This window comes from Dreissena polymorpha, chromosome 6 (assembly GCF_020536995.1).
Source record: "Dreissena polymorpha isolate Duluth1 chromosome 6, UMN_Dpol_1.0, whole genome shotgun sequence".
Classification (NCBI taxonomy): Eukaryota; Metazoa; Mollusca; class Bivalvia; order Myida; family Dreissenidae; genus Dreissena; species Dreissena polymorpha.
Window position 1 is genome coordinate 62413260 of NC_068360.1, and position 144179 is coordinate 62557438.

At 35.6% G+C, this 144179-nt stretch overlaps 5 protein-coding genes and 1 long non-coding RNA gene across 13 annotated transcripts; 3 read left to right on the forward strand and 3 right to left on the reverse strand.

Moving 5' to 3' along the window:
• The first annotated feature begins 272 nt into the window (after positions 1-272).
• LOC127835728 (microfibril-associated glycoprotein 4-like) lies at positions 273-3465 on the forward strand. The gene is made up of 5 exons (XM_052362163.1): positions 273-345; positions 1459-1586; positions 2232-2328; positions 2605-2763; positions 3125-3465. The coding sequence occupies exons 1-5, from the start codon at positions 273-275 to the stop codon at positions 3385-3387; spliced, it is 720 nt and encodes a 239-aa protein (XP_052218123.1). The 3' UTR covers positions 3388-3465.
• A 36993-nt stretch (positions 3466-40458) lies between these two features.
• On the reverse strand, positions 40459-41581 carry LOC127836215 (uncharacterized). The gene is made up of 3 exons (XR_008028664.1): positions 41451-41581; positions 40928-41043; positions 40459-40633 (listed from the first exon to the last, which is right to left on the reverse strand). It is a non-coding gene; the product is annotated as an uncharacterized LOC127836215 (long non-coding RNA).
• Positions 41582-48538: 6957 nt separating this feature from the next.
• On the reverse strand, positions 48539-83402 carry LOC127834127 (golgin-45-like). Of its 6 annotated transcripts, XR_008027823.1 has the most exons (9): positions 83287-83402; positions 72822-73657; positions 72317-72393; positions 71037-71159; positions 68647-68775; positions 59348-59576; positions 57019-57153; positions 50269-51457; positions 48539-50103 (listed from the first exon to the last, which is right to left on the reverse strand). XR_008027823.1 is itself a non-coding variant. In XM_052359750.1 (8 exons), the coding sequence occupies exons 1-8, from the start codon at positions 83375-83377 to the stop codon at positions 51434-51436; spliced, it is 1644 nt and encodes a 547-aa protein (XP_052215710.1). In that variant the 5' UTR covers positions 83378-83402; the 3' UTR covers positions 48539-51433. The 6 variants fall into 6 exon arrangements, 5 of the variants coding, with proteins under 5 accessions (XP_052215710.1, XP_052215709.1, XP_052215711.1 ...); XM_052359750.1 differs by having other exon boundaries at positions 48539-51457; XM_052359749.1 differs by lacking the exons at positions 48539-50103; positions 50269-51457 and having other exon boundaries at positions 55818-57153.
• Positions 83403-83591: 189 nt separating this feature from the next.
• Positions 83592-103777, forward strand: LOC127834128 (ubiquitin-associated domain-containing protein 2-like). 3 transcript variants are annotated; one of them, XM_052359755.1, is made up of 10 exons: positions 85785-85890; positions 86229-86356; positions 90779-90898; positions 92702-92805; positions 93236-93404; positions 95827-95983; positions 96700-96788; positions 98387-98462; positions 99020-99099; positions 103393-103777. In XM_052359755.1, the coding sequence occupies exons 1-10, from the start codon at positions 85869-85871 to the stop codon at positions 103456-103458; spliced, it is 1011 nt and encodes a 336-aa protein (XP_052215715.1). In that variant the 5' UTR covers positions 85785-85868; the 3' UTR covers positions 103459-103777. The 3 variants fall into 3 exon arrangements, with proteins under 3 accessions (XP_052215716.1, XP_052215715.1, XP_052215714.1); XM_052359756.1 differs by lacking the exon at positions 85785-85890 and adding an exon at positions 83592-83822 and having other exon boundaries at positions 99020-103777; XM_052359754.1 differs by having other exon boundaries at positions 99020-103777.
• Positions 103778-117178: 13401 nt separating this feature from the next.
• Positions 117179-117879, forward strand: LOC127835729 (prostatic spermine-binding protein-like). Its single transcript, XM_052362164.1, has 2 exons — positions 117179-117189; positions 117276-117879. Exons 1-2 carry the CDS (start codon positions 117179-117181, stop codon positions 117877-117879), a joined length of 615 nt encoding a protein of 204 aa, XP_052218124.1.
• Positions 117880-125998: 8119 nt separating this feature from the next.
• On the reverse strand, positions 125999-144054 carry LOC127836462 (stabilin-2-like). Its single transcript, XM_052363111.1, has 8 exons — positions 143915-144054; positions 140522-140573; positions 139327-139434; positions 136846-136962; positions 133338-133478; positions 131738-131857; positions 128299-128412; positions 125999-127190 (listed from the first exon to the last, which is right to left on the reverse strand). The coding sequence occupies exons 1-8, from the start codon at positions 143936-143938 to the stop codon at positions 127039-127041; spliced, it is 828 nt and encodes a 275-aa protein (XP_052219071.1). The 5' UTR covers positions 143939-144054; the 3' UTR covers positions 125999-127038.
• Between the last annotated feature and the right edge of the window lie 125 nt (positions 144055-144179).

Consider the following 144179-nt stretch of genomic DNA (forward strand, 5'->3'; position numbering starts at 1 on the left):
AATGGTGCGTTCTATGGTTAAATCTACAAACGAATTTTAAAGATAGCGTAAATAGTCATCATTATGCGGATTTAAAAAATATTTATCCGAACATTCATAACAAACAAAAATCTAAAGTAAAAAACAACTAAAAAATAATAATCGAACGCATACATTCTTTCCAAAAAGTGTTTGTTTGATTAAAGTAAAATTTAAAAAATAGGACTTTCCAGGAAAAAGCACAGCGCGCAGGCGCTAACTTTGGCAGACGACCTTACAGCGTACGCACGAAAATGGGCAGACGACATCGCCAGGCGAGAAGAATGGAGCACAGCAAGTGCACGCTGCCATCTGGCGACAGCGTCGGTGAAAACATTTATTATTTTTCGAAAGCATGTATGTCTAAAAATGTACCTCTTTGTAAAGATCGCGACATCTACTTTCATAGACGGGGATGCCAATTTTAAATCGATCAGTTTGTATATTGTAAAACATTTCAGTTTACAGTCTAGAACCATCAAACATGCCTATATATCTTTACAATTTGCAATTACTATGCCATCGTTTCGAAGGGCGCCTGTGCTCTACAGATAAAAACTTGGGAATAATATGCAATAATATTTGATCATAAGAGAGCGAAGTTGAATACAATACTTTGTCTTTACAAATGCAGTTTCAAAAGGGTTCTTATATGAAATATATATTACTGATATGTGTGTATGAATATAAGCGGCATTTTTTTTAATTTTAACTACTAGTATATGTATTCTTTTCTTTGCGTAGCTGTCATACCCTGGTTTTCAACTTTATTGACCTTAACAAAGAATCAATAACATATTAGAGACATTTCCCGCGTAAAAAGGTCAAAATGAATACATGGAATCGTCGCATTTATAAAAAATACATCTCCGAAGCAAAATAGAAAACTGGTAAATTATAATTTGAAAAACTGGTTTACAATATGTGCTGCGCAGTAAATCATTAAGGATGTACTCCGTTAGGTTATCCTCACTATTTATGTAGAATTGTTCATTCGACATTTATACTCATTTTTGGTCTGCCACGTATACGAATATGTATGTGGATATAATGCGGTAGTAACAGTTCAGAAAGACATCCGCGACATTAGCAATATTTATTTTGCTTTTAGACGATCGTTTTCAACAACCAAAACCGATTAACACCAACGCCGTATATTTTTGTTAAGAAACATCTTGTGTTCGATGTTTTACTAATCGTGACATTTCTTATCTGTGAACAAGTCCTTCGAAAGAATCCAACATGCGATGAACAATATACATTGTTATAAACGTATGCATGCATGAAACGTTGAATATTTTTACAGTTATTAGTGTGATACCGCTTGTTTTCATATAGTTTATACATTAGTTTTTAATATACTAAAAAAGTTTGGTTGTGCTTATCTGTGAACATGTCAATTAAAAGAATCAAAAATAAGATTAACAATATTTTCTGCAGACAGATTGCCAATAGATTGCCAGGAGCATCCTTCTTACATCAGTGGCGTGTACACTGTGCATCCAGATGGGATCAATAAAAACATTGAAGTGTACTGTGATATGACGACCGATGGAGGTGGATGGACGGTAATTTTAACAGAAAATGATGATGATGATGATGATGATGATGATGATGATGATGATGATGATTATGATGATGATGATGATCATGATGATCATGACGATCATGATGATCATGATGATTATGATGATCATGATGATTATGATGATCATAATAATATATAGGATGATGGTCATGATGATTATGATGCTAATGATGATAATGCTGATGATAATAATACCAAAGCTGCTGTTGTTACTGTGACTGATGATGATCATAATGATTGTAATTTACGATTGATCATAGAACATGTTTACGAGTGGCGCATGCACCACGAGGAAAATTATATTTTTTCTATGATAACGGTTGAATTAAAATTGATATATCACCAAAAACAATACGTTTTCTTTTTATTGTATGCTTACAAATATTTTTTGTTTGTTTTTTTTTCTGGTATAATGACGCCGTTACATCATGAACACGACGTCATTTCAGAGTAAAACAGTGAATTGTCTGTTTTAAATCACTGATATATTTTATAAACCAACTGAAAGCATACAATAAAACGGTCATAATAATAATAATAATCATGATGATGGCATGATGGCAATGATAACAATAATCGTTATCATTATAATAATACAACTAATAATGCTAATGTCTTATTTCAGGTATTTCAACGTCGTATTAACGGTTCAGTGGATTTCTATCAAAATTTCTTCTCATATGAAAATGGTTTCGGAAACGTACATGGTGAATTCTGGCTTGGTAAGCGAATATGTTATTTGTTGTTTATCAATAGATCGTTTTGTGTAGACAATTGTGTCATTGGTCTAACATTTATATCATAAAACGCCATGATAGACTATTACATTGTATTCAGAAAGTGATGTCGTGCCTTCTAAATAACCGGGGAATCATTTGCAAGTATACGCACGGCCTTAAGAAAAGAGTCGTGCGGCCGGTCAGTCTCGTATATGGATCACGCCAAAATCTCAACGTCGGAAGTATTGCAATATAAAAAACATACATATTTTTTTTCAGGTTTAAAGTACATACATTCAATGACGACAAACGCCTCATCACTACGGATTGACTTAGTGGCGGCGGATCAATCCTCAGTTTATGAAGTTTTTCAAAACTTTCGGTTGTCAGCAGCTCCCAACTACACGCTGCATGTAGATCCTGGTCAAGGATCAGCAGGTAAGTTTTGTTAAGTTCGTATTGAATATTGAAAGTTATTAAACCTTAAAATACGAACGCGTCAGCAAAGAACGCCTAGCAGGGTTGTAATTGATTTCTACATATAGAAAACCAAACGAAACATTCCGTTTTTCTAAAATTTTAGCAACAGGCTATTTCTGAAAAAAAAGATGTGTAACTGATTAATGTTTACGTTTTTATTTTTTTACATACATGTTACAATTAATAGTGTTTAAATCACGAATTTTCATAAATTTTAATATAAGAATGAAATAAATTATAATAAATATAGAGCCAACACTTGATACAAACGACACATATTGTTTGTGATTAGATTTTTAATATGCTTAGTATTTTATAGGTGATCACTATGGATTGTCGTTTCACAACGGATATAGATTTGCAACGTATGACAACGACGATGCCTACAATTGTTCCCAGCAATGTCATGGAGCCTGGTGGTATCACTATTGTGCGCACGTGAATTTAAACGGAAGATATATTACGCCTGGCACAGTTTCTACCGGCCGGTTTACACCCTCTGATGAGGCTGGGGTTATTTACAACGATTTTAAAGGACATGACTCATTTAAGGAGACAACAATGATGTTCAGGAGAGTTTAGCCCCTTGAAATTGAAGAATACAGATTTATACTGTATATTCGATCTTTTAAAATAAAAGTTGGTTAATGTTCACAACAACATGTTTTCAATAATTGTTATTATAATATATATTTAAATATGAACTATATACCAGCGCAGCGACTCTTTGATGCGTTAACAAATCTGTGGAATAATTTGTGCATTACCTGATCAGGTTGAGCTTTTGTGATAGCCTTATATTTGCCATGCATCGTCCGAGTTCCTTTTACTTTGTATTCTACGATATTTTCCTAAACCACTCGACAGGTTAAAAAAATCACAGGCCTTACTTTTATTGTCCGAAATAAGTTTTAAAAGTATTATAATAAACTTCACAGTTATTTCTTGAAAACTAACAAGGTCCAAACAGGTAAATGTTTTATATAAGCTAGTGCAGTGTTGTCGTCTACAAAGTTCATTTCAAACTATGACCCTGTGGTCAAATCAACACATGCCCATTTTATTAACCCAACTAATTGGAAAATTATTCCCCTAAACAATAATAAAATGATGAATTATGGTATCGTCATAAACTTTTTTTATATGATGCACTTCGAGTAAAGTTGTTCTGTGAAACGTCCGAACCCAGGCCTCGATTTCTCGAAAATTCTTAAGTCAAATTATTTAAGTTAAGCTGGTAAAAACGAGCTTAAGTTGATCGCTTAAATTAATCCGATTTCACGAACAAATTTACGGGATTAACTTATTAGCTTAAGTACGTTATTTTAAACCAAGTACTTAGCAGGCTTAAGTCTGTTATTGCGACTTAAATATGGCGGAGATACGGCGTCGTATTCGTCAGTTGCGAAGAGTTGTCAGGATAGAGAGAGTGTTTCAAGATAGGTTGAATCCGCTTGAAGTCCTGTCGGACGAAGAGATTTTTCGGCGGTATCGTTTCCGTAGTAGAACAATAATAAACATTGTTGAAGTGCTGTTCCCCTTCTTAGAGAGGCCGACGAAGCGCTCGTCACCTCTCCCACCACTTTTGAGCGTTTTAGTAACGCTTTATTTTTTGGCCTCGGGAGCCCACTATGTGGTGATAGGGGACGTTCATGAAGTTTCGGCGCCCTCTATATGCAGATCCGTCAATTGCGTTGTGAAACTGCTGGCGCGAATGGGCGTGCATCGGATAAAATTTCCAAGATTACTTGGCGACACGAAGGCCAAGTTTTATTCCATTGCAGGTATATTATGATAGCTATCATTCTTTTCCTACTTAAAATTTTCTGGATAAAATATTGGTGATTTTTAACCTTCATTTTGCTTGTTATTTTCGAGACTAAGGGCCCGAACGGTTGATGTTATGTTCAGACGTGCAAAACCTATTGTATAGAGCAGACTGTCGACATTGTGTCACACCGGTCTTACTGACCTGTGTGAATGCGCGCTAAGCATTGTGGGAAACGGACTTTTTTCCATCATGGCGTTGGTAAACATAATAAACACGGAAGTGAAAAATGGTAATTAATTATTATCAAAAACAGGCCCCATCAAACCGGGCCAGCTGAAATATATACATGGATGCAGTTTGTGCTTCAAAAGGAGCCACTTTTCATGTCAGTCTATTGTTTGTAAGAATCACCTAACACGTAACTTAGACTAACTAAACACGTTGCAAGACTGTATCTTCGAAATAGTAAATAAATCAAAATCATTAATAAATATTTATAATTTAATACCTGCTGAAATTTGAGGACGTAAACGATTTAAAATAAACGCTGTGAACATTACAAGGAATCTTACATGTAGGCCTCATGTGTGAAAGGAATAATCAGGGATAAAATAAATGGAGTTCAAAGGATCTAACATTTTGAGGAGGAAGTCATGGTATCTTGGACATTTGGCACTTTCATATATTTATTTAGTAGATACTGAAAATGCTGAATGTGCTAATTGCAACATCAAAGACGAGCAGGTGAGATTTTTACAGCTTTATTTTTCTTGACATAAAGTCGTATGTTTTCCATTTAATTTATATGGCGCTCTAGTCTTATTTATAAGAATTTAGAGATACTTTTTATATGGGCTAAATTCTTTGCTCCAAATATTACCCATATAAAAAGTAGCTTAATATTTAAGAGCGTCAACAATTTGGACTAATGGTGCTCAATTTGAGCTCGGCTGTTTTCGGGGAAAACCCTAGGTATTGTCATAGCTCGTCGTCAGATGTCCGCGTGGTGCTAAAACCTTTACATCGGCTCTAAAATCAAAGTGCTTCCACCTATAACATTGAAACCTCACATGTATATGCACCGTGATGATTTCTACACACCACACCCATTTTGGGGTCACTCGGTCAAAGGTCAAGGTCACTAACCTCTAAAAAATTCTTTTAAATTTCATTTATTCAAAACTGCACCGCAGCCTAGCTTGGCACCCATAATGTGGTGCTCTTGTTTATATATAATTTTAAAAATGTATTAATAACCAGAATAGTTTATGCATGTATAAATAAAAAGATACAGCCATGAACAGTGTGTTTTAATTTTTAATAAATATGCTTTGATTGCGTATATGCAAAACAATGAAGTCCATATATTGTTAACTGATTTTTAAAATGTTGAATGTCACACATTACGTACCAGTCCGTTTATATACCGAAACTTTATGTACCACTATCTGACACTTTATGTACCATATTTATAATATAAAGAGATAACTAATTTAATATGAATGTGTGTTATTGATGAAATGTATTTTGTGTGATAGTATTTATGAATTTAGACTTATATATTGGCGATAGATTTTATATTTTGTCAGATTGTCTAAGTGTCACTGAGTGTCTTAGTTTAATTTATTAGCCCAAGTACATGTAGTACTTAATAAATGATTTATTAGTCTTACCTGAAATTGAAGTAAATTATAAAAATTCATTTGTCTCTTATCTTATCCTGACTAAGGATTATAAAGTCTAAAATGTTTGTATTATATTGTATAATTGAAATATGATACTTTGAAGAGAAGAGAGAATGACCTCAATGTTCAAACTGTAAAAAAAAATCAAAATTATTTCCTTCTTTAGACTTTAATCATGTTTAGAGAATGACCATAATTCATCAGGACTGCTATGAATGAATGGACAATAACACCTATATTTTATGTAGGTGGTACATAAAGTTTCAAAGTACCGGTAGTACATTAAAGGTCTGGTACATGTACATAAGGTGTTACACCCTAAAATGTTCATGGTATCAGTGTTTCAATAATGTAGTGTTTCTTATTATGTATTGCTTAGGTTGTTTTGTTTCAAATTTCAAATTTGCATTTATTTTAAAGCATTTTCAGTCACTTTGTGAATTCCATGTTTTTTGTAATAAGGTGAATTATGTTGTACATGGTGTCAAATATTAATTCATGGTCGCTATGCTGTAGAGAATGATGTCCGCTGGGCGTGGGTTCGATCAATACTCTGGGAGTTCTCCTTATCATCTCCATGGACAACAAGTTCTGGTGTACCAAGTAGTAGTAGTTGTAGTAGTAGTAGTAGTAGTAGTGGTGGTGGTGGTGGTGGTGGTGGTGGTAGTAGTAGTAGTAGTAGTAGTAGTAGTAGTAGTAGTAGTAGTAGTAGTAGTAGTAGAAGTAGTAGTAGTAGTAGTAGAAGTAGTAGTAGTAGTAGTAGTAGTAGTAGTAGTAGTAGTAGACTAGTAGTAGTAGAAGTAAGATCAGTAGTAGTAGTCGTAGTTGTTGTTCTTGTTGTAGTAGTAGATAATTAATTAATTATTAGTAGTAGTAGTAAGAGTTGTAATGGTTGTGTTTGTATTTGTATTGAATTCTGATAATACAACACAATGATGCTGCTGCTAACAATGATGATGATGAATATGATAATGCTGCTGCTGATTGTGATGATGATTATATGATGGGACTTTGGTATTATAAAATTTGTGAGGTTCAAACACAAAACCTGTTGGATAATAAAACTTCTCATTTTATGACAAAAGAGCTAGATTGTAGAGTAAAAAATAAGTATAAAATTCGCTAATAGGAAAGCTACCATTAAAGGACCATGATTTGTGGGCTTCATCAAAAGCAATACATGAAACAGTTATATCTCTTTCAAATGCACTCAATATTGCTGTTCCTATTGATATGCTCAGAAATGCTTCTGGATGGGCATACACCAATGAGTACTTTCCTTCAGTTATTTCCTCTAAAGACACATTAACAACACTGTCGCCCTTAGCAGGAATTCCGGACGCCCCCCCTAAGATGTTCCCTCACCAGACATTTCCCCCATTTTAGTTTTAGTGCTTACATTACCCCCCTCCTCACAATAAATTTATAATGGTTTGGTTGAAGTAAAATCTTGATTTATTATCAAAATGATTTTTTTGCTTATGTAATCTTATGTAATTAACTTTTTATATGAAGCAGCTTGTTTGTTGTTTTCTTTGGATTAATCATTCATTATTTTTGTTAAACTGTTTAAGGAGTGCATGTTAATCATTAGTAAGACGTGCATGTTGGTGTACTAGAGGAATACTAGAGGAATACATGAGATATTCTCAAAATCTTACACATGTTGTTTTTAATATAATTAAATAGGATCAATTGATGAATTAATTCAGTTTGAGTCAACTTGGGCTGGGTTGTAGAACTATAGTTATTTGTTGTTTTTAATCCAATTAAATAGGGTACTATGTAACTGTCAAAGAAAATATGCATTCATATGCATATAAGCCAAGTTTTGGATGTCACTGATATTTTCAATTTTACTAGTACCTAATTAAGACTAATTAAAACAGAATTGGACTTTCCTTGCAAAGTATTTATTATTAATAATAAAATAAGCTAATGTAATCAAAACATATTGATATTTTAATAATTTAACTCAATGATATTAATAATATTTAAATTTGCCCCAAAAAACTAGGGCAGGTAGATAGGAAGGATTTTTTTTTTGAAAACCAACAGTGTTGTCAGTGTAAAATATTTGTAAACCTTCTTCAATTTCAGTTTCACATTTTATGACCTGCAACACATTCTATGCTACTTAATTTTACTATGGTAAGTCATTAAAGTGTTATTTATTTTTCAACTATATAATGTGCTAATCTCATATAATGAATTACTACCCCATTTAAAGATGACACCTAATCTAAATTCATTAATACACTAGTTATAATTGTTTTATTGTAACATACTATTCCACTAAAAAATGACCATCATAGAACATCAATGCTGTGCTTTTACTAAAATTTTCATTGATCTCAATTATTTAAAGAAAAAAATCTATCAAGCACTTATAAAAAAATATATAATTAGGGTGTCAAAATTTAACAAACTGAACAAGTCAATTTGAACTTCTCTTGCAATGCAAATAGAGCCACTTGAAATACCAAATTGTTCCCATACTAGTCGGCAATATAGTTATGACATTGTGTCTATTCATAACATGCATCAGATGCACCTTCTGAAACTTTTTAAGCGGTTTTGAAAACGCTATTTCATTGCAAACTTTCGTCAATAAAGGATACATGTTGTTATACAACCGAAAGTGAAAGTACAGTTTAAAAAAATGAATAAAGAGCGAAATTGTTGAAAACTTACGAAAATTTTAATTGATACTAACATAAGACCGTAAGACTGAACAAAACTATACTTAACTTTTAAATCATAACATGAAAGTTTACTTATAAAGCAAATTCTTCATTCATCCGCGGACTTCTTTGTGTCGTAGTCATAAATGCCTCCAAATGGAGGTGCGTGATGCGTCTAAGTATAGAGGTGACAATAACGTAGTGACGTCACCATTTATGTATAGAATGGACTGTCGATGAATGTATATCCCAGTGTGTATGCGTCATCAGAAATTGAGTATTTTCAGTTTGTATGCAGGTGTATTCTCCGGAACAGATCTAGATGCCGATTACAACAATTAATTGTATGAATTTTATTTAATAAAAAATTAATAAACATTATTTGTCTGTTTATTGTAGGATGTTTATGTAATTAACTATATTTAACTACATCCGTACAATCTTCACATGTTTCAATATGTTGTAAAATTGCGATTGAGAACCAATGAAGCCCTAAAAATCTGCACGTATGGTAAAACGGTCACTTTGCTATATTTAAAAGATATTATTTAACTTATGCTTTATGACGGCTTTATTTAATTAAATGCGATATGAACACCTAATCATCTACGCATGATATGTGGTAAATTTCGACGGAAAACTAATGCAGCACTATAAATCTGTATGTGTTGAGAACCAATGAAGCCCTAAAAATCTGCACGTATTCTAATACGGTCTCTATGCTATATTTAAAAGATATAATTTAACTAATGCTCATGAGGGCGTTATTTCATTAAATGCTATATGAACACATTATCATCTACATGTAAACAATCTTAGAAGGTTCTTTTATTTTAATAATATGTGGTAAATTTCGGCGGAAAACTAATGCAGCCCTATCAATGTATGCGTCTCGACAACATTGACAGTTTTAAGTGTTATAACCCATGTGCTTCTAAGCTCTTCATTGCATTAAATACGTAGTGAGTCCCTAACCATCTGCGTCCAAAAAGTATGAGCAGGTTCCGATTTTGGTTTCATGAGACGGATAACTACTGGAGCCCGAAACAAGCTGCATGTTTACAGGGCATATCACAGGTTTTTATATGGGATTAATTTGCGACAGAAAAATAATAAAGCCCTATAAATCTGAATGCGTTTTGACAAGATTCACATGGCATTTCTCAAATTCTTATATGGGTTTACTTGCGACGGACAACCAATGAACCCCTATAAATCTGCATGCGTTTCAACGCATCCTATCAGATTCTTATATGGATCTAATGTCAACGGAGAACTTGTGATACCCTATTAATCCGTATGCGTGCCAACAACCTTCACATTGTATTTCACAGGTTTTATATGGATTTTAGATTCGACGGAAAACTTATAAGTCCTATTAATCTGCGTGCGTTACGACAGCACTCACTAGGCGCTTATACAGTTACAATCGGGGTTTGTATGTGATTTTTCCATATATATTTGCGCTTAGCTGACACAAACATGTTACCCGGCATTAGTTGCAAGATGCATCTAATGGATTTCTAACAATCTGCGTCGAGTGAACGCAAATACGTGCCATTACCGTCTTAATGGCATCAAATACGTAATGAAATCATTATGCATGTGCGTTCTTATACTGCTTTAATTGCGACTAAAGTATTTTTATTTTTATTAAAATCGCGATTCATGTAATTAAACATGCAAGAGTAAGTATAAAATGTATTCAGTTGTGACGTAATACGGTCCGTAAACAACCTTGGTTTGAAACCCGATTACGTCATAATATTTATCTGGGTTTAACAATGGCGGAATACACCAACCACGATACTCTTGAAGCTGCCTTGTTTTCTTTAAAACAGTTTGAAAAAAGTCGACTACGAGATATGTCATCGGAAACGCAACCAGGCACTTTGGTAAAATAGGTAAATACTAATACAAGTAAATTATTACGAGTTAGAAACACATTAAACATTATTTATGTGTGATATTGCAATTTGCAGATTTCTTACGACTTAAATTATTCGTTTCATATTCTTACTGGATCTATTTTGAACTGCACTTGTAGATAGTAAACTGTTAAGACAGACCGACTATATATCACTTTTGGTTGCAAATGATCGAAAAATGTCGTATATAATTAAACAGGATATAATATTTATTTGCATACACCCTGTATAAGACCACAAACTTGACCACAGGTACTTTATAAACGAGGTCTAAAGAGCGGGATTTTGCTTTTTGTATCGAGGTTATGCAGTCAACCATCTAGAGGGGTTTATTTCCTTAATAAAGACCCGCCGAATTTCGGCCATTTCCCCTAGAAAATGTTTTCCCCTCTGACAGAAATTATCCACAAAACCATGTTTTTTTTTTTGTTTTTTTTTTTAACTTTAATTTTATGAGTAAACCTGATCCAGTGTGGAAAATATTGCACAATTAAATCATCTGTTGCCTTGAATTTGTTTTAAAACAGAATAAATAAGTTAAAGTGGTTATTTAAAACTAACTTATTTCCCCCCAAAATCAGACGTTTCGCGCAATTCTTTTCCCCTCAAAAGCGGCCAAGCTCTTCCCCAAAATCAGATTAAAAAAACTGAATTAAGTACATGCCAAGCATTTCCCACGGGCTATGAAGCTCATGGACACCACTGGGCCTTTATTTCCAAATGAGTTCTACAACTGTTGTTCCTAAATTTAACAATTTTATCTGTCGTTTTGCCTGCCAAGGCTTTACTGGTGCAATTCATATTTCCGTCACTGCCCCTTAATCCACCAGCCCATCAAAGTTATCATGTAAACTACCATTATTTTGACTTTCTTTAGCCAAAAAAATCGGCGCATTAACAAAACAGCAAATTCAGCGTTTAGATCATCGTTTAGGTCCGACGATATTTATACATTTAATCCTTCCTGCGCAAAGTATTTCCCTCTCTACAAATAACATCTTATACATATTCAGTAGTAATCAAATAAATTGCAACACAATATTAATCACATCATTTACTGCTGTTTACTATTATGCGTACCACGGTTCGCGATAATTGATGTTACAACCATGCCCCTTTAGGCAAATTTAAAACGAACGCCGTATAAACTCAAGTTTTTGTTTTGGATTTGAACTGAATGTAGTTACTTTTTAAACCAAATATCAGTATTCTAATAAGTCTGGTTGTTTTAAGAAGGTGGCGTATTTAGACAATGTAACAGTCAGTTTGAACACAATTTAAACTTTTAATATCGCATATGTAATGGGTTGTGCTGGTTTATGCTGTTGTAATCAATCATAATGAAAAATTAAAGCTATGAATATGTATTCAATTAATTATATTTGAAATAAGCACCTCTTACCACGCCCATGTTATATTGGTGCGATGCACTCTTTTTGGTGCGATCTGTTGGCTCACCATTACAGTATATAAAATAATTATTTTAAACACTTGTATACTATAAATTGTTCAAAAATTGTTCAAAATATGCAAAACATTTTATAAAAGCGATGTGAGGTTTGCATGGTAGAAAATTATATTGTTTTCATAATTCGTAGAGAAAATAATCCATGGCTCCAGAGCAGCACCAAGTTTCTCTCTGGTGGGGTAGCACAAGCCAATGGATACGGGTGGGCAGTTTTTAGTTGCGTGGTAAGACTTAAATGTTGTTCTTTTATTTCTTAATGGTTCCTATCAAATGCCTATCAAATCTTTATTGACAAATATATTGTTCTTTTTTCATTATTTTGTTAATGTTAAGTTTTTTAAACAAAGCACAAATACATTGATGCATACCAACTGAATGATGTATTGTCCATGCAGTTTGAATGATTATCTTTATTCTCCTGATAATTTACGTTGAGCAGCCTTTAAAACAACAGCATGCATATACTAATATATTCATGTTTTGTCAGTGGTTGCTTAGATACGCACCAGAAACCACATTCAGAAATATAGTTTCAAGAAAGACTGCTAAACTTATCCGATCTTTATATAAACGTTTTTATTTTTTACAGGCAATAGAATGTGTCCGCTTCTATATCAAATAAACATTACTGGAGGAAATTGAAAGGTTATTTTTGTTCATATTTATTGCCGAATTCCTATCGCATTCATGAGTTGAATAAATACACTCACATTCTGAGAATAGTGGAACCTTTGATTCATGGGGCATTGTTTTATTATACGAATTTGTCGATACTTTAGGACAGCATATAACAAACACATTTTTAATTAAAATACAGTTTAACCATTATTCTGCTTAAATTCAAAGGAGAGTTAATAAAATGCCGTTCAACTCAACTCACATGCTGAAGTTTGATATCAACTGTTCTCTTCAACACAACATTAAGCTTAATTGTTATTTGGTGTATGCTAATGCGCAACCCTGTACCTTTTCATGTGTTATATGCAATTGTATTTATTTTGATACTTAGTGAGCCATACATGTCCACACTTCGGAAAGTGAGTGGTCTTCAAGACCAGCAGCTGGTAACAATGCTCAGTAAAGATAAACAGTAAGTTGTGTTCTCAAGTATCTCGTGTGTATATCAAAAATAACATATCATGATGCATTTTGTAGTTTCCCATGTGTTTTCGTAAATGACCTGTTCGTCTTGTTGATATTTTTTAATTCAATTTACAATGTTAAAACAAGTTATTAGTGATTAAATGATTAATATTTGTTTAAGTTTAAATGCAGAGAAGATTGCCTTTTACAAAGAAAATGTAATCTTTAATTTTACCAATAATTACGACGTTCCTTATTAGCTTTGTCAATTCCGGCCTAGAGTGTGCTTTGGCAGATCGATTCCTGAAATATTAAAAACATCTTATTTTTCATCACTAGTCTGGTGGGAGTCTACGTGGAAGATGTCTTGTTACGCGAGGCTTTGGCAGCCATATTCCAAGCGTTTATAGGGGACACGTATGACAATGCCAATACTGAATGTTGTTCCGTTCTTGATAGTTCAAGATTAAGAGCAATGCACGCTGCCTGTGCGATTGGTACTTTTTGTTTATATTTTAATACTGTCATATTATAGTGAAATTACACTTCTAAAGAAAATTTGGTGATACAAGAGGGTGAATATATTAATCGAAATTCTATATTATTAATAAATTTGCATCAATACAAAAGTATGATTGTGTACTAAGAGCTAAAAGACAGAAGTAGAAAGATGTGTAGAAACACATTCTTAGCTATAAGCATTATGTAAATAATTGTAACAGATTAATCATGCTTCCATGGTCTTGTATATTACATTATAGAATATGAATACATTATTCACCAGTTTCCCTGTATTAAAATGATGAAACTAGTTGAGTAGCCCAGAATTTGCTTTAATTAAATTTCTATTATATGTCACAGTACATTTTATTAAATGCTTTGATTTTGTATTATAGGTGCAGCCAAAAAGGATACATTGAACAAGAAATACCAACACCTTGTCGGGAAGTGATGTGATCGAACTTTTTGCATATTGTTATTTGTTTTACATATCGAGATGTGACAGTCAGGATTACCATAGACCTTAAAAAGTGCTTATAAATCAAAACATTGGCTTGAAAAGTGCTTAGAAAGTGCTTAAATTTGGCAAGAAAGTGCTTGAAAATGAAATAATCACAATTAAAAGTGCTTAAACGATATTTATTCTTTTAAAATATTCTTTCCAAGCTTTCCGCTTATTTCATCCGATGATATTGATCGCTCCTCCTATATGAGGAGATACCCACTGTTTGTTTACAGTCTTTCTGGTTCGGGTTTTGACGGGAATTATGCAGCTGATGCTTCACAATTAAATAAGCACAACTATGCTTAACTACATGTTTTTATTGTTATGTATGTATAAAAATATATTCGTAAGAATTGCAATAAAAAGTACTTCAAGACATGTTAAAGTTGCAAATAGGAAAATTGCTGGAATTTCATTTTTTTGACATTGAAAAGTGATTGAAAAATGCTTGAATTTAAATTAATGGTGCTCTGTACTTCCTTAAAAGTTAGTCTCTGAACCACATTCCAGTCAGTTTATGTGAATTATTTGATTTCTTTGCTTCTTGTTGGTATTTTTGTAAAAAGTATACCATAAAAACCAATATGAATGAATGGCAATAGTGTATCCTTACCGCCTTTTAAATTAGTGTGTTTCTTTTTTCAAAACCGTTGTTCTGCTATGCTATTATTTTGTTGCATTGAATATACACACATATATGCTTAGTGTATTATTGATTTTGGTTACTATAATTATATAGTGACACGAGAAATTACTAAATTTATAATTTTATGTATTTTAAATTAGTTTCTTTACCACATTCCAGTCATTTTATGTGAATTAATTAATTTTTTGTTTCTTGTTGGTATTGTTGTTAAAAGTATAGCAAACACACCATTATGAATGAATGGTAATAGTGTATCCTTACTGCCTTTTAAATTAGTGTGTTTCTTTTTTCAAAACCGCTGTTCTTCTAGGCTATTATTTTGTTGCATTGAATATACACACATATATGCTTAGTGTATTATTGATTTGGTTACTATAAATGTGTAGTGACTCGAGAAATTACTGAATTTATAATTTTATGTATTAAAGATGATGAACTTATGAAAAAGTCTTCAAACACTGTCTGTTCAGTTCAATCTGTTTACGAATCCACTTAATTAGTTCTTGACTATTAGTTTTGTCATTCGATATTCAGGTTTCTCTTAAAAACACAACTTCATTACTGTTGAGATATGATAGAAAGGCATCATTCCCTAATGATATCCGGAGTCCGCTGAAGTTCCAAGCGGGAGAATGAGCGACGGGGATAGGGTGGGCTCCTGGTTTCTTGATCTGTATGGACATCCTTTGATGAACAGATTGTTTCAATTTTACTTTTTTGCTCGAATGTTTAGCATTGCGCATAAAGTCTTATAGCGGGTTGCTGTCATATCTGTCGTCTGTATGAAGTTGAACTCCGACTGACCCCGATCTTTTAAGACGTTTCTTTACAGGATCGAACGACGCCCTTAGAACTTGCTCACACTGGTGGCTGTAGCGCAAGTACAATATCGAACTTATTAAACCCTAATTTAATCATATAGCTCCATTACTTTCAATGGTACATTACTTCTATATAAAAACTGTATTAGTACATGTAATTATTGGTCACTGCTAAATATGAGTCCCTATTTATAAAACCATAATGTAACAGAAAACGCAAGATGTGATCGTTGTCTTGACGCAGATTTATAGAGGTTCACACAACGCTATTAAATACGTATAAAGCCATGCGAATATTGTTTGGACGCATATACATAGAATGTCATTAGTTATTAAATACAATTACTAGCGAATAAGCCACCTCAATATATTGATTCGATGGCATGCACATTGATAGGATTCCTTTGGCTCTGTAATGCAAGTAAGACCGCATATATGCGCATGTGAATGTTAACTGGGTGCAGATCAACAGATACTCATCATGATTAAACCTTAATGTAACAGTATATGCAGGATGTCAACAACGTTTTCTGGAAGCAGATTGATAGGGCTGGCTGATTAGTACCCAAACTTTATAAAACTCGGAAAATAACACACTAAGACTGCAGATAAATAGAAGTTCATTAGTCATTCGATGCAGTTAATAGCGTATAAGCACACTCAATTATTTGACGCAGATTGATAGCGTTCCATTAGCACTGTACATAATGCGGTTAAGACCGTATACGCGCATTTCAATGAACACAGATCAGTAAGCAACAATCTCGTATAAACCAGAATTAAATGGTATACGCACGATTTGAACGTTATCTGGATGCAGATTTATAGGTGCTCGTTTGCACATCTGCATCTAACGCTTACATGTAAATAGAAGTTGCACAATCTGCACTATAAATATGTATACAGAACTCAATTTGTTTTGCACGTCTGCACAATTCTTGACGCAGACGAATACGGTTTCATCATCATCTACACTAAAAATCTGCATTACAAATCTTAATACAGCCGCAGAATATACATCTCCCACTGTTCATCACGTGATACACAACCTGCACAAAAAAATCTGTTTTCTGACTTCAATATGTTGTGCACGTCTGGATATAACACTAACCAGGGCGAACAACCAGTTGTCCCCCATTCAGGTAGGTATCAGAAAAAAAGTAAACAAACCAAACGCAAACAAATTCTGCATCTCAGATCTCTGAACTCGTAATATGTACTGTTCATTTGTACGTATACAGTTATTTTTTTATTGATTGATATACTTATAGCTCTAATTTGTGTACATTAGTGTATTAATGCTGTATTGCCATATAATTTCGCGACCCAGAACTTTTCATCAGTAAAAGATTAGCTGCAATATACACTGATAATAGCTATTAAAACTGTGCCTGTTGCATTATTCAATTGATCAGGGCTTACTCTGCCATTCGCCAAATTAGCCAATGGCTACAAATTGACCTATTTGGCTAAAGAAAATTCTATTTGGCTACATCTTTTTCTTCATTAAAACCTTAAAATGGCCAAAAATAGAAGAATTTTGCAATAGCAAGGCGAATTTGGCTAAAGAAATTTTTGAGCCAGGGGAAGCCCTGATTGATGCCCAACATTTATTACGTTTCTTTAAGGTATTTCATTGATTTAAACACCTCATTAATGTGGGTTTATTTTAAATTTTTATATATAGTCTTCTGTCACTGTCACACTTGACTGTCAGTTTCTGGAAACATTTGTTTTAACAGCAATTTCATACCAGTAAAGACTATATTCTATTCTTTCATATTTTTTATTTACTGAAGAAAATACCAGGAACAAGAATAAACCATGTAAACACAGTATAGAAAAATATTCAGTTTTTATCTTTATTGTTAAAACAGACAAATATCAATTTTATGTCGCACACATTTCCCTTTAAACAACCGAAACGCATAAATTAAATTGTTTTTATTTTGTTATTTTGCTACCATTCACTCAATGTACAGGTAAATTATGTAAAATGTGTTTATTGTTTTGAAACATCAAACATTCACTTTTTATTGCATTCTTTTAGAGTCTATGCTTTCAAACATAATGGAAAACTAATAAATTGGCTATGCACATTAACTATGTGCAAAATGTGCTTAATAAACACATTCTTTTTTCCCATTTAATTTACATAATGAGGATACTTCTGCAGTGCCATGTTACTATGGATTTTGTATGGTTTTTAAATGGCCCAGTTTTATTCGCATACGAAAATGTGTGAATAACAACATTTTGAACACAGACGCGAACTTCTGTATGATTCTACAGTTACTGCTTCAGATGGTGTGCGATTCTGGCTATCGTTTTCTGAACGTGGTGGCAAAGTGGCCAGGAAGTGTGCATGATGCCAGGATATTTAGAAATTCCTTACTTTGTCAGCATTTAGAAAACAGTTAAGTATTGTTTATAATGCATATATTGTTGTAATCCAATACAGTTAGTACCATATAAAGTTTTAGTTAATCATATTGAACAAGAGCACCGCCTTGCGGGTGCAGACCGCTCATCTATTTTCTTTTTAAAGATGAATGGACTCAATTTCAATCACAAATGAGGCAGGGGTGGAGTGAAGAGGGGTGTATAGTGTGGGGGCGTGGACATTTATTACATTATCTTCCAAAAATGCGAAAAAAAAATGCAAAAAAAAATTCGGGGTGGGGGGTGGGGGGGTGGGTGGGGGGAGGGGATTCTTGGGTGCGATGGTTGGACGGTATTTCAAAAATAAAATAGTAAAAATAAATATTTGTGATTTTTTACTGTTTAAAAAAAAATGAGGGGGGGGGGGACATTGAATGATTTGTTCCGCATGTAATAAAACGTGGTTGTTTATAAATTTGTTCAGAAAATAAGAAATTAAAAGAATACTATAGTAGATCTCGTTTTACAAATTTCTGAAAATAAACCACATTTATTATAGACAATAACTATTTAGTATTATTACACAATATACATTAACTTTTGCAAAAATCAGAAAATTTACAAACGCGTTCAAATCCAGGGCGATTTTCTCCCAGCATAGCTTCTTTTTCAGCTTGCCTTGATTTGCCCCTTGAAATCGTTCAAAAATCTCTTCCTGGGATTTGATAAGTTCTAAAGCAAAGGCCTTTTCTGCCTTTGACCAATTTTGACAGCGTTTCTTGGTTTTTTCTTCGGCCATTTTGTTTTGTTTGTAAACAGACGACTTTTGGAAGAGTACCGATTGTAACCAAAACTATCGGCAAGATAATCGCATAAAAATCGCTTAGCTAAACTCTTCGCTCAACTCGTTTAAGAAATCGGTTTAAGTTGCAGTACTTAGCTTAACCACTAAATGGGGTTTAAGTCTTAATTTAATCTTTATAACTTAAGAATTTTCGAGAAATCGGGGCCATGTGTATCTTTTTGAAGATCATATCTCTTGGGTCAAAACTGACTAAACAATAAACACATGCTACATAAAGACTTTATAAGTAAAATAAATTTGGTCTGAAATTAGACCGCGATACACGAGATTCGGATAATATGGGCGATATTTGAATAGTAAAATATCGTGCGTCGCCGTGACTGTCGCGCAAAATATCGTGCGTCGCTTCGTGTTTCGTGCGTCGCCATTTGAACTCGAGACACGACACGATAGTGCCATCTATAATCTCGCCCTTCTTTCATCAAGGGCGGCACACGACACGAAGCGATACACGATATTTTGCGCGACAGTCGCGGCGACGCACAATTTTTTTGCGCGACAGTCGCGGCGACGCACGATATATTTAACACGATATATCGCCTTTTGGGCTACCTACACAAGGGCGACATTTCGTGGTACATTCTCGCGCGTCGCTTCGTGTATCGCGCAAAATATCGTGTATGGCTTCGTGTGTCGTGTGTCGCCCTTGATGAAAGAAGGGCGAGATTATAGATGGCACTTTCCGGATTCCGTAGTGACATGTTTGCGAGTGTACACAAACTATATATTTGTGTAACCATATCAATGATAACCATTTTTATTTCGTTGTGCTGTGCTGTTATTTTCATTCGGTACATTTACAAGAAATTGTTTATCTAGTAGCAAATAAATAGGATGTATATTGGTTAAGGCCGAATATCAAGTTTTCGTCACGATATATTAATTTTTTTAGGATATGCGTTTAGCTAATAAACTTTTGTAAACAAAAAATCGGAAGAAGAAAAAAGCCTCGCAGTGAGGTGCGTGTTCCCAAAGGGATAACAAGATGTGTTTGTGAAACACAATGTCCCCCTATATGACGTTTGACCTTGAAGGATGACCTTGACCCTTCACCACTCAAAATGTGCAGCTCCATGAGATACACATGCATTTCAAATATAAAATTGCTAGCTTCAATATTGCAGAATTGACATTACATGAGTAATTTTGACCCATATATTTGACCTTGAAGGATGACCTTGACCTTGAACTTTCATCACTCAAAATGTGCAGCTCCATGAGATACACATGCATGCCAAATATCAAGTTGCTATCTTCAATATTGCAAAAGTATTCATAAAATAAGCGATTTGGGCCACATATATGTGACCTCTGACCTTAAAGGATGACCTTGACCTTGACCTTTCACCACTCAAAATGTGCAACTCCATGAGATACACATGCATGCCAAATATCAAGTTGCTATCTTCAATATTGCAAAAGTACTCATAAAATGAGCGATTTTGTCCACATAATTTTGACCTTGAAGACCTTGACCTTGACCTTTCACCACTCAAAATGTGCAGCTCCATGAGATACACATGCATGCCAAATATCAAGTTGCTATCTTGAATATTGAAATACTGCAAAAGTGTACATTAAATGAGCGATGTTGACCCATATATTTGACCTTTGACCTTGAAGGATGACCTTGACCTTGACCTTTCACCACTCAAAATGTGCAGCTCCATGAGATACATATGCATTCCAAATATCAAGTTGCTATCTTCAATATTGCAAAAGTTATTGCAAATGTTAAAGTTGGCGCAAACAAACCAACAGACCAACCAACAGACAAACAGACAGGGCAAAAACAATATGTCCCCCACTACTATAGTGGGGGACATAAAAATACCCGGATGTGGGATGATGGCGAAATAGACGCATTAGACATGATACTAAATAGAGAATTTTCTTTTTCTTACAAATTTTCACGTAGAACTTTTTGTGTGAAGATTTTCTTCTAAGAATTTTTATAAGATCAATTTTAATTTAATTTTTCTAAGACCATTTTTAGTGTAAAAACGTTCTTTTAAAATAAAACAAATTTCGCTCGTAAAACAATTCTTTTATTGGTAAAAGCTACATAACGTTTACAATTTGTATTATGTTTTGCTTCAGTCCATAAAAGATTGCGGGACTTCGATTAAATTATCGTAGTTCCACCACTTGTTTCATATATGCCATCATTCCAATAAATATATTCCTAACATGTTTGCGAAATGTTTACATACATTTTTGGGCGGCAAGATAAGGGGTTAAATTGCAGTATTTTTATATTAAGCTGCAAATTATGTTGCATATTATTTGAAATAAATTGAAAAATTTGAAAAAGGACTAAAAAGTTTAGAACGTGTGCATTTCATATTTGGCGCATGTAACGAAGTCGGTAAATATAAAAACAACACAGCAACAACAACCAATTGTTCCTTTCTGCTTAAATGAAAATGAAGCGAGTGTAACAGCATAATGAAAAGTCAAGAAACAAAACTAGAAAAACACAGATATATCTTATCTTTGATTTTAGCTTCCGAATGAAAAAGTCGTTAATTAAAACAAGATTATAAATAAAAGTCTAGCCAATCAGAAATAATATTTTCATCCGGGCATTTACTTGCTCGCGAAATACCAAGCTCCCTTGATATGTACATATGTCAGATTTTCCAATATTTCACAACTTCTTGTTTGATGTATTTGTACTTATTCTAAACAAGAAATATCTTTTTTTTTAAATATACGGCGTTGATTTTGGTCACTGTTGATTAACGATCAAAAGTTATATCTATGAGATCAAAAAGAGCGAATGCCTTTTTTTCTTCGCAGTTCATAGCTGCTTAACACGCAAATCAATTACGGAATGTTGCGCCAGATTTCGTGGCTTATTTCTCTTCATTGGATCTAACTGATCAGCAGATATCTATATTTACTTATAGAATACACAAGAAGAATAAAAATAAAAGAAGCATATAGGTTAGCCGGCAACACACGAATCATCCGAATATATTTGAAATATTTAATCGCGCGTTTGAGCAGACCTGTTATGTGGTTTGACGGACATTGTTATTTGACTCCATTATTTATAGTATCGTGAATCATAACGCTCATGCTTATTACATTAGTCTATATGGTTGAATATTTCTAATTAAATTTATCAAACCTGTTCCGTATCTTGCAATTGTTGAAAATACATTATAATCTATGATTGACAAAGCATAAATAATATCACAGAATATCTTCATTTAATATATTTCTGATAAAAATTTACTTCAAGAGCACATATTTTACACGATAGCCTTTATATAACGATTTCTGTAACTGACTGCTTACTGACCTTGATTCCTTGCGGATTGGAATGCAATGCATTTAAGTGAGGTACCGAATCCACTGCTGGAACGACGGCTTGTTTAAAACTTTATACATTTACCTGTTTTACGGTCTATTTCGAAACAATTTTAAATACTTTCATCTAGGCTTATATCAGATTATTGAACAACAATACGAATATGATCTAAATGATGAAACAAGAAATATCTTTAAAAAGATATACGGCGTTGATGTTGTAATGTTTGCGACCATTGAAAGGAGATGGAAGGAAGCGACCATGTATTTTAATGAAGGTAGTGAGTGATAATAAGATAATATAATTTACTGTATTAACAAAAAAGAAATGAAGAACAAGAAGAGGTGAACTTGTATGTTTTATTGTCAATAAGTATTGTAATGACTAGGTTTTCATAATTGAACGAATACATTAGTTTAAATAGGAAAATAAAACATATTCGCCACTGAAATACTATGGACACAATGTTGGATTGAAATAAAAGATAATGTATTATGATGTGTAAAGATGTTAGTAGAATGTAAATATAAAAGACTCAATATTGCAAGCATCATAGTGATATGAATTCCTGCAGAAAGACAGAAATTTATATAAAAAAATGAACAAAACAAAGTACAAAGAAACATATTAACACTAATAAACGCAAATATAGAGTAAAATAAATCAAAGGCAAATATATTTCCAACGCCTATATATTTCCTTAGTATTTCTTTAGTATCGGGGGATACCGCCCCCAAACCCCCGCTTTGTCGATAGTGGTAAACAACTGCGTACCGGTAAAGTGCAATATAGCCTGTTTTTTGTAGTGTTTAGTGTGACCGCTACGGAATGTAAACAATAGCTACTATTAATTGTAGAGACATGTGATTAATGCTATACTGCTTCGTAAACTAAGGAGAAACGTTTCGATGTAATGTTTAGAGGATGTTTTGTATAATGACAGTTTTCAATTTATTGTAATTTACAATAGATTCATATTTCAGTTCAAATGATATGCATCCAATGTTAACGGTGATTTTTGTATTATTAGCCAATGCACAATTCGGATTTATTCATTTTGGACCTATCATGAATTGAGGTCATCTAAGGTCAAAAGTGACGTTAAACAGCTATGCCGAAAAAATGCACAGAATGCAATATCGTAGTAATTATTAAATATGAGAAAAGAGCCTTTAAGTACAAACGTTCTGGTGCTCACAATCTTCTAAATCTAAAGGGGAGCACACAAACTGTATTGATGTCGAGAGTTGAGTGTGAAACTGCTTTATCTCTCAAGCCTTATCATTAGAGATAAAATTGTTCCATGCTGAATACGCAGTTGACATCATTGCTAAACAAACTGTAGTATCCCTTTTCATACTCTATACTTCAGAAAAATAGAAAGTCGATTCAATAACATATTAGTGTAAATGTGAAAACTGTTTGTAGAATGCACGTTTTCTACTGCGAAAAGTTTCAAGCCTACCGGCGGGACATTTTATATTCGAATTGATTGGTCGCTTACAAAGGTCAAGTGCAGGTGAAAAAGTGGCGTATACAGCTACACCGAAAACGCTTTTCTTTTTGATAACCTTTCAGATTTCCATTCAGTCAAATGTTCCTTTATTATTTACTTCAACAGAAACATCCCTACATTTTTCTTATAGACGTGCAACGCCGTCGGCGCTCTTATTGCTCTTTATAGTACGTTGGTGCGACGGCACATTGATTGGCAATCGGGGACTTGCCCTGAATCAAGAAATGTTACTTTGAATTTTACCTCTACTTTGAAGTATACCGTTTTAATGACTTAATTACTTATAGCTTTCAAATAGCTATAAATATAGTGTTACGCTTGTTCCATCCGTTTTGATATGACACAAGTCCATAATAAACGTTTAAACAATAATTTATTCGTGCGAAGATAAATAATTGCAATAAACAACCCGTTAGACAGCAACAAAATGTAAGTGATTCATAACCGCCAGCTTCCCGGTAATTATACTAGGGTAGTATTTACAAAGTTAATGGCATGTGACGCACCATCAGTAAGTTCTGCGTTCTTTCAGTATTTATGTGTAAATAATACAATAAAAGTGTTAAAATGCTTCCAAAATCAGTGTAACTTAATGTAAACAATCTTCAATTCACTGGATTATTACTATAAAACTTATGTGATAACGACTAAAAGGTATTTACTTCGAAAAATGAATGACTCTCTTAACAAAAATTACGTCTATCCTAGATCTTGACTTAAGCTCAACTGTCAACAGTTTTTACTTATTGTTTAATACTGATGACCAAAATTGGTCAGTGACCAAGATTCTGGGCAATGACCAAGATTCTGGGCAATGACAAAGATTCTGGTCATTAATGACCCGAATTCTGGGCACCAGTGACCAAACTGGTCAGTCACGTGACTGAACAAAATAATGACCAAGAAATTGGAACGTTTCATGACGTCGTTTACAAAACGTCATAACAATAAGACATATTAGTTGCAATTATCCAACTCCCAGCTATTGACCCTCCGGGTCCTGGGAGTTGCAACTGGTTTCACGATTTACCCACGGACTCTAGATATCAATATACACTCCGTGATTTACCATAGCAATTTTACCGCCTGGATTCCGGTAGTCAATATAAATTGCCGCCATAGGAGTCTTTTGATGATTTTTGCTTTGGCAGACTCTTGGCGTCAATAGTCCACTCTATCTTTTTAATAGGAGGTTTTGGGAATTCCGATAAGGACGTCACGTTTGCGCATGCTCATATTTTGGCCGTCAAAACTGCGGCCATTCCGCTATTGTTTGCATTTATGAAGCGCATCGTCATAAGGTTACAAACATATTCGCGACCCTTTTGAAGAACAAAAAATACTCAGAAATTGAAATTCTTTCAGATTAAATTGAATCCAATGAACGAACACAAATAAGGACGAAAACAAACAACAAATTAATTGATTTTATGTAATCAACATATAGAAACTGATTTTAACCTATTTGTCTGTAAAAACTTACCTTGTTACAGATTAACTAAATCCTCTTGATAAATGTTAATGTTTTTTATTAATTTGTTCACACCAATTTTGACACTCTTTGTTTTAGCATTTTAACCCAGTGTTTAATTGCCCCTTTCTTTATCACAAACCAATTATCTCGATATGATCGGATACTGTCCAGACAATTACTAAGAAAACAGTGTGTCATAAACCCAGGTACCTATACTTGTATGACTCTGTATGGGGTCTCTGCATAAACCACATGTGTCTGGTCATTAAACACAATTTATGATACCTACATGTCATCTCTCGGCATATTAAGTCAAAAACTTAACAGTTGCTTTAATAAAATATTTGAACATATTTAAAAATAGATTTTTGTCCGAAATGGATTAACAGCTAGGAACTATTAAGTATATATATTAGCCAGTTTAAACATAATACTAAAGTGTTTAATAACTATACATTCAAAATATTGTACACATTTACTGCTACACAATTAACGTATTTAACGGGTACCTGCAAATGTAAACTCTGCTATAATGTGTTTAGATCGTGCGTTACTGCAGTGTTCGAAACATCATCATGAAAACAAGCAATCGCGTTTGGTCATTATAGGGATATAAAATACTTGCGTTAAATAAATTAAATGTGTAGATTAATGGTATCATAAAATGCTAGATTTGTATCGCTCATTATCACTACAGACGAGTTTTCAATATACGTGTACATGCAAAGACAGTTCAATTTGCAAAATATGCAGGTGTTTTTTTCAATTTGAATGCCTAAATTTATTAATATTTTCATTCAATGTTAACGAAACGAAAATTCATTCAATGTAAAAGAAAATTAAAAATACATTTCAAGATTGAAATTTATTGAGCTATTTTAGGGCTTTGTTTTATAACTGATTCAATGCACCCCTTACACTAAATTTCAATCGCGGATGAAAAATAACACTATCGCATCCACACCACTTATAGTACTATTCAAAATATTATATGTTTTATTATTTTTGAAATATCATTTATAAATTCTTATTTTAAAAAAGAATACGAGTATTTATAGTTTTGTTTTGTGAAATTGTAAGTATTAAGTCTTCCGACGACCTTTACTCTGATACAATGTAATTGGCCGCGATCAAGAAGTTGACGGCCAATCTATTTTTAGTAACGGAAAAGCCCTCTTGTGACGTCACACAAAAACCTCCTATAGCGAGAGTTCCGACACGAATTTCGGTCGCATCACTCCTGAATTTAAATACATACATATTTGTGACTATTATGAAAGAACGTTGCCTAAATAGTATATATTGAGCAAAATATATCGAAATTTACCTGTTAATAAACTATATTTCGAGTTTGTTTCATCCAATATAAATCCTTGTATAGTAAAGGTTTAAGTTATCTCCCTTGAACTGGAGGTTAAATTCAACTATGTTTGTAACTGAGTTCGAATACATAAATTAATTGTGCAATATGCGCAAAACAGTAAGAAATGAAATTGGAAATAGTAAGAAAAAGAAGCTTACAAGAATTATAACTATTATAACTCAAAATATTAAAATTGACAGTAACGAAATAACCCAAAAGTAATAGGTACGAAATAGCTATGGTACGAAATAACAACAACAACAACAATGCCAAAATGGTTGCCTTTGAGAAAATGATCGTTCCATGTCTATGATTTCGAATGAAATACAGGTAATTTTTGTGATCTAAGTTCATATTTGTCAAACAACGGGTTGATTTTAGATATATACGCTTTTAAATACTGTAATTCCCATAATAATATTGTATTTATTTTTCGTTATGGTTTTTACAGACCGGAGTTTCAGCGTTCAGATTTATTCTGAACGCGAATTATTTCAGCTAGGATTCCGGGCGTTGATTTATTGGTAAAATAAGCAACATAAAATATGTTCTGACATGAATTAACACAAATAGATCGTCAATATATCTGTAATGAGCAAATTAAGATAACTTACATGATTTGGTGTGCTCGCAGAAGAAAGATTTTAATCAAAGTTTTAAACACGTCAACCGTAAATGTAAATGTCAACTTGCGGAACAGTTTTTATTATCCAAAAGAAAAATAAAAGGAACGCACGCGGTGTGTTTACAACAACATGTACCAATAAACGGTTTACCTATGCTTTTCTCCGAACATTCAATTTATGTTTTTAAGAAAGTTTATTTTCAAATATTAAATATTTGTTTTAAATGGACAGAAATTTTATATATAAATTGTTTAAATTTTAATAAAAACTTATGTTAATTGTATATGAATAGCTGTCAGACAACATACATTTGGGAGAAACAAAAGGAACGACGACCCTTAGATCTACCGTAAGGGAATTATAATACAACATCCACAGCAGCAACATGTATTGGCTCTTAAGCATACAATTGCTTTTAGCAATATACAATATAGAAAATAACAAAAGTGTAATGCATGGATTATAAGAATTATGATTTCCCCAGGCGATTTTAGCCCAGCGGGCTAAAATGCGTGTGCTTGAAATTCTCACAAGCGCTTGCTGTCTGCATTCGGCCAATGTTCAATCAAAACATGCACGCTCTTATCAGCGGTGGGTGCATAAGGGGCTTAGATAACACGTATGAACAATTTACGGGTCGTTCATGGGGATCAATTATGGTGTTTGTCCCCTAATAATGGCCGATAATGATCTATTATTACCGGTACATGTGGAGTAAGAGCAATTAAAGATATGCTCAATTTTTTTGTTTGTTTTATTTTAATTAGTTTAAACCTATTTATTGAAGCTCGATTGCATCGAAAACCGTAGGCTTATATAAACGCTCTCGAGTCCGTTTCCTGGGACTAGAACCAGTAGTGCGTTCAGTTACAGCGAACGTTCGCTATAGTTCGCGAACGGTCGCGAACGTTCGCTATTGAACGCTCGGTTCGCCGCGAACGTTCGCGAACCGAAGCGAACCCTCTCGGGAGGTAGTTCGCTAGCGAAACCAAGATGGCGGACAAATAAATGTGTTGTATTTGTTCAGTGTAACTTCGATATTTTTTCCTAATTTGTAGTACATAAAATGAATTGAACAATAAACAAAGTGTGTAGGAGGTGTTCGGGATTCCGATAATGACGCCACGTTTGCGCATCCTCAAATTTTGGCCGTCAACACTTCGGCCATTCTGCTATTGTTTGCGTTTGATGATCCGCATCGTGATAAGATTTCCATCATTTTCGCGACTCTTTAAGAACAACAAAATACTAAGAAATTGAAATTCTTTCAGATTAAATAGAATCCAATTAATGAACACAATTAAGGACGAAAACAAACAACAAATTGATTGATTTTTTGTAATCAACATAAAGGAACTATTTCAACCTTTATGTCCGTAAAAACTTACCTTGTTACAGATTAACTAAATCCTCTTGATACATGTCAATGTTTTTATTTCATTGTTAACACCAATTTCGACACTCCTTATTTCAGCATTTTTAACCACCCATTGTTTAATTGCCCCTTTGTTCATCAAAAACCGATTATCTCGATATGATCGGATACTGTGCAGACAATTACTAAGAAAACAGGGTGTCATAAACCCAGGGACCCATATTTGTATGACTCAGTATGGGGTCATTTACCACATGTGTCTGGTCATTAAACACAATTTATGATACCTCCGTGTCATCTCTTGGCATATTTAGCCTAAAAGTTGCTTTAATAAAACATTTGAACATATTTAAAAAATAGGCGTACATTTTTCCGAAATGGATTAACAGGATCTATTCAGTATATATATTAGCCAGTTTAAACATAGCACTTAAGTGTTTTATAATGACAATACATTTAAAATATTGTAGAAATTTACTGCTACACAATTATCGTATTTAACGGGTACCTGCAAATATAAACTCCGATGTAATAACGTGTAAAGATCGTGCGTTTTTGCAGTGTTCGAAATATTATCGTGAAAACTATAAAGTACTTGGGTAAAATAAATGTATAGATTTATGGTATAATAAAATGCCAGATTTGTATCGCTCATTATCACTACAAAAGAGTTTTCAATATACATGTGCATTCAAAGACAGTTCAATTCGACAATATGCAGGTGTTTTTTTCCATTTGAATGTTAAAATTTATTTATATTTTCATTAATGTAAACGAAACGAAAATTCATTCAATGTAAAAGAAAAGTACAACTACATTAGAAGATTGTAATGTATTGCGTTATTTTAGGGCTTTGTTTTATAACTGATTCAATGCACCTCTTACACTAAATTTCGATCGCTAATAAAAAATAACACTATCGCATCCACACCACTTATAATTATAATCAAATTATTATAGGTTTTATTATTTTTGAAAAATCTGTTAGTTAAGTACTTTCTGTGTTATTAGCGATTTCCGCCATCAAAACCGCAATCAATTGTCCATTGTGTCACACCGGTCTTACTGACAATAACGTAGTGACGTCACCATCTATGTATAGAATGTCAATTTTCTGGGAGCCGCCATCTTGAAACGTTCGCGCCGAACTTATCGTTCAATAAGACCGAATCGGAAACGAACTATCATTGGCGAACGTTCGCTGTAACTGAACGCACTGCAGAACTTGGTGTCTTTTGGGGGAGATCAAAGGAACGCTCCCAGTGGGTTCGAACCCGTGACCTCGCGATCTCTAGGCGAACACCATATCCACTACGCCACAGCGATCTTTTAAATATTTAAATTGTTTACGACTATTGCAGAAAATAAAAAAGTATAAAGAACTTGCTTCAAAAATAAATAGTAACTGATGTGTGTTGCGGTTGTGCGTAATTTAAGTTATAAATACCATTACTTGGAATCAAACGTCTTATTTGATTGCTCTCGACAATTTAAAGTAACATTACTACTCAAAATCAAAGAACATTTCATACAATTGTTCGTAAAATAAACTTAACCAATTAAAAATCAGTGTTCCTTATGGCAATTGCCGAAATTTCAACGCCAGATGTGGACTGGTAAAATAGATGATTGTAATTACAAAATGCTCGTTTTCATTATTGTTTTGCATATCTATTCATACGACACATGGACACTAAAATGGTGTTCGCGTGTCGTATGAATAGATATATTCGCGGCAATTAATTGTGGCCACAAATAAATAAACACGAGAATTTTGTATCTACAAAAATCTATGTAATCATACCACATCTAGCGTTGAAATTTTTGATATTAAGGAACACTGATTGTCAAGATGTTAACTTTATTTTACGAAATACTTAACGAAATTTTCGTTGATTTTGAGCGTTATGGAGACTTTAAAATTTGTTCACATTATTTTCTTGACGGCGACTATAACTTAACAGTACCAATATTTAATATATTCAGATCCAATAGATATATAGTTTCTTTCATATTTACGAAATTCGCTATATACCTGCAACACATTTTACATTAGTCTTTGTGCATGACAGAATACAATCTAATAAACGACCAGTAGTTGGAAGCAAGATTTTCCATGGGACACAGAATGTTTTTCAATATTTTTTTTTGCTTTCTGTTTATTTTGGTTGTTATTTAATATTTTAATGTATGGCTTGAATGAAATGAAAAGGAAAAATACATAAATATGAAAAGAAATGTTGTGATTTGGTAGCTCCAAAGTAGTTTAGATTTTGATTTATAACATTTAGAAAGTATATAAAGAATTCGACACCAACCGCCTGCCGTAGTGCCTGACCAAATTCCTGGGGAAATGCCAGTATATATATATATATATATATATATATATATATATATATATATATATATATATATATATATATATATATATATATATATATAGTTATATAAGTAAAATGTAATAATCCAGATTGTGAATATTATATAATAAAAGTAAAAACACGTGTCTGGGATTTTAAATATATATTGATTTAGCCAACGCGTTTCGCATAGCTCATCAGGGCATAATACAATATATTACAACGTTGTAATATATTGTAGAACATGTGTAGAACAATTACGTCCTTAGAGTTACTTAATTAGCAGAAATGATAAAATAATCACCTACCTTTCAGTTTCAGTTTCATTTTCGTCCGCCATTTTTTCTTCAGTTTGAATTACCCAACTAAGTTTAGTTATCGACGTACAGGGGTGATTATGTGACAATATAAATCAATTGGCATATTGTCTCAAGTGAATGTATATAATCTAAACATCGCCAGAACTTTCATCTAGTTGTTAGCCATCCATGTTATAGAAGTTCGTTTCTTTGTAGTACATTCCAATATTTTACAATTTCTGTCCGCTTACATGTACCTATTTACCTATTTACTTCAAGTGGCACCTTGTAATTTTGGTAGCAATTTGTTTTATTGAATTCTGGGAAATTCCCTTTCCTGAAAGTCACTTTGACAGTTTGAGAGTTCAACTTTGTTGTCGCAGCAAGATGTATCACATCAAAGTAAATCCATGTTTAATTCTTTGTAATTTTCATTGTTTTTCTAAATAAGGCGCCAATATGTCTTATAGGTCGTCTTGAGTGCTCTGAGCTTTATGAGTACATACGTACAGCTCATAGTTCTTCCTGTCAAAGGCAAAAACAATGTAAAAAATAATGTCTCACATATGTCCATAAAATCGAGTTCAATCAACCTAATACATCGTAACAAACACAATAAATGTTACCATCGACACCCGTTTGCGTGTATTTTGTTGAGAAATGCTCAAAACATAAACTTGATAACAAATCGTTTATGGCGGAAGTTGTGAATTGTCGATTAGTGGAAAGCGAAAGAAAAGGTTACACTGCACAAATTGTTTTCACCGTAGTATCAGACGATCTGGTCTTATGGTAGCAGTTGAAATTGTATTGCGTATAACAGTGTAGTTTGACTTAGGACACATTCTTATTATTATTCTCGCTGCGATCGGATAAGTGGTAGAGTCCGTGCTTTTAGATACGGCATTGTAGAAACAGTTATTGCGCTGTATACTAATTGAACTGAAAATCCGGGAAAAAACTGGATGTAGTGTCGGGTGTTCTTACATGCCTAGAGATAAGGCTGTAGTATACATGCCTAGAGATAAGGCTGTAGTATAGAATACTTAATAGATATTTTATTTTTTCATGCTGTACAATTTAGTATTTAATTAGTTAACGGAATGAAATAAATATTAGCATAAACCTATATAGATGTATGTCTACGTATGTACATATTGTAAAGCTTGATACTGTGTGTGATTATGAAATAAATATTAAAGAGGCCTTTTCACAGATTTTGGCATTTTTTGAAGTTTGTCATGAAATGCTTTATATTGATAAATGTAAACATTGGATCTTAAAAGCTCCAGTAAAAAAACAAGAATAAAATTAAAAAAAAGGAAAAAAAGTAGCCGGTACCAGGGCTCGATCCAGTGACCCCCGGAGTCCTGGAGTTAGTCTGAAGTAAAAACGCATTAGCCCTCTCGGCTATTCCGCCGGGTATTCGTAGATGAAGTATTTTATACCTTATATAAGCAATCTTCGTAGTTTCGTAAATTTAAACGACAACAACAGAACTTTCCAAATTATTCAATCGTTTCGCGTTGCGTTATAATTTTTATGTTTTCAAATCGTCATAAGATACATACAATGGCTATATTGGACTATGGTAAATGTTCAATAATACTGTTTCCTCACAAATATCATAACTAAAACCAAAATTTGTGAATCTGAAATAACTTTTGTCAATTTTGTCAATTTACCAAACCGTGAAAAGATCCCTTTAAAATAAAAGTGCATAGATGTATGTCGCCTAGTGTACATATTGTAAAGCTTTGATAATGTGTGTAAATATTGAAAAACATATTAAAATAAAAGCATATAGAACCCGTCCCATGCAGTTGTCTATCCGTATGGTCGTTCGTTAGTGGGAGACAGTGGACTGAGAGAGACGTTCAAGAGTGTTGAGTGCTTGAGGCTGTCTGTATCAAAGACTTTGTTGACTAAAGAGATGGGTGAAAGTGTGTTATGCGTATGGAAGGTTGCGTTTTAAAGAATTGTTCTGTATGTGAGTGTGATCTTTGTCAGTGTTGTTCGAGGTGCTGTGCAAAATGCGGATGTGCTGGTGTTTTGGAGAGATTTTTCATTTGATTATTGTCACTGATTAAAATGTTATGATAAACAGACAAGAATAACAAGCGAATAATATATATATATATATATATATATATATATATATATATATATATATATATATATATATATATATATATATATATATATATATATATATATATATATATACTGGCATCTCCATAGGAATTTGATCAGGCACTGCGGCAGGCGGTTGGTGTCGAATTCTTTATATACTTTCTAAATGTTATAAATCAAAATCCACACTACTTTGGAGCTACCAAATCACAACATTTCTTTTCATATTTATGTATTTTTCCTTTTCATTTCATTCAAGCCATACATTAAAATATTAAATAACAACCAAAATAAACAGAAAGCGAAAAAAAAATATTGAAAAATATTCTGTGCCCCATGGAAAATCTTGCTTCCAACTACTGGTCGTTTATTAGATTGTATTCTGTCATGCACAAAGACTAAAGTAAATTGTGTTGCAGGTATATAGCGAATTTCGTAAATATGAACGAAACTATATATCTATTGGATCTGAATATATTAAATATTGGTACTGTTAAGTTATAGTCGCCGTCAAGAAAATAATATGAACAAATTTTAAAGTCTCCATAACGCTCAAAATCAACGAAAATTTCGTTAAGTATTTCGTAAAATAAAGGAATTGCGGAACCAGTAATAGCTTCGTGTCAAATTGGCTTTGGTTTTCTTAACACCCAGATGACCCGCCATAATAGTGTCATGTACAGCCTTCAACGCTCTAGATCTAATGTTAGCTGGAAGTATTATCTGGGTTGCTTCACTTGTACCATCCTTCTTTAGTTCTGTCCTACATAGTACACCATCTATGATCTTGAGGTGATCCCAAATCAACCAGTAATGTCTGGTTTCCGGGCTCAGCTCTGCCACATCAGCCCATGGTGGTTTGGAAGCGGACATCAGTCCTTCATAGATTGGATTGATATTGATATCAACAGCTTGAAGATTAGCCACTTCGGCAGGAGACATTTCACATGCCCACGAAAGGTTGTTATTCTGTTCTTTAGTCACTCGTACGTTATCGCTTATGCTGGCCACCATTACACCTTCAACCTGCTTACTATTCCCAGCAGCTTCATCGGTATTGGTGTCAACATTCAAAGATTGCTCTTCATTAGCATCATTCAGATGGACCTCTGATGGCTCTCTACTTTCTACTAAAGTACCATGCGGCTGAAATTCCATAATTTCTGCCTTATGCTTACATCGGCTGCATGGTCCGCATTTTAGGGGTTCACTCATATCGACCTCGTGACATGTACATCCCCTTGGCTTTTCACAGCGCGACAGGGCATCACAATGCGGTTGAAGCTTTCCTGCGCGATACTCAATCTGAAAATCGAACGGTTGACAGGATTTCGATCCATCGGGCGATTTTGCCGTTAGGCTCTTTCAAAGAGAAAAGCCAAGTAAGGGCTTGATGGTCTTCCCAGAAGGTACTGCCTGAAGTATTGTGTGAAATAGACCACTGCAAGTAGCTCTCGCTCTGTCACACAATAGTTACGCTCAGCTTTGTTAAGGGACCTACTCGCGTAACTGATCACCTTTTCGCGACCTTGCTGCTCCTGTGCCAGAACGCCACCTATCCCGCACCCAGACGCATCGACATCCAAATAGAAAATACCACCACCGTTCAATGGATAACCCATCACTTCAGGGCTAACCAATGCCTTCTTAATGGCTTCAAAGGATATCTGACATTGTTCAGTCCAAAGAAAAGGTGCCTCTTTTTTGTCAGGTCAATCATTGGTCTGGCTATTTTAGCAAAGTCCCTTACAAACCTTCTGTAGTAAGAGCTTGTAGCCACGAATTGCTTTACTTGTTTTGCAGTTTGTGGAATAGGCCAATTTATTATCTTTTCAACATTACTCGTGTCCGGTTTGATCCCCTCTTTTGACACTATATGTCCAAGTAAGACAACTTCTGTTTGCAGTATGCGGCACTTCTCAGGCTTGAACTTTAGACCTGCGTCTTGAATACGCGCCAGCACCTCATCAACGCGGACAATGTGGTCAACGAAATTTTCACCAAACACATTAATATCGTCAATGTAGACGAGACACGTCTGCCACTGGAGACCTTGAAGTGCTAATTCCATGGTACGCTGAAAAGTGCTAGCAACATTGTTTAGACCAAATGCCATCCGTGTCATTTCAAACTGTCCAAACTTACACACGAAAGCGCTTTTTGGTACATCTTCCTTCTTCAGAGGTATCTGGAAGTAGCCGGACGTCATATCAAAGCTACTAAAATACTTGGACCCAGCCACGGCATCCAAGCAATCCAGGACTCGCGGAAGTGGAAACCCGTCTGGCTTAACCAAAGCATTGACGCGCCGGTAGTCGACGCACGGCCTAACTGCGCCTGATTTCTTATCAGCACTATCGGACTAGCCCAAGGCGAACTGCTCTTCTGGATCACCCCTTTCTTCATCAGATCTTCGATTGCGTTCCTTTCTTCGTCGGCATAAGCTAACGGTACCCGACGAGGCCTTTGTTTCACTGGAGCGGCATCTCCGTTATTGATGCAATGCTCTGTTAAATGGGTTAGACCTATATCCCAGTCATTTTTAGAAAATTAATCGCTGTATTTGTGAAGCAAACCTGCAACAACGGCTTTCTCGTGTTCCGTTTTACCTACTATAGAGCGCTCGTGAAGATCTTTAAGATGAGCTGGTAGTTCGTTTAAACCTGTTTGGGCAAGTGCTTCTACATTACCAGGCAATTATTGATTCGGTCTTACTGCAATTCGTCTTATACTAATGTTATTCGCCACATCTTCGCTTTCTTTATCAACGACGACACTTACCACCCTATCAATGCGTTCTGCACGTGCTATTTCGGCATCCTGCTTCAGCACTGCTTCTTCAGGGAACGGATTCATAAGCCTCACCTTGCAAGTAGGGGCTGAGTTGATGTTTACTAATGTTGCAGCCAAAACTAGGCCGTACCGCTCTTGGAACATATCAGTGGCTTCAATGATAAAGTCAGGCTTCCCTCCGTCATCAGCCTCTTCTCTTTCCACATACACTTCTATCACAGCTTCTGAGTTCCCTGGAACTAGCACATCGTCTGCAACAGTTACCTTTCGCATTTGCCTCAGCCTTTTCTGTAAACAAGGTATTTCTTTGCCATCTAAAGAAATTATACCGCGACTCAAAATGATATCTGCTGGACTCTCAGCGTTCCCCAACACGTCATAGCCCAACAGCACGTCATCTTCTATGTCGGCTACTATAGCTTCTTGAAGCCTCTTGACTGGTCCAAGCTGCATTCTGAAGACTCCTCGACCCATTACCTTAATGGGAATACCCCTAGCTCCCCGCAAACCTATGGCACCAGTTAACTTTGGCTTCTCACTCTCTCTAAGCCGATTGATGATCCTCGAAGACACAATAGTTTTCGAGGCACCAGTGTCAGTTGTAAAAACGACAGGGGTATCTTCCACTGTACCCTCAATGTACAGGCCATCTCCATAGTCCCTGTCGTTACAACTGCTCACTGGCTCTGTCGCTGTTGTGGTTTCCTTTTGGCCCTCCAATACTAGATCATTTACATGGACCTCCCTTTGGCCGCAAGGGCTGGTCCTTTTCCGTTTTTAAGGCTTCTGTTTTTTATCAGCTGTCCTGTTAAAAGCGTTCTTCTGCTCTTGATTGGGGTATTCCCTCGCATAGTGTCCCTTCTGTTGGCATCTAAAGCAAGTCACATCTTTCTTGAAGTTTCTCTTTTGAGGTGTGTTTCGCTCTGCCTCTAGTTTTTCGATCCTCGCCAATAGCTCTTTTATCTTAGATGCTTCGCTCTTGCTCTCATCTTCGTTTTTTACTCGCGAAGGAGTTGTCTTTGCATCTGCCCCCTTAATTGCGAAAGCCTTTTCTTCCTCGTCTGCAACGGTACTATCATAATCGTCGTATTCAGTTCTCCTGGCATTATAACGGTTTCGCCTTTCAGCTCTGTTTGAACCCCGGATTTCTATCAGGTTCACAGCAAAATATACCGCCTCATCTATATTCCGCGGTTCTTTGTTAAACTCCAACTCGAATTTGACGTCGTCGTCATTTAGTCATTCTAGGAATCTTCGTACAAGATCTTCGTCCCTAGTACGCCGATCTCTCCAGCCATGAGCCTTGTCATAGAGTTGCTTGCTTTAACCCCGCTGCATACTCTTCGAGAGTCTCGCAATGGCGTTGCGACCTTCGGCTGAACTTTGACGCAAAAAAGAGCGGCGTTTCGATGACACGGAAACGGCTGTCTAATTCTTCCACTAAAGATTGATAGTCATTTAGCAAGTTTGGGGAGAGTTGCGAGAATGCAAACTGGGCTGCCAAACCTTCGAGTCTGGGTAGCAAGTGGTCCAGCATTTCGTTTTGGCTCCAATTGTTCGTTTTTGCGATCGCTTCAAACTGCGATATCCAAGTCACCCAGTCCCTTTTTCCACTAAATGATGCCATCTTTACAGGTGGAAGTCTTCGCTGCTGATTTTGACGTTGACCATCCATGTAGGCAGGAGCTTGGTACTCGTATGTGCCACGGGCATTTTCGCACCTGGTATTTGAAACCCCAGGTTGCGCATGCGGCTGTCCATTGTCAGTTTGCCGTTCGTAATTACGGCCAATCACAAAGCCGCTGTTTAGAAACCTCGGCGCTTGCGGTTCCGGCTGCGACTCCCTCACGTCGGGCACTCTGTTACCAACCCTAGAATCATCCCGGCACTCACCCGCACTACGCTGATCATAGACCAGATCACCCACACGCCTGTAAACCGTCGCAACAGATGTGTTGTTGTTCTCGTTGTTAGCAGTTGATGATGTGGTGCTCCACCCTGCTTCCTTCAGCTGCTTCAACTCCACCATTACATCACGCAAAACGGAAGCCATAGTCGACATTTGTTCGTGAAGCCCACGTACCCCGTCGTCAGGTACATGTTGGCTTCCGTACGCAACCTCCGCGTCCGACTCAGGTGAGTCTTCATCGCCACGAGCCGACGAACAATTTCCGTCACGGAATGTTACCTCACTGTCTACCGCCCTCGGGTCACTCATATTTTACCTATACGATTGTAATAAATTATTGTACGAAATAACACTTTTCAACCCACTGTTTACACGTTGTGTCTTGCAATTACAATTACGTTTATTTTAAAATACACATTTTTTTAAACGTGTTACAAAGGATTACCGATTAATATATTCGTAAATCGAATTCGTTTACCTAAATTCGTGTGAACAACATGTCCGATTTTCGCTCCGAAAAGTGGATAATATATTCGTAAAATGGTAGCGTTATAACAATTTTCACTTTAAACGTAGATAAGCGTCGGATTCATATCGCTGGATTGAGGTAAAAAATCAATCCCACCGCTGTACCACCAAAATATCTTTTTGATAACCTTTCAGATTTCCATTCAGTCAAATGTCCCTTTATTATTTACTTCAACAGAAACATCTCACATTTTTCTTATAGACGTGCAACGCCGTCGGCGCTCTTATTGCTCTTTATAGTACGTTGGTGCGACGACACATTGATTGGCAATTGGGGACTTGCCCTTAATCAAGAACCATGAGAAATAATACGGTTTCTCAAGTTTAGGTTAATTTTCACTATGTTTGTGAAAGAACAAATAAATTTATATATTTGTTGTAAACACGTTTGAATTTTAATTCGTTTTTTTTACCAAAACTTACATTTGTTTAGTTTGAATTGGACTGATTTTGTTTTCACCTTTTCATATAAGGCTTAAGTGAACAGTTTCAGCTTACTAGTAAAGTACAAAGGTCTCTTATTATTAACGAGCAATGTATTTAATGTTGCGTGACCAAATTCAAACTTGTTCAGAAGCTTTTATACATATGTTTTGTTGTTAACACAGTAAGTATCATTATTTATCCGATAATAATGTTAACACAATCAATGCTGTTGTATTTTGTTTGTGCGAGGCTTTTCACTCCGATATCTAAATATCAGAGAATATTAAATTGCAATATAATAAAACAATCTTTGTTCTTCTTCATTTCGCACCAAAACGTTCCGTTTAGTACCAGTATTTTTAAATCATTCCGTTCTCTTCTCTTCCATTCTGTTTCATTGTGTATCATTATGTTTTGTTCTGTACCATTCTGTGCCATTTGTTATATTTGGTACCATTATGTTCCATTTTTGTACATTGTGTATCATTTTGATCTTTTTTAACCACAGATGTGCGCTTGCTTTTTGGTTGATTACTTTTTTTTATATGCGCTTGCAATCGTGGAAATAACAAGTGACTCGTTTAGTATAGACTTAAAAAAAATTGTTCAAGAATATTAAGTCATACAAGTATATGGATTATTTGCCGCTTGAAATTATAAACCGTTACATCTATACATTACAAAAAATATCCGAAAAAAAGAAAGATTTTCTGTTCAGTTTGAATGGGAACAAACAACATATGTATGTACACAATCCATTAAAAATGCTTGTACACATCGAACTTGAGAGTAATGCTGTGATCTTTGGCGAATGAAGTTTATCATAATATTCGGTCTTATTTTGTCAACTTGTTCCTATAAATCTCTCATACTTAGTTCAATCTATAAGTGCGTTATATTTAAATGAATGGCTATGCCATTTGGGTACCAGATAAAACTTCTCCTCAAATAACCCGATTACGTTCGAGTATGAATGTCAACTTGTATTTACAACAAAAAGGGTCTATAATTTATTTTTCACACTATCAATGTTATAATCAGTAAAGTCTCAGACAATTTATACATTTCCGCTCGTGAACATTTATTTTCTCACTCTACTGACGAAATATTCAACGGTATTTTCTCTATAAATTTTGCTCCATCCTCAGTTATTTGTCGACCTTATCTTCACTTTAATATTGATGAACAACACATTTGTATGATGTTGATGATTATTTATTTGACAACCAAAAATGAAGATACATTAAACTAAGGCACACACGGAACAGTCAACAACAAAACTACAATATATCTCAACATCTATATCACATTGATGCGATGAGCGAAGTGGGCGTAGAAATCGATGATTGACGTGAGCACGTGACACATCTAAAATGAAAACGAGTTCGTGATACAATCTACGAAAAATAAAAGTTTCTATTGAAGTGTTAAATTTTTAGGAAATTCCAAACGTATGTTTTTACCTGTTGGTAGAAATTTAATTAATTATACTTAAGAATGCCAATTTATAGATAGAATTTAAAATTCATTTTTAAGCTGTAAATGTTTGTTTTGCAAACAAGGATTATGAAGTATAGTTTGAATTTTCATGACACATGTTAGGAACAAATAAGCTCGTGTTGATCACAGAGGCATAATATATGACCAATATTATATTCTTACCATTTAACCCTGGACGATTGTAATGGGGGTGGCAGAGCTGGTGGTGGTAGCGGTGGTGTTGAACAGATTTGTGTTGAACAACAACGTGAACACGAAAAGCAAACCAATCAGCATCACTAGAATAAAAAACAAACCTTATGATTGGTAAGAATAAATATCAAATAAAAGACTATCATGCGTAGTTCTTATTCATCGCAATAACTCGCGGCTGGCATTTTGGGAAAAGTTTTGACACCTAAAAATACATTTTGGTTTTTTAAATTATAGAAATAATAAAACTCCATAAAACATTTTCAAGAGAATTGTTTTATAGTGAAGTAAAAGAAGTTATTTCTTTAAGGCAAGTGCCCACTTGCATATACAATACAGGCCAAGGCATACAACATAAAATTAAACGTGAAACAAATTTGGTCAATGCTTTCGAAAGGCCAATCCATAGCCTTGTGATTTTTAACCAATTTAAAGCCATATTTAAAAAGTGCATCAACAATATCAGAAATGGCATTATGGTTGCTCTACTTACAGAGTCCGCTGTCCCCGAAACCGCCAGAACCCCTGGACGCTCCTTGGTACACCGGCACGTATCCGTATCCGGCCCCGTATCCCATACCGAGAACGCAGCCGAGAGCTCCAAGAAGGGCGACAACAGCGAGAATTGAGACCTTCATTGCGACTGAAAAATGAAAATAAATAAATTAATTAACAACACTTTTTTATTTAATTTCATCAGCGTGTATGATTTTTTTGTCGTGTTTGTGCAAAGTCATATAGATTGGAGGCCTTAATTGAGACATCAGCGTTAAAATGTGCACGCTATTCATACTATAATGAGAAACACCGCCTGTAGGTTAGTTAATTTTAGTCTATTTCAAAGTTGTTGTTTTGTTTTCCAACTTTTTTTATACGTGAATGCAATACCTAAATAATTTTAAGCATGCTTATTAACACAATAAAAAAAGAAAATATGACGTTGAGCAGATATCATAGGAACAATATTTAAGTATAAATCAGTAAATTTCATATTTCGTTATTTTCAAACACAAAACTTTCAAATTATAAATACGTACATCAATTAAAACAAAAATCATCATTTGTAAAGCGTACCTTGTTGCGTGTGAGACTGACTACTTGAGAATAGTATTGATCATTTGACGACGCGGTCTTATATACGTATGTGAAAACTGGGGTTACGTGATTTCCGGGTCTACCCTTCACTGTGCGACAGTCGCTCGCGGGGAACGCTATGTAACCGGCGGACGTGCTGTTGCGGTTGACAACGCTGTATATTGCTGTGTCTGTATGCGTCTAATATAATCGTATGTTTATAGCTATTATCAATAATTATTATCAGTTTTATAATAAGTGTGGGTTTATTTTGCAATAGTAGGGAAGACTTGAAGAAAATGGAGTGAAACAAAATGTATGTTTGTTTCATTTTATAATTTATTGCAAAACCGTGAAACAAACATATCAAAAAATATTTTGATCATGCCGAGAATCTGCCTTTAGAATATCGACACATATTTTAATGGAGTGAAAAGTTATCAAACATCGCTGGTCAAAGACGCCAAGAGCAATGTATTTTTTATACTTTTTTAAAAATTAAAATGTATTCAGTCTTGCATGCAGTAAGCTACTTTTCTAGTGTGAGAAATCCGGTGCTTATTTTCATTGTTAATTTAAAGAACAGTCACATATATGTATATTTACTGGCATGTTTATTGTCAATTTACATGTGCATATAGTTACAATTAAGTTTTGCAAGCAAATGTATAAGAGGCGCGCTCTGTGAAAAGGGGGTTTAAGGCATGTGCGTAAAGTGTTGTCCCATTTTAGCCTGTTTAGTCCGCACATGCTCATATGGGACGACACTTTCCGCTTTTATGATATTTTTCGTTAAAAGAAAGTATCTTCTTAAAAAAAATCCAGTTCAGGCGGAAAGTGTCGTTCCTGCACCGGCTAATCTGAGACGACACTGTACGCACATGCATTTAATACCATTTTCACAGAGCATGGTCCATATATACGCTACATCATGTTTAACCCATTTATGCCTAGCGTCCTGAAAAAAGGACATTGCAAACAGCGTAGACCCAGATGAGACGCCGCATGATGCGGCGTCTCATCTGGGTCTGCGCTGTTTGCTTAAAGAAATTTCTGTAACAAATATTCTAAATATAGAAATAGATATACCAGACACCCCTACTTTTGGAAATAAATTGATCCAATTTAGAAGGGGGGAAAGTCCACTAGGCATAAATGGGTTACAATCAGCTTTCTAGTCATAGTCTCCAGACCCACAATTTTTGTAGCATACAGAAAGTTATCAGACTCGCACACAACAAGGTATGCTTTACAAATAATGAGTTTTATTTTAATCGATGTACTTTTTTATAATTTGAAAGTTTTGCGATTGAAGATATCGAAATATGAAATTTGCTAATTTATAGTTTAATAGTGTTCCTATAATGTTCCAGGTACAACTAGGATTGCCACCTTGGAATGGTCCATGTAAAGTAGTGGGTGTTTAAACCAGTTTAAAGACATGCCCAGCCTTACATTTACTGCAGTAATAATAACAAAAACGTGATTTTTTCAAAGTACACATAAGGCAAAATTGAAAATACAAAACATACATAAATACACAAAACTTGTTAATTCTTTAGTAACCACGCTAAAACACACTTAGGGCTTTATGCGTTAAAAGGCATATCAAACTCTAAAGTTTACACAAAATTACTCACACAAAGGAATTATCAGTAAATCAGTAAATAAAAACTAACGTCATAAGCTTTACGATTTAAAGCAAACTATTGTAGAAGGGAATATCAATTCATTGTACTCAATGGTTTAATATTCATCAGAGCTATATTTATGGTTTTAATTCATCAGAGCTATTTACTTTTCTGAGGTAAGATAAAATGCAAGTTGCAAATTAATCCTTCTTATTGAGAAGAACCGATCATCCTAGAGTACCGGGTATACACGAACAACGAGTCATCGTAATGAATATCAAGAAGTCGTAACAAATGGTGTAAATTGCTAGATTTAAAGTACACTACTCAAAATTTGCTAAGGATCACTTTTTATTTTCACATTATCTTTAATTTTGTATAACGTTAATTTTATACTGTTATTTTACAAGTTTTGATATTAGAATGTGTGTTTTTTTTTTTATTTTATTTTTATGTATTGATTTATCATTGATGCGTGACGCTGGCTGAATCTAGCTAGGGTTGAACTTCAAATTACACATACTATAAAAAGTGATCCTTAGCAAATTTAGAATAGTATATTTGCAATGTATAAATATTTCATATATTAGAAGTATACTTCCAAAACATTATTTGACAATGCTGTCAGCAAAGAAATGGTTGACAGTGAGTTGTGAAGCGCATGTCGTAGTTGACGACACTGATATAGATCTATTTTTAGACTGTTATTAAGCACATTCCATTAATTGTTTAAACATAATATGGGGGTCACCAAAATGTATTTGAAAAGTCTTAATATTATCAAAATATGTATCAGAGGCGTTGTGAATCATAACAACTGTTGTTGGAGACAAACGTGCTTGCAAAGTTTCTGTTTTATAATTTACGTAATTGAAATTAACCCATTTATGCCTAGCGTCTAGAAAAAAGGCCTTGGCATACAGCGTAGATCCAGATGAGACGCCGCACGATGCGGCGTCTCATCAGGGTCTGCGCTGTTTGCTTAAAGGAATTTCTGTAAGAAATATTCTAAATATAGGAATAAATATACTAGACATCCCTAATTTTGGAAATAAATTGATCCAATTTAGAAGAATGGGAGAGTCCACTAGGCATAAATGGGTTAAGTACTTGTTTTTCGTTGTGTCGACCCTAAACTGATTTGTTTTGGTGTTTAAGGTTGAGTTTTAGATCTCTGTGTTCTATTTTCGAACATATGAGTCACGTTCTGTGAAAACTGGGCATAATGCATGCGCGTAAAGTATCGTCCCAGATTAGCCTGTGCAGTCCGCACAGGCTAATCAGGGACGACACTTTCCGCTTTTATGGTATTTTTAGTTTCAAGGAAGTCCCTCCTTACCGAAAATCAAGTTTAGGCGGAAAGTGTCGTCCCTGATTAGCCTGTGCGGACTGCACAGGCTTATCTGGGATGACACTTTACGCACATGCATTAAGCCCAGTTTTATCAGAACACGACTCATATAAGCAATATTAAAGGGATCTTTTCACGCTTTGGTAAATTGACAAAATTGAAAAAAGTTGTTTCAGATTCGTAAGTTTTCGTTTTAGTTATGATATTTGTGAGGAAACAGTAATACTGAACATTAACCATGCTCTAATATAGCCATTATATGCATCTTTTTACGATTTTAAAACCTAAAAATTATAAAGCGTTGCAACGCGAAACGATTGAATAATTTGGAGAGTTCTGTTTTTGTCGTTAAATTTTGTGAAACTACGAAGATTGCTTATATAAGGTATAAAATACGACAATAATGTATACTCGGCGGAATAGCTCAGTAGGCTAGAGCGTTTTTACATTAGGACTCTGGCAGGACTCCAGGGGTCACTGGTTTGAAACCTGCTCCGGGCAATGTTCTTTTCCTTTTTTTAAATTTTTTCTTGATTTTTTTACTGGAGCTTTTACGATCCAATGTTTACATTTATCAATATAAAGCATTTAATGAATAAGTTAAAAAAATGCCAAAATCTGTGAAAAGGCCCCTTTAACGTTTAAATATTCAGATATCAAAACAATGAACAGCGATTCTGCGTAAAAAGTTGTTGTATTTCATTTAATTTTCACCCAACTGACGCATTTAAGCGCCTACATTAAACTTGTGTTGTGCCAGATTGATTTTTGTATCTTTTTGCAGCTTCCGATATTGGGAAGATAACTTTTACTTATTTTTTTTTGTAAAAAGAAGGGATGTAGTTGACACTTGTTCGTGATTTCATTTCATCGTTCCTACAAAAAGGTGTAACTCTGTTGCTCTGGCCCCGTGTTCAAAAAACATTTTTTGCAATCGAAAATCGATTTTGTTTGTCATTGAAAATGGATTTCTATTGTAGTTAATAGGGAAAAATGAAAATCGATGTCTGTTAAAATCGATTTTCGATTTCAATATCGTTTTGTGAACACGGGGTCTGGTCTCCTTCGTACCATTGAATAATTAAAAGGTAATTAAATTGAATGCGTTTTAATACCCTTTTATTATTGTTTAATTTGAATTGCAATGTTATGAGGTTGAATTTCATTTACACTTATACATGTATATATCATCAATATTGCTGGGCCAAGTGTGAGGTTGAGCGCTCTAAAACCGGCGTAAACCCTCAGTCTTTGCACTGACCGTTCCAATGCGGTGACCCCAGCTTTATTCTTCTATGTGTGTGTGTTGTTTCGTATTATGCTGTTTCGTACTGTTTTGGCAATTGGTCACTTGCCTTAAATAAGGGACCACGAAATTGTATAAAATAAGAATGCCACACTGCTCCACCAGCTGGAGTTTCACTTTTTTATAAAGGATTGCATATTTTTGTTAAAAAACGTAAATAATAAATATAGTACGAGAAAAGTTTAAGCCGACCTTCATCAACTAGTTTTAGGGAGAACTTGGAACAAAACAGTGTAAATGCCACAGATGTCTTTACAACCAGTGAAATTTTAAACAGACTTTTATTGTGGGATTTTGGGTAATATGATTGAAAGCATTTACTTTGATAAAATTAAATAACCACAAATTATCATTTAATTACACGGACAACTGTCCCAGCACGTGACGGCCATGCTTTTGAACAAATCACAATCATTTCCAGACTCTTAATTAAATAACATCATAAAAACACAAGTTTTTTATAATCTGAGCATGGTAACATATTTGTAAACACAGGTGACCCTGCTGAAAAAAATGGCCAAGATATAATTGGGACAAATGTTCTGACAGAGCTTTCTGACCATTAAGCAATAAATCAGGTCTCTATAGTGTACACAAGCTTTAAATTTAATTTTACAAAGTGGCCTAGTCTCTTACCTCCAAAGACTCAGTTGCAAACTCGGCCGATATATCATTGGGATAAATTTTCTGATTAAGCTTTATGAAGGTTGGGAAATACAGGTCTATAGATTGATTGCAGGCTTTTTATTTTAATTTGACCTTGTGGACTAGTTTTTGACCCCATATGGCCCAGTTTCCAACCCAGTCAAGATATCATAAGCAGAATTTTTCTAACCAATTCTGGTGACTATTGGGCAATTTATGTTGTCTCTCATGTTCACAAGCTAATTAAGTCGTGTTCTGAGAAAACTGGGCATAATGCATGTGCGTAAAGTGTCGTCCCAGATTCGCCTGTGCAGTTCGCACAGGCTAATCAGGGACGACACTTTCCGCCTAAATTGGATTTTTGCTAAGAGACTTTATTTAAACGAAAAATGTCATAAAAGCTGAAAGTGTCGTCCCTGATTAGCCTGTGCGGACTGCACAGGCTAATCTGGGACGATACTTTTCGCACATGCATTAAGCCCAGTTTTCTCAGAACACGACTCAATTGTTCAATTTGACATAGTGACATAGTTACTGAACGGAACAGAATAAATGTGGCATAGAGTGTTGAAAGCTTTTTCTTAAATGTAATCTTATGACCTAGTATGAACCTGCATAACCAAGTTTCGAACTTGACTGAAGTATCACTGGGAAACATGTTCTGATCAAGTTTCATTAAACTTGGGTAACACATGTTGATTGTTGAGTGTTAACAAGCTAGTTAACAATGTTAGTTCATTTGATCTAGTTTTTATCCAATGTGACTCAATGTTGAACTCCAAGATATTATTAGGATAAATGTTCCTAGCAAGTTTCGTGAAGATTGGGCAATACATGTAGCCTCTGCAAAGAGTACAAGCTTTTTCTTTAGTTTTACCTGATGACCTTTTTTATCTCAAACATCCCTGTTTCAAGCTTGGTCCAGATATGCTTGGGACAAATGTTCTTACCAAGTTTCATGAAGATTGGACAATAAATTGTGGCCTCTACTGTTAACAACCTTTTATTTTAATTTGGCCTACTGACCCAAGTTTGACATCTGTTGAGCTAGCTTTAAACGTGGCTAAGTTATCATGGAGACAAATGTTTTTACCAAATATCATGAATCTAGAGTGCTAAAACTCTTTCTTACTTAACCTAGTGACCTTGTTTATGACCCCACATAACCAAGTTTCAAATACAGCTGAGAAAAACTCGAACCAAATTTTCTTACCAACTTTCATAATACTGTGGCAAATAAGTGAGCTCTTATAGTGTTGAAAGCTTTTTCATATGACCAAGTGACCTAGTTTTTGACCTGACATGACCCAGTTTCAAACTTGACCTTGATATGATTGCAAAATATATTCTAACCAAGTTATACCAAAATTGGGCCATAAATGTGGCCTCTGGTATGAACACACAAGCTTTTTTCTTTAATTTGACATAGTGACCTAGCTTTAAGCCCAGATGAACCAGTATTTAACTAAGGCGAGATTTCATCGCAACAAATGTTCTGAAAAAGTGTCATGCAGATCAATAAAGGCGCCAACGTGGTGAATATTGACGAGGACAAAAGAACGACCGACAATAAAGAATTATCAATTTTTATTTTATTTTGTTTCAGTTAACAACTTATCAAAGCATTTCACCAACATACTACATGAAAATGGTAAGTACAATCTAGATAATGCAAGTTATGTTCAATACATAGATTCAAATAATTTATACCATAAAAAAAACTTTGCATCTGTTATAGTTGTTTAAGTTAAACCATTTTAAGTAAAATGTGTTTACAAGACTAAACATATTTAAATTGTTTTTAATTGGAGCAACATAGGCAAAAAATCTTCAACAGAAACAGTTATACATTTTTATATAAAGATATTAATATTGTAATTGGGGAACACATTCTGTTATGTATCTTAAAACATAATTTTCTGTCATAATTGCATACAGACTACATTATATACTTTTGATTTGATAAACTATCTAGTACAAAGTTTTACATTCTTTCTGAATACAAAGTTTATATAACCATGTTTCACATATAATAGTATGTCGTGTTTTAATTGCATAAATGAGAGAAGCGACATGCATGAATAGTTTTTAACACCTTTACATGGTATGAGATGTGCCATGCAAAAATGGGTCCCATGCAAATGGGTCAGCGTATTGTGCAAACTGATCAGGAGCTGACCGGTTTGCTAATGAGACCACAAAACCTTGCTTGACTTCATAGAAAACAGGGTAGCTCCGACCAGACTGCGCAAAGGCACAATCTGGTCTGAAACTAGGGAGGCGGAAAACTACAACGGGCGAGGCATGGTATGGTATTGCGCAAGGGGGGGGGGGGGTTAGAGGGTTAGGGTTAGGGTTTGGGTTAGTGTTAGGGGTCGGGTTAGGGTTTGGGTTAGCCTAAACCCAACCCTAACCCTAACCCGACCCCTAATCCTAACCCTTACCCTAACCCTTTTTTGGGGTTATCACCCCTGACCATGCCTCGCCTGTTGTAGTTTTCCGCCTCCCCTGAAACTACGCTTGCACCATGTGGCATTAGACCCATTTTCGCATGACACAGTTGGTATGGTATCAATTATACTTGTTTGGTTTATGTGATGACCTGGGACCATTAAAATAAAACTGCATATCACAGAATCTGAACAACAGTCAGTAGACACAAACAGAAAAAGCAACCAATATGCACAATAACATACAAGAGGGCCATGATGGCCCTGAATCGCTCACCTGACTAACCAAATACAATCCCAACCCTGAATTCATCAAGATAAACATTCTGACCAAATTTCATAAAGATTGGATGAAAACTGTGACCTCTATTGTCTACACAAGGTTTTTCTAATATTTGACCTTTTGACTTAGTTTTTGACCCCAGGTGACCCAAATACAATCCCAACCATGATTTTATCAAGGTAAACATTCTGATCAAATTTTATTAAGATTGGATGAAAACTGTGACCTCTATTGCCTACACAAGGTTTTTCTATTATTTGACCTAGTGACCTAGTTTTTGACCCCAGATGACCCAAATAAAATCCCAACCCAAATTTCTTCAAGACAACATTCTGACCAAATTTCATGAAGATTGGATCAAAACTGTCACTTCTATGGTCTACACAAGGTTTTTCTATTATTTGACCTAGTGACCTAGTTTTTGACCCAAGATGACCCAAATACAATCCCAACCCAGATTTCATCAAGATAAACATTCTGACCAAATTTCATAAAGATTGGATGAAAACTGCGACCTCTACTGTTTATACAAGGTTTTTCTATTATTTGACCTAGTGACCTTGTTTTTGACCTAGTGACCTAGTTTTTGACCCAAGATGACCCAAATACAATCCCAACCCAGATTTTATCAAGATAAACATTCTGACAAAATTTCATAATGATTGGATGAAAACTGTGACCTCGACTGTCTACACAAACAAATTGTTGATGGTTTTTCTATTATTTGACCCAGTGACCTAGTTTTTGACCTCAGATGACACAAATACAATCCCTACCCAGAATACATCAAGATAAACAATCTGACCAAATTTCATAAAGATTGGATGAAAACAGCGACCTCTATTGTCTACACAAGGTTTTTCTATTATTTGACCTAGTTTTTGACCTAGTGACCTAGTTTTTGGCCCCAGATGACCCAAATACAATCCCAACCCAGATTTCATCAAGATAAACATTCTGAACAAATTTCATAAAGATTGGATAAAAACTGCGACCGCTATTGTCTACACAAGGTTTTTCTATTATTTGACCTAGTTTTTGACCTAGTGACCTAGTTTTTGACCTCAGATGACCCAAATACAATCCCAACCCAGATTTCATCAAGATAAACAGTCTGACCAAATTTCAATAAGATTGGATGAAAACTGCGACCTCGATAGTCTACACAAGGTTTTTCAATTATTTGACCTAGATTTTGACCTAGTGACCTAGTTTTTGACCCCAGATGACCCAAATACAATCCCAACCCAGATTTTATCAAGATAAACATTCTGACCAAATTTCACAAAGATTGGATGAAAACTTGGACCTCTACTGTCTACACAAGCTAATTGTTGACGGACGCACACACGCACGCACATACCGATGCCGGACATCACACGTTCACATAAGCTCACCATGTTACTTCGTGACAGGTGAGCTAAAAATATGAGGATACAATATAAAACAGCGTAAACAGCTACATATTTAATTATTCATATGTGATTCTCACTCTGAGAAAACGGATTAATGCATATGCATAAAGTTTCGTCCCAGATTAGCTTATGCAGTCTGCATTTTTCGTTTAACGGAAGTCTCTTATAAGTAAAGTGTCGTCCCTGATTAGCCTGTGTAGAATGCACAGGTTGCTTCAGACCACACATCCTGCACATGCACTAAACATGTTTTCTCATAAAAAGGATCATTTATGAAAATACAAAGATGCTTCAATTTAATCAAAACCTTTCGTGGTAAGGTCAGTTGTTTCTAAGGCTTGGGTCCTGAAAAGAAAATGTTTCTGTTACTGTGTCTTTTATTATTCATTTTGTTAATATTTACCATGTAATAATTATTATTTACACTGAAGCATTTGTATAATTAAATTGCAAGATTATAATGGGTTTTGGTACAAATATATTAACTGATCAATACTGTATAAAACACACATGTGCTTTGATGACACAAAACTGTGCATGAATTGAACGGCTACAATGTGCCAAATGTGGTTTTCAGATATTGCTTTTCATTCATTTAAAAAAAAATCCAAAATAGTTCATCATATAAAAAAGCGTTTATCAGAATCCTTAAAATGCACAATTATGCGAATTTGGAATACAACATCAATATTGGAATAAACTGTCTTTTTTCAACAAGTCATTTTTTCATTAATTGTTTTTTTTTCATTTTGACAACTTATAAGTAAATTAGACAATTGCCTATATTATTGCATCATATAAATTGGTTAAACTTCAAAACTAGTAGTCTAATTGTATTGTTTTTACCTAAAAAAATGAAAACCTGTCCACGTATGCATGAACATAGTTAAAAATACAGTCAGAATGATAATATAATATCATCACTGTTGAACGAAATGTCAATGAAAATTGCTTATGATACTAAAAGTGAAGACAGAATATTAAAGGGATCTTTTCACGCTTTGGTAAATTGACAAAATTGAAAAAAGTTGTTTCAGATTCGCAAATTTTCGTTTTGGTTATGATATTTGTGAGGAAACAGTAATACTGAACATTTACCATGCTCTAATATAGCCATTATATGCATCTTTTGACGATTTTAAAACCTAAAAATTATAAAGCGTTGCAACGCGAAACGATTGAATAATTTGGAGAGTTCTGTTTTTGTCGTTAAATTTTGTGAAACTACGAAGATTGCTTATATAAGGTATAAAATACGTTGAGTATGTGTACTCGGCGGAATAGCTCAGTAGGTTAAAGCGTTTTTACTTCAGGACTCTGGCAGGACTCCAGGGGTCACTGGTTCGAAACCTGCTCCGGGCAATGTTCTTTCCTTTTTTAAATTTTATTCTTGATTTTTTACTGGAGCTTTTACGATCCAATGTTTACATTTATCAATATAAAGCATTTAATGAATAAGTTAAAAAATGCCAAAATCTGTGAAAAGGCCCCTTTAAAAAAACCCATACAAAACATGATACTAAAAGGTTTGTTTGAGAAAACCACCAAATGATGTTCATTCCAAGTTTTATGCTATATCCCAAATTTACATAATAGAGTGTTCAGATTATTATTACAATGTAAAGCATGATAATAAAAATACATAAAACTTGAATAAAATAATTTCTTAATAAATAGTGGATATGTAAATTTTAACTCAATTTTAGAAAAAAACTAAATTAATGATAAATTTTGAAAAATGTTGAACTGTTAACACATTTGAGTTACGTTCCGGGAAAACTGGGCATAATGCATGTGCGTTAAGTGTCGTCCCAGATTAGCTTGTGCAGTCTGCTTGTTCTGCCAAAATTGGATTTCTGCTCAGAAGCGATTTTATTTAAAGGAAAAATGTCATAAAAGTGGAAAGTGTCGTCCCTGATTAGCCTGTGCAGATTGCACAGGCTAATCTGGGGCGACACTTTACGCACATGCATTATGCCCAGTTTTCTCAGAACACGACACCATTTTATGATGCACATACTAGTACATAGTAGCAGAAAGTGTATGCCTCATAACATGTAAGTTGCCCAGGCATTACAATACATTACAAATAAAACATGATAAATATTGCATAATATATAACGATCAAAACATAATGTTACAAAGGAAAGCATCAGTGACTGCCAAATGCAGAGAAAATATAAGGGAAGTGCAACAAGGTTTGGAATCTTAAAGCAGTCAACAGTAGATACAACAATTACTTTTATTCTGACCGTTTTTTTATAAAGCAAATAATACCAACTTCAAGAAAAAGATATTTGCCTTATTTAATTCACACACATGAAATTATTATCAATCTAAACAGAAACCTTTGAAAGTAAGACATAAGCCAATGTTGCTTAAGAAGAAGGTTTGTTATCATCATTTATTTGCATATAACAATATTTTGCCTCAGTGCTAAATGTTTTAGCTCTGTAATATAAAAATCAGGTAACACAAAAACAATAAAGTGTGATAGTTTCAGAACATGTAACACCATGTGCATATCCCCATGTATTATACTTTATATCATTATGCTTCTACATTGTATATATTAAAAACAAGATCCATTTATAGGTTAACTGACAAAAATTATTATTAAAGGCTGATGAAATAATACAGTGCGCGCTGAGTCTGGGCATGATATTGTGTCCACTCAACTCTAGTGGTTTGTAACCTATAAAGCAAAGTTCAAAAAGCAATACAAATATTTTTTGAGTTTATGATTCTCTATGCAAATTATTCTGTTTCTAACATAAAAAACTGCTCAACGTCTGTCTTTGAGAATATACCGGTATTATTATTATTACAGAATATATTATTTATTATAATATACACAGGCTAAAATGTGCCACATAATATAAGAGAGGGCCATCTGGCATTTAAGTGACGTCCAAGTCAGCCTACAAACTGTAACAGACATCAGCCTTTGACTTTGGTTCGAATAACCTTTTCGGGCTTACTGGTATGGTCACAAAAGGGTGGCCTCAGTGATCTGTACTATTTCTTGTTCAGTTTTTAGGTAAATTAACCTTATAAAACAATTTTAAGATGGTGTTAAAATAATTTAAAAACAACAACCAAACGTATGTTTAAAATTTATAATGACAAACAGGGACAACTTATTGAGGAATAAGGCATCTAGAAAAGGTATCCGTATACATGAACGTGCATATAAGGGCTCCATGTTGGTATGATACATTAAAAGAAAAACTATCACTTATCCATCAAAATCTTATTCCATGCTTCAAGGAAACATTGATTTTATCATTATAATGACCATCTTTTCCCAGCGGGAGAATAACAATATCCCACTTATGGGAGTAAATTCTGCATTGTTTTTCTATAAATATTCTATAGAAGTTGATTCATCAGTCTAACAAAAGATACTTCTGATAAAACATCTTTTTTTATAAACAATTCATAGCTTTTACTGGAGTAAGAAACCTTTGAAATCTATCAATTTAAATTCTAATACTAGAAATGGCGCGGCAGAGGCCGACGCGTATCCCCACGCCGAATGTTTGACCTAGGTGTGCCCCAGGGTTGGTAATGGGGCCATGCATAGCTGAGATTGACCGTATTGTCATAAGAGAAGTTCATCATCAATTAGAAGTGAATTGGTGTAGAAATGAAGAAGTTATAGTAAAAGGCAATTTTGGGTGGGTGTGACATATGTGGGCAGGGCGCCCCAGGGTTGGTAATTGTGCCATGCATAGTTGAGATTGACTGTATTGTCATAAGAGAGGTTCAGTATCAATTTGAAGTGAATCGGTGTAGAAATGAAGAAATTATAGTAAAAGGCAATTTTGGGTGGGTGTGGTCTATGTGGGCGGGGCGCCCCAGGGTTGGTAATGGGGCCATGCATAGTTGAGATTGACTGTATTGTCATAAGAGAAGTTCAATATCAATTTGAAGTGAATCGGTGTAGAAATGAAGAAATTATAGTAAAGGCAATTTTGGGTGGGTGTGGTCTATGTGGGCGGGGCCCCAGGGTTGGTTATGGGGCCATGCATAGTTGAGATTGACCCTAATGTCATAAGAGAAGTTCAGTATCAATTTGAAGTGAATTGGTGTAGAAATGAAAAAATTATAGTAAATGGAATTTTTTGGTGGGTGTGGCCTATGTGGGCGGGCGCCCCAGGGTTGGGATTGGGGCCATGCATAGTTGAGATTGACCCTAATGTCATAACAAAAGTTCAGTATCAATTTGAAGTGAATCCGTGTAGAAATGAAAAAATTATAGTAAATGGAAATTTTTGGTGGGTGTGGCCTATGTGGGCGGGGCGCCCCAGGGTTGGGAATGGGGCCATGCATGGTTGAGATTGACCGTATTGTCATAGGTGAGGTCCAGTATCAATTTGAAGTGAATCGGTGTAGAAATAAAGAAGTAAATGTAAAATAACCTAAAAAAATGAGTGATAATTTCTGACGCGGCCCCACCCCAACCCCTATAACTTTTGACCCAGGGGTCAGATCAAAATTCCAAATAGTGCAGGGTCGCACATATGCTCATAGCTACCATGTGCGTAAATTTCAAGGTTCTAGTGCTTTTAGTGTAGGAGGAGATAGTGGCCAGGACGGACGGACAGACGGACAGACGGACGGACAGACGGACGGACGGACGGACGGCGGAGATCACCACAATATCCCCACCTTTTTTTCAAAAAGCGTGGGGATAATAAAGATTTTATATACCTTTGATTAAGATTTCAATAAGAGATGTTTGTAAACAATATATGACCCCTGACTTGCAGCAAATTATCCAGTGATCTTTATGTAAGATCTCTTGATTTGAAGACTATAAGATATAATGCGGAAACCATTTCAATTATACAAGCGCATGTGACTGGTACCTATGACCTGATGACCACAACCAAAATAGGCGTCTTTCCACCTTAGTAACCACTACATCAATTTGCATAATGTCAAAGCATTCTAAGCTATTGTGCGGAAATGTATTTTCCGTTATATGCCCTTGTGACCATGACTTTTGATGCATTGACCTCGAACTCAATAGGCATCAATCTTTCCTCCAATGTAACCAGCATATTAATTAATCTTTTTCTACTTAGATACGTATTTTTCACATTTGTAGTCCCTTAAAAAGTTAAATTAAATTTAAGACCTTTTTTATTAGATTCAAGTTTTAAAGGCTTCATTTCCAACCCTTGGATACTGATGAGCAGCAAACAGCATAAAACCTGAACAGACTGTGAGTTACTCCCATGCTGTTCTGGTTTTATGCTGTTTGCACATAGCAATTTTCACTTTGCTTCTGAGAGGGAAAGGATTAAGAACATTGCAGGTCATAGCATTCTGTAGGCATCATGACGAAACCCTTTTCTTGATACAAGACCTGGACCTTTGCCCTGGTGACAAAATGCATTTTCTTTTCCCTTTATGTAACCACTATACAAATTTGCATGATCTTTGGTCAAATGATTCTCAAAATATCTCATATCATGCAGAAATGAGTACTTTATGACAAGCCCCTGTAACCTTGACCTTTGACCTGTTTTCCTCAAAATCTATTGACGTCCTTTTTCCTCCAAATTAACTTTTATTTGTAGGTCAAAGCGTTCTTTAGATATCGCACTGAGACATAAGGTCTACGGACAGACCTTCCAATGAACCAGCCAACCTACAGAAAGGTGCAAAGCAGTATACCTCACTTCTTCCAAGGGGGCCATCTTTAAAACTACATTTAATATAGGCAATGACATTGAAAAAAGTGCATATAGGTGAGGCATGTGTTACCTTTAAAAAAAGCCATATTGGAAATATGCTATACAACTATGTGCCCTTATAATTAAAGGGACAAAATTATGAGCAGAAGTGGTTGGTGGCTACACGATACGGATCTCTCCTTTACACTTGCAACACACATTCAGTGTGAGGTTGTCAAAGTTGGCCCAAGGGTGGAACCTGTCCACGGACATGACCCCCGGGGCATTCAGGGCCAGACGATGGGAGGTTGCCAGGCATCGGAAATCTTCAGGTCGCATCTCACGAGAGAGAATCTGGAATTGTATTTATGAACATCATATTATTAACTTTATGGTACCAACATTTCAATTTTGTTTTCTGAGTAAAACCATGTATTACACCCAGTTTTTTTACCACCAAGTTTCTATTTAAATAGTTGGCGACAATATACATTGATAGTGGTATCCTGGCTGCTAGCCTAAAATGATATTTTCTCCAGTTTGGGATTACAAAACAGGGTGCGCTTTATACACAGATGTCTATGGCAACTTGTCATCAATTTATTTACATAAGAATATACATGTACAACTATAGACCAATTTTATTTGAACATTTAAAGTCAAACTGCATTGCGAGGAAAATTTTTGTATACTCAATTACTCAGGAGTGTTTTTTTTACAGCAGGTTAGTCTGTATTTGGGGTAAACAATGAAACTGTTCACATTCTTTAGTTTATTAGCTTTAACAATAGTTAATATCAGTGTTAAGGCAAACTTTGTTATGTCCATATTTCATCCACTTTGATATCAGCTTTTTATTGCATATCCTCATTGCACTTTCATGCTTTCATGGAACAAGTATTATGTTGTTGTCTTTTTACATTTATATCAACCGATCAAAATAAAACAAGATGCACCAATAATTCCCATGCATGAGAACTCCTTCACAATCGTTTATTACCTTATAAACAACACCTTTGAAATTAATGAACAATTATTTTTGTGCTTTGATTATCACAGTTAAGACTGATCTGAACTGAATAATATTTAGGACCTAATTGTTCGAAACTTTAATAAAATCTTTGAATAAACCTTGAAACCTGAAGCAAATATAGAATTGTCTGCTGATTGTCAATAAAAAAAGCTAGTGAAATATCCACACCAGTTGATTCAAAATTTAAGCCTTATTGTTTTACAACCTAAAATACGTCTAACAGCACTGGTTGTGTAATAATTTCTCTTTGTAAAAATGGTTCATTTATTCCTTAATTAACTGGCTTACTTGATAACCAATCAACACAGCTGTTCCTTAAAGTAGCATAAATACTCAAAATTAACGAAAATTTCGTACAATATTTAAAAAAAAATAAGTTAACACACAAAAAATCAATGTATAGCAATAGCAAAAATTTCAATGCAAGATGTGCTAAGGTAACATAGATTTAACAAGATACAAAATTCTCGTTTTTATTTTTATGTGGCACAATATACATTTTGATTCGGGCTACGACATCTATTCATACGACACATGCACTAACTTGGTACATGAACATTTGTTGAATATATTGTCCCGCAAAAAAAAGAAGAGCATTTTGTATCTTGTTAAATCTATGTTACCAGACCACATCTAGCGTTGAAATTTTAGCTAAGGAACCTTGATTTTTTATGTGGTAACTTTTTTTTTCTTCTAAATATTGTACAATGTTTTCGTTGATTTTGAGGGTTTATGTGCTTTTAAAGTGCAATTCAACTCATTTAAATCGTGTGGGGTTTGTTTTTTCCGTATGACTCATTCTTTAGTTTCCAGTAGAAAGTGTAAACTGTGGACTTTCAGTTGCAATTAATTCCATAAAGTTTATAGTAGATGTTGATTAAGTCAACATGCAACAAAAAGAATCTATGTTAAAGTGGTCAACTTTTATAAGAATATAAATGTCTCTCATGGAGCATACAAAAGGCAGTGATCATGATGCATCTGACAATAAAAAAGATAATGTAACACTGTCAAAGGATTTTGCTTTTGCTATTATTGGCCAATAAAGTTATTTCAGTCTTGAGAAATAAATATTAAAATGATAATCATATGCATCCATTTTTGTTCATTGGATTCATGAAAAATGCGGTGTTTTTCACAAAAAGAATTATTCCCACTTTTTTGCAACTCCTGAAATGCTATTCAAGCTATGAAAAATTCCTTAAAAATTTAGAATGAAGACAGTTAACCATCAATTAATTTAAACATGGTTATAGTTTGGCGATAATTTTCCCTTTCATTACTGGGATCATCTCCGAAATATGGGCTAAAATCTGTAGAGCTAGTTAATAATTTTTGACAGTGATACATTTACCAAGGTTTATTTAATCTATAATCATTAAAAAAATAACGATAGTTAGCTTTATTAACCAATTGATAAATGTTGAACAACTGGGCCCAAAAAGATAAATGGTAGTTTGAAAAATTATGTCTATTCATTAACAATTCAAATGAAAACAAAAAAAGCAAACCCACCTCTTTGGCGTGTGACTCAGCCTGCGTGAGATAGTCATGCCAGTCTGGTTCCATGTTACTATTTATAGCGCTGGTCACATGACTGGGCAGGAGGCGGTACTTGATGGCCTCCACTAGGTGCTGATTGGTCCTGGCTAGGTCCAGGCAGTTCTTGGAGGTCAGGAGGCGTGGCCCTACAGAGGCCTGGGAGTGGAGGGGGTCAAAGGCATCATGAATCTGCTGCAGGCCCCTGTGACACATGAAAGTACAGGTAAAAACAAATTATAAAAAAAGCATCACAACAAGAGCACCGCCTTGCCGGTGAAGACCGCTCATCTATTTTCTTTTTAAAGGTGAAGGGACTCTCAATTTCAATCACAAAGGAGGGAGGGGTGGAGTGAAGAGGGGTGTATAGTGTGGGGGTGTGGTCAATTATTACATTATCTTCCAAAAATGCGGAAAAAAAATGCAAAAAAAAACAAACAAAATTGTTCGGGGGTGGGGGGGTGGGGGGGGAGGGGATTCTTGGGTGTGATGGTTGGACGGTATTTCAAAAAGAAAACAAGGGCTGTTTGTTAAACATGCATGCCCCCCATATGGGCTCTCCATTTTAGTGACAGCCATTGTGTGAATATGTTTTTTGTCACTGTGACCTTGACCTTTGACCTAGTGACCTGAAAATCAATAGGGGTCATCTGCCAGTCATGATCAATGTACCTATGAAGTTTCATGATCCTAGCCATAAGCGTTCTTGAGTTATCATCTGGAAACCATTTTACTATTTTGGGTCACCTTGACCTTTGACCTAGTGACCTCAAAATCAATAGGGGTCATCTGCGAGTCATGATCAATCTACCTATCAAGTTTCATGATCCTAGGAATAAGCGTTCTTCAGTTATCATCCGGAAACCATTTTACTATTTCGGGTCAACATGCACTTGACCTTTGACCTAGTGACCTCAAAATCAATAGGGGTCAACTGCGAGTCATGATCATTGTACCTATGAGGTTTCATGATCCTAGGCATAAGCGTTTTTGAGTTATCATCCGGAAACCATTTTACTATTTTTTACTATTTCGGGTCACCATGACCTTTGACGTAGTGACCTCAAAATCAATAGGGGTCATCTGCGAGTCATGATCAATGTACCTATGAAGTTTCATGATCGTAGCCATTAGCGTTCTTAAGTTATCAACCGGAAACCATTTTACTATTTCAGGTCACCATGACCTTGACCTTTGATATAGTGACCTGAAAATCAATAGGGGTCAACTGCGAGTCATGATCAATCTACCTATCAAGTTTCATGATCCTAGGCATAAGTGTTCTTGAGTTATCATCCGGAAACCATTTTACTATTTCGGGTCACCGTGACCTTGACATTTAACCAAGTGACCTGAAAATCAATAGGGGTCATCTGGGAATCATGATTAATGTACCGATGAAGTTTCATGATCCTAGGCATAAGCGTTCTTGAGTTATCATCCGCAAACCACCTGGTGGACAGACCAACCGACATGTGCAAAGCAATATACCCCCTCTTCTTCGAAGGGGGGCATAATAATAAAAATAAATATTTGTGTTTTTTAACCATTACAAAAAAATAAAATTGGGGGGGGGGGGTTGGGGTGGGGGGGGGGGGGTATAGTGTGAGGGTGTGGTGGTCATTTGTGAGATGATCTTAAAAAAAAAAAAAATGGGGGGGGGGATTTCGGGGGGAGGGGGGGGAAGGCGTGGGGGATAGTTTGGGTGGAGTCATTGTGGTATGTCAGGTAAGAGTTGTTTTGTCAAAGTATCAATCAAATCTAATCATAAATAAAGAAGTTATGGCAATTTTAGCAAAATTTAATAATTTGACCTTGAGAGTCAAGGTCATTCAAAGGTCAAGGTAAAATTCAACTTGCCAGGTACAGTAACCTCATGATAGCATGAAAGTATTTGAAGTTTGAAAGCAATAGCCTTGATACTTTAGAAGTAAAGTGGATCGAAACACAAAATTTAACCATATATTCAAAGTTACTAAGTAAAAAATTGGCCATAATTCTGTAAAAATGACAACCAGAGTTATGCAACTTGTCCTTTTACTGTCCCCTTATGATAGTTTGCGAGTGTTCAAGTATAAAAGCAATATCTATGATACTTTAGGGGTACAGTGGACCAAAACACAAAACTTAACCAAATTTTCAATTTTCTAAGTATAAAGGGCCCATTATTCCGTCCAAATGCCAGTCAGAGTTACATAACTTTGCCTGTACAGTCCCCTTATGATAGTTAATAAGTGTTGCAAGTATGAAAGCAATAGCTTTGATACTGTAGGAATAAAGTGGACCTAAACACAAAACTTAACCAAATTTTCAATTTTCTAAGTATAAAAAGGGCACATAATTCTGTCAAAATGCCAGTCAGAGTTACATAACTTTGCCTGCACAGTCCCCTTATGATAGTTAGTAAGTGTTGCAAGTATGAAAGCAATAGCTTTGATACTTAAGGAATAAAATGGACCTAAACACAAAACTTAACCAAAATTTTCAATTTTCTAAGTATAAAAAGGGCACAAAATTCTGTCAAAATGCACGCCAGAGTTATCTAACTTTGCCTGCCCAGTCCCCTCATGACAGTAAGTAAGTGTACCAAGTTTGAATGCAATAGCATTGATACTTTCTGAGAAAAGTGGACCTAAACGCAAAACTTAACCGGACGCCGACGCCAAGGTGATGACAATAGCTCATAATTTTTTTTCAAAAAATAGATGAGCTGATAAAATGATGAGATGCAACAAAAGACTGGTTTTTCTCTTCTAATTTTTCAGTAAAGTTTCATCAAGATTGGTTCTAGAGTGGTTGTATGGGTTTTTGCATATCTTGATAAAGTTTCATCAAGATTGAATAAAAAATGGCTTCTTTGGTGGTAATATGAGTTTAGCAAAGTTTTTTTCCCAAAGATTTGACCAAGTTACCTATTTTTTGACGAATGTGACCAACATTATAGCTCAGCATAAACATTGTCAATATAAACATTCTGACCTAGTTTCATTGAAACTGAGTCATAAATGTAGCTTCTAGAGTGGTAGCAAGGTGTTTCTAAGATTTAACCCTTTATGGAAGCATGTGGCCCAGATTAGAACTTGACCTAGATATTGTCAAGGTAAACATTCTGACCAAGTTTCATCAAGATTGAGTTATATATGTCATATAATCATTAATTTATTCATGCATAATCTTTGGTGTAAGACTTACGTTGGCAAGCAGGAATAGAAGAATACGGATCTTGTTGAAAGGCATAAAAAATCTAAAGAGGTGCATATTGGCAGATAAAAACAAACAAATCGTAAATAAGAAACAATTAAATGACTCTTTCCCACTCAGAAGCAAAGTGAAAGTGGCTATATGCAGCTAGATTAAAACCATTAGCTTGCAGTCTGTTCAGGTTTTATGCTGTTTGCTGCTAATCAGTATCTAAGGTTTGGAAATGAAGTCTCAACAAGGGCTGTTTGTAAAACATGCATGCCCCCCATATGGGCTGTCAGTTGTAGTGGCAGCCATTGTGTGAATACGATTTTTGTCACTGTGACCTTGACCTTTGACCTAATGTAAGTTATCATCCGGAAACCATTGTACTATTTCGAGTCACTGTGACCTTGACCTTTGACCTAGTGACCTGAAAATCAATAGGGGTCATCTGTTAGTAATGATCAAGCAAGAGGGAGTGAGAGGGGTGTATAATGTGGGGTGTGGTAATTTATAAGATGTTTTAAAAAAAAAATTAGGGGGGGGGGGGGGCGGGGGGGGGGGGGAAAGGGGGGTAGGGGGGAGTGAGAGGGGGGTATAATGTTGGGTGTGGTAATTTATTAGATGTTTAAAAATAATAATTTTTTGGGGGGAGTGGTGGTGGGGGGGGGGGTAGGGGGGTGGGGGTGAGAGGGGGGTATAATGTGGGGTGTGGTAATTTATTAGATGTTTAAAAAATAAAAAATAAATTGTGGGGGGGTGGGGGTAGGGGGGAGTGAGAGGGGGAGGGGGTAAGGTAAAATGTGGTGTGTGGTAGTTTATTAGATGTTTAAAAAAAATATTTTTTTTTTGGGGGGGTGGGGGTGAGAGGGGGTAATAATGTATGGTGTGGTAATTTATTAGATGTTTAAAAAAAATATTTTTTTTTTGGGGGGGGGGGGGTGGGGGGTAGGGGGGGGGGGGTGGGGGTGAGAGGGGGGTATTAATGTGGGTGTGTGGTAATTTATAAGATGTTTAAAAAAAAATATTTTTTTTTGGGGGGGGGTAGGGGGGGGTGGGGGGTGAGAGGGGGTGGTAATAATGTGGGGTTTTGTGGTTATTTACAAGATTGTTTAAAAAAAAATTGGGGGGGGGGGCGGGTGGGGGGGTGTTGGGGCGGGTAGGGGGGTGGGGGGGGTAGGGGGAGTGAGAGGTGGGTATAATGTGGGGTTGTGGTAATTTATTAGATGTTTAAAAAAAATGGGGTTGGGGGGGGTAGGGGGGTGGGGGTGAGACGGGGTATAATGTGGGGTGTGGTAATTTATAAGATGTTTAAAGAAAAAAAATATTTGGGGGGGGGTGATGGGGGTGGGTGGGGGGGTAGGGGGGAGTGAGAGGTGGGTATAATGTGGGGTGTGGTAATTTATTAGATGTTTCAAATTTTTTTTGTTGGGGGGTGGGGGGATAGGGGGGGGGTGGGGGTGAGAGGGGGGTATAATGTGGGGTGTGGTTATTTATAAGATGTTAATTTTTTTTATTTTTTTTGGGGGGGTGGGGGGGGGGGTAGGGGGAGTGAGAGGGGGGTATAATGTGGGGTGTGGTACTTTATAAGATGTTTAAAAAAAAATACTTTTTTTGGGGGGGGGGAGGGGTGGGGGGGTAGGGGAGGTTGGGGGTGAGAGGGGGGTATAATGTGGGGTGTGGTAATTTATAAGATGTTTAAAAAAAAAAATTTTTTTTTGGGGAGAGAGGGGTGAGGGGTTAGGGGGGGGGGGGGTGAGAGGGGGGTATAATGTGGGGTGTGGTAATTTATTAGATGTTAAAAAAAATGGGGGGTGGGGGGTAGGGGAGGTGGGGGGGGGGGTAGGGGGAGTGAGAGGGGGGTTATAATGTGGGGTGGGGTTATTTATTAGACGTTTAAAAAAAATTGGAGGGGGGTAGGGGCAGTGCCTTCCCCAGGAATTTGTTCAGGCGCCCCGGGGCCGACCGGGGGTGGGTTCGGGAGTGGTGTCCCCTCCTGACGTTGATTTTTGTTAATTTAACGTGTCAATTCACGTTCTGTGGTGCGTTATAACTCAAAGAAAAACAGCGTCAAAAGACGTCATTTGGTGCGCTATGACTCTTCAAAAAAATCCCCCAGTCATTTAAAAATATATTTTTTTATATTGTTTAATTGTTTTAAAACTTTTCCGCACAGATAGTAAAATCCCGACTCGAATGATTCCCCAATACATCCGTTTCAACCCGACTCTATTACTGAATACTTACTATTTTTCAAGTTTCTATTTATTTCCCGATAATCCCGTTAATTCCGTTTTTATCAATCTCTTTCTGGTAAATATTTACGATAAAAGCTTTCAGTTATTTCTTTAACACAAACCTTGCCATTTTTAAGTGACTATTTATAGATTTGATGAAATATTGCCTCTGAATATGCGTCAATCCCCTGACCTGTTGTGTGCTTGTTAAAACGCTATATACACGCCATTTGTATGCAATAGACGCGACGTTGTACATGCTGCATAATTTTCGCGCTCTTTTTAATTGAGAAAAAGATTCGACACAAAATAAATTTGCACTGCTAATTTGAAGCAAAAATATTTAACGTTGCGGTAACATTTACATTCGGAAGTGTGTTTCGGATTAAAAACGCGTTAACATCGACTTACGGTAATGGGTTTCGGATTACAAATGTAATTATTCCCATTTGAGATTTCAACAAATATTAACCGTTGCGTTATAAATTCAACGATAATTTGTTTACACACTTTACGAGTCGAATAAATGTTTTGACGGAATTATGCATGAAATTCACGTTGTCCACGAGGATCACGGCCGGTTGCCATCGTCAGTCTTCTAACTATCGATTATCGGACGAAACATTTACAAGTGTGCGTAATTAATTCAACGAAAATTTGTTAAAGCGCATTACGTGTCGAATAAATGTCAGAAAAACGAGGTGAATCAGTTCTATAAATGGACATGTTGAAATATACATGTACTGGAATTAAATAAATTGTTATGAACTTAGGCCAAAAAAAAAATAGTCTTGGTTCAGGGAACATGGCCAGAAAAATGTAGGAGGGTAGGTAGGTTTTTTCTTTTTTTTTTTTTTTTTTTTTTTTTTTTTACCAGTCGACTGATTTCAGGGTGAAAAAGGGTCAGTTAATGCACCCATGATTGTTTAAACACTGACCAAATGATTAATATTGCACATGTGGTATTTAGTCGTTGTATATTATTCAATATTCCTAGCTCTTTATGCACTTCTTCAGGGCTAGCGCTGGCCCAAAATTTCTTTTAGCCAACCATTTTTTCTTTGTCTGTCTGTGATAGTGTGACCTTCATATTCAAAAGTGAACAAGCCATCTTTATCAGTCTCTGGTTTTTGGTGTGTGACCTTCAGAATTTTTTTCATCATGAGACCTGACCTAGTCTCCGACAGGTGCTCAAGAGTCTGAATAGTTGCTGTCAAAAAGAGGGTAACCTCAGAATAGCACAAGTCTTTCTTCTGGTACATTTTTTGATAAAATGGCAATGGGTTTGAGCGCATCGCACAGGAAGTGAGCAGTGTACATAAATTTGAATGTTGCTATTGGTTTGTACAGGCTAAGGGCGTCACAGTACATTGATTTTGATTCATTATCAAAGCGAAGCCAATTGTTGTCAAGTTTCCATGACTCTTTGAATGTTCTAGTGTTTTGTGTTTTAATTATTTTTTTTTGTTATGACTCTTTTTCGTCCAACAACGCTTTAAGGTTAAAGACGCCATGTGAGCGACTTTAGAGACAAAGTGGTTACTTCCATTTTTATAGTAGTGTAGATGAATGACTCTTCCTATGTGTTAAAAATTTGAAATGTTAATTAAAATTAAACCGCGCGTGTTTTTCACATTTTTATTTGATTAAAATACGCTGCTGTCAGTTAGCATAGTGTGCGAGTAAAACAAACAAATTAATTAATTATCATCTTTTCATTTCGATCGGAAATTGGCAGAAAGTTGTAACATCATCGACATAGAACTAATTATTTAATTATCACTTTTAAATTCAGATCAATAGACAGCTTGGAAATAGTTAAAATATTGTCACGCTTCTTTTCATTTTTAATCTTTAATAATACGACATTTGCGACCGGCCGCTATTTTGTTTGCAGACGACAATATTAACTGTGTATTCAAAGTGCACAGTGTCTGCGCATGAATGACCGAATATTACTCCATAGCTCCACCCATTTTTACATTTCATTTAACAACGTCATTTCATGTGTAAGCGAGCTCAATGTTGATTGGCCAGCTAGCATGCGCACTTCAATAACAATAAGGTCAAGCGATTGTCTCGTATACACGTGCAGACCGGTTATTGTTCACTGTTCAAATTGCGAACACTTTCATTGAAACAAAGAGAAAAATATAAAAAACCAATCCAGGTTTAATTGGTGGCTGTTTTCAATGAAATTTTACGAGATTTTAGCATTTTCGCCATCAGATTTTTTTCCATGGACCAAAAAAATCGTTAGGGTCGGGGGCAAAAAATAGGGTCGGTCGGGTTCCCTGAACCAAGACTATTTTTTTTTTTGGCCTTATCACATAATTGTAACCGGGAGTCATTTGCACAACTTACTCGCTATAATAATTAATTGTTTACCACTTGCAATTAATTTCTCGTATTAATTATGAGTCATAGGTAACACTTGTTTACAGTAAAAAGGTGTGATGATGATGCCCGAAACCGTCTTTAATGTTCTGTACTGTACTAATTACCGGTTTTATGTACTGTACTAATTACCGGTTTTATATTACTCAAAGGGTACAACTTCTTGCTAATCAAGCTGCGATAAACTCTTACTTCATTCCCGACGTCAATCAAAAATAATGGTCGATAGTTAACCCCGCCCTCATAAGCATTCGCGTAACCGATTGGACGATGAACTTCACAGTTTGACGACTGGAAAGTTACCAGATACATCCTTGTCAGCATTTAAATGACCGAGTAATGTGGCTAGAATAATCGATACGGGCGTCATGCTATTCTCTTATCAGTGGATTATCTATTACCCCATGTGGTGTTTATGGCGATTATTTGTGAAAGTAGGAACCGAGTGCTCTTTTAAAACAGGGAATATTAATACACTGATAGGAAAACCTTGATTTTTTTTGGACAATCTCCACTTTCTTTTACTGAAGAATACACTGATCGGAAAATTTCAAGCGCCCCGGGGACTCTGATTTCGAAATTCAAGCGCCCCAGCAAGGGGCGCTTTAATGGCCTGGGAAAGACCCTGGGTAGGGGGTGTGGGGGGGAAGGTGGGTTGGGGGGTGAGAGGGGGGTATAATGTGGGGTGTGGTAATTTATTAGATGATGCTTAAAAAAAATAAAAATTGGGGGGGGGGTGATATCCTCTATTCATTAAACATGAAATTTTAACTTATTGCATTTGTTTCCCCTGTATATAAGAAAGATAAAATAGTGTATTTCCTCCCCTGTCCTGCTTATATTTATATTAATCAACAAAATTAAACATTAGCACAATATTTAATATACAAAATATACAAAAAAATCATATTCTGATAATATTTTTACTGATCTACTTTATTTTACTCAAAAGATGATGTTTCATTGGACTGATAATTATAGATTTAGGATTACAGACCAGTTGCTTCAGTTATATTGTTCAGAGTTCGCAGCGTATGCATTCTTGAGTTATCATCCAAAAACCATTTTACTATTTTGGGTCACCATGACCTTGACCTTTGACCTAGTGACCTCAAAATCCATAGGGGTCATCTGCAAGTAATGATCAATGTATCTATGAAGTTTCATGATCCTAGGCCCAAGCGTTCTTGAGTTATCATCTGACAACCACCTGGTGGACGGACCGACAGACCGACATGAGCAAAGCAATATACCCCCTCTTCTTCGAAGGGGGGCATAAAAACTTGAATCTAGTAAGAAAGGTCTTAAATGAAAGATAACCTTCTAAGGGACCACAAATGTGTGAAAATATGTATCTAAGTGGCAAATGGTTAACTGGATTATCTAAGGAACTACAAATGTGTCAAAATGCTTATCTGAGCAGGAAGGGTTAAATTCACCAGCATGTACACTGTCTACCTGTAGGAGTCGTAGAGATTTGCCCTGAGCTGGTGACGTTCACTAAGCAGTTTCTCAATGGCCGACTGACACTCACGCAGCTGCATCACGTAGAACGCCTTCGACGAGGCTAGCTCGTCTGCCATCACCCTGTAAGCAGACAAAATCGTTGTGATAAAGTTTTTCATTAATAATGAGTCAAAAATGTGGCTTTGTAATATGGTTTTTTTATGCATTGACCTGGAGACATAGTTTTTGGACAGGCATTACCCAGATTAAAACATGGCCTAGACATTGTTGGGATGCACATTCTGATACAGTTTTATTGAGATCATATCTATGGTGTCTACAGTCTGCCATCAACCTGCAAGCATGCAAAATAACTGATTTTATTAAAGAGTAAATTTTTTCACGTCACTTTGCTATGCTTACATTCCTGCACAAAGATTAACATAAAAAAAATAAAACACTTTGCTTTGTTTAGATTCATGCAGCTGCATAACTCTGAATTCCCTGAAAGAGACCAATTTTTCTGCATTAACCCTGCACAACAACAAAAAGGGCCATAACTCTAATGTTATTGTAAAATAATGATGTTTTGCTATGTTTTCTCTCATGCAGCATCATTACGTAGAATGCCTTTGACAAGGAAATTTATCTGACCTCACCCTGAATTATGAATCTGATTTAAATGTGAATTTAAGGTACGATTTATGAAACTTAGCTATGTTTACATTCACAACATTGTCGTTTCATCACTAAGAATGCCTAAGAAACCAATGCGTCTCTTATTGCCTTGCACAGAGAATTCAGGGACTTAATTCCAAATACATCTAAAATAGAAGCTCCTCACTCAAGGTTTTCACTTACACAAATTTCAAGAAAACCTTGAGCTTTTCCTAAAATATCAACCAAATGGAACTACTGGCAACTATAACCAACCTGTACTTGCTGTTACTCACCTGCATGCCAGGTACTTGCTGTTACTCACCTGCATGCCAGGTACTTGCTGTAACCCACCTGCATGCCAGGTACTTGCTGGTACTCACCTGCATGCCAGGTACTTGCTGTAACTCACCTGCATTCCAGGTACTTGCTGTTACCCACCTGCAAGCCAGGTACTTGCTGTGACTCACTGCATGCAAGGTACTTGCTGTATCTCACTTGCATGACAGGTACTAGCTGTTACTCACCAGCATGCAAGGTACTTGCTGTAACTCACCTGCATGTCAGGTACTTGCAGGTACTCACCAGCATGCCAGGTACTTGCTGTTACTCACCTGCATGCCAGGTACTTGCTGTTACTCACCTGAATGAAAGGTACTTGCTGTTACTCACCTGAATGCCAGGTACTTGCTGTAACTCACCTGCATGCATGGTACTTGCTGTAACTCACCTGCATGCCAGGTACTTGCTGTTTCTCACCTGAATGAAAGGTACTTGCTGTAACTCACCTGCATGCCAGGTACTTGCTGTAACTCACCTGCATGCCAGGTACTTGCTGTTACTCACCTGCATGCCAGGTACTTGCTGATACTCACCTGCACGCAAGGTACTTGCTGGTACTCACCTGCATGGCAGGTACTTGCTGGTACTCACCTGCATGGCAGGTACTTGCTGGTACTCACCTGCATGCCAGGTACTTGCTGGTACTCACCTGCATGCCAGGTACTTGCTGATACTCACCTGAATGAAAGGTACTTGCTGTTACTCACCTGCACGCAAGGTACTTGCTGGTACTCAACTGCATGGCAGGTACTTGCTGGTACTCACCTGCATGGCAGGTACTTGCTGGTACTCACCTGCATGGCAGGTACTTGCTGGTACTCACCTGCATGGCAGGTACTTGCTGGTACTCACCTGCATGGCAGGTACTTGCAGGTATTCACCTGCGTGCCAGGTACTTGCTGGTACTCACCTGCATGCCAGGTACTTGCTGGTACTCACCTGCACACAAGGTACTTGCTGGTACTCACCTGCATGGCAGGTACTTGCTGGTACTCACCTGCATGGCAGGTACTTGCTGGTACTCACCTGCATGGCAGGTACTTGCTGGTACTAACCTGCATGGCAGGTACTTGCTGGTACTCACCTGCATGGCAGGTACTTGCTGGTACTCACCTGCATGGCAGGTACTTGCAGGTATTCACCTGCGTGCCAGGTACTTGCTGGTACTCACCTGCATGCCAGGTACTTGCTGGTACTCACCTGCACACAAGGTACTTGCTGGTACTCACCTGCATGGCAGGTACTTGCTGGTACTCACCTGCATGGCAGGTACTTGCTGGTACTCACCTGCATGGCAGGTACTTGCTGGTACTCACCTGCATGGCAGGTACTTGCTGGTACTCACCTGCATGCCAAGAACTTGCTTGAACTCACCTGCATGTGAAGTACTTGCTTGTTCTCACCTGCATGCAAGGTACTTGCTGCGCCACATGTCTGCCTGTATAGAGATCTTGTCCAGGTGTTCATAGTCGTCACAGAGTCTCTTGGAGTAGTCACCAACCTCCTGGGACAGCAACGCCTTGTCTCTGAAAAAAGGGAGCCACTTGAGAATGTAGATAGAGAGGCACATTCATATAATTTTGCTGTAAGACCACCAAACAAACATTACTGAAAAACAAGACTATTGCCAAGCACTATATGTCCCCTACCGGCTCCACCATTGTCAGAAATTCCACCATTGTCAGATTTTTTTTATTTGTTGCCATAGCAACCAGAATTTTTGACGTAGGAACAAAATGAAATGACGTGCATAATGTCCATATTGCCATCTATCCATGTTTAAAGTTTCATGAAAAAATATTAAGAACTTTTAAAGTTATCGCAGGAGCCAGAAAAGTGTGACAGACAGACAGACGCACAGAGCGAAAACCATAAGTCCCCTCCTTCTTTTCAAATAATACTATATACTTCAATCTTATTTCCATTGGATCAAACTTAAGACTAAACTTTAGGATGTTTATAGGCTTGGGGCCAGTTTTCTATACATTTTCTATTCTTCGGAGTCGCTCATAGCGACATAAAATAGTCAGGACTTAAATTTTGTTGATAATTTACAGAATTTCAAAAAAGATCTTAAGACTTAAATTAAGGCTGTTTAAAGTCTCTGGTCCAGTTCTCTCTACACATGGGTTCTAACCTTGTGAGTCACTCCACTGGGTGATGTAGATTCTATCTTAAAAGAATGCCCAACATTACTTTTGAGCATAACTTATTACTGGTTAATGTTTCAGATCAAGATTAAGATTAAACTTAAGCATGTTTCTAGTCTTGAGGCCATTTTCATATATTAACCTTTTACCACTTAGATATGTATTTTCACGCCTTTGTAGTCCCTCAGAAAATTAATTTTAATTAAAGACCTTTCAAACTAGATTCAAATTTTAAGGCTTCATTTCCAACCCTTAGATACTGATGAGCAGCAAACAGCATAAAACCTGAACAGACTGCGAGTTACTCGCAGGCTGTTCTGGTTTTATGCTGTTTGCGCATAGTCATTTTCACTTTGCTTCTGAGAGGGAAAGGGTTACAGGCTTCATTTCCAACCCTTAGATTCTGATGAGCAGCAAACAGCATAAAACCTGAACAGACTGCAAGTTACTCACAGGCTGTTCTGGTTTTATGCTGTTTGCACATAGTCATTTGCACTTTGCTTCTGAGTGGGGAAGGGTTCACAGGTACCGACCTTGTGAGTCTCTCCACTCTGTGCTGTAGATCCTCGCCCACCGAGGCCACCAGCAGCTTCTTCAGCTCCTGGTTCACCTAAAATGTACATGTCTCATTATATGTGCCTTGTTATGGGAAAACTGGGCTTAATTCATGTGCTTAAAGTGTCATCCCAGTTTAGCCTGTGCAGTCGGCACAGGCTTATCAGGGAAGACACATTTGGCTTTTCATGGAATTTTTTGTCATTTAAAGCCCATAAACACATAACAGTTTGTACACTTAACTAACAGGTAACCCTGGCCTTTGGTAATGGATATGGTGTTTGCTTAGGGCAAAAAAAAAAAAATAGGTACCAGAAAGTCACTGGTTTAATGCCCATTGTGTGAGCGTTCTTTAGATCTCCCCCATAGACATCAATCTCTGGTTTTACCCTAGGAAACAGACTAAAGAGCATTTAAATTCACCTAAGGCTTTCTATGCAATCAAGCTAAAGTAAATAGGTTCAAACTCAAGTAATCAGTTACCTGCAGTTGCACTTCCAATTGGTTTTTCAGCATTTGTTTCTCCTCTTCCAAATGCTTTACCTTCTCTGAGCATTTACAGTTTGCAGACGGCTTAATACCAGCGCACACAGACTGGTTTCCAGCTAGAGACAAAGCACCTGTTTTCTCGGTAAAGGTACCAGTCTCAGTAGACTCTGAAGCAGACTGGTCTTCGAGTGACAAGGAGGCTCTTGTACCAGATGCCGTTCTTAACATGTTGTCCGCACTGTTTTCTGAACTGTCATCAATATTTTGAACTCTGTTAGTATTGATCACAGCCCCATGCTTAGAGTTTGAATCAGATGGCATAGGTATGACTGGTTCACTAACAGAATGGGCCATGGTAACACTCACTGTCTGCTTACTGATTGGTCCTACTTTGTTGACTGGTTTCACTCCATTCGTCTTCTCGCTTCTTGTTTCTGCAGACGCATCGTTTTCTTTTGATTGACTAGTTTCCACCATTTTCTGTGGGAAAGAGTTGACGAGTCTACCAATATTTTGATTGAATGTCGCTGTAGAAACAGGTTGCATTTGTTCATTGGTATTTTCCATTGTTTTATCACTTGAAGATAACTCCTCCAATGCCTTTGCAGTGACTGTTATAATACTGTCATGAATTGACTCACTTATGTCCTTTTTTGTTGACGATTTTGACTGTTCTGTGTTTTTCTTGGTTTTCTGTTCAAAACTGTATTTGGGCATAGGGTTTCTTAGCAACACTGTGCCATGACTCTGATTGTTTGACTGTTTTAAAGACGTCCTGCGTGGTTTCACAGACCCTGTGCTGGTAGACATGATAGCTGGTTCTTGAATATCTAAAAGATGAAACAGCATACTTGTTATTTAACCCTTTCACACTACGATACAAATTTTTACTTGTTTGTAGTCCATCAGATAATCAAATTAAAGACCTTTCTATCTAGATTCAAGTTTTAAAGGTTTTATTTTCAACCCTAAGATACATGTACTCATGAGCAGCAAACAGCATAAAACCTGAACAGACTGCGAGTACTTGCAGGCAGTTCTGTTTTTATGCTGGTTGCATATAGCCATTTTCACTTTATTTCTGAGCTTGAAAGTGTTAACCAGCAAAGGGATTATACTAATTTGAAACAACAATGGGCGCCAACAGAGAGTTTGAAATAAGAGTGGGCGGAAACTAAAAGTAACTCCAACAAAATTTTCTTGTTGTATATTTAATGTTAAAATACATGCAGCCGAAGGATTGAATTTCTTTAATTGCACTAACTAAACTATTATACCACTCAACTGGTAAAAATGAATATGTTAACAACAAATTGTCTGACACACAAAACTATGCAAATATTTAATTTACTATTAGGTTTTAAAACTGTTAGGGGGACAGTGTTTTTTTTGGGGGGGGGGTCAAATTAAATGCAACATTTAGTTTATTTCTCTATGCATCTTTATTAGTTAAACCTTATTAGTCAATATAATAATACTTATTCTCAATTTTAAAGTACAGTTGTATTTGCTGGCATGAGATAAAATACATTGATTTCCCAATTTTAGAAAAAACAACGCAAAAAACACAGAGGGCAATTTTAGAAGGCATGCACACAGTTTCCATACCCCTATAGTTCATTACTTGAATGTGTTCTATTATGTATTATTGATTTTATGACAGCCAAACAATTTCATTGCTAAAAATTAATAACGATCTATACTTAACCAAAAAGTGTCAATTTTAATGAACCGTTTTTAACCATAATATTATATGAATCCATATTGCTTAAAAGAGTATATTTACATGCCTTATGTCATTGACCACCGTTGACTACTGTATATTGTGTAATATATATATGTATGACTGTGCACTCTTGGGCTTAATGCCTAATGTATTCTGAAATAAAACCTACAACCTATTAAAGCAGAAAAGTATCAAATTCAGACACTAAAATTGAGAAAGGACTTTCCTTGTTGTTTATAAATGTCATGCCATGCTTCAATATTAGTCCAATTGCTTATAAAGTAACAAGTATCAGAGGCAAAGAAACACTACAGAAACTGGAAGCCATTGAAGACGAATACCTCTTCCATGGCTCATTTCAAGCAGGTGCAAAAGTTGAGTATTAGTAAAATAAAACATAAAATTATGTTGTTTGCTACATCAAATTGAGCACACACAAAGACAAAAAGCTTTATGTTGATATATTGATCATTTTTTTTGGTTTAAGGGAACATAACTGTGCATAAAATAGTGGTACATATTGACATACATGTAGAGAAAACAACACTCCTTAAGTTTCATGTTGAAAGGTAGAAAACTGAGAGAAAAGTTTCCAACACATAGTACATATGTACAATTATGTTGGTTTAAAACAGATATACATTTTGTCTATTTTTTAATACCCCCTGTGTTTGCATGTTGACTACTGTTTACAATCTAAAAGTAAGACCTTAATAACTAATACAAAACATTAACATGATTCATGCTTTTAATTTAACCTAAGTGTCTAATACACATTAATAAAAATCATTACAATATCTTACCTAACAAGTCTTAACCATGGGAGTGTATTGACTTGACAAATGATTGGTGTTTTGCCCTGGGCTACTCAGTCAAGTGGATGGACTTTTCTATCATCTTTCCAGACTTGTTATACTATACTAATTTATGTGTTTTTACCTCCAATGAAGAAACAAAAATTGCTTTTTATTTTTAAAGAGACTTGTTCACATATGTTTGCATTTTTGAAAATGACATTGAACTGAATTAAGTAACACAACTGCTATATTTGTAATACCGGAAGTTTTAAATCATTTAAAAATGAAGGAAAAAATAACACATAAAAATGTGCCTTTCCTGGGGCTCAAACCCAGGAATTCTCGAGCCAAAAGCAAATGCCCTACCACTACACCATCAAGCCCCAAGCAGAAAATTTGTCCGAAACTTTTTTTACATTGTTAAACTTATGGTCATGTAATTGTAAATATCATAATTTTATAAACTATTATTAAAAAAACTACTGTTTTAAACCATTGTGACTCCAAAGATTTGTTACTTACTCTACATTGAGAAATTTTCCAACTTTCCTTCTACACAACAGTTACACTATTATCACCAGTAAAGATCCATTGCAAGATAACTGACATGTTAATTAACAAGAGAATGCAATTAACAAACTACATCATACTGTGCCTTGTAAAGCTGTCTATTTGTGGTGCATTGTTGTCATGTGTTTTGTGTGTACATGTATAACCATATATAGTGTATGCTTTTAGTTTTTCAGCACAAATTAGAAACCGGACTTTGAAAAACCAGTATATGTATATTAATTAAAATACAATTCGCTTTAAATTTCAATCAAATTGTGTTAATTCAATGATCAGTTGATCTGTTTTAAATATTATTAAATTATGAGTCCCTGACAAATTCTTATCTTCATGCAATGTGCAAAACACTTGCAATAAGTTTAAGTAACACAACACAAAAATACTAAAAAATTTGATACATTTAATATTAAAATGTTGTGTAGCATCTGTTGTAAAGGGGGTATAACTCTTTCTTCTGATAAGTAATAAAAATCAAGGTTATGGACAGAATCATATTCTCCAATCATTAAAATGGACCCCACGAGATGCCATGGTATTTTGTGGAAATAAACAAAGGGCAATAACTCTCAAAAGCCTTGTACAATTTTGTTTGTTATAAATATTGGGATTTCCAGCAGTTTTGTCAATTTTCCATGAAAAGTGTAAAAGAAAGAGAGCTCAAAAGACAAATTTCACATTTTTGTATAAATAAAGGGCAATATATGTGAAGTGCAAGGTTTGATTTGGCTGGATATCAATCTTGACCTCTATTTTTTGTCAAAAACATTTCCATAAAGTTTGGTGAAGATTCAATGAAAGCTGCACTAGTAAGAGTAAGTATTAAGATGCCCACCCAACCACCAGTCCATCAAAGGAATTTCCCAAATAGATCCTGTCATGAGACGGGCAAATAAAAGTACAAAATTAGATTTCAAGAACTAACCTGATCATCTTCATGTAACATGCTCAAAATATATCAATTTGACCAATAAGAGGCTGTGATTGGGTGAAGATCATGCATACCCCTTGCAATATTATTAATCCAAATAAATAAAGGACTGATTAATACAATATCTACAGTTATTTTTTTTTATATCCCTTTACCACTTACATGTAGATACGTTTTTTGACGCATTTGTAGTCCCTTAGAAAGTTAAATTTAATTAAATACCTTTCTTACAAAATTCAAGTTTTAAAGGCTTCATTTCCAACCCTAAATTAGTTACTGATGAGCAGCAAACAGCACAAAACCTGAACATACTGCGAGTTACTCGCAGGCTGTTCTGGTTTTATGTTGGTTGCAAAAGACATTTTTACTTTGCTTCTGTAGGGGGAAAGGGATAACTAAGTAAAACAAGAAACCGTCGGAGACGGGTGATGCTCCCCAAAGTTTTTTTTTGTCACAATATTGCACTATATACTAGTATTCAGATAAAAGGAAACGTCTTGAGGGCACAGTAGTTGGGGGGACAATAATTTTTATTTTTTTTATTTCAAAGGGCCATAACTCTATGAAAAATCATCCGACCAGAACCCACTGATAATATGCACATATCCTATTGGTAGTGAAGCTTCCCATAAAGTTTAATTAAATTCCGGTCATTAGTTGCTGAGAAATAGACCGGACAAGAATTGCACTATATGTACAGTTAATGGAAAATTTCAAAGGGCCATAGCTCTGTGAAAAATCATCCGACCAGAACCCGATGATAATATGCACATCTCCTCTTGGTAGTGAAGCTTCCCATAAAGTTTTATTGATTTCCTGTCATTAGTTGCTGATAAATAGCCCGGACAAGAATTGCACTATATGTACAGTTAATGGAAAATTTCAAAGGGCCATAACTCTGTTAAAAATCATCCGACCAGAACCCGCTGATAATATGCACATCTCCTCTTGGTAGTGACGCTTTCCATTAAGTTTCATTGAATGCCGGTCGGTAGTTGCTGAGAAATAGCCCCGACAAAAATTGTGCACGGACGGACACACAGGCGGACACACGGACAGACGAAGCGGCGACTATATGCTCCCCTCAAATTTTTTTGGGGGAGCATGACAAAAATATGCATGAATAATTTCAAATGACCTTGAACCTTTACCTTGGGAAATCAAAGTGAAATGGTGTCTTCCTTTCCACACAAATGACCAGTAAATACCAATTTAGATGATTATAGGTAAAAACCTTTTGTAGATTTGTGCAGAACAAAAATTTATGATTTAATCACAGGTGACCTTTTAATTAAACATGTTGACCAGAAGATCTAAAGGTCATGACCTTTCCTCCCATGTAACCATTATAATTGAGCCGCGTTTTGTGAAAAGGGGGTTAAATACATGCACACAAAGTGTCCTCCCAGATTAGCCTCTGCACAGGCTCATCAGGGACGACACTTTCTGCCTAAATTGAATTTTTGATAAGAAGAGACTTTCTAGAAACGAAAAATATTATAAAAGGGGAAAATGACATCCCTGATTAGCCTGTGCGGACTGATATGTTAAAGCAAGCGATCTCAAAAAAACTACTAAATGTGTTTCTGTTAACCGGTTAATAACCAGTTATGGCAAAAGGTTAACCAGTTAATGTGTTTTGTAACCTCTTGCATCCCAAGTAAAAACGATAAAACAGGATTTATGATTCGCCTTTCCACTGACAAAGTGACTTTCACCATCAGGGGATTAGGACGGAGTGACGAAGAAAGTACAGAAAACCAATCTGAGTGAATTTGACATTTATTGCACAATGTCGTAAACTTCAACAAAAACATCGTTATTTCCCTTCTACCCTTCTGGGCAAGCAAGAAAAACCGCCAAGCGTGAAACACCATTTCACGCCCGCCCAGCTTCACAAAAACATATACATTTCCCTTCTACCCTGCTGGGCAAGCAAGAAAAACCGCCATGAATTGGACATAAATTGCAAAATGTCGTAAACTTTAACAAAAACATCTTAATTTCCCTTCTACCCTGTTGGGCAAGCAAGAAAAACTGCCTTATTACATGTTAACGAAAAAAAAACATACCGGTACATGAAGGTACATAATAACAGGCAAATTTAAAATCATACATGACAAGGCAAGAAAACATGATAGGCAAAATAAAGAAAATTAAAGCTGCATAAATCTGCATGACAATGTTAAAGGCCTAAGTCAAAATACATAGAAGGCAACATGAAAAAAAACCATATATGTACAAATGTATATATATAAATATATAGCTGAGGCGGAATGGAGGTACAATATTTTTCCAAGCAACTTTCTGCTAACAGCGTTTTCTAAGACTGCGAGAAGAGCGCTTTCCTTTGTCTGCGAAAGGACGCTAGGCGCGGGTGACGCTAACTGTCACGTGACTCAGATCCCAGCGCCCGATTGGCTGACCCGTTACGCAAAATTAAGCAACCTATTGGCAAAATTCGCATCCGCCCCGCGTTATTACATAACTTAGAACCAAGTTTGATTCATAAAACCTTTTATGTGTGCATACAATTTCATTTGTAACTGAATCATACCAGCGCATGTTTGTTTGTAGGCCCAATAATTTGTGAAGACATGTGTCATAACCTTAGAACTTGGATCATGTGATGTAATGTATACAACATATATGGTATATACAATGTTGCATAGTTTTGTGTGCAATGTCTTTTATGGAAAATGATTTAAGATATATAAGGACTACTAATAACTATGGGTTAGATCAGAGAGTTGCATGCAAAAAGCAAGAACTAATGTGACATCATGTTTGCCATGACATGATTTTAAAAGATGGTCGGGTAACTCAATTTCAATCACGATGTTTTAATTAAACCCAACTCCATCCATAGTTATTTTTTTAGTTGTTCGCGTAGCAAACACTAATGTTGTTACTCGAAATTTTAAGTCGGTTCAGCTTATCTACGGAAAGCCTACTACCTGCCACACATGCCGTATCCGCGCGAGAAAGATGAGTTGTATAATTTATGCAACAGGTTTGAGTTCTCCAACTATTGTTTTAAATGTAATAGTTTCGAACAGAGCTTGTATAGAAAAAAATCAATAAACAATGATTGTATTATATGTGTCGCGGAAGAGATTGTATATGAATGATTAAAATAGTCTACTTTCTGCTGTGTCTTCAGAACGCAGTATTTTTGCTCAGCTCATTCATAATCTGAGGCTATTAATAGATGCGGCTGCCGATAACTAGGGAGAGTCCAATTGCACGGGTGATAACAACGCAATAGTATAAGGTTACACTTGTTTATATTCACAGTTCTCAATTAATAAAACGTTGAACATGGGTTCAACAGTTACTACAGGGATATGATAGACAACATCAAAAATGCTTCAAATCGCTAAAGCCAAGTATAAAAAACAATTAAATATTACAAGAATTATCTTTAAAATAAGTAGTCTTGCTGTTTTTGAAATAAAGTTTAAAATTTCGGTTTCTAAATAATTTAATTGAAAACAAAAGTAAACTATTGTGTTTTTTTACTTGTTAGTCGCATATTTACTGCATGAAATGTGTGTTATAATAGGCAAACCATAGATCTACATTAGTTTAAATTATATTATGGGAGTGAACACCATAATGTGTCCTCACATAGCTTATTATGAGTTTATTTCTTCATCATCGAAATATATCGTATGTTAATATTTGATAAACATGCAGTTTTCTTTCCAAACATTTGAATCACACTTTCATAGCTGCGTCATGCGAAAATGGGTCTTATGGTCTTTCGACCAACGTAGCTCAAGTTTTAATGTAGTTAGCTTGAGAATTTAATACAATGCTGTTTAATACCAATACATATTATAATTACCGTATGTTGTGGTTCATTCTTTGTTTGACTCAAACCAAGTGAGTAGTGAGTAACAATCGTGAACAGCTCACTTTACATTCAACCTGCGTTCGCACGTAGAAGGAAAGGGTCAATTAGGTGCTAATTCCTTTGCTTACTTCAGTTAGAGGTAGGGCTGTCACGATTCACCGGTATATCGGTATATCGCGGTGCATGTCGTGAAAAAAATCGCACCGAGGTACGGCGTTGCCGCACCGGTTTTTTTAATATTATTGTATTAGCACAGATATAAATACATTGCATAATTATTTTGATATAGATATCGTTTTGAAAACTGTAGAAGCGATTCAAAAGGGCTAAATAAATAATCCGTTAATATCCAGGTCAAGCAAGCGCTTCCACTGGTAGATGTTTAACTTTCACGTTTAAAATACGGCGATGTATGGGTCCGTAACTTTTTTGGAATTTGGGACAGATTCCTTTGCAAATAAGTTCATAATTATCCAAAAGATGTTTATTCTATTTCTCATTTTCTTTCTTTAGTATATCAATCGTTCAAAGCATGGCACTTCCGAATCATGTTATCTTAAGATTCGGAATAAGTCGAGGAAGAGTCAGAACGCTACGGATTTTCAATACTGGGCCTGCTGACTCCGCATTTTAAACATGTCCATGAAGCGTTCGATTTACACAGATCGTAGTCACAGCTATTGTAAACAACATGGCGGACATTTTAGAAAAATAACAATTACAATAACAATGACGACTTCTATCAAGTTTATTACAGTTTATTACAGTTTCTAGTCATACTATGATGCCAGTGTTTTCTGATTATTGAGTTTAATAAAGTTTGTAAAACTTGTTATTGTGCTGTTTTCTTCACATATACATATTCTGTAAAATATCGCGGTACGTACCGCGATACAGTGTTGCCGTACCACGATATACCGCGGCATGCTCACGGCATATCGTGACAGCCCTAGTTAGAGGTCAATTCTTTACGTAATTGCAATCATAAGGCCCCAGCTTCAAAGGCTTGCATAAGGTATATTCTTGCATCATATAAGTCGTAGTCGCATGGCATTTGTGTTTAGCGTCCTTTTTCGTCACGTGGTACTTTTTTGCGGGTGTTTTAGCGTCTATTTTTCGTCACATGATCAAAAGATGTTCTCGGAAAAAAAAAAGTTCATTGAAACGATAGCATGAAATTATTAAGTTTGTACAATCTATTTATTTTCAAGAAGGTAGTTTTATCAAAATGATTTTTTTATTTATAATTTGTTAATTATATTGAGTTCAAAATAACCAAAATAGTTGTTTATTGGCTGCTCAATGATACATTGTTAACTTCCCATGATTGATGGCGCACCGACTGTCAAAACATTCCATTGCGTTGAGCAGAACAGCCAGCATCTCAAGCAAGTTCCTCAGTGTTGCTAAAGAACGCACTTTAAAAGTGAGAACATTCATTTTTAGTTGGTCGCGTTAGCGGCCCACTAAATTTACAGAGCATGTTTTGCAAATCAGTATGTGCTTGGCTTGCTTAGCTACGCTAACGACAGTAACTCACTTTGCTAGGAACGATTACCGCTGCCTGTCAGCATTGCAGACGACGAATGCTTAGGAGCTTCTGCTCTACTACTGCAGTGTGTATTTACCAGCTTGTATACTGCAACACGGTTGACTCACGGTACTTGAGGAAAATTCATTTGTGTCTAGAAACGATCTTCATATATCTGGTAAATGATTGAAAGGACAATCATATTTAACTTAACTTTATTGGACAACTGCCTTTTTATGGCAAAAATCCTTCAACATTAACTGCCGTAGAAACAAATCCAACACCACTGTCCGCCATTGTTGTTTTTTTTTCTCCCGGTAGATTCGCGGTTAAACAGCACCAATTTTAAATTAAACATGAATTATCAAAGCTCTGACATACTCTTCAAAGTAACAATCAATACAGTATATAACAATTTAAATATATGGAGTTTAAGACATCAAAATAAAATAAATAGCACAGTTATTTTCAGGCAATGTTGTATTTTTTCGTTACGACTATTGCAAGAACTATAAAAATTCAAATATTGTTAAAGTCTGAGTTTTACAACATGTTATTGCCGAAAATTGATTCCAACATGTAGTGAGAGATGTTTTCTGTCAGATTTGACAAGAAGGTTACGCAGGTTTGTTTATAAACAAAATCCAGAGGGCGCTAATAAAATACCGCGACTCAACCGGGTTTGAGTATAAGACAATATAGGCCAGTCTAGTGTTTATTATTGAAATCTGTACATATTGGCTGCTTTCAGGGAAAACGGGGCTTAATGCATGTCAAATAAGATAAGCCTGTGCACACTGATAAGCCTGTGTTATGCGCACAAGCTAATCAAGGACGACAACAGCGAACAACTTCAGTGCCTTCAGGCCCCGCTTTGATTTACTTCCGGTGACATCCAGCATTTGTTAAGTCTCCAATACTGACTTGACGCTTATATTAAGATTGTTTCGGAGAAGAAAGCATAAAAAGTAATATGTCATTGAATTAATGGCTTGTTTTCCGGATGAATAACGATTTCCAACATACAGAATTGATAATGAAAACTTACCATTTATTATTTTTGACAGTTTTGTTGTTGTTGTTAAGTTGTTGTTGTTGTTGATGATGGTGCTAATATGGGTAAAAACCGTTCTTAACATAACGTAATCATACTTATATCGGTTAGATAAGAGTTCTCGGTTAACACATTTTAAGCAATTATCACAATGAAATTCTCAAGAACGTTTAAGAGGTGTGAATCATACAAAAAGAGACGTTGTAGCGTCGAAATAAGGCAACGTGACAAGATGAGAACAAATATTATTGTTATCGCGCTGACGTCACAAAAGGGACAGTACCTTAGCGACGGTGAAAACAATGCCCTAGATACGGTCGATTAACTACGCTGATTGAGCTACCTCTGCTGATGTTTCGCCAATTGCTTTCCTATTTGGAAGTTGATAGTTAATGAAATGTGCTGTAATTGGTTTTTGGTAGCCTAACTCAGAATGCGGAGATCTACGAAACTAGCAATTCTAATAATTGTGACAATCGCTTTAGAAAATGCATTTATGGCTGGGAAATGTGGTTGCTGTATATAGACATGTACGTTTGCAGATGATAACATGCAAATGCATTCTAATCGCGTAATTACAGTTAACACTGCAGCTCTATAGTACGATTTTTCCCGTGTGTAATTTGTCGACTTTTCGATTTGCTACAGTTTCCTTTGATAATATTTAATATTATGAAAAAAAAAACATGAAACAAAACACTGATTGGTCCATATTAAGAAAGATGCCATGAAATACTTCCTCTCACAGAAGGTAATCACACCATGGAACATTTTACCAGATGAAATAGTTACAGCACCATCACTGAAACCTTTAAGAAAAGATTAGATACTTTCGTGAAAAAACAATCATACACAGCACGGACTCTAGATGAGACGCATATGAAACGGGACCGTATCGGCGAATAGCTTGTCGATACACCGGTAGCTATCGATTAACGTACATCGACGCTCCGAGGTTATACATTTTGATGTACCCACTCACGTCTTTTTTTAAATTATTCTTTTATTTCTCGGCCGATTTTGACAAATATATATATTATTAGAAAGCCTACGTTACGTAGTTTTCAAATATATAAATATATATTATGTTTTTCTTCAAATTTGGGCAGCCCGGCGAGTTATAACTTTTACTTTTGCAAATATCACACCGTTTTAGAATCTAGATTTACGGTTGACATGTTCGTACTTTATACCGATTAGTAGCGTTTATATTTGGAGTTCAGTTTTAAAAAATACATCTTGCTTAGGAGAATAGAATTCTGTATACGATAGACGAAAATGGTTTTAAAAATGAAAGTAAGTAAGGAATGACTTTGTACGAAAGTATCGCGCGGTCCTAACGCAGAGAACTGATATTATGGTCTTGGCGATTATGCTTTTGTTAAGATACCGGCAATTTAATTTCCTTTGTCATGATTATTATATTTTTATGGAATATATTGAAACATTTTGTTCACAAAACATATCAATAAAGCTAATTATTAATTATTTTATATGTTAAAATATTTTATTGGAGCAATGTTTAGTATTTGGGCTTTAAAATTTGGCTAAAGTGACTGCTTAATATGCCAAGGGGGGTGATATGGGTGTATCATAAATTGTGTTTAATTACCAGACACTAGGCTGCAACATGTGGTTTATGCAGGGACCCAAGTAAAGGTCCCTGGGTTTATGACACCTTGCTTTCTTTGTAATTGTCTGGGGAGTATACGATCATAACGAGATAATCGGGTTGTGATGAACAAAAGTGCAATAAAAATGCTGCAACACAGAGTGTCAACATTGGTGTGAACAATCAAATCAAACAATTACATTAATCAATAGAATTTATTTTATGTGTAACAAGTTAAGTTTTTTTTTCAATATGTTTCGTACATAAAATTGATCTATTTGTTGTTGTTTTTTTTCATCATTATTTGTTTTCGTTCGTTAATTTTAATTTATTCTTAAATAAGTTAAATTGATGAAAATTTTGTAACAAAAAAAATGGTCGCGTAGTAAGTGCCAAAACATATCAATAAAGCTAATTATTAATGAAGCTTAATAAATTAACGATTTCAGCTCTTGTTTATAACACAAAAAGGGTGTTAATTTTTTGACGAGACAATGTATATAGCGGACCCTCTTGATATTTTTCGGCCGGGATTTTTAAGAATCTTTAAATAATTTTAATTAATTGATAATTTAAATGCTCTATAAAGGTGACAAATCCAATTATTATGCATATCAACTGGTCTGATTTTTACCGGATTTACCCTAACCGGATATGCCCGTATAAATATATTGACCAGAATAGTTAGAGAGTTTTTGAAAAAAAAAAGATAAAACCATTATAAATAAACGGCGTACTGTATCGCTCCGCTACTTACATTGCTTTTATATGAAAATATCTAATGTTTTTAAGGGCGCTTTATGCACATGCTCAAACAGGCAAAATATCAATCTACATGTTGGAAGTTAATTATATATACTGTTTTGTAATCTGAATGCACATATATTACAAACATACAATTTCTCAGTATAGAACAACAACAACAAGAAAAGCTGGATCAAACTAAACGATAACAAATTATCGTATGGATTCGACTATGTCTCTCCGTATGGCCATTATATATTTTATTTAATTGTATATTCACAACGTACTGTTCGATTTTCAAACACCGTACTAAATAAATAGAACCTTTTTGCAAAACCATGTAATGGTGGTGTATTCGGATAAAATTTAATCGGATTGACAATAAATTTTGGACTATTTTAAAAGATTTTATCAGCAAATGAACTTATTGTTGTTCAGAACTTTTCATATTTATCAAACACATTTGGTATAGTGATTATTTTGGATGACAATTTCAGGTTATTATGATTGTGTGGAGTACATTTTAAATCAAATGTCTTCATATAATATATTATATAATATATTGTTTTATTTTTGCTAGGTTATGAACCAGTGTCAAAATTTCTCTTAGGATCAGCACTTGGTTCTTCAATTATGCTGAACCTTCCGTTTCGTCAATACCAGGTCTATTTTATCTGCACACAGAGCCAATTGTTTGACAAAGGACAGGTATGATTTATTTACTCCATTTGTTACTGGTCAGTGCTTTTTTCCTGTTAAGTAGTGGCTGAATATTCCTTGAAATAAAACGAATGTCAACAAAATTAAAGTTTTACATGTATATAGATGATAACTTACCTTCTCTGTTTTGTCGATATGGTATATAATCTCTAAAAAAAAATGAACTGCCATTTGAAGAAAAAGCTTTGCTCTCACTGGTATTCTTTGCATTGCCCCATAGATGGCAACAGTCTCTCTATATAGTATTATAATTGACTTGCTGAAATAATTTTGCAATTACACTAAAGCAGTTGAATTTCCATTAGCCTGTCTTCCTGTGTTTCAGAATTTCTTATTACTACTATTCAGATCTTTTCATCCTTAGGCTTTCAGACTAAAACTGTCTGAATGGTTATGAACAATTTTCATTTAAGTTAAATGTGGTGAGCTGCTTTATTTATATGTTTTTTTTAATAGCAACTAATGGATGTACATGTATCTGAATAATTGTTTTTTAAATGATGCTTGAATTAATTTGAACAATTTTATTTATTAGACACCTTTTTGCAAGATTGATATATAGATTGATATATGCATAGCAATTTGGAAGATAAAAAATTATTGAACTTAGCTATTGTAACCATGATGTTTTTGTTTGTTTATTTCGTATCGGATCCAGAAGGCCAATAACAGCCCAAGTGGACAATGATTATGCATACAGTGTTTACAAATGTGCAATATATAAGGAAATCAATGTATGACAGTTGAAACATATATACTACTACGAGTTATACTAATACTAATAATACTAAAAACATTAATGATAATAATAATAATAATAATATTAATAATACCACTACTAATACAAATAATTATTATAATAATAATAGTAATGATAATAATTATAATAATAATAATAATACTAATAATAATAACACATATTTTCTACTAAAATGGTGCAAGGTATATCATGTAAATTTACATAAAATGCAACTCAAGATTGTTGGTTAAAACACACCTCAAACTGCAAAAAGCAAACGTGTAATAATTGTAATAATGATAATAATGCAATGTAATTTGTGAAATCAGGTTATATAACAAAATACAAATAACTATGATTCTTCCTAATTACACACTAGAGTAATACAAGCATGATATATAATTTTTATGTATTATACATATCCATTGTTACAAAAGCTCTACTAAAGAATGTACAAAAAGTTACTATTAAATACTAGCATAGGCTCGACTACTTATTCGAAAAAGAGGAACAATAAGTAGTTATGAAACCTAAACAATAATGAATATAACTTTCATATTGACATAACTGAAACTATACTTTTTTCTAACGCCTTGTCTTGGCTACCTATTCGAGATCGAAAAATAGATAGCCATAAGGCTTGAAAATGTTTAAATAAATGATAACAAAATTATAATAATGATCGAAAAGAACATTAAATATTCCTTTCTAATACAAAGGGCAGCTGCCTTGAAATCAAACAATTATGAGCGTCAAAGAAAAATAAAACAAAATAAACAGTTTATTGTGAGAGTTTGATATACATTGCGTATGAGTGTGATATCGCACTTAACACAAATGGATCATAACCGATAATATTTTGGAACTGATAAATCGTATCAAAAAGTTATATGAATTTTACATAATTATAAATATCAAAAACATAGGGGAAAGTACACATGAATATTGTTTGCTTAATTGACATTTTCATGAAATAAAACACAATATTTGTAATCTTTTAATGAATTAGTTTGACATTACATATGTGTTGTTTGTACGAACTTGAAAAGCGTTAAAAATGTAAATGCACAATTTTTTAATTACCAATTTATTTTCTGAAGTAATAAGTGCTACAAATTTATGCATATTTGGTCTGTGACGAAAATATGATGGAATGTATTGTTTTCTTAGTTCTGAGTATAAAATGCACTCAAGTACAAAATGAAACTCATCTTCAATTTTATTACATACGTTACATTTTCTTTGTTCTAGTGGAATAGGAGTGGGTCGTGCCCATCTGCCGCTTTCAATGTGCAGCCTATGTGATGCCAGCCGTAATTTAGAAAAACTTATTCGAAATTTACTTATTTGACAATAATTTAGGTACGGTTGAAAACGAAATATTGCAATGTGTTTATATAAGTTAGCTCTGCTGGAGTTTTCAAGCCTATTATTCCAGTTTTGGATAAACGTGTCGCTCAGCCGTTGTCTTAAGGCAGATATAAAAATGTTTACATTACCAACATCTTGGAAAAGCCAAGCGTCATAAAATCCCAAATTACTTAACAAATCCTTAAATAGTGTACATCAATTTTTCTTTGAAAGATAGACGATGCTATCATTTAAAAGAGTTAAATATATTTTCTTAATAAATTTGTTGTCTGGGGTCAGCGATTTTCCTTGTCCAATGGGAAAAGTACCTGTACCGGTCCGATTGGGAAAAATTGAGTCGTGAAAACCTCAAAATTGGGAAAAATCGAGTCGTGAAATCCTGAAATTGGGAAAATCGCGTCGTGAAGTTTGGGTCTTATTGAATACATCATACAGTTCATACTTAATTGAACATACCCATTTAAATAATCATTTGCAGGCATGCCTTAATGACCATTAAGTTATAAAGTTTTTATAAATAACAAAATATTATAAAGAACACACCAAATCAATTACTAGTTGTTTTAATCTCTTTTAAAGCAATGTCTCTCTCTTTCATTTTTGTGAAAATTTCAACAATCTTTGATGTTTGATCATCACTCAGTTGCTTGCATCCCTCCCTGCACAGCATCATTATTGCTGTCAATGTGTCCTGTGATAGATGGTTCCGATTGGTTTTTTGGCATAATATTTGCTATTATGACTCATTTCAAACTACGATAAGGTTACAAACCGACGTAAAACAGTACGCTGGCTGCCTGGCAAAAGAACCGGAAACAGTAACAACTCTATTGATTGAATGCGCTGAATAATAAAACCTGAAATTAATCGAGCGCGTGGTTACACACAACTATACGATTTTCTTTGTTTGCTCGCCGAAAGTTTTTTTACGAAACTTTCTATCGTTTTGAGAAAAAATTCGGACGCTGATTGGGATTTTTCCAGATGCCGATTGGGAATTTGGGAATTTTCGCTCGATTGGGAAAGTACCGTTTTGGGAATTTGGGAATTTTCGTTCGATTGGGAAAGTACCGTTTATCGGTACTTTATAAAGAAGGAGGAAAATCGCTGGGGGTTCTTAAAAGTTTTACCCAGTATTTAATAATATTTAAATATCTTCTGGATTGATAATTAATACGTCCAACCTCCCCATATACAAAATCATTTTGTGTGCATTTTTTTACACCCAATAATTGTTTGCAAAATTGCATATGAACCCTTTCTATTGGTAAAGCCTTAAAAAAGCCCCATACCTCGCTACCGTAATTCAATATTGGGGTTATAAGTTTATCGAAAAGCTCAAGTTTGTTACCTACTGGAATTTCCGTAAATTTGTATAAATACTTTTTCAGTTTAAAAATTGCTTTAAGTGCTTGTCCAGCTAGTGTGTTTGTGGCGTCGCAAAATGACCCACCAGACGTAAAAACAACACCGAGATAATTAAAACGTTTGATGATATCTATAGTTTTGTTGTTATAACGAAAAGAAATGTTTGAATTGCGACCGCCTTTGCGAAATATCATTATTTTAGATTTATCTGTATTTACTACTAGCTTCCATGTGTTGCAATACTCGTGTAATAAATCTAGACCCCTTTGGAGTTCATCTGCGTTATTAGCAAAAATAATTATATCATCCGCATAAAGCAGTAGAAACATTTTAAAACAGTTAATATCAATTCCATTTAACCCATTCATCTGAAATTCCTGTTCTATGTCGTTTAGATACATGGAAAATAAAAATGGCGACAAACACTCACCTTGCCTGACCCCTAGCATGCATTCAAAGCTATCACTTAAAGTGTTACTATATTTAACTTTTGATTTGATGGAGTTATACATTGATTTCATTACATCGAGTATATTACCACGTACGCCTAGTTTAATTAGCTTGTACCATAAATTGTCTCTTACTACATAATCAAATGCTTTAGTGAAATCTATAAAAGCACAATATAACTGTTTGCCTTGATTTAAAACATGCGATAATAAACCGTGTAAAACAAATATATTATCGACTGTACTCATATGCGATCGAAAATGATGAGCCCTAGCTATCGCATTTGGATGGGTGGATGTGCAACTATTGCACCAGATATTTAAATGTTCATTATGATAAAGAGATCAAACACTTTCGGCCTTTTATCAGTTGTCAAAGGATTTGAAGTCTCACTTAATCCAGATATGCCAGGATATTCAATTGTTTGAAAAATTTCAGTGTACATTACAACTGTTTACAAACTTTTTCATATTTGGTAACAGGTGTGGAGATGCTTGTCTTCAAAGATGGCATTCTTGGACCTTAAAGATCTGTTTGTTTGCTCAGTGCTCATCTATTATTTTCGTGTGTTTGAAAAGAGATTTGGATCAAAGAATTTTGCGGTGAGTTTGTGTGCAGCAATTGATATAACTTTTACTTTCTGGGGAAAAATGGGGTTTAATCCATGTGTGGAAAGTGCTGTCCTAGGTAAGCCTGTTTAGTACATACAGGCTTATCTGGGACTACACTTTATGCACTTTTCCCATAGTGAGAGGCTTCTATGAAATGTTCTAGCTCTTGTGTATCATATGATAACTCTTGTAAGTATTTTATTTGGTATATCCCTTTGATATTGGAAATATGTGTGTAACACATGATCTCATGATGAAATTAATTTTCATGTAAAAATCTACATTGTGACACCTTTTTTGTTTATTTTAAAGTTGTTTCTCCAATTATTTATTTAAGTAAATTGAATGTTATTTCAACTGAATGGATTGGATAATGTATCAGAAACTATTGATTATTTACCATTGAAATATATATTTACTTAGTTTTTAGCTCAACTGAGCACAATGTGCTCATGATGAGCTTTTATGATCGCCTTTTGTCCATCGCGCATCGTCAACATTTGCCTTGTTAACACTCTAGAGGCCATATTCATTGCCCAATCTAAATGAAATTTGGCCAGAAGATTGATGTCAATGATATCTTGGATGAGGTAGAAAATGGTTACGTTTGCTTGATTGAAAAACATGGCTGCCAAGGGGCGGGCATTTTTCCTTATATGGCTTTATATGGCTATAGTAAAACTTTACTAAAACTCAAGAGGCCATATTTATTGTTCAATCTTCATGAAACTTGGTCAGATGATTCATCCTAATTATATCTTGGACGAGTTTGAAAATGGATTCGGGTGGTTGAAAAACATGGCCACCAGGAGGCGGGGCATATATGGCTAAATATGGCTATAGTAAAACCTTGTTTACACTCTAGAGGCCATATTTATTGTCCGATCATCATGAAACTTGGTCAGAAGATTTGTTCAAATGATATCTTAGATGAGTTGACAAATATTTTCGGTTGGTTGAAAAACATGGGCACCAGGGGGCGGTGAATTTTTCCTTAAATGGCTTTATGGCTATATAGTATAACCTTGTTAACACTCTAGAGGCCACATTTATTGTCTGATCTTCAGGAAACTTGGTCACAAAAATTGTCCCAATGATATCTTAGACGAGTTAAAAAATGGTCTAAGTTGGTTGAAAAACATGTGGCCACCGAGGGGGGGGGCAATTTTTCTTATATGGCCTTTGTAAAAACTTTTTAACACTCTTTATGTCACATTTATTTCCAATCTTCATGAAACTTGGTCAGAATATTTGTTTTAATGATATTTTGGATGTGTACAAAATGTATACGGTCTGTTGAAAAACGCGGCCTCCAGCTTGTTCTCTATTCATGAAAGTTGGTCAGAACATTTGTTCTAATGACATCTTGGGCTGCACAGAAAAGGTCAGTCCCTTTGAATCTCAGGTGAGTGACTTTGGGCCTTTCAGGTCCTCTTGTTTTTATTGACTAATCAAGTACAGCACACAAATTTAAACTGATTTGTGTGTGTGTGTGGCCAAGTGATATTGTCTTACTTAACCCTTTACTGCTCAGATACGCATTATGACGCTTTTATAGTACATGTATCTAAGAAAATCAAATTAAATTGAAGACCTTTCTTACACGATGCAATTTAAATTTTTCATTTTCTACCCGAAGACAAATGAGCAACAGCCAGCATTAAACCCGAACAGTCTTTAAGTTATACCTGCAAGTTTCTGGTTTTATGCTGGTTGCATATAGCCCTTCTCCCTTTGCTTCTGAGCGGTAAAGGGTTTACCACTGCTGTTCACACTATTGTCTGTGACACACAGGGTCATCTGCTAGGGTCAGCTCTCCTGTCCACCCTGCTGGAGGTACTGGTCATGTGTGGATGTCGTCACTTGGACATACGTCTTGATCCCTTACCTTCAGGACCGTAAGTGGGGGAATGATAGGAACCTCGTTCTGGGAAAACTGGGCTTAATGCATGTGCGTTAAATGTTAACCCATATTCGCCTTTGTAGTCTGCGACAACAATACCCACCTTGACTGGATTTTATTTTATTAAAATATTCTTTAAAAGCTGAAAGTAAAGTTCCTAATTAGCCTTTGCAGCCTGCACCGGCTTATCTGGAATTATACTTTACTCATGCATTTTACCCGGTTTTCTTAGAGCCAGGTTTGTAAAGTATTATTTTAAATCACGTGATAAAAAAGGATCTTGTATTCAGATCATTGATGTTTTCTTGAGCAAGTTTCCAATTAATGTAATCAGCTATTGGCAACTAAGATTCTATTTAAACCATTTATCATGATATACTCTTGATGGCACTTGGCAACAATGTTCTTATGTTGTTCATTGGCAGGTTGTGTTTTATCTACCCGCTGTTTGTGCCGTTCTACTGTGACATACCGCGTGTGCCCCTGTCCCATCTCTGGGGCATACCGATGACCGGCAAGTCCATCTGCTACATACTTGGTCTACAGGCAGCCAGCACGTCACCAGAATCCATTATTGTTGCGCTATGTGGATTGGTAGGCAGGCACTTTGTTTTTCCCTCTTATATGAGCCTTGTTCTGGAAAAACTGAGCTTAATGCATGTGTGTTAACTGCTGTCCCAGATTAGCCTGTGCAATCTGCACAGGCTTATTAGAAACAATACTTTCCACCAACGCTGGATTTTCTTTAAGAAGAGATATCCTTTAAATAAAAATTTAATGAAATCGGAAAGTGTCCTTCCTAATTAGCCTGTGTAGACTGCACAGGCTGATCTGGCACGACACTTAAGGCACATGCATGAAGCCCAGTTTGTCCAGCATCAGGCATACATTTGTGCAAGCAATCTGAATAGAGGTTTAGACTCCAATGCTATTTAATAACCATTTAGTGTGTACCAAAAATCTTGATTATCCGATGTTCCCAGAGCTGAATGAAAGTGTCAGTAATGTGATCCAACAACTGTAGAAACCTGCCCACATTAAATGAACTTTGCCAGACGAATAAAATCGTATGCATGTTAACTCTGGGTCAGTCTATGTCACTTGTGTTGTGCAGTGTGGGTGGTCAACTTTTAGCTTGTTAACACTTGTGTTGTGCAGTGTGGGTGGTCAACTTTTAGCTTGTTAACACTTTAGAGGCATATTTTACATCCAATATTGATGAAACTTTGTCAGAATTTTGATCTTGTCAATATCTAAGACGGAGTTAGTTTGAATCTGCTCACATGTATCTGAAAACTAGGTCACTAGGTTAAATGTTAGAAAAACATTGTTACCACTCTAGACGCCACGTTAACCCATTCATGCCTAGCGTCCTGAAAAAAGGACATTGCAAACAGCATAGACCCAGATGAGACGCCGCATAATGCGGCGTCTCATCTGGGTCTGCGCTGTTTGCTTAAAGAAATTTCTGTAAGAAATATTCTAAATATAGAAATAAATATACCAGACACCCCTACTTTTGGAAATAAATTGATCCAATTTAGAAGGGTGGGAGAGTCCACTGGGCATAAATGGGTTAATTACACAATCTTGATGAAACCTGAACAGAATGTTACTCTAAACAAATATTAAGTCAATGTTTGAATCAGGGTCAAATTTTACCCAAAACTGGGTCCCCCGACAAAACTTAGTAATACCGTTGCCTTCTTTCTATTTCAGAAGACATTTTCAAGATTAATCTTCATTAAACTTGGTTAGAATGGTCATGTTAACAATGTCCACACCAAGTTCTAATCTGGGTCACATGTGTCCAAGAACAAGGTTATCAGTTCCAATTTTTTTTAAAACCTTGTAGCCACTTTAGAATCCTCAGCAATCACTCAATCTTGATGGAACTTGATCAGCATTTTTATTATGTCAATATCCTGGCAAAGTTGGTATCAAAGCACATGTGCCCAAAACTAAGGTCACTTGTTCAGGTCATAGAAAAAACGGTGACTAATGACTTTAATGACTAAATCTTCATAAAACTTAAATAGAATGTTTATTGAAACATTATCTAGGCAAAATTTAAACATTGGTGACATGTGTGTAAGAAAACAATGTAGCTGGGTCAAATCTATAAATAAAACTTGCAACCACAGCGGCACTTTAGAAGCCACATTGATGTCTCAGTCTTGATGAAGTTTGATGTTTATTTTGACAATCTAGACCGAAGTTTGAATGGGAGTCTTGTGTGTCCAAAAACTTGGTCACCATGTCTGATCCTTATAAAACCATATTACCACTCTAGAAGCCACATTGATGACTCAATCGCGATGAAACACAATTACAATGATTGTTTGACAATATTTTGTCCATGTTTACATCTTGGTCAAGTGGGGTTAAAAACTAGGTCAAGTCTTTGACAATAGTAGTGCCTTTAACTGATGACTGTCATGTATTGTTAACATCCATTAGCATACAATTCTACATAATACAACAATGTTATGAAGAATATATATATAGTTTCTTGGAATTATATATGTACTTTTTCTGTACATTAATACCAAATTATGATCTGATAAAAATTTGCTATGTTTTGTTCTTGTCTCGTTATGCACTTATGCAGTATTGGTAGTCAATGTTGTATTTAATACTATTTTAAAGGTAAAATTTCAAAGTTATGAAGGTTATTAACGACACCCACCATGTGGACTGCATGCAACATATTTTTTGTTATTCCCATAACTGTTTTGAATAGGACAGGTAATAAAATCAACTTTAGAGTAAGAACATTGTTATGCGCAACACATGTTGGCATGTTTGCTATATTTAATGGCTGATCTCTTTGCATACAATAATATCCTTTGATGAAAAGTAGCAATGAGTCGCATGAAATATCTGCTTAGTACTACATTTTGTATTTTTGGCAGTTTGTTAATAAGTTAAATATTAAAAAAAAAACATGTCTTAAATACTGTATTTAATGTTTGTATGATAAGCAATGTTGGCAGACATATGTTTTTATTTTCAGACAGGAGGCCTGTTATGGCGGTTGAATTTCTTAAAAATTCAAAGTCTCGTTCGAGTCCCTAAGTTTATTGCGACATTCTGTAGTGCAACCATTGGGAGATTGTTTGGTGTGGAGCGAGGAATTGTACAGGATACGTCCCATATTGGGGCAACTAGAGGTACGACAATATCATTTCGACTTGAAAAAAGAAAGTAGTATATCAGAACTCTTTAGCACCTTATAAAACCTTTCCAGTAGCAAATCGTTTTCAGATTTCCAGACAATATGGTTATTGAACATCAATGTATTAACTACTCAATTTATTAGTGACATGAATCAATCCAAATGGATTGTTGCAAGCTAGTTATTTAAAGAAATATGCAACTAAAAAATTTGTCAAGTCATTCATCATGCACTTGCTGTTTGAAACAAGTAAATAAAAAATTAAACTTACCTGGGTACAATATTATTTGTCAGTTATTAGACAACTTTTGGCTTTTTCTTATTATTTTGGAAATAAGATCTGTACATGTGAAATTGGGAATAGTACTGTCAATTTAATTGGAACAACAAATGTATTGTAAGATATCTAATTTTGTCTACTAGAGTTGATCAAATTAATCATAAACATATTAGTAAAATGGGTATTAAAACTTCAAAACTCTTTATTTTGTAGACTAATTATCTCTATAACTTAACATCAAAATTCAAATGCTCATTTGGGAAATTTTAGACTGGCTGTGGGAAAAAACATACTTTTTGCCATTGGAATATACCCAAAAAGGGCAAAAAATCAGCTCAAAAAGTCAGCTAAAAACTCAGCTCCTGGGCTGGAGCTATGCTTGCGGCATATGTCATAATACCCATTTTTGCATGACCCGGCTTATTTTTCAGAGTTCCAGAGACAGGAAGCGATGGAGAGACTAGAGCAGCAGATGTTGTGGAGGAGTCTGCAGCAGAACAACGTGCGGCCACAAGTGCAGGTAGTGATTGCCGTGTTTAACCAGAGTTCTCAATGGTGTAATTCAAGCGTGTTCTGAGAAAACAGGGTTTAATGCATTTGCATAAAGTGTCGTCCCAGATTGGCATGTGCAATCCGCACAGGCTAATCAGGAACGACACTTTCCACCTATACTTGCTTTTTGCTAAGAAGAAGTCTCTATTAAAGGAAAAATGCCATATAAGTGGAAAGTGTCCCCCCTGATTAGCCTGTGTAGACTGCACCGGCTAATTTTGGACAGCACTTTACACACATGCATGAAACCTGGTTTTCCTAGAGCGAGGCCAATTTGTCATATTTACAGTTGAAATATGGTTGCTCCCTTTAAGTAAAAATACTGTATTATTGCCACAAAATTACTACTGTATCTGTTTTTGGAAACTCTGAAATTTTGGAAGCCCTCAAGTTTTTGCTTAAAGAATGATTGAGTGTGCGTGTCTAATGACACAGATTGTGTTGGGACATTTTTATAAAAATAATTAAAGTATAAAAGACTAATCATTACAACCAAAGTTTGCTTTGTTGTATTTTAGTGTCAAATTGTTCGTTTCATGTAACATGTCAAAATTTCACAGTTGAATAACCTTAATGTGATCATAAAGAAAGGAATTTTAGCTGAGACAATTTTAGGTATATTATTTACCTTTGTCTGTTTTACCACTATAGTCCCTTAATGTTGTGTTTGACCCCCCTTTAAATACTTGTTTTTTTTAACTCCTCTTAAACAACTAGTTGAAGCTCACTCAAACGTTCACAGTTGAATGACTTTAATTTGTAGATGTTGGTATTAAAAGACAGGGATTTAGACTGTGTCCAGTTTTGGCTGAATTATGGCCCTTTGTCTTTTTGTCCACTGTTGAAAATACATTTGAGCCATGCTCTGTGAAAAGGGGGTTTAATACATATTCATAAAGTGTCCTCCCAGATTAGCCTGTGCAGTCTGCACAGGCTCATCAGGGATGACACTTTCCGCTTAAACTGGATTTTTACTAAGAAGAGACTTTCTTTAAACGATAAATATAAAAGCGGAAATTGTCGTCCCAGATTAGCCTGTGCGGACTGCTCCGGCTAATTTGGGACAACACTTTATGCGCATGCATTAAACCCCCTTTCACAGAAGATGGCTCTTTCGATTTCTCTGGGTCAAAACATTTGTTGTGGTGGGTTTATTTTACACACTGCTAGTTAGTTCATCTTTCTTACCCTCTTGGCTGTTCAATGTTAAATATTTTGAAAATCATTTATGTATATTTGTTCAAATGTTTAATGTCAATTAAAAACGCATTTAAAAACCTTTATCATCAGCATTTGATTTAAGAAACTCTGGATTTGCATGTAGCATATTACTAGTATTAGAAAATGACGGTCATGTCACCATGCTTATTGTCCTCAGCCACATTACCTTTTTGAATCCTACATTTTTTCCTAATTTTGATTTTCACATATTATTTCTTTATTCAACTTGTACATGTGTATAACCCCTTCATGATCATTTTTGTTTGTGAAATAAATAACATCAAAGTGTGCGAAAGTACCACAAATTAAAACCTTTGTCAGTTTACTATCTGTATTTGTTTTTAGAACCTAGTCAATGGTCCAGGCATATTTGGAATGGGTAACAACAACATGGCTGACGGGTTGAGAAATAGGTTTCATGGTAAGTCAGAAATAAAGAAAAACTTTTATATTATTTGAGAGTCAATCTGGAAAAACTGGCCTTAATTCATGTGTGTAAAATGTCAACCCCTATAAGCTTATCAGGGACAACACTTTCCGCTTTAATTGAACTCTTCGTGTAAAAGAAGTCCCTTCTAAACACAAAATCCAGTTTAAGCGGGAAGTGTTGTATCTGATTGGCCTGTGCAGACTGCACAGGCTAATATGGAATGACATTATACTCATTTAAATTAAGACCAGTTTTTTTAGAACAAGGCTCATTTTATACCCCAGTAAGTAAAGAGGATGTACTAGAATCACAATGGATGTCTGTCTGCCAATCAGTCGTTCTGTAAACACAAACCAAAGATGTTCTCCTGAATATTCATTTCTCATACAATTATTTCAAACCAATGTTTATCTTTATCTGTGTTTTCATCAACTTTGATACTACTGGGTTACTGCATTACTTATACCACTGTGTTACTGCATTACATATACCACTGTGTTAATGCATTACATATACCATTGGGTAACTGCATTACTACCATGTTACAGAGCCAGTGGTTGAGGAGCCGGTGGAGGTCTCAGAGGAGCAGGTCCAGCAGCTTGTAGAGATGGGCTTCCACCAGGAGCAGGTGCGCAACGCCCTTCAGCAGGCCAACAATGACATCACCACGGCAACCAGCATACTGCTGCACCACACATAGCAACCAGCATACCTAGCAACCAACAAGCATAGCAACCAAATTACATTACAACCATTTTACCTAGCAACCAGAACACTGCAGCAGGCCAACAATCACATCACCACTGCAATCAGCATTATGCTTCACCACACAAAGCAACTAGCAACGGGTGCAATAAGCAACCAGGATCCTGCTACTCAACAAATAGCAATTAGTACACCAAGAAACAAGTAGACCTTTCAACCAAAGCTGCAATAGGCCAAATTGACATCACTATCGAAACCTAAATACTGATGCAGAACACATAGCAACCGGCATATAAACAACAAGCAACCTGATTTTGAAACCACCAGCAAACCGCTACAGGCATAAAGGCTAACATCATGGCAACCAGCATACTGCTGCACCAAACATAGCAATCAGCTTGCTTAGCAAACAACATACCTAGTCATCAGCATGTTGCTTTCCCAAGCATAGCAACAGAAAAACCTAGCAACCAGCATACTTATCAACCACCCAATTTCTATTCTTCAGAAACAACCAGCCTCCCTTTAAATCATTGAACTGCTGCTCAACACATATCAACCAGTAAACTTAGCAACCACCATGGTGCAACTCCTCACACAGCAACCAATATACGTAGCAACCAGTGTACTTCTATGCCACACAACAACAAGCATACCTAGTAACCAATAATTCTAAGCCACACGCAGCAACCAGAATACATAAATACAAGCCAATTACTACTCCAGGCATAGCAATCGGCATACCTAGAAACCCATGCACTGCTGCACCACAAATAGCAACATGCATACTTAGCAACCATAATACTTTTACTTGTTACATATCAGCAAGTGTACCTTCCAACCTTCATGCTGCTACTCTACACATAGCAACCAGCAAACCTAGCAACCAGCATACTGCTGCTTCTCTACATATACAGTAGCAACCAGCATACCTAGCAACCAGCATACTGCTGCTTCTCTACATATAGCAACCAGCATACATAGCAACCAGCATGCCTAGCAACCAGCATACTGCTGCTCTACACATAGCAACCAGCATACTTTGCAATGAGTGTCCTACTCCAAATAAAAAAGTGGAATACTGCATCAGAGTACTTCTGTATGAAACATAGCAACACATAGAAACCAGTTTCGTCCTCCACTTCACATCACAACCATAGTATTTTCATATCAAATATCGAAAGTGCTTGAGGCAAAGTCTGGTTGTTTCTGTGAAACAACAATAAACAAGTTACAACGTGGAAAAGATTTGTTTGTGAAAAATGTGACAGGTATCAACACTTGGTCAGGCCCCCCATGACCCAATTTATACCTTTTTACTGATGAGCACAAATTGTGTTAGATGTGTGGTGTAGTTTTTGAATAGTTAAACACAACGAGGCCTTGATGATGCTTGGTTTTCATGGAAACTATTATGTTAAGTTGGCAATACTGGGCAAGCACATTGTGAAAACTACTCACAATATACAAGTGCAAATTACCATGTTATATTTTCAGTGACTGATTTGTTAAATTTGCTAGAGGGATTATTAAACTCGTGTTTTTGGTGAGTGCAAGTAACATTAGGCAAACACTGATGATTTCTACCAGATATTCCCTAAAATGCAGTTGGATAAACCCTTTCCCTCTCAGAAGCAAAGTGAAAATGGTTATGTGCAAACAGCATAAAACCAGAACAGCCTGTGAGTAACTCGCAGTCTGTTCAGTTTTTTATGCTGTTTGCTGTTCATCAGTATCTTACGGTTAAAAATGAATCCTTTAAATTTTGAAATCAGTAATAAAGGTATTTTTTTAAGTTTAACTTTCTATAGGACTACAAATGTGTCAAAAAACATGTCTTAGTGGTAAAGGCTTCATCTGCAAACCTTAGATACTGATGAGCAGCAAACAGCAAAAAACCTTCACAGACTGCGAGTTACTCGTTATTTTCACCTTGCGGGAAAAGGGTTAAAGCAAAATAATTACATACATTACATACATACTTAAATCTTGTTATAATATGTTCTTTGCACCGAATTATGTTCTATGTTATTTGTTCCTTTTTAGCTTGACTATTATATATAAAATATATATAGTGGAGCTATCCTACTCACCCCGGCATTAATGTCTGCGTTAGCGTCTGCATTAGCGTTAGCGCTAGCGTGCAAATGTTAAAGTTTTCGTACTACCCCAAATTTTTCTTTGTCCCTAGACATATTGCTTTCATATTTTGCATACTTGTTTACCAACATGATCCCAACCTATAAACAAGAGCAGACAACTCTATCAAGCATTTTGTCATAATTATGGCCCCTTTTCCACTTAGAATATGCAGCAAATGTTTAAGTTTGCGTACTACCCCAACTATTTTCAATGTCCCTTAACATATTGCTTTCATATTTTGCATACTTGTTTACCATCTTGACCCCAACCTACAAACAAGAGCAGACAACTGTATCAAGCATTTTGACAGAATTATGGCCCCTTTTATACTTAGAATATGCATATTATTGATAAATCTATGTTGAAGTTTGCGTACTACCCCAAATATTTCCTGTGTCCCTTGACATATTGCTTTCATATTTTGCATACTTGTTTACCATCATGACACCAACCTATAAACAAGAGCAGACAACTGTATCAAGCATTTTGACAGAATTATTGCCCCTTTAATACCCCCCCCCCCCCCCCCCCCCCCCCCCCCGAATAGTCAAGCGCGCTGTCCTCTGACAGCTCTTGTTGGTATAGAACTCAAGTCATGCATATGAAGCTGACACTTGTTATGCATGCATACTCAAATAAATAATCATTTATGATGTTTACTCACAAATATGATTTTCATAATTGTAAGACCTTTTAAATTATACTAGATCTTTGTTATTGTACTTTTTGTTAACGAAACCATGTTTAAAAACATAGAATAATAATTATCCAAGTTTAAAACATTCAAAATGTAATAATTTTAATTTGTTGTTATCATGTAATTTTGTCTTAATTGTACACACTTTTCACATAATGATAAAGCATATGCATGTTTTTTTACCTTTTTAGTATCCCCCGCCATAGGCGGAGGGATATTTTTTTGGCGTTGTCCGTCCTTCTGTCTTTCCATCCGTCCGGCCGGCACTTTTGTGTCCGGAGCCATATCTTTGAAGCGCTTCGGTGGATTTCGTTGAAACTTGGTATGAGTATATATATGGATAAGGCGCTGATGCATGCCAAATGGCATTGTACACCATCTGTTAATAACTGAGTTATGGCCCTTTGTATCTTAAAAAATGATGCTTTTTTAGCTGAGTTTCAAATATAACACTTTTGTGTCAAGAAGCATATTGGCAGGGGATATCAATTCAACAAATTTGCTTGTTTATATGTATATGTATAATGTGTTTATGTGTTTTTGAAGAAAAGTTAAGACTATTCTGTTACTTTTGTCAAGTTAATTACTCATGAACTACAAATGAACACTTTCCATTTTAACCTAAATGGTATTATGTGTTTGGTCACAAAAAATAAAAAAAACCTCTATATATGATTTTCTTGAAGATTTGTATCTCGTATTTTATGACTGGTTTTGCTTTTGTTGAAATTCAACATGTTATGTTCTGTTGGGATGTATATAGCACTTTGCCCATCCATCAGATTATTCAAATTTAACCCCAAATAACATTCTTTGTATAACATCGATAATGCTTTATACAAAGCTTTGATGCTTGCACTTGCTTGATGATGTCTTTGAACACTATCAACACCTGCATGACCCATGCATCATTTTGACCTTGAGATTTACTTACTTTTGGACCCATCGTAGAAAGTACACGTCTTTGATTAACCCCAATACAGTGATTTTTCTGCATACAAAGCTGTGATACTTGCATGGTTGCTGCCATTGAACACTGTCAGCACACCCACATCACTTGACCTCATGTTAAATATGATATTAACCTACTTTTGGACTTACGTACAGAGGCGTTGATACTTGCATGGATGGTTCCTTTTAACACTATCAGCACATCCACGTTACTTGACCTCCTCATTTTGGCCTTTACATTGATTTGCTTTTGGACTTTTCATACAAAGCTTTTACACTGGCATGGATGGCATATTTGAGCTCTATCAGCTTACTCATATCCACTGACCTCATTTTGACCTTGACCTACTTCGGGAAAAAGACCCAGAATAAAGTGTTTCATCTAACATCAATACTGCATGCTGAAAAGCTTTGATACTTTTTCAGAGTAACCACATTGACCAGCTGCTGAACATCAATGCTACATGCCAAAAAGCTTTGATACTTCAATAAAAAATTCAGCCGACTAACATCACTTGACCTTCTATGGATCTTGACTGTGACCTAATTCTTATACTTTTCCAAATGGGCTTATGAATCAAAGCTGACAAGACGTCAAATGGGTCACCAGCGTTTATTGAACACAGCAACTTGTTTTAACATTAAACACACGTTTTTATGCACCAGATGAAAATTGCTGTAACAACTGTAGTTATTTATGAGAGTTTTTACTTGAAGAAATGTTAGGTATGAGTACTTTTGGTAAAGTACCTACATGTGTTCATACACAACTGATGAAATCAAAACGAATTAATACAGTGTTTTACTGTGATGTTGCAGTTTTTATATGTTGATATTGAATAGTAACAAATACCGGGTAGATTTAATTTTGAGGAGTGATATCTTTTCTCAATTTTATATAAATTGCATATGAAAGCATGACTAGAGCATGGAGGGATATTCCAGTTAAATAATCTTAAACAAAATTATTTGTTTTAAATATCTTTAGCAGAAGATGCAACTTCAATGAGACAGATTTGTACACATAAAAACAGTGTCCAAAATTGAAAAATCAAGCTCACAATAACAATCAAAAGGTTAAGTACCGGGTATATGAGTTTAGACACTGTCCAATTTTCGCTAAAAAATACTTCTTCAGATGGGCATATCTTTGTAAAAATGGCATTCTTCTAACATTTCTGCTCAGAGGTGTTTATTCATTCCCACGCGCAAAATATCACAGGATCCAACTCATAAATCTTTTAATTTTGACCAGCTTTGAAACATTTATTAAACATATTTTTCATGACTAGGAGACAGCAGTACACACTTTCGAAGAGTAATGCATGCTAGAATTGCATATAAAGTTTAAATTTCGTGTTTGAACCTCGGACATGTCATTTGGTCTTGTTCAACAGGGTGCAGGCTCAACGAGTTAAACACTGGCTAGACAGAAAGAAAACACACCGCTAAGAATTATTTTTTTCAAATATCTTAAGTTATTGAAATATGTTTGCAAAAATCTGTAGTGCATAAAGACAGTTTTCTTGCAGTTTCTGCCGATATCTTTAGATTTAAGAATACATTGATCGATCTTGAATACCGGTACGTCTGAAATCGGTGCCAACATTCACGTTGCATGCAGCACTACCGTGTATAGGAATTCATTATACATAGAATTTTTGGCCAAGAACACACGCTTATTAAATAAAGTAATTCCTATGTTTTTCACATTGCCATAAACCTCATAAAACTGTCTTTTATGCACTAGTTTAATTCTTCAGAAAAAATGTTTTTAAACGTTATTTGAAAGAAAAAACCACCACGTACCGGTGTGTTTACATCCATAAACATCCATCTTGCACCCTGGCAATGAAGTAAATATGTTCCTTTAACCATGCTCATTTAACTATGTTCCTTTAACAATGTTCCTTTAACCATGATGTTTTGATATACGGTATATCTTTAAGTTACTGAATTATTTCAATGTTATAAGGTTACAGTTTTAAATGTTAATGCATTGATTTTCTGGTATTTTTATGTATATCTTGATCAATAATACTTGGCTGTATTGAAGTCGACATTGCACTAAATAGTGTCGTTTGTTTTCGTATGTACTCTTAATTGAACGAAACCAGCACGTCACTGTGTTTGTTTTGTTGATTTAGTCATTAAAAGACACTAATCATTGTCTATAATTAAACATATTTTCAAGTTTTCATATATTGGTTTTATTGAAAATTTCTTATGATGTGATGACGACGATGTGTTATCCATTATCATGATCACATATGGAAATATGGTGTTGAATAAAATACTATTTGCTTACTGTTGATGTTTTTAATAATAATAATAACGATAATAATAATGATAATAATTATTATAATAATTACTAGATACTAATGAAGTTTGCATGATACATGAGAACATACATGTATTGGGTGAGTAGATGCACACTCAATGCACATAATCCCGTGTACGCGAAAGTGGCTTTAAATCACAAATGCCCACTCATATATCGAAGGACTCTGTTCGTCCTTACCGTTACCTGAATGCAAGATTCGCATTTCACTAAGTGAATACTGGCCTGGCGTAGTGACAACACTTTACCGATACCTCAATGCAAGATCCGCATTTCACTTAGAGAATACTGGCCTGGTGTAGTAACAACACTTTACCGGTACCTCATTGCAAGATCCGCGTTTCACTTAGTGAATACTGGCTTGGCGTAGTGCTAACACTTTAAATACTGAAACCTCAATGCAAGATCCGCATGTCACTAAGTGGAAACTGGCCTGGCGTAGCGACAACACTACCGATACCTTAATGCAAGATCCGCGTTTCACTTAGGGAATACTGGCTTGGCGTAGTAACAACACTTATAGGCTTGAACGAGCATCGGCCTTTATCGCGATGCAGGGTCCCCATGCTTCATGTAGCACATGGAAAGTTCCGGTTCGAACGTGCACTGACCCTTATCGAGATATAGCGTACCCATCGGGCAATGCTGTATCACCTCCATTCCACGCACGCACCAAATAAACTTGTTACACAGGACTGGATGTGGAAAGAACACCCCAGTTTTGTCCGGTAGGCATGGTTTGCTGGGATCCACTGAAATATTGAAGATATAGGTTACCATTCTTGCATATGGTATACTGTACGAATTCAAAATGTGCATTCCGCAAGTATAATCACGGACGACAATTTCAGGCTATACTGGATTTTCACTAAGAAGAGATTTTCTTTCAACGAAAAATACCTTCTAAGCGGAAAGTTACGTCCCTGATTAGCCTGTGTGAATTGTACAGGCTAATCTGAGACAACAGTTTGCGCACATGCATAAAGCCCCGTTTTCACAGAGAGGCTCAATAAGGGAGCTAACTCCAGAAAAGAATGTAATATAAATGTAAAGCGTTATTGTTATATTTTATTTTCAACTGAATGAACGGACTCATTTAATAAAAACTAAGAAAGACCACATTTCAAACATGTTTTCAATGAAAATAGCTTTTGCTCGACGGTTGGCAAAGCCCCGAACGTGACTCCCTCCTCCCTTTATATTTTAAAAATGCAAACTCCCACAGCTAGGATGAGATAAGTCACTTAATACTCAAATGGTCGTTATTCTTAACCATGAAGTTATAGTTTTATACAAGTATGGTCATTACGTTGTATCATTTTTATGCAGAAAAATAGTACATCAACTTAAAATTCGTAACAAATTAATATAAGGTCATTATCTGGTTTACAATGGCTAAAATTAATAATAATTGAAAGGGATCTTTTCACGGTTTGGTAAATTGACAAAATTGAGAAAAGTTGTTTCAGATTCGCAAATTTTCGTTTTAGTTTTGATATTTGTGAGGAAACAGTATTACTGAACATTTACCATGGTCTAATATAGCTAATATATGCATCTTTTGACTATTTAAAAACCTAAAAATTACAAAGCGTTGCAACTCGAAACGATTGAATAATTTGGAGAGTTCTGTTGTTGTCGTTACATTTTGTGAAACTACGAAGATTGGCTCATATAATGCATAAAATACTTCACTTAAGTATGCTTGGCAGAATAGCCGAGCGGGCTAATACGTTCATACCCCAGGTTACACCTGGACTCCGGGGTTACTGGTTCAAGTCCATTTGCGGCTAATTTTGTTTCCTATTTGAAGTTTTATTCTTGATTTTTTACTGGAGCTTTTAAGACCCAATGTTTACATTTATCAATATAAAGCATTTAATGACTTATTTCAAAACATGCCAAAAACTGTGAAAAGGCCTCTTTAATAGTTCCAAGAACATATTTTAATCCGCCTTTATGTTAGTTTAAGGTAATGTGTTCAAGTATTTATAGAAAATGGGATGTCATGCATGTGTATAAAGTGTCGGCACAGATAAGGAGAAGACATTTTTCACTTTTATTTTTGTTTAAAGAAAGTCTCCTCATAGTGAAAACAAACAAACAGCGGCTTGCACAGACTAATCTTGGACGACACTTAACCGACATGCATTAAACCCTGTTTTTCCAGAGAGGGGTTCATATCTAAACTGCAAATTGGTAGGGTCAATTAATCATTGTTTCACCCACCTTTGTTTGCCTCCTCCACGGGACCATCGCACCTGAGCGTCTCCGGGTTGAAACAGTGCTTGCTACCACACCGCTGTACGTACGTCTGCGTGCGCGTGCACTGCACATACTGGTGACAGTCGTACGGGTGCACGTGCGGCGTCCGCGTGCCGTGCACTGCGCAGAAGTTGCCTGCAATGGATTCGGAATTTTCCGGTCAATAAATTATGTGAGCGTGTCAAATAGACGCTTTCACAAATATAAGTAATATTTAAATTATTCTATGATGCAATCACTGCAAGTATTACGTGTCTAATTGTTTAACCAATTTTATGCAAAGGCGCAGGTTTATTCATTTTTTTTGTTATTTTCCTAATCGTACTGATATTTTTATTTTCGATGAATGTGAATTAATCCTATATCTAGGAGGAGTTAAGTAAGAGGCTTCATTCACACATATTATAGAAAGTCGGTGTACTAATGGTGCTGGTACCAATTTAAGCAATTTTCAAGCACTATATAGATCTACTTAAAAAGTTCCTGAACATTCACGCGGAATTTTAATACTAAGACCAAACAAATTCATTATTTTAAAGTTGTTTAACAATTTAAAATACAAATCATTTACTATTTTTTAAACGCTAAACACTGATACATATTTAACGATTGATATCATACTCCTTTCAAATGATATAATGATATATCTATTTATGAAGAGGTCGTTAGGGACAATTGAGATGTTTGTTAGTTGTATTTTATGGAAAAAAAGACATTTTATAAACAAGAAGATCATATAAGTTTTTAGCTCACCTGATTGCTCAGGTGAGCTTTTGTGATCGGTCTTTGTCCGTCGTATGTCCGTCCGTCCGTCCGTCCGTCGTCCACATTTGGTTTGTAAACACTCTAGAGGCCACATTTCTTGTCTGATCTTCATGAAACTTGGTCAGAAGATTTGTTCCAATAATATCTCGATCGAGTTCGAAACTGGGTCATGCTGGGCAAAAACTATGTCACTAGGTCCAAAAAAGAAACACCTTGTAAACACTGTAGAAGTAACATTTCATGCCCAATCTTCATGTAACTTTGTCAAAGTGTTTGTCTTAATGATATGTTGGTTGAGTTCAAAAGTGGTTCCGGTCCATTAAAAAACATGGCCGCCAGTGGGCGGGGCAGTTTTCCTTATTTGGCTATAGAGAAACCTAGTAAAGTAAACACTCTAGAGGCCACATTTCTTGTCCGATCTTCATGAAACTTGGTCAGAAGATTTGTCCCAATGATACCTCGATCGAGTTTGAAACTGGATCATGTGGGTCAAAAACTAGGTCAATAGGTCAAAAAAAGAAAAACCTTGTAAATACTGTAGAAGTCACATTTCATGCCCAATCTTCATGTAACTTTGTCAAAATGTTTGTCTTAATGATATGTTGGTTGAGTTAAAAAGTGGTTCCAGTCCGTTGAAAAACATGGCAGCCAGTGGGCGGGGCAGTTTTCCTTATTTGGCTATAGAGAAACATTGAAACACTCTAGAGGCCACATTTCTTGTCTATCTTTATGAAACTTGGTCAGAAAATTTGTCCCAATGGTACCTCAATCGAGTTCAAAACTGGGTCATGCTGGGTCAAAAACTAGGTCACAAGGTCAAAACAATTAAAACCTTGTAAACACTGTAGAAGTCACATTTCATGCAAAATCTTCATGTAAATTTGTCAAAATGTTTGTCTTAATGATATGTTGGTTGAGTTTGAAAGTGGTTCCAGTCCGTTGAAAAACATGGCCGCCAGTGGGCGGGGCAGTTTTCCTTATTTGGCTATAGAGAAACCTTGTAAACACGCTAGAGGCCATATTTCTTGTCCTATCTTCATGAAACTTCAGAAGATTTTTCTCAATGATACCTCGATCGAATTCGACACTGGGTTATGCTGGGTCAAAAACTAGGTCACTAGGTCAAAAAAAAGAAAAACCATGTAAACACTGCTTAAGTCACATTTCATGCCCAATCTTCGTTTAACTTTGTCAAAATGTTTGTCTTAATGATATGTTGGTTGAGTTCAAAAAGGTTAGTTTTTAATGAGTTATAAGTATAGCGTAGTCCTCGACGGGATAAACGTACCGGGAACAACGTGGACGGTTGCCATGTCAACAAGAGAGTATTCAGTACGCATGGTCATATTGTTGGTGACCGCGCACTGGATCGTGACGCCATTGTGAGCGAGGTTCGGCAGAAACGTGTATGACTTCAGCATGCGGATTGAGCAGTTGCTTTGCTCCGTGTGTGACGTCACGTTTTCCACTACTTCCCGGAACACCGGATGTTCCGGTGTCTTTACGAGGAGCACGAGATCGCCCGGTGGGTAGCCGACGTTTGCCTCGCACTGAAAGGGGTTGCTCAGCGGAGCGCCCTCCAGAATTACGCTAGGAACCGAAAGTGCGGGGACATCCGGTTTCACTGGAACACATTGCAGGTGTGAAAATTTTAATGAACACAAGCTAATCGAGTTCAACAAATGCCTGACTCACTTAGAGATTCAACAGTTATATTCCTTTGTTTTGCGATTAAAACACTGAAAAGTGATTATAACATACTATGCTGTTATGCGTGCAATTGAAAGCAAACTTTTTCAGAATTTAATGCATTGAAAGAATGTAAATGGTTGCATGAAACTAATCCCTACCTTGCAGTTGAATATTTCCGACGGCAGGCGTTATGTTCAGTTCCCGATTGGCGCTGCACTTATACGTGCCTTCGTCCCCGCAGGCCAACACATAAATCCACAGACTCACTTCCACCTCGTACCGCCTACTTGCGTCCACGTGAGCAAACACGCGCCCCTTCAAGGCTGAGTTGTGCACTGTGACATCAGGTTTGCCATTCGTTGCCGTTATGACATCAAACGCGACACGATCGTCGTTTGCGCGTTTTGAAATCGTTATCGTCTGCCAATCACCCACATGGTTCAAACGGCATTTAAGTGAAGTCACTCCTTCGTTGAGATTCGCCACTACGTTCGACATACCAAGACCTAATTGTGGGAATGAAATATATGGACCGTGCTTTGTGAAAAAAGGAGTTTAATGAATGTGCGTAAAGTGTCGTCCCAGATTAGCCTGTGCAGTCCGCAAAGGCTAATCAGGGACGACACTTTCCGCTTTTATGATATTTTTCGTTTCAAGAAAGTCTCTTCTTAAAAAAAATCCAATTGCGGACTTAAAATCTGGGACGACACTTTAAGCACTACGTGCATTAAAGCACTTTTTCACAGAGCATGGCCCATATTAATTCGAAACCGCATGACATCAAATAACAACTATCTTACACTCTTTAAAACAACTAGTATATTTAAAGAGATTTGTTTACATATTGGAACATTTATGTGTGTCAGAAAATGCCTTCAATTAATAGATTTAACACCGAAACAGTAAAGCTCCCTTATAATAAAGAACAGAATTTTAGAAAGACAAATGCTGTCCCTATCGGGGCTCGAAAAAGTGTCCATTGGAATAACCAGTCGGCCATACGGACTGTAATACAGTGACAGTCATCTTATACTTTATAAAAGTGATCCACGTGTTGTAACAAAGTTCCATTTTTTTTAAATATTATTATTGTGCAGTTCGCACTGGCTAATCAGGGACGAGACTTTCCGCTTTTAATGTATTTTTCGTTTAAAGAAAGTATCTTCTTAGCAAAAATCTAGTTTAGCCGGAAAGTGTCGGAAGGGGCGGAAACCCCCTTTTCACAGAGCACGGCTAAATTGTATTTATGGCAAATGATGATTAATAAATGAAGCTGTATTGTCTATATAAGTCTACGTAATGTGTGATATTTCGCTCACTGATTTACAATGTTCTCATTATCAATTTCAAATGATAATTTATAAAAGACGCTGTATGTAGTCAGTACAACTCTACGACATGTGTAGTATTTCGTTCCCTCATTTACAGGGTGCAGGATCACGTGACTTTGTTGGGATCCCAATTAAACGTTAATGGATGTAAACACGCCGATAAGTGCTGCTTTTTTCCAAATAATTATTTTTCAAAAACAATTTTTCTTAAGAATTTCAACGAATGCATAAAAGACAGATTTTATGCTGCTTATGGCAATGTAAAATACATCAGAATTACTTTATTTAATAAGCCTGTGTTCTTGTTAAAAAATTCCATGTATACTGCACGACTATGCTTCACCACGCAACGTGAAATTTTGTCACCGATTTCAGGCGTATTCAAGGATTTATTCTTATACCTTAAGATATCTGCACAAATTGCAAGAAAACCCGTCTTTTATGCACTAAAGAGTTTTTCAAATGTATTTCAATAACTTGAGATATGTTAAAAATAAAGTTCTTAACGGCCTGTTTACATTATGTCCAGCGCGTGAGTGTAAATCCCTGAAAACCACGTGGATTTTGCACCCTGATTATATTGTTCTTTTTTTTCATCTGTGAGAAAAAGTACGAGTTGCGTTTGGATAAGACTATTTAAACCACAGTTATACAATGTAAAGGTATTTTTGAATCCATTAGTCACTTTGAATTATGGAACGCTGGCTTTTCTGATTCTATCGAATAAAAATGAACGAACTTTTCTTGCCGCAGACGTCGTTTGTTTCGTCGAAACACATGTCATCCGGGCACTGACCAATCTGATAAATGCCCTGAACGCACCGGATATGCTTGGTGCAGGTGACCGGATGTGATATACGCCTTCCATTGGTCACGTTTTTGCACAGGTCGTCTGAAACACGAATAATTCCTTTACCATCTAGTTTTTTTTATTCGAAAAATAAACATAACAAAAACAAATACTCTTAATAATGAGTTTGAATAGAACATTCCGCGTATATAGAGGTCATCTTTATCTCGTGATCTTTTATGATTTGCATCTACCGTTATTTTATTAGATATGATTTGTTCAATAATCATGAACGGTTGAATAAATAACTGAATGGACCATGATTCCATATTACAAACAAACATTCCGAAACGAATAAGCACGGTATAACATAACACTGCTTCATTTCAGCCTCAGTCTGTAAAAACTATGCTATTTGGTGTGCGTAAAACGTCGTCCCAATAAGTCTGTGCAGCCGGCACAGGCTAATCTGTGACGACAATTTCCGATTTTAAAGATCGAATTTTAGGTTTTAATGAAGTCTCTTCCTAACGAAAACCCAGTTTAAGCGGACAGTGTCTTCCCTGATAAGCATGTACAGTCCCTGAGACGACACTTAATTAAGCCCTGTTTTCCCAAAACGAGGCCCATTTGATGCGATTTTAATTAAAAGTTTTACTTGGAAGAATGGTCAGCTTTATCTCCGGGGACTCTTGAAGAATCAACCCGTCGCCTTTGCCAACGACGACACACTTCACTGTAGAGCCGTTGGCGCCTCTTGTCGGCGTGTAGATGAGTGACGCGGTCGTATTCTGACCACAGTGTCCTGCACTGGTTGTTAGTCCTTCTATTTTCACAAACGTCGTTCTCCCTATGAAAACACAATGAGACGTGTAAGTGTGTTTGTATTTCGAAGTTTATGACGTCCCTCCGAGTAAGGCTGCATTATGTGAAGACTCGGAGTGGCTTCAGCACTCCTACCTACTTTGCATACTAGACTTTCGATAGTTGGGCCTAATGTCACTTATAGCTGCTAACTCCAGCTATTTATTTGTTACTGAAAGATTTCCAATTAAGGTATGGTTGTGCATTATGTGTGGTGGGTGGGTGGGGGGGGGGAGGCGTTATACTCCGAGGAGACCCCACCTGTCCAATATGATGGCCACCAACCAAACCCACATGCTGCTGGACACGTGCATTGAACCCGGGTCGCCAAGGTTAGAAGCGCGTGTACGAACTTCTGCGCCAACCGGAAAGCCAATTAAACGTGTCAGATGTAAATTGGATAGTAATTATATTTCATGGCATATAACCCATCGCAATCGATTTTTTTTCAAATTTATAAAACGTGCAACATTTTATTAATATTTATAAATTTACCAGAAAGATACACATGTATGATAGACCTCGCAAATCAAGTTCGAAATCAATAGGTAAGTTCGACTCCAAAAAGCAACATCCACCTTAGATTAATGCAAACTTACAAGAAATAATCGACCGTTAATACAGTTACACCAACTTAAATGACAAGGTCGACTTCAAAATATCCATTTTAAAAATCTACATAAAAATGTATGTTCGACCTTAAAAGTACCATTTTGTCTAATATTTACAGGTATATAACCTCAAAACTTAGTTCAAACCTATTCATTGTAATTCGATTGCACCGAAAGCATAAGGCTTATTGAGACATTATCGAGTCCATGTTTTTGTAAACCAGCACTTGGTGTCTAATAAAAGATCTTTAAAACGCCCCGAGACAGGGAATTGAAACATAACCTTCTAAAAGCAAGGCGGACAAACTTTTTTAACCAAGAGCGTATGATAGACCAGTTAACTACCAAACATTAGTAACTTTAACGCCTCATTATTGAGCATACACATAAAAACAAAATAAGTACCTTTTGGCTTGACGTGTAATTGAAGCGTTCTTTCTGGAAATCCTACGTTTCCATGGCAACTCACTGGCGTCGACGCCTTCCAACGCTCCACTAGATCCGCGGGTATCTTGAGGCGTGGCGTAGTGGGGGGTTCTGAAGCGAAGTTTGTGTGTGTATTTTAAGGTTTATGAGGTCCTTTCACGCCTGAGGATGCATTATGTGAGGACCCGGAGTGTGTCATAATCAATCCTGCCTAATTAACTTACTACTACTAGGCTTACGAAAGTTAAGACGAGATTTCAATTATGGTTGCAAATTTTAGGTCTTTTATTGTGTGTGTGTGTGGGGGGGGGGGGATGCAGCCGGAGTACCCGGATGAAACCCCACCTATCCGGTATGGTGATCACCAACCAAACTCACATTATTTAGGGGATAGTTCTGAAGCGAAAAGAATCATTTAAACAATTAAATACTATATGAATTAAATTGCATTGCTACGCGACTACGAACGCTCGTTGGCTAAAACTTTGTCTCGACTTAATACATTGTCAACTGAGAATACATATAGCGTTTTTTTTTCCATTGGTTAAGTTCATAAGACAAAGTCTACAATTCAACTTATGAATGTTCGGGATCGAACAATTACCGTATAAATGCGCCGGGCACTAGGAAAACGGGGCTTAATGTATTTGAGGAAGGGGTCGTCCCAGATTATTCTGTGAAGTCAGCACCAGTCGAGTCGACATTTTTCGCCTTAACTGCTTTTTTTTTCGATGAAAAAATACTTTCTTAAAACGAAAAATTCGTTAAAAACGGAAAGTATCATCCCTGTAGAGCCTAGGCGGACTGCATAGTCTAATATGGGACGACACTTCACGCGCATGCATTAAGCCATATTTTCCCAGAACGCGTCCCCAATACAGTTTAACTCCATCTGAATGTGAATGTGTCAGGGTAACTACATACCTGAGTTCACTGTCCACATTATGACTTCGTACTGAAAGGTGCCCAATGTGTACAAGGGTACCATACTCGGATTTTTGGGATCAAAATACAGAAGGATTACTGAATTTGTGTCCGATTCATTAACCCATTCATGCCTAGCGTCCTGAAAAAAGGACATTGCAAACAGCGTAGACCCAGATGAGACGCCGCATGATGCGGCGTCTCATCTGGGTCTGCGCTTTTTGCTTAAAGGAAATTCAGTAAGTATTATTCTAAATATAGAAATTAATATACTAGACATCCCTAATTTTGGAAATAAATTGATCCAATTTAGAAAGATGGGAGAGTCCACTAGGCATAGATGGGTTAATTAAAGGTAAACAAGCACATTCGTTGAATTGATATCCTCCGCCAAATAAATTGTGTTTATGAATGGATGCAAATGCATTGAAATACGGTATAATCATAAAAATAGTTAAGTGTAGGGTAATTCTTCTCATTGATATCTACACACCAATGAAGTTTCATGTTGAAATCTTGTAGCCTATCTGAGATATAGCCTCGAAAAGTAACATCATACAAAAACAAAAACGGGCAATATCTCTTCAAAAAATTGAATTGTTATGGTTTTTCTGCATGGTACTTTTTTCCATTGATTTCTACACACCCATGAAGTTTAATGTTGAAATGCTGTAGCGTATCTGAGATAGAGCCCTGAAAAGTAACACCATGCTACATGTAACAACAAACAAAGGGCACTAACTCTTTTTAAAGAAAGTGTAAAGTTTTGGTTCTTGTATATGGCATTTCTCCTTATTGATATCTATACACATATGAAGTTTCAACGGAAAGACAACGCTAATTCTTTATCCCTCCGCGTTTGGCGGGCAAAAACCCATCGAATCTAAGACGCATTTCTTAACATATACGTAAAATTGTTTAATTTTCTATAACTTTTGAAAGTGTCAATTAATAATGTTTAATGTGAAGGTGCCATTTTAGCGGTTTGAGCCTCGGCAATAGAACGTGTTACCTGTGTAATCCAATTTCGCCAGCCTGTAGAAGCCACTTCCGGCGTCCGTCGTGACAAGACACCGGTAATGGCCGTGGTACCGGCAGTCCATGTCACGTAGACGCACGCTGAGCTCCATCGAACTCGACTTCCGGTATATGCAAGCATCCACTGCATCCTTACCAAGCAGCGGGACGGTCGAGCAGTGGGGACCATTGAGGTTGTTTGCTGGTTGAAAAATGCTGCGTTTCGAAGGGACGTGTTCAATTTCTATGCTCTGTATTATAGTTCTTACTCTAGCACGAGGTGTGACCGTACAATTTACTTCCGCGTTGTGAGCATACAATTGTATATCTGAAATTCGTACGCCTGGTATCAATTATAATCCACGGAAGCATACAGTAACGGTAATACAGAACGCCAAATAACTACAATGGACAAGTATTGCGAAATTTATTTCTCCGTCAGGCGGAAACTGCATGTACATATTAAGTGTGTCAGATCCGATGCAAATTAACAATTAAAGGGGCCTTTTCACAGATTTTGGTATGTATTGAAATTTGTCATTAAATGCTTTATATTGATAAATGTAAACACTGGATCTTAAAAGCTCCAGTAAAAAACAAGAATAAAATTTAAGAAAGACAAAATGTAAACCTCAACTGGGTTCGAACCACTGACCTCTGGAGTAAAAGTCTATCGCTTAGACCACTCGTCCATCCGTGCTCACACATAAATATCAACCAATGAGCCTCGTTCTGGGAAAACTGCAGGGACGGCACTCTCTGCTATTATATAATTTTTCGTTTGAAGGAAGTCTCTTCTAAAAAAAAAAACCCAGTGAATTTGGAAAGTGTCGTACCTGATAAGCCTGTGCAAATTGCACATGCATTTAGCCCAGTTTTCCCAAAACGAGGCACAGTTACCTACCTGGATCGTTTAGGGATGGAGGTGTCATAATTCTTCCCTTCGTTAGTTTGATTGTCTTCTGGGGCGCTGATATCAAAATAGTATTTAGTTGCTGATCAGTGACGGGAATCATTATCCCGAACTCGTCAGAATCAGTTGAATCGTGAAATTTTTTATGTGGGTGTGGCACAGATTTCTTTTTCGACTTGGCTTTACTTTCAGACGTTAAAAGCGATGAAACGGATGCATTCGTGAGACTTTTGGTTTCTTGGAAATTCGGAAATTTCTCTAATAAAGGCGACGATGACGGAGAAGTAGAGGTTGATAATGATGACAAAACTGGTGCTGAGGATGAAGAATTTGTCGACGATGTTTTAGACGAAGATTGTATTATATGTAGTTCTATTTCCGACTTTGATAACGGTTCTGATAATAACGAGTTTGAAACTATCGCTGATTCTTTTCCTACCCACGTCGTTGGTACAGTTTGTTTTGCTCGTGGTGGTAATGATGATGATGATAGTAATGAGGTTAATGTGGGTGATGGTGTTGTTGCTTCTGATGATGAAAAAGATTTTTTAAGTATTGCTAATAGGGATGATTTTTTAAATGGCGATTGTGGCGATGGTGATGATGATAAAGACGACGGTACTGACGATGATAAAGACGACGGTACTGACGATGATAAAGATGACGGTACTGACGATGATAAATACGACGGTATTGACGATGATAAAGACGGCGGTACTGACGACGATAATATCAATGACGATGATACCGATGTGAGCGATGACGACGGTGAAGATGATATTTTTGATGTTGCTGAGTATGATACTGTTGAAGACGATATTGAATCCGATGATAGTATGAATAACGATGAGCTTAATGATGATACTGCTTCTGCAGTTACTGCTGCTGATTTTGCTGTTGAAAATGATGACAATGATGATACAACTGATGCTCGTAATGGCTGGGATGAATATGACGATGATAATGATGAATAGTAGGATACGGAAGATGATTCGAATGATGATAATGAAGACGTCGATAAAGATGCTAACACTGCTGCTGCTTCTGATAATGTCGACGACGACGATGGTAATATTGATTGCCGTATATTCTGGACGGACATTTTTGTAATATTGTCGGAAGTACTCGAATTCGGTGGTGTTGACGGCGTTGTCTTCGGAGTGTAGGCCATACTCGTTGCGTTGCCGTAGCCGTCCTCATAAGAAGCTGAGAAAAATAACGAATTATAATTAAGCCTCGCTCTGAGAAAACGGGTTTCGATGCATGTACGTGAAGTGTCGTTCAGATTAGTCTCTGCAGTCCACAGAGGCTAATCGGAGACGACACGTTCCGCTTTTATGGAGTTTGTCTTTTAAAGGAAGTTTCTTTTAAACGAAAATCCAGTTCAGGTGAAAAGTATTGTCCCTGATAAGCCTTTGCGGACTGCACGTGCTAGTAAGGGACGACTCTTTGAACCCCGTTTTTTTGAGAGCGAGCATCAATTTTAAGTATCAAGTTGTATTGGCACAGCGGAAAATATGTTTACATACAGAACAAAATATGGTCAAGGTGCAGTTGCAACCCCCACCCACAAAGATGGTAGTATGTATTTATTACTATTACAAGGATATGTGCACAGTGTTTCGTAGACTTAAAAAATGTCATCAGTCTAAATGTATGCTAGTAAAAACGTTTTTTAATGAAATCAAAAGCGTTTCAAATATTTAATATAAATATAATTTTATTTCTTTAATAAGGGTTAGATAATTAATTGTTAAACACTTTTCCCAATAATCTTTCTTAGTTATGGGTGTAAAACGCATGTTTTAATATAATGTAGAGGCTAACTTTCTTTTTAGAATGAGGCTTCTTTGGATTTGTTTTCTGTGTATTTTTCAATATATGAAAACGTCCTTTCAAATAATGAACGAACATTGAACCGATGTTAATATAAAGGTTAAGTGTTTCAATATATGGCATCTGCTTATAGTTGAGATATCGGACTGTACATTGTTTGTGCGATTCTTTCTTCTTGCCATTTCTGATGTCGATTTGTCAGCTGTTATCTGTAATTCTTATTGAAGTTGCAGTCTTGCTAATTTAATATAAAATAAAGAAATGTTGCGATGTCAATAAACGCACAATATTTATTATTCAATAGGATAATACCTTATTCATCTATCTCAACCTGTCATTTGTAATATGTAATTCTTACTGACATTGCAACCTCGCTTATTTGATACGCAATACAGAAAATAAAGCACTATATGTTCATTAACGCACCCTACTTTGTCTTATAATTAGTTAACATAACACCTAATTCATTCATCTCAATTATTCTGACAACTGCTTTTTTCACTCTATAATGATTATAAATTAGGTTGAAATTCACATTTTTCAAATAAAGACAAATTGAGACATTTGAAATTGCTAAATCGGGGTAATGATGGACGAAATGGTTGTTTATATGAGCATATAGACTCACAATTATCAGTGAGATTGTCATCCGCCCTGTTACTAATTCATATGATATATAGCAAAATAGATGTTATAAGAGGTCAATGCTCTCACTAATGAGACAACCAGACGTGATTGTTCTTTCATAGGCGTGTTACGTCAAAGTAATTGTATTTCGTTCATCTGAAGAGCACTATATAGCACAGGTGGTTAGCGTGTTGCTATGATATTAATTAGTGAAAACATCATTTTGAATGATAAATAATCATATTATAACGAAAAATTAACTTTTCTGAAAAAAAAAATTCACTATCAAATATATATATAACAAGGTATGCAACTCAAAATCACCCCAAAACGGGGTGCATCGCTTTGAACAGCCATATCTTCATCAATTGTGCAGCGATTTTCACGATCTCGGTCTTATTCAACGCAGAAATGCATTTCCTTTCTGGAAATGTATATGTCTAGCAATATTTTTACAAATGCTGGGTCAATTTTTAAGAAATAACACGATACACAACTCGCTTGACCCAGTTGACAATGATCATGCAGTCCTTAAGACTCTAATCTTCACGGAGTAAGGGCATCTTCCCTACAAAGTTCATGTACCTCGATACCATAATTCAATAAAACGTATGAAAAAACATTATTAACGTTCTTGTCGTTACATTATGCATCAAGACTAACTGTCAAGCGCCGTTTGAAACCTTTGTTTACATACATTTCAACTAACTGACATTTTAAACAAACGAGTGATTTCATTGGTCCAATGCGGAGGTGTGTCTTTACAACTGTAGATTTCATTCATAAAGACTGCATGATCATTGTCAATTGGGTCAAGCGAGTTGTGTATCGTGTAACGGTGAATACTTTTTAATTGATGTACAATACAATGTCGCTGTTTCTAAAATCATTTGATACCATGTTATATCAATGACACGAAGTCGGAATGGTGTTTTCGTGTGTGTAAAAAAGCGCTTTTAAAATTGCATCCAACTCATCCACGACGATGTCTGCCATAGGACACTCAAAATACCATCCGAATCTGTTACAAGAACAGTCGAAGCCGAAACACCGCGTTACCGCAAATAAGCGATACATATATATGCACACAAGAATTTTAGTTATTACAACTGTTACTTACGAGATAATTTTTAAATCAAAGATTGATAGTCAAGCGTTAGTTACAACACGTAACACTGATGTACCATGAACTCGTTATCAGTTAATTTGTTTACATCGATCAACTTTGAAAACGCCTCGAAAAGCACTTTTTTGCGATTCTTGGAATTCGACATGCAAGGCAAAATACAGTATGGTTTTATAATCAAATCTGGTGCTCCTTTTATAAAGTCAGAGGCTGTGTCAGCAATTAAAAGATCCACATACCACTCCAAGTTTAAGCCTTTAAACGAATATTTCTCAAATACATATACAGAACAGAACAGAACACAACTTTATTTACATGTCCGGCACACATTTGTGCAGTAAGAGGAACAATATATCTTTAGTTATACAATATTTAAATAGACATATGCTTTATGGTAATCGGGGTATAGTAAATAAACATGTGCAGCAAACAACAACAGAAAGACAAAACATTATAACAAAAAACAGCGCTATATTTCAAGGTATTAAATAGCGTCGTATTTTTAACTCGAATAAATGATGGGGAGTATTACATATTTTTATATATGTAAATCAATAAGAACCATTAATTATTGTTTGTTAATTATTCTGTAGCGGTGGAGCTTTCATAAAAAGGTTTTTATGATGTAGCTGGCTGTGATTGAAACGTCCCCCCGACTTACAATTAAAACAAAAACAACATAATCTTACCAGCGCTACTGTTAAGCTGGGTCGCCACAACGGTCGCCACGATCAGCGACAGACTTAGTACAGAGGCCCCTAAACCGATGGCGATTTTCAGCCGCTTTTTTGTGCACGTTGGCGACGGCAGGCTTACGGTAAACCGGAAGTCACATCCGGGGGCGCTCTCCGGTGGGAACGGCGCTTTGGATACTATGGCCGACTTCGATGTTTTCATACCGGTATGGGCGATACTTTGGCTGTGCTTCTTTTGATGGATTCTTGCGCTTCTTGAAACTTTTGAAGTTTGATTTCCATCTGCACTTTTGGACGGCTTTTTAATTGACACATTTTTGTCGCTCGGATGTTTTAAACCATTATCATTCACACGGGACGACTGCCTTGATTTTTGGCTCTGTTTTCGATCTGGCTTTACGATCGACGTCTTGTTGTCTCGATTGTACTCCCTATTTTCAGAATGACCGTTTTTGAATGAGGTCTGAGTAATTGTATTGCCTGGGTTTCTTTTTGTAATCGTAGTATGTGGATGATGGTTCTTGGAATGTTTCGATACAGACATCCGTTTAGACGGCAAATCTGTTTCGCTCACTGTTTGAAGTACATCCGGAACACCATGCGCTCCCTTTCTACTACCTCCTCTCTCATCTCTATTTGAAGAAGGGCTCGGTTCCTGCACCGAAGAGTCTCGCCTATCTACCCACCCGCGCGTGCCTGTCCAAGGCTTCCGATCGCGTTCTATGTCGCGTTCCACTTCCAGCGCTAGTTGGCCGATCGCCTGTCGGACGGAATCCTTGTGCACGTAGTTTGTTTCCGGCCAGGACAAAGTCCTTAGAGCTAAGACATCGGCGACCGGATGTTGATAAACGTCCTCGGAACGACATCGCTCTCGAAACTTTGCCGATCTAGCTTCGTTGTGGTTCATGTTGGTTGTAAGATTGTGAAAGGTTTGAAATTAACACTAGAAGGAGGAACACATATGTTTAATCGTATTATACAATTGCGTCTCTGAAACGTTTGATATTTCTATACGTGCTTTTCGAACTTCATGTATATGTGAAAGTTTGTTATACCCTTTACGTTTCTTTAATGTTTGATATCTATACGTGATTTCCGAACTTCATATAAACGTAAGACTAAATGGTTTGTATTTGTGTATTTAGTATCACTATACAGAAGCATGGCTCAATATCCGTGTATCCATTAAAGATTTACCGACGTTAACGAAAGTTTCAACATCGTGTTTTTCATTATCCACACTCTACTTTCACGAAAGTCTCAACGTCACTATATCCGTTATCCATAAAAACACGTGACGAAGTTCTCAATATGCGATTATCTTACATCTGTTAATTCCCGTTTAAATACTGATTTGTTTATTAAAGATCCATATACGCACCAATATATGACGCTCTTAATATTGTTTTCAACCAAATATTCATAAACTAGCTCATGAAATAAATCCGCAATATTCGTGAATACCACATGCAAATATCCAAGTTTACGAATTTCTCACAATTCGTGTATCCAATTTGCATACATTCACATGTACACGTGAGTGATAACTATTTCGAATACTAGTATATGACAAATGCATTTAATACTTGCCTTAAATTAAAACCAACATTAATAGAACACTGGAGCACAGAAAAATCTAATTAAAACATATTTCGGGGAAAAACACAAACACGGTCCAGTGCATTTTATCTCTCATTAATGTCACCGTTTTGTCAATGCTGTTTGAAACGTGAAAGTTACATCTGTACAAATGGCAACCACGAAATTATGTTGATGGATTGCTATTAAACTTAAATAAAGTCTCTCACGTCGTTTATTTATCATCCGACTTGCAAACAGTGTAGCTTTGCGTCTCGTCGTTTGCGCTAATTTTTTTTTTATTTTCTTCTATGTATAAATAATAAGTTTTTGATAACCAAGCGTAAAGTTAACAATTGCATAAACAAGAGTAAATGTAATTAAAAATGCACAATTATTTTTTAAAAACATGAAATTTGCCATTTACCGATCATATATAAGTGATACAATTCACGATGAAGAATAAACATTTTGAACCAAAAATTAGCTAGTTTATAAAAGTATTAAACATGTAAAATGGCAGTTAATTAACCGAGTCCCATACTTGTTATTTGGATTAACTTTACGTAAAATGTAGGTTTTTGTTATCACCAACAGATTTAATAAGATCGATCTGCGGCTTTTGGTATACATTGTATAAACACTTTTTGAAACCTGTAACTAAAAAGGGGTTTGTTAGCAAACATATAGTGTACGTAGGTCTATCAATCATTTTTTTTTATCGCAAACATGTTTTGGCGTAGCTGTTTAATCCAGCTTTTAACCTTAAATGGCCTTTCTCAACAGCTTATAGAATTGTTGGGGAAATTTCCCGCCACTAGACCCGAATGAATACTTTCCAATTTTTCATTGGCTGATTTGACAGAAATGCCACAGGACATTGGCCACATTACTGCGTCTTTGTACATCGTATAGGAGTTTAATATGGACTGTTCATATGGCACATAGGTACACATTTTGACCCTGTTATAATTACGCATTAAATTCCATCTCACATAATTTCAGTGTCAGTTCACGTTCAGTAAATCGTCAGGGGAAGACGGCATGGACTATCGATAAACACCTGATGTCGATAACTCAGTATTTCTCTCAAGATATTAAATAACACTAATTTTAGGGACAGAAATGCATTGTGAGGAAAAAAGTACCGACATATAATAGTGTCATGATAAAACGGAAATCGTGTATTTATTATTGTGTGACATTGGCGGTCAACATGTCTGGAAATCGTTTCTGTCAGCCATAATTATGGCGTACCATTTGGGTAGAAAGTCAATAAGACTTTCTAGGTAAAAAGATAAATGTACTTCGACGTACAATATGTACGTCGAAGTACACAAATTGTGCTTTGAAGTACAAATATTAAATACACTTCAAAGTATATATTTTTACGTCGAAGTACAATTTGTACTTCGACGTACATGTTTGTACTTCGACGTACAAATTTTCTGAACAGCCAATCAAAACACTCGTCTCTTGAGCCGCTTTTCCTTCAGATTTATTCATAAACAATGTTTAAAGGGATCTTTTCACGCTTTGGTAAATTGACAAAATTGAAAAAAGTTGATTCAGATTCGTAAGTTTTCGTTTTAGTTATGATATTTGTGAGGAAACAGTTAATACTGAACATTAACCATGCTCTAATATAGCCATTATTTGCATCTTTTGACGATTTTAAAACCTAAAAATTATAAAGCGTTGCAACGCGAAACGATTGAATAATTTGGAGAGTTCTGTTTTTGTCGTTAAATTTTGTGAAACTACGAAGATTGCTTATATAAGGTATAAAATACGTCACGAATGTGTACTCGGCGGAATAGCTCAGTAGGCTAAAGCGTTTTTACTTCAGGACTCTGGCAGGACTCCAGGGGTCACTGGTTCGAAACCTGCTCCGGGCAATGTTCTTTTCCTTTTTTTAATTTTTTTCTTGATTTTTTACTGGAGCTTTTACGATCCAATGTTTACATTTATCAATATAAAGCATTTAATGAATAAGTTAAAAAAATGCCAAAATCTGTGAAAAGGCCCCTTTAAAATCTCTTTTTTAATTGAGGACAAAATGAATAAAAGTATCAAAATTAAAAAAAAAACACAAAGAAGGTTCAAGTATTAAATGCATTGAAATAGATTAGATACCAAATTGAAGAAGATTCAAGGCTACATTTTTTTAAATTTAAAATATCAAGCATGTTGTGATAATTTATTGATCATGCGGGGCGGAGTATCACGGTCCAGCGCATTACTGTGTAAGAAATTCCCAACGGTAACCGAACAGTTACCAAACGATTACGGGATTAAAAATGTATAATAACCTCCCTGGTTTGGTCGTATTTTGTGATAACCATTATTTGCATAAGTCAGATGTTAATTTCGCCACGCCAGGTCAATAAATTCTCACAATATATATGAGTTAGCGGTCGATAGTCGCATTATTTGGTAATAATAATAATAATAATAATAATAATGTTTAATAAATGCCCACAATACCTATGAGTTAGCGGTCGATAGTCGCATTAGTTGGTAATAATAATAATAATGTTCAATGTCAAATATCTCTAAAAGCAACAGATTTAAGACGTCTTCTGATTGGCTAACACTCAACGGTCAGTAAAAACTGTACGTCGATGTACAATTTTGTATGTCGAAGTACAAAAAAAATGTACTTCGACAAGTAAATTTTTCTTTTTACCTAGTAGGTCTTGTTGACTTTCGACCCATATGGTAGGCTACCAACATGTGTCAGTGAGCTATTAATACCACTCCGCGATTTTCAAAGATCTGCGTCATGCGAAAATGGGTCGCATGCCAAAATGCGTGGAGACTATCTCACGCTGGGCAATTGCGCAGGCTGGGCTTGAGCTACGCTGGACATCCCCATTAGACAACATATTCGCATGGCGCGTCTTACTCAAATGTTCACGTAACATATATTTCGATGGCGATACAAATGGTGGGAACTCTCGTAGTATACTTTTTAATCTACGAACACTATTTTGTGGTTTGAATATACATTCACTTTATAACAAACATTTCATGCGGTGGGTATGCGACTATCAAGTGAAAACAACAGCAACAACAACCGTTTATAATATGTTTTCATTTTAATTATTTACAAACGTTAATCGTCTTCATTTGTTCTAAGATAACGATATACCCCGAATATCTGTTTTAAGCAGATATTTTTTTGTTTTAATACAGACATATTGCTTTCCACTTTTTAAAGGATACTCAAGGGCAGAAATATTCCACTCCAAGTATGCTTGTTAAATATTTTTTATTTACATATAAAAGTTTAGTTTGCAAATATAATAGAAATAAGCTAAAAATGATGGAAAATTCATCATTAAATACCAAAAAAGCTCAGTGTCGTCACTAAAAAATTGGATCTGTAAGTTGAGTGGATACAAACAACTTTGCTTAGGGCATTATCGGATACTCATATTTTCATCTTAAGTTTTTTTTTTAACCAGATACTCAAACCGAGTGTAACAAAGACAATAAAACAATGTTTATGAATATTTTGTTTTGAAGTATGCAAATCAAGTATACAATAAAAGCTAGTTAAACAAGATTTCAACCCGAATGTAATCTTCACACCTTTCCAGCAGTGCTTATATCGTTTTTCATCACTGACAATGCAACTGATAAAACAGCTTAAATGTCAGAACACGACACAACATGTCACCGTGTATATGCATGCATGTATACATAATGTAGACTATTCATGAGCATCATGTTTGAGTGTAGGCGTACGAAGTCAAAATTAGGAACTATAAGTTTAGGACACGACTAATACCCTTTCGCCTAGAAATAATTAAAATGCCCTTCGTTAGACCTTTATACACGCAAGCTAATTGCATAGCGTCAACGTTGAATTTATTTGTTCACTTGTTCCACTATATACTCAAATTAACAGCGCAGGTGTCAACGTGGATGTCATTGTTGCGTAAGTCCTATTATAATGATATACGCGTATACACACAGTAGTATACACACAGTAGTTTCTTTGTTAAATTAATTTCAGCCGCTCTCTGGGAAAACGGGCTTAATGTGCGTTAAGTGTCGTACCAGATAAGCCTGTACAGTCCGCACCGGCTAATCAGGGCCGACGTTTTCCGCTTAAATAAATTCTCGCCAAGAAGATGCTTCCTTTAAACGAAATATTCAATAAAAGCGAAGACCAGGGTCGCCCCTGATACGCCTGTACAGGTTAACCTGCGACAACACTTTACGCACTTGTATTAAACCCGGTTTCCCAGAGCGAGGCTCATTTATTTCGTTGGTTCTGCACTCTCAGTAAGTTTTTCTGGGCGGCGTCGGGCGCAGCAGCACTTGATTACCACCACGAGCACAACGAGCGCGACGAAAAAGCCGCCGACAACGATCACCACTATGGCCCAGATAAGAATCGCCAAGCCTGCCACTGCAATGAAAAACACGTACGTGAGGTAAACAGTAGCCGTCTGCCACTGCAATGGAAAAACACGTACGTGGAGTAAACAGGAGCCGCCTGCCACTGTAATTAAAAACACGTACGTGAGGTAAACAGTAGCCGTCTGCCACTGCAATGAAAAACACGTACGTGAGGTAAACAGTAGCCGTCTGCCACTGCAATAAAAAAAACACGTACGTGGGGTAAACAGTAGCCGTCTTTTCATTGAAATGATCGTAACATTTGCAATGGTATCTGAGTGCACCGATTCAATGCATAATTTATTTGTTTCCTATAACATTTCCAAAACAACAGCTGTGTTTGTGAAACACAATGCCCCCACCCATATATTTGAATTTTGACCTTGACCTTTGACCTTGAAGGATGACCTTGACCTTTCACCACGCAAAACGTACAGCTCCCTGAGATACACATGCATGCCAAATATCAAGTTGCTATCTTCAATATTTGACATTTGACATTGACCTTTGACCTTGAAGGATGACCTTGACCTTTCACCACTCAAAATGTGCAGCTCCACGAGATACGCACGCATGCCAAATATCAAGTTGCTATCTTCAATATTGAGAACGTTATGGCCAAGGCTAAAGTTTTGGGACAGACACACACATACAATGACAGACAGACACACACATACTCTGACAGACAGACAGACAGACAGACAGACAGACAGACAGACAGACAGACAGACAGACAGACAGACAGACAGACAGACAGACAGACAGACAGACAGGCCATAAACAATATACCCCGATCATTCAATCTGGGGGCATAAACATAGAGTAGGTAGGTCGGCAAAATATTTTTGACGGTACCTTGTTTACCTATACAGAAGTCTTTCAAAATTTTTATAAGGAAGTTCAGTGACAGTTATTATCCAAATCTATCAGTCAAATGTCTGAATAAGTTAAAGTTAATTATGCGAAGATGATCGAATACATAGCAAAATGATCGAAAACATAATCTTATATAGCAAACTCATATCAAGGACCTGTCCTAAATATTAGAGTCGTTCGAGTTAGTGAAAACAATCAAGTTTTAATCCATATGTTACACCCATATAAGAAACGCAACTCACCTTTCTTTGCGCACGTCTTGTCTCCATAGTAACCGTCCTTACACGAGCAGCGACCACTGATGCATTCTGCGTCCGTCACACAAGTCGTTGAACTCGCGTTACAATGGGCGTCAACTACGGAAATATTATTTAATCCAGATTGAGAAATAAGAAGAAAAAAGAATGTATGCTTGATATATTTGACATAATTTCTATAATGTCTATTACATATTTTTTTAAGATGATTACATTTCAATGTGTGAACAAAACTCGGTAAACAGTGCATCTCCTTTTAAAGAAATTCACGTATAAACTTTCAGAATTATAAAACAATATTCTAAATCAATCTTAATAGCGGTGTTTTAAAATAAAACATATTGAGTATATAACCACTATTTGAAGAAACTAACAACGGCAATACATGCACACGATGAATCTATTAGATTTCGCATAATATCACGATATCTGACCCATATTTCACTAACTGGATATATAAGAAAGATTTTACAAAAACTATGCATGCGCATTAATTTTTTATTCTATCGTTAAATTTAAGTGATTTGGTTATATATCATTTTTTAAAGTAAAGAAAATGTCTTACATTTCCTTTTTTCCTATAGCTTCCTGTGCAATTAACTCATTATTTTCTCATTTATGCGAAACGCACACTGCGAATTTCGCATTTTTATTATATAAAAAAACACATTCATTGTACGTTATAGTTTGAACATCCGCTTCAGTTAAAGTTAACCCAACAAAATTATCCATAAGTGCATACATGACTTCCCCGAAAGTTTACCTTTCATTCGATACACGGATTGTAACAAAATAAACACTTTTGGCTAAAAAAATACTAAATCACGGATGTCAACAAAGCCGAAAAATGCCTCTGATAACAATTCCAACCACTTATTCGAATGCTAGTAAATTTGAAATTACCATCTTGTTAAAAATAGTCAAAGGTGAGTCGGTCTCCAACTTCAATCCATTTGGATACAGGCAAAATAAGTTCCAAGTGATTTATTAGCAACGTCGGTGAACCGTGTATTCTAAAGATGTGAATATGGTATAAAAAATAATGTAGGAAAGATGTAGAAATAATGAAATTTCAGACAATTTATCAGGTCTTAAATTCTTGTACACTAGTCTGTTATTTAAGGAAGATGTTTACTGAGTATTGAGGCATATGTATCTATATTATTCAATTACACATGTATTTAGCTATATATCGATGTTGTCGCTTGATCTGGTTGTAAGGAGTGTATGATTAGATAGACTTCATATTTGATTTGATGGATTATTTATTATTTATACCAACGACTCAGTGCACCACCTCTTTGGATGCGTGTTTAACAAAGTTAGTATGAGTCGCGCTCTGAGAAAACTGGGCTTAATGCATGTGCGTAAAGTGTCGTCCCAGATTAGCCTGTGCAGTGCGCACAGGCTATTCAGGGACAACACTTTCCGCCTAAACTAGATTTTCGGTAAGAAGGGACTTCCTTGAAACTAAAAACAACATAAAGCGGAAAGAGTAGTCCCTGATTAGCCTGTGCTGACTGCACAGGCTAATCTGGGATGACACTTTACGCACATGCATTAAGCCCAGTTTTCTCAAAATGCGATTCATATTTCAAATCTACGATAGGACATATTGTGTTGGTTGATATTTCCACAAATGTGGGTGAATAATGTTGTGATAAAAACATTAGCTTTCTATCTTTAACACCGTCCGTCCCTATGTTTCATCAGAAATAAGAAATCAGAAATCACATGTTCTGAACTCCATAATGTTCCAAACACCAGATAAAATGAAAATGTCCACACGTACATAATAATTGAAATGAAGTGTTAATGATGCATATTTAACCCATTTATGCCTAGCGTCTAGAAAAATGGCCTTGGCAAACAGCGTAGACCCAGATGAGACGCCGCATTATGCGGCGTCTCATCTGGGTCTACGTTGTTTGCTTAAAGAATAGAAATAAATATACTAGACATACCTTATTTTGGAAATAAATTGATCCAATTTAGAAGGATGGGAGAGTCCACTAGGCATAAATGGGTTAATGTGTGTGTACCGATAATACATAAACAACTCTAACTTGAAGTACACCGTACAAACTATGTTGAACTCCCCGCTAAATTAATAAACCTCACTTATTTCATAAATGCAGACTCACGCGTTTATCCATATATATATAAATATTCATATTGCAATACATTTTAACAATGCAACAATCATGACCATTTAATTGTTATAAAAGTATATTCAATATTTAAACATGCATACAAAGTTACAAGACATGAATGTACATGTACATACAGGTTAGCAATATACCTATTTAGTTGTAAAGCTTCTTAAGGAGTTTAGCTGCAATACCCAGTAAACCAACATAATGGACAAATATATACATGTACTCACTACGAGTAGCAAATATTCACTTGGTTGTTCATTTCTTTACGCAAACAATTGATTTTTGACTGCTGAAATCTGAAGAAATTGAATAAATTTGCCCTCTTCAGATTGTTCTAATAAGCCCACTGGATGAGCTAAAACGATATTGAATATTTATTTATTATGCCCATATCGTCTTCATTTCATAACGCACACAATTGATTTCTTAGAACCAAAGTCTTAAATTATTTAATAAATTTGGCCTTTAGAATGCTAATTTATGTCCATTAGATGATTTAAAACGATATCAAAAAAGGAGATATGTTGTCTGATAACAGTTCTGAACCAGTTATTTTGCAAGTATTTGACACGGTACGACACACATTTTTCAACTCATGATATCGTGCCAAAGTTTATTTTAAGGGAAATAGATCTATAAATAATTCATCTTGTGGCAGATCAACATTAAATATGATAAGAAATTGTTAAAAAAAACGAATTCAACGACGTCTGCGTACAGTGAAATTGCTTTTTTGTTACATGAAATTGCGCAATATCAGGGCCACCTGTTTTGTACTGAGCAATATGTGAGCCACGTTCTGAGAAAACTGGGCTTAATGCATGTGCGTCAAGTGTTGTCCCAGATTAGCCTGTGCAGTTCGCACAGGCTAATCAGGGACGACACTTTCCGCTTTGATGGTATTTTTAGTTTCAAGGAAGTCCCTCCTTACCGAAAATCAAGTTTAGACGGAAAGTGTCATCCCTGATTAGCCTGTGTGGACTGCACAGGCTAATCTGGGATGACACTTTACGCACATGCATTATGCCCAGTTTTCTCAGAACGCGACTCATATATTTTCAGCAACAGTTGCGCTGTTTAATTAGTGAGTTTGTTTTTTAAATTTTCTTTTAATGTGCAGATTGAAATGCTGACAAATCGGCTTTTAAATAACAGTTAATTTATTTTTTATTGAACAGTTGCAAGGACGCTTTTTTCATTAAAATTTTTCGGCATTCGCTTTTTCGGCAACAATATATCTAGATCTTGAAAGTAATGGATCTCACCATAGCCAATGCACGTGAGGTTGTCCGCCGCGGACACGTACAGAGTTCCGCACGTGCACGCCTTTTCTTTGCAGTCCGCATGCTCAATACAGTCGTCTGCTTCTGTGCACGTGGCGCCAACTGAAATAAAACATTTCCAAATATTCAGTTCTTAATCTTACTGAATTTTAATTGGTTTAAAATAACGAAACGGACTGCTTTTAGATAGCCTACTTTTTGTCAAAACGTGGTTGTGAACATGAGGAAATTTTGGGTTTAAAACAGCAAAGGGCTGTTTTTATATGGTGTGTTTTACCTATAATGACGCAAATCAAGACCAAATAAATATTATGTAGGAACTAGATGTGATGTTCTGACTGGTGCTCAATTGTAGCACAATTTTCAAATACTGTCATTTTCTTATCGCGACAAATATCAGTTTTTGCCATAAGATAAATGGATTGTAAAACTTTGGTACGTTCATGTATAGGAAGGCATTTCTCTGTCAATTACCAATTACACGTCTTTGTGTTAACCAATGACAATACTAATTGGGCAAACCTAAACACAAAATATTGTCCACTGTTTACTTCATCGAGAGGTCGCGAAAAGGTTAAATCATATCATTGTTACACATCCCCACACCGTGTTCACAATCTTTCACTATTGCCATATAATGAATACTGCCCCTAGTTTTAAAGGGATCTTTTCACGTTTTGGTAAATTGACAAAATTGAAAAAAGTTGTTTTAGATTCGCAAATTTTCGTTTTAGTTATGATATTTGTGAGGAAACAGTAATACTGAACATTTACCATGGTCTAATATAGCCATTATATGATTCTTTTAACGATTTAAAAACCTGAAAATTATAAAGCGTTGCAACGCGAAACGATTGAATAATTTGGTGAGTTCTGTTGGTGTCGTTTAATTTTGTGAAACTACACAGATTGCTTATATAAACTATATAATACGTCTTTCATATATACTTGGCAGGATGGCCGAGCGGTCTAATTGGTTTTTACTTCAGGAGTCCGGGGGTCACTGGTTCGAGCCCTGCTGCGTGCTACTTTTTTTTCCTTTTTTTAATTTTATTCTTGATGTTTTACTGGAGCTTTTTAGATCCAATGTTTACATTTATCAATATAAAGCATTTAATGACAAACTTCAAAACATGCCAAAATCTGTGAAAAGGCCCCTTTAAGTAGTGACCTGTTTTTTGATCGCACGTGACCCAGTTCGAACTCTGCCGAGATATTATTTGGGAAAAATGTTGTGATCAATTTTCATAAAGATTGGGCAATACATTTGGCATGGAGAGCATTCATATGATAAACTTTGACGACGGACGACGAATGACGGACAAAAGTCGATTACAAAGGCACACTCAGAGCATATAGCGCTTTGGTGACGCTAAGATAAAATCATTATTATTTGCATTGAAATCGAGTACAATAAATATTAAAAATAAACAATCCACTTGCAAGAGTATCCTTAAAATCCTTGACCACTAGTAAGGAAAACAATGAAGGAGTATAAATTCAAGCATGTTATTTATGCCGATCGAATTAACGAGTATCAGGTTAATTTTGAATATGTTTGCACAAAGTGACGTAACCTTACCATTTCCCGAGCACAGTTTATTGTCTCTATACATGGTGTAGCCTTCTCCGCACGTGCATCTGTCGCCCGTGCCGTTTGTGACGCCACAAATGGCGTTCTTGATACACCGCTGACCTGCGGTGATGTTGCATTCGACGCCCACTGTTGATATCAGAAACAAGGGTTACATAAAGTTAGCATGGTTATCGAGATGTTGAATGAAAATGATACATTTTGAAATGCGATCAGACAGCCCATCTGGACCAAATCCCGCTTATTGTTTTCACATACGCTCGAAATTGTGAGGACAAATCTTTTTAGCGCCTTTGCTTATTTGTTTATTACTTCCCATATTTGCAAATGTATAACAAGCGGGCATTTTAACGGACTTCGATTGAAATCAGTGAGAAATTGTCCCATTTATGATTTTTTAAGCGAAAGTGAAAAAACGACGATCGGGCTTTGGTAAGGGATGGTACTTTAAAGATTCGAAAGATGTGTCCCCTTGAAAACTTTCACAAACTGGTATGACTCTATCGACAAATAAACATAATGTGGTATATTTGAAGAATAGTCATATATACTTATAATTAATTGAAGTCCTTATTTTATCCCACTTTTACAGCGAAATCGGTTGATTAAAGCCCCGTTGATTAAATTTCATCTATAATCAACGGCAAGGCTATAATCAATGGCACGAAATGACGTCATCAACTGCCGAACCGGGACTACTTTTTCCCACGCACCTCGTCACCTGTATTTGCCAAGTGCATCAATAATAAAAACAATCTCAAATGTTTGTCAATCTTAATGACCTTAAAACAAAGGAAAGTAGCAAAAAACGAGTTTTTTGTCATTTATTGTCATTAAAACCTAGTATTAGGTAAATTTAGCACTATGCAAATAGGTTCTGTTGTTGTTGCTCCCCTTTGAAGAAGTCAGTTCGAGTTGCTCCCCTTTGACCGTAGAAAACAAACGTCTGTGTTCATTTACAAGATGTACTTGGATATGCGTCCATCTGATTTTTCTTTAAAGCATCTTTTCTACCTGGCAATACGCACAAATGACACTGCATCCCGGTGATTCTTGCGTCAACAATTGGGTGTCAACAAGTTAGGTCAGATGCTGAAGGCCATGGCAAAAGACGCCGGCTTTCTCAAGCACAAGAGAATAACGAACCACTCAGTTCACAAATTCCTGGTCCAAAAACTTCGAAATGCAAACATTCCACCCACTGAAACCATGGCCATAACAGGGCACAAAAATGTCCAGTCCATAACCAATTATTCCAACATATCTGTTGAACAGCAGCAAAAGTGTTCATTCTTGCTTAGTCCAGTAAATGTAACAATCCAACAGATTCCTCTTGTTCACCTTCACGCACTGAAACTATGGCCGAAATGCAGCCTAGACAACCGATGTCTACCGTCGAACAAGTTGATCTTGATGTTCGCCCCACCCAGTCACTTCACTTGCAAATGTCTTTCTCTAGTTCGAACAACTTTGCCTCACAATTCTTTGGTGCCACTTTCAACATTCAAAATGTTAATGTATAAAATTAGCTTAAATCCAAGTAATCTTTGTTATTTTGTCACGAAATAACCACATATTATAACAAAGAAGGAAATATTGTGCACCTCGTGATCGACTCGATAGTTTGATATCGAAAGTGAATTGTGTGTGGTGTTAGGCTACGTTGTAAACAAATGTAGTTCCTTGTATATAACAACTTAATGCCATATTGATATCATAAAACTTAAAGATTTGCAATTCAATATGATTAAAATTGTAATAAATAACGCTCGACACTTTGTTACAGAACGATATTCTGATTAAAAAAAAAATGATTTTTTGATCAGCGGTTATTTTTGGAACGCGGAGTAATACACTGACCTTGGTTACACTACAGTCATTATCAAAGTACGACAAACACTCATGAAAACTTATTTTGTTTAAATAAAAATAGTTTACTGAATAAAAAGTGGGATAAATAGAATAATAGGTTAGTGTTGATTATAGATCAGGTTTATCATGCTCGGCACGAAAACGAAAAAGCACTCGCCAAGGCTCGTGCTTTTTGTTTTCCAAGCCTCGCATGATAAACCTGATCTATAATCAACACTAATCTATTATTCTCTATTTATCCCACTTTTACAGCGAATTCGGTTGATTAAAGCCCCGTTGATTAAATATCATCTATAATCAACGGCAGGAAATGACGTCAATATTTCGACGAAATGACGTCATAAATCCAACGAAATTATCCAGTCAAACTAATTTTGTTTAAACAAAAAGGTTTACAAAATAAAAAGTGGGATAAATAGAATAATAGATTAGTGTTAATTATAGATAAGGTTTATCATGCTCTGCACGAAAACAAAAAAGCACTCGCCAAGGCTCGTGCCTTTTGTTTTCTAAGCCTCGCATGATAAACCTGATCTATAATCAACACTAACCTAGTATTCTTTATGAAATGTATATATGTAATACATGTCTTTGTTAAAACTCTCTTTTACAATAAACTTCTATGTTTAAGCTGTATGTGTTTCAAACGAACAAAACAGTTTTGTCAAAAGTATACATGTTTTATGTAATAACGAACTAAACGTGTATACATTTTGTGGAATTTGATTGATAGAGCTTATTCAGAACTCAACTAATCCTTAGATATAAACATCTTTGAAGCGCTTTATTAAATTGTATCACATAAATGTTCGCATATTGACAACATAATTAAGATCACTTTTTATTATTTTAGTGAGAACGTTTTTTATCCCACTTTTACAGCGAATTCGGTTGATTAAAGCCCCGTTGATTAAATATCATTTATGATCAACGGAAGGAAATGACGTCAATATTTCGACGAAATGACGTCATAAATCCAGCGAAATTATCCAGTCAAACTAATTTTGTTTAAACAAAAAGGTTTACAAAATAAATAAGTGGGATAAATAGAATAATAGATTAGTGTTGATTATAGATCAGGTTTATCATGCTCGGCACGAAAACGAAAAAGCACTCGCCAAGGCTCGTGCTTTTTGTTTTCTAAGCTTCGCATGATAAACCTGATCTAAAATCAACACTAACCTATTATTCTCTATATTTGCGACTGATGACTAGATTAAAACAAACACGGTTAAACGAGTTCTGAATAACAAGTGTTGACCGTACGGCATACTCAGTAATCATCCATGGTTAAAGATGAAAGTATGTGAGTGTTTTACAAGAAAAGTACGTCAATCAATTAAATCCCCCCTTAAATTAAAAAGGTTACTAACACAAAGTTTGAGAAGTTTACATATATTTAAATTAGAATCATGCAGTCGTTTTAATACAAAATTTAAAGCATCGTACTCATATTACTAAAGTATTTGTTACTTTGCACCCTTACTGCTCCTTATACTGGCCATTCTGAAATTTCTCGAGCAAATTTATATTTGTAACTTGGTAAGATGAAACCAGAAATATTATTTGTCTACCTTTACACGTATTGCAGTCTTATTTTTTCAGGGACTGAACCAAGTCTTACCTTTTACCCTACATTCAGTGTTGTTCGAATTGGAGGTGAAACCAGTCTTGCATATGCAGCTGCTGGAACATTCTGCGTTAGGGATACAGTCTGTGTCGTTGGAACACACTCCTCTTACTGAAATCATTTTGAGTTTTTTTACCAAAACATTCAATTATGTTTTACTTGCAATACCCACACAAAAGGTAACTAATGCTCAATTTATGCGGAATAAATAACATTTCGCCCCCCTGGGTGCAAAGGGGACCATGTGACATTTAAATTTGAGGGCACATGGTACCTTTTGCACCAATTAGGCGATTTATTATTTTAAAAGCACTTAAACGCAAAAACATCAACAAATATTTCGTACACTATTTCGAAAAATTAAGAAGACACATAAACACTCATTTAAGTTCCTTAGAGCGATAGCAAAAATTTCAACGCTAGATATAGTCTAGTAACATAGATTAAACAAGATACGAAATGCTCGTTTTTGTGTTTTGTGGGACAATATATTTGACACATGTTCATGCACCAAGTTAGTGTTCGTGTGTCGTATGAATTGATATCGTTGCGGGAAATTAAAATGGAATAGTATGCCACAAAAACATACAAACGAGCATTTTGTATCTCGTTACATCTATGTTACCATACCACATCTAGAATTGAAATGTCGGCTATTGCTATAAGGAACACTGATTAATGTATGGGTTAACTTTGTTTTACGAAGTCGTTTGCGAAATATTCATTGATTGTTAGTATTTATGTTACTTTAATCAAGTCGTGTTTTTTTTGTGGATTATACTTCCTTTTAAAATTTTGAGGAAAAGTACGCCCAACATTCCGATCAGAAAATCTTACTAATTATGTGCCTATTTGAAACAACAATAACTACAAAATAACAAAGGCTATGAACGTAAAGAAATCAGAATTGGACTCTGTTTACGTTTATTGTGTCACGACGAACTATGCGACACGATTTTGTAAACTTAAAAAATCAGTATGTCGGAAAAACATATCAAACTTCTTTTTAACTGTGTTGTTATTATATATATAATATATAATAATAAATGCAATGTAAACTGCTTATGAGCTACTGCTAGATGGTTTTTAGGTTTACGACACATCTAAACATATATAAACGCCGATCTTCGGAAACAGTTCTTAGAAATGTCAGTATATTTCGTTAAAAGCCCATAAACCCTCAAAATCCACGAATATGTCGTACACTATTTCGAAAAAAAAATTTAACGCACAAAAATTCAATATTCCGTTTAGCAATAGCCAAAATTTCAACGCTAGATGTGGCCTTGTAACATAGATTTAATAAGATTTTTGCGGAACAATATATTAAACACATGTTCATGTATCAAATTAGTGTTCGTGTGTCGTATAAATAGATATCGTTGCGGGAAATTAAAATGGAATAAATTGCTCAACACATAAATAAAAACGTGCATTTTGAATCTATGTTACCATACAACATCTTGCGTCAAGAGATGTTTGCTATTGCTATAAGGAACTTTGATTTTTTATGTGGTCACTTTATTTTTGTTTCGAAATATTGTATGAACTATTTGTGGATTTTGAGAATTTGTATTCCTTTAATTACCTTGCATTTGATATTTGTTTTTATATAATTTATTTTGTAATAGTACTACCTGGTTTCCCCCCTAATCTATAATCGACTTCATGTTCTTCTATACAAAAGATAACTAGCGAGAAAACAACCCAACGTACGTATGTTTAAAATCAGGGTTAACGCTATGTGATTCTTTAAATTTAGATGACACGTTTTGAATACAATAATTGCCATATATTGATGTACCAAATTGTACATGTTTTTGAAGTCTTAAATATAATATGTTTAACTTAATGTTTTACCTCAGCCATGTTATAACACAATTACGCAATTGACACATGTATTTGGACAGATCAGGCATAGCTAAGGTACATCCTTACGTGTTTATCAGGTCACCTGATAAAAAGCTGCCGTTCGATTGGTATTCTTCTATTTGAATGTTAAAGTGCTTTATCCTTGATAAATACCTTAATGTATGCTAAAAAATCGATGAAATCCGTCGAGTTAGCTCAAGTTATGTTCCGCAAATATTAAAATGTGTGTTTCATTTACAAAAACAAATGGTCTGGAAGAAAGCAAACATGTGCCACGTCCATACGTGCATGAAATGATTTTTTGTTATTTTGTGATAGCGAGAAATAAATTTCAAGGCCACGCCTTTTTTGTCTACGCTGGAAACTAAGCAACCAATGCGGCATTAACGAATAATCCAATTGATAAATATCATATATTTAAACTTTAAATTTCGTTTAAAATGAAAAAAGGGGAAAAATTGTTTTGAACACTTCTTACTATACGCAAACAACTGTTTAAAAATCAAATCCTTCCTTTAGGTCATTTAGTTGTAGCTCAGTGGACTGCATAAAAGCGTCCGATATACAGGGCAGGACTTCAATAAACTTGATATCGTAACATACCTTTAGCTAAACATTTCAGGTTAACATTTGTAAATCCGTCTTTGCAGCGACAACTTGTCTCACAGTCTGCGTTCTCAATCTTGCATGTGGCGGTCGGGTCCAGGAAATCTAGCGACGATAGCGACATGGTGATCACATATGGCATCTTACCCATAACGCGAACGTCAAATCTTGGTTAAAGTATGTAGGATTTGACTTCAATTTGAATTATCGTATATAAAACGCATTTTGTCATTGCGTGAACCTTATGGGGAAAACGTACCGTACTACAACGAATTAACGGGCGAGTTAAAAATAATATTGCATGATATGTCATCGAATTTCATTTATCACGTGCATTAAAAATAGTTTGCAAATCAACGCGTTGCTTTCAAATTTATGGCCGTATTTAGATGAAATAACGGTACGCAATTTGTCAGATAATTGTTATAGTGCGTATGAAAAGGTGTAACATTTTGTTTTGCTCATTTTAGGATTAAATATTCTCCGAAATACAAACAATGTATAGCATGAGAAGAAAACGTTTCATAGCAATTAGAATAATGATTCCCCTTTACAATTTAAACAATATATACGTAATACTTATTAAAAAATACATTTGCAGACTTATCATATTCTGTTAGTGATATGATGTTGATCATTTTAAGAAATTTGCAACAATGTTCTTTTCAATCAAGATTTTAATTTGCACAAGATGTGTATATTTAAGTAATAAAATACAATCACGCGGTTTCATTATCCAATTGTCTTGCTCAAAATTCTTGCTAACACATTCAGAAACATGGCGTAGCGATCTATGGCAGTCTTCTGGTTACAAAATGCAATTTAATGTTGAGTGATAAAATACTGAAAATTATTTTATAAATAATTCCCAATATTTTTTTCACTAGTCACACTAGATAATTATTTTGTTGGGATTAAATTTTGACTTGAGGTTTAGATTAATGCATTTCTTTTCACTATTGATCATAGTAGTTATCAAAAAGAGATGATACACAGAAGTTCATGTTATAACGCAGTTACAAGTCACAAAAGTTAACAATCGTTATAGAATCAAATGATATGCTTCACCACTAATCAAGCGAAAATGGCTCATGAAGTAATTTTCTCAATTTACCGAGAAAATTAATCCACACAAACAAATATCCTGTATACAATTATGTATTTTCTAAAGGTAAAGTAAATATCGCCAAACCTTGGTGAATGCTTCCATGAAGTGGCGGGAGTATCATGAAGCACACCAAAATCTGAAACATACACAGCAACTACACGTCAAAATTATTCGGACACAACAGCGATAACGTAACGAATGGAATTGCAATTTAAAGGGATCTTTTCACGCTTTGGTAAATTGACAAAATTGAAAAAAGTTGTTTCAGATTCGCAAATTTTCGTTTTAGTTATGATATTTGTGAGGAAACAGTAATACTGAACATTTACCATGGTCTAATATAGCCATTATATGCATCTTTTGACGATTTTAAAACCTAAAAATTATAAAGCGTTGCAACGCGAAACGATTGAATAATTTGGAGAGTTCTGTTTTTGTCGTTAAATTTTGTGAAACTACGAAGATTGCTTATATAACGTATAAAATACTACATGTATATGTACTCGGCGGAATAGCTCAGTAGGCTAATGCGTTTTTACTTCAGGACTCTGGCAGGACTCCAGGGGTCACTGGTTCGAAACCTGGTCCGGGCAATGTTCTTTTCCTTTTTTTAATTTTATTCTTGATTTTTTACTGGAGCTTTTACGATCCAATGTTCACATTTATCGATATAAAGCATTTAATGAATAAGTTAAAAAATGCCAAAATCTGTGAAAAGGCCCCTTTAAATGCAGTGTTTTCTGAATTCAGAGATATTGTTCAGAATCAATTGTAAGATATTACATTTTTGAGATTTACGTGCATATTGTTATACAAAAATAGTGGAGAGATCCAAAATGAATTATGATTGCGCAGCTGACATTCTTATTTCAAGAAAATACCAATACGTATATATAGGAAGGAAGTACAAATAATTAAATATAGAAAAAATAAAAATAAAAATAATAAACAAGATGTGTTTATGAAACAATATGTCCACCCCCCCCTATATATTTGACCTTTGACCTTGAAGGATGACCTAGAACTCGACCTTTCACCACTTGAAATGTGCAGCTTCATAAGATACACATGCATGCCAAATATCAAGTTGCTATCTTCAATATTGCAAAAGTTATTGCCAATGTTACCGTTTGACGCAAACAAACAAACCAACAAGCCAACAAACAGACACGGCATAAACAATATGTCCCCAAGTATATACAAGGAGACATTTTTTTTTAAAGAATTTAATTTAAAAATCTACAATTTACAAGTATTACAGTAGATCGATGTGCTTGAGTGAAACAGACAATGATGTCGGGGCTGGGTTTTCACTCGTCGTCAAGGAGCTCATATATCTTGTTATAAACACTTTCTGATGTACAAAACGTGAAACATGTTCATGGAATGTTTTTAATTGCATTAAGAAAGAATTACTTAAAATATAAAGGATTTTACGAGTCCATTGATAGAACATTACGATAAGGTGCGATCACTGCGAGCATAATCGATAATTTCATTAGAAATAGAAATACCGTTTCCAAAAAAAGGCAGCACGAATTAGTATGTTTATTTTAAAAAGAATATAGCTATTGTTAAAGAATCACATATGTATAGTCAAATACTGCACGCGAGTAAATATAATATGATTCTAACACACAATTTAAAGACTTTCAGTAAGATCAGTCGCTTTTACCTTGAATTATCGAAAAAAAAAGAGTTTGCTTTTTGCATTTTCCGCTTTTGTGTCGGACAAATGTTTTAAAACAAAATGCAATGCTTATAAAATAACTTTTATTTAATATGTCGCCTTTTATTAACATTGCTGTTTATGCGTTTACAATCTCCACGCAGAGTTGTCGTTCCTTGCTCTCACATACACCTCTGCGAAAGGCTCAGCCTGCTATATTGCCCAGAAACTGGGCAAAACCGAACAAACGCATTCAAAGTATATTTGATTTGGATTTTTTTGGATCAGAGGCGTAAAATAATGTAATAGGAATTTTAAATTTACGATACATCGTGCAAAAACTTGCGAGTTTTAATGCAACTCTTTGGAACTATTTTATTGCCCATTTTCGCAGATGGAATCATTCCACGCACTTCCCAAATGTAAACAATTTAACATAATTTTTATTGAGTGACGTTAGGCATTGCTTCGACGTATGTATGTATGTATGTTTGTTAACATCAAAAAAACATATCAATTTTATAATAATGAATTAAGACTAATATAAGATATTATGGTATGAGGTGGTTTTCTTTAATGCAGTGCATGTAATGTTACCGTCGTGCAAGAGATTGTTAGGTATACTGTAACCTCCATGATGAACGCTTGAAATGATCATGTCATGAATGAGACGTTTTCATAAAAATAGTCCGTTCTGAGCCCATCACAGAGGTGAATGTAATGTAACCGTTGTGCAAGAGATTGATGCGTTTAGTGTAACGCACTAGACAACTTTGTCCACGTTTATCCAGATTGATACTGTATTTTACACATTATAATTGAATTTTATAAACTTGTTTAAGCTAGCAATCGTTAAGTCGTGCATACAACAGCATGATATCGAAATAACTGTTTAAAATACTATCACTATAGTTCTAGGTCATATTTGAAACTAACCTTTTTAAATCGGTGATTTGTTGTCAAAAAAGAAGCGATTTGCTTTGTATTTGGCCTTGCTTTATTTTTGGATTCCAGGTTGAAAATAAGCTTCTGTTTGGATGACTACCACGATTGCTGACATGGTCGAATAGACACTAGAATATGCCATGTCATTTGACCTCTTAAAATCTTATTTCAGCCAATATTTTGACTAAGTTATTATTTTCAGAATCAACACAGGACTGTTTACTGCGAATGTTTGAATTGTTGTACATATATCCTCTAAATCAATGTTCAAGACGGATATTTGTACATTGTACGTGCTTATGCGTTCAACTCATGGGCGAATGCGATTGGTATGTACAACCAATTGTCTCTTAATCAACATATGTTGAGTACCAACAGTTAATTGAAGAACACACATGCAGTCATCTGATATGATACAAAAAGCCAGACGTGTTACGTTGACATTTTCAACACATGGGCTAGTTAGCAAATTGATATAAATTAATAATAAATTATGTATTGGTCATTGTAAGTTAAAATACGAGATTTCTTTCGCTGGTTTTTTCAAAGGCACACATTCACAGCTCAGCATATATCAACACGCGAACTAAATTACGACACAGAGTTTTACCTTTTTCGTGTACACGCATACATTTCATTCATTATAGTGTTAATATTTTGTGTTTAACGTTTTAAAATGCTCGAACATTATTTTCGTGTTCATAACATACAGATAATAAATAATATACAAAAGTCAAACTTAATATAATCCATGTAATCTCAACGTTTCGGCTGAGAAGCATTCCTTAGGTATGACAAAACGTTGATATAGTAAAATAATTATTTACACTGCCAAATAACTGTACAAAAAGTCGTCCACCTACTTTTATATTTATGAGGTAGTCCATTTCCACAATTTCATGAATTTTGCACAACTATTGTGTTGTTGATCTATGATTGTAGTATGTAAAGCCTACACCGAACACACTTACGTGGACTTATGAATACATAAATGATCTTCAGTGAAATATGACACCTTCTTTTAGGACATAAACGCCCGATTGGTTTTTGTAGGCGAACAGTATAATAATAGTCGGTTGGGTGTCTCAATAGTGCATGTTAATCTGATAAATTTAAAGTACTACGATT

Coding starts and splice junctions, on each gene's coding strand:
- LOC127835728 (XM_052362163.1), top strand. CDS start 273: ATGGGCAGACGACATCGCCAGGCGAGAAGAATGGAGCACAGCAAGTGC. Junction 346..1,458: donor GCCATCTGGCGACAGCGTCG/GTGAAAACATTT, acceptor TATTTTCTGCAG/ACAGATTGCCAATAGATTGC. Junction 2,329..2,604: donor ACATGGTGAATTCTGGCTTG/GTAAGCGAATAT, acceptor ATTTTTTTTCAG/GTTTAAAGTACATACATTCA.
- LOC127834127 (XM_052359749.1), bottom strand. CDS start 83,377: ATGTTAAGAACGGTTTTTACCCATATTAGCACCATCATCAACAACAAC. Junction 72,394..72,821: donor AATTGGAAGTGCAACTGCAG/GTAACTGATTAC, acceptor TGTACATTTTAG/GTGAACCAGGAGCTGAAGAA. Junction 59,577..68,646: donor AATCTCTACGACTCCTACAG/GTAGACAGTGTA, acceptor CATGTGTCACAG/GGGCCTGCAGCAGATTCATG.
- LOC127834128 (XM_052359754.1), top strand. CDS start 85,869: ATGGATTCGACTATGTCTCTCC. Junction 90,899..92,701: donor TTGGATCAAAGAATTTTGCG/GTGAGTTTGTGT, acceptor TGTGACACACAG/GGTCATCTGCTAGGGTCAGC. Junction 96,789..98,386: donor ACGTGCGGCCACAAGTGCAG/GTAGTGATTGCC, acceptor ATTTGTTTTTAG/AACCTAGTCAATGGTCCAGG.
- LOC127836462 (XM_052363111.1), bottom strand. CDS start 143,938: ATGGACTACCTCATAAATATAAAA. Junction 139,435..140,521: donor TCATGGAAGCATTCACCAAG/GTTTGGCGATAT, acceptor TATCGTCGCTAG/ATTTCCTGGACCCGACCGCC. Junction 128,413..131,737: donor CCTCACGTGCATTGGCTATG/GTGAGATCCATT, acceptor ATATTTCCGTAG/TTGACGCCCATTGTAACGCG.